The following is a 121,896-nucleotide window of genomic DNA, read 5'->3' on the forward strand; positions in this document are numbered from 1 at the left end:
TTTCTAGATACATAGTCTTTGATATGAATCTAAATATATATTATATCTAGATACATAGTAAAAGTTATGTATTTAAAAAAGTAAAAACGAATGGTAATTTAGAACGGAAGGAGCAGTAGACTTGTAGTTGTAGTTGGGGTGATATGCTCCGGCTTATGCTTCTGCGGTTGAATTTGTCAGTATTCCAACTATTTCGCCATAGAGAACCTTCTATTTAGGAAATTTCGTTTAAAATTATACACCTCGCCGTACTTGCTCATGGAAAGAAGCCAACTGAGGGGGTGTTTGGTACAAATTTAGCCCCTGTCACATTAAATGTTTGGACACTAATTAGAAGTATTAAACATTGGTTAATTACAAAACTAATTGCACAACCCCTAGGCTAAATCGCGAGACGAATCTATTAAGTCTAATTAGTCTATGATTTGACAATGTGGTGCTACAGTAACCATTCGCTAATGATGGATTAATTAGGTTTAATAGATTCGTCTCGCGATTTAGCCTAGGAGTTCTGCTATTAGTTTTGTAATTAGCTCATATTTAGTCGTCCTAATTAGCATCCGAACATCCGATGTGACAGGGCTAAAGTTTAACCCCATCTCCTAAACACCCCATGAGTCTGCTCTACTCTATACTAGGGCACAACCGCACAAGTGCAGTAACGAAAGCATCAAGCAACCGCCCCACTGTTCATGTACGTGCCGTCCTGCCGTGTGACCGCATTTCACCTCAGCGACCCGTGCTTTCCCTTCCAGGGTCCAGCAGAGTCTCACACTTCATCAGCAGTTACCATGATGTCAAGCAAGCCAGGACTCTGCAAACCTGTCTCCTTTGGTAGCACTAATAACACAGGGCATGTTGTTGTTGTAATGCTGAGTGGTCATCTGTTCTTGCTAGACTTTTACTGAATTCACATAGCACTAATATGGCAGCGCCTCCATCCAGTGCTCTCAGCGATCTGTGGTTTGCCATCTGATGGACCAAAACTTGTGGAACCACAACATGCTGAGAGCACTGGTTGGTTCTGCTACCATATTACAGACGGGTGTGTTCTGAAGAATTGCGTCACCGCAGATCTTTTCGTACGGAATACTCAATGTCTCGATTGCCGTCTCAGGCCTTGTTTAGTTTCCAAATTGGTAGTAGCAAAGTTTGCATTTTACCATAAATGCGCAACTGTAGCATTTCGTTTGTATTTGTGAATTATTGTCCAAACATTGACTAATTAGGCTCAAAAGATTCGTCTCGCAAAGTACAACAAAACTGTGCAATTAGTTTTTGATTTCGTCTACATTTAGTACTCCATGCATGTACCGCAAGTTTGATGTGATGAGAAATCTTCTTTTTGCATAGTGCTAAAGTTGGGATTTTGGGAGCTAAACATGCCCTCACTTGCAGGCAAACCCTGCTGGAGAACTGCTGCTGCTGCCTGACACCCAAACAGCAGCTCTGATCACTTGTTCCCTCTTGATGCTGTCATGCTGTATGTAAGCAAACACTCAAACAGAAAATGCAAGTGATCTTACTTCTTTTTATTTTTGCGCTCGTAGGATTGGAATGCTACTTGCTACGAACGTTATTTCAGAAGATGAAGTGCTGATGTTTTTTTTTCCTAACAAAAAGGTCATGAGAGAGTGCCAGAATAATGGCACCTGCCTTGCAAAGATCTGCATGCCTCACCTGCCATCTGATTTCAGAAAGAAAGCAACTGAGCCTCCAGTGCTCCGTGCGTGACAGAATGAGTGCAGCACCCAACCGAGTTCCAGTGCAGTACTGTTTGGAACTGTTCATAGTTCACTGTGCGGCGCTGTTTCGTTACTGTAGTATTTCATCTGGCCCGTTCGCTCTCAGATCGGACGGCCAAAATCACGTGCGATCTCCGTCCAGCACCCACACCGGACCAAAATTCATAGCAACTGCCTCACCGGTCATGTACATGCCGTATGATCTCGCATTTGACTTTCATTGCCTCGTGCCTTCGCTCCAGAGTACTGAGTCTGGCACTTCATCAGCAGCAGCTACGCTGATGTCAAACAAGCCAGGATTTTGCAACTAAACGGCCGGTACTTCAGACGCTATCAGGATGGTTTGTACAAATCTAGGTGCAGAGAAAGTACTCGGCATCATCGTTATACTAGCCACGGCCACTTGCAGTCGAACGAGGGGGAACGGCAGCCGATTCAAACTTCTTCAAATAATCTCGGTTTAAATCCAAAATTAATCCACAAACCTCTCTTCTAGCAATATCAAATACCCTTAGCTATGCAAGAGCTAATGCATCTAGAAATGGTGCTAGGAACCAATTTATGGACTAACGGAAGCAAGAACGAACCTAAGCAAGTGTCGAAAGAAGAGATTCGAAAACCAACACAAAAGTACGAAAACTCCGTAAAAATCTCCGAAAAATCCGCACCTACGGAGTTTTCTGAAAACAGCCTACGTGAAGAAGTTGGAAAAATCCGAAACTCGATCAAACGACCTCCAAAAATCACGAAATTTGTACCGTATGCTCACAGCAACATACCAAGGCTATTTCTAAAAGCTCATTTCAAAAAGCTTAAGAATTGGTCACCAGATTCAAAGGATTTGGAGAGGGGCACAAAGAGCTCAAGAAAACTCCATGAACTCAAACTTGAAATTGAGTCAGACGGGGTTCAAAACGAACGAAACTCCAGTTGTAGCTTCACATGTCCATGGTGAATCTTTGTCCAAAAGATTTATCCAAGAAGATCAAGACTTCACCGTGAATTTCTTATGCTTGGCCAAGAACACAAGAGAAAGAGAGTTTTGGGAAAAACCAAATTGAGCCAAATCCGAGAGGGATTGAGGAGGGAAACACTTCAAAGTTCCTCACAAGGGTCCTAGCAACAAAAGCCACCAACAAATCTCATGGATTTCGCAGTGAAACGTGAAGAACGAAAAATCCCCAAAATACCTCCGAAAATACCGAAAAAGATAAATTTCAGATTCAAAGAGGATGGAACGAGATGGCATGAAATTGATCTTTGGATTACTCCACCATATTCGGTTATAAGCCACTCCTAGCCAAATCAAAGCATTGGATGGCAAAAAAGATCAAATCAAAGATCCCTCATCACTCTCCCTGTCTCTCACCCAAAGGCTCTCACAAACAAAATGAGAAGCTCACCACCAAAGAGACTCTTGAGATGTGTAGCTGCCCCAACAGCCCTCTTCGCATATATATATAGGCATCCGGAAAATGACCATAATAATCTTACATGAAGCATACAACTCAAATACCTCACAGGGGTAAAACCGTGTGTTTATAAAAATACTAGTCAGATTCGACTAGAAAGTCATACTCTAATTGCTACGAGTAGTTTCCTAATCCTCGACTAGTTCTTATCCTCCACGTAGATCACGCCGTCCTGCACCATAGTATCAATGTCTGACACGTCTCGATGTACAGCCTTGTATCTATGACTGTCCAAACCTTCTAGTAGCCTCATAGATGTATGGACAACACCGATGTCAACACATGTCTAGCCTCCGCCAAGCCTTCAACGCCTCCAAGTCTTTCACTCCCGGCTCCTGGACCGCCTACTCGACTCGCCTCCATCCCGCTTGACTCGACCGATGCCGTCTCCATCCCGTCCGTGTACTCTTGCTCCTCCGTGCATCATTGGGATCGCCCATGACTCCGCCCGAACTCCTTGGGTCCCTTGGTCCAAGCCTACTCGTGTCCACCCTTCATAGTCCTAGTACATCGGCATAAACCTTTCGCTTGACCTTCACCTCATACCGTCGGCCGCCATGTCACATCCTACACAAGCCAAGAGACAGAACACACAACATATGGTTTACATAAACAACACAACACAACGCACACAACACAACACATCCAGTTAGCCGTTAGCATAATCATACATATATGAAATATGGACTCAACCAATAAAACCTCAAATCATCTAGTCAATCACTGATCACAAATAGACCAAGGTACCTCTCAACTTGGTACTTATCTCTCACCTATCAGGTACATTTTGGGACACGAACATTTGGTTTGTGTCCGTTAATATTTCAGTTGCATGCTAATCAAGTAGGTCCTAGTATTCATCAGTTAATCACAGCCCAACGATGAACACATCGTTCATTAGGACTTTGGACAATGTTTGTGTACGTGCACTGCTGACCGCATTTGACTTCAACAACAGCTCGTGGCTTCGGTGCAGAGTCCAGTGTCAGGAGTGTCTCGCACTTCATCAGCAGTTACGCTGATGCCAAGCAAGCCAGGACTCTGCAACGTGTCTCTGTTTGGATGTAACAAAACACATCGCACTGGATATGTTCTTTAAGTTACAAAGTTGCAATACTGTGTACACCAAGCAATGTAAGTTGTAACTTAGGACTCGTAATCACACGCATTGGCATATCATGTATTGTAAAACGTACGACATTTTCAGAGATAGCAGAAGGGCAGGAATCCAAGAAGCATGCAGAGTTTATTAGGACTCGCAAACAAACAGTACCTTGGAACGCTATGACGACCAGTTTGTGTACCAATCTAGGTGCAAGGAAAGTACTGATGAGTAACCTTATTGTATTATCGCTGGTTAGGCACGGTCACTTGTCGTATCGAGTACTACATTGGAGCAAGGTCACTTGTAGTGTCAAGTACATTGCTGTCTTAAACAGTTTACCCCAGCTCAGAACACAAGCACAGCTACACTACATGCGTAGCCCAAAAGAGAGAAAAAAGACAGGAAACCCCACAAACCCAACATGTTGCAGGTTAACGTGAGGACAAGGGCTAAAATGCCAAACTTTTCTAAGCCCTTTTGTTCTATCTCTACCACGCATCGATCAACAGTGGCCCATATATATGCATGGGACGTGCTGTTCTCTTCCGCGACGCGTCCCCATCGATGCACCTCCTGACATTTTCCATTGCCGAGCAGCATGCACATCTTCAGATCGGCACAGGATTTGTGATGGGTCCATCGGGGTAAAGCCGTAAAGGGGGCCTTGACAATAAGTAATGACAAGCGGTGAAACTTTGGAGTAAAATGGACGAACGAGCAAGTGACGAAACCTTGGAGAGAAAGGCTACAGTAGCTGCTGAATTCCATGCGGTTACTTTGGTGTGAAGCAGTGTCAGTGTGCACGCGCAAAACGCACGGCAAGATGAACGAGTTCAGAGATCGGGGAGGATAAACCGACCGAGGAGTGCCCAAGAGACAGATCGCAGGAGCACGGCCTACGGATGAGGCGATGGGATTACAGGCACGCGGTTTACGCACACCCTCGAGGAACACGCACTACGGACACGTGCAGCGTATAGAAACTTCTGTGCAGCGGTGTGTCGTCGCGGAGCCCATTACACCGCGCACGTACGCCGGCCGTGCGCCACTGCGCCGTGCAGAGTGAGGCGCGTAGCGTAGGTCGGCTCGCGTCGCGCCGGCGCGGTCGTAGTGGTTGGCGGCGGCCGGCGCTGCGGTACCATCCAACCACGCGCGGCCGGCCGCTGGCAGCTGGCCACCGCGCGCGTACGGACCGCGTGTCGTGGGGCGCCGCCGGGCGCAGGAGCAACAGGGCGTACGCGCGTAACGCGCCTGGCGGCTCGTGAAGCCGTGATGAGGCCGATCAAGAGCATGCGTGGCCCGCGCGCGCCGTCGTGACGACGACAAAGATCTGCGCGTGATTTCAGGTCGTCTCCGTCCCCTTGTCCGGTCCCGTCTCTGATGCAGCCAAACAAACGCTCCGGAGATTTTACTGCCGCAGAGCAGGCAGAATCCACGTACAAAACGACCTTTGTACGTGCCACGACCACGAGGCCACAGCAACGTTGCAGCGTTCGCATGCAGCTGCAACTCCTGCACTAATGACCTGCCTACCTGACGAGTTGCCACTGGATGAAGAGGTCACAGAGTTTGCCGTCCACCTGAACTTCCACAGCTGACCAGACCAGCAGTGCATCTGGACGGCTGGACCATCTGTTTAGCAAACAGCTGGACCGATCTCATGCAGCTCATTCTTATTCACAGTGTGCTCATCGATCCACTGCAGTCATGAGATGAGAGACGGTAGGAACACTTCGTCCCCGTGTCTCAAAAAAAAGAAGAAGATAGCAACACTTTCACGTACTAATAGTGGTGTTACGTGCTAGAACACTAGGGGCATCTTAGTCCAGCCTAACAATCTTTTGACACCGCCGCAAGTGCTGACAAAAACCGGCCGGAACGGGAGGCCGTGACTCCGTGAGTGGTTTGTGTTTGGTTGCCGTTGGGTTCCCAAAGTCCTTGGAAGCTGGTCAACAAAGCCTTTTTCTGCGACGGTGAGTCCACTGGCGTTCGTTCGACTGTGCGTCCGCCTTCGTTTTCCTCTCAGTTCCTCTTCGAAGTCAGAGACGGAAGAGTAAAACCAAGCCTAAAGTTTCGTACTGCTTTTGACGGCACTCGCGCTAGCCATGTAGCGTCGTCATGTAGAGGCTGTAAACAAAGCACGGCTTAGAAGTTGGGCTGTCAAGCTTGCTTTGTTTGTACGCTGTTTTGTTTATTTCATTCAAGATTTCGGCATCCTATGAGGCTATAGACCAGATGTATCACAAGTCGCAGAGATCAAGCAAGATGGAACAAATCTATCATACCAAGATTGGTAAATTGTAGTACGTAGCTACTAGACAGTATTGACATGTCGGACAGTCATGGTGACAAGCTATACAGAAACATGGCAATGTCTCAGCTGAATCTTCGAACAATGAAGATGGTGGTACCATAACTAGCTAGGAGCCTAGGACCATATACGGATTACAATATGTAGGCGTCTCATCAGCTTTTGTGAATTATCAGTGACCACACACTCCATAGTCCATCTACATCATGTCCACTCCAACCCAGTGCCCAGAAAAGCATAGCGTCGACTAGACACAAGCTGCCTTTTGCTTGTAGTATATGTACCCGGCTTTTGGGGCTCAGGACTCATGATGGTGGCATCCTAAGGGGAAGGAGAGTGGTGGATTAAAGAAGATGAGGTTGGAGAAAGCAAAGGTCTCATGCTACCAAGTCATAAAGCATCGTGCAAGGGCCATGCAGGCATGCAAAGGTGGTGGTCACGCCATGGCGTCAAATGCATAGTTTTTGCAGAGATCGAAGTGTGGTTAGCGGTGTCAAGACATTCATATTGACCTCGTCCGGGGGGATTGTGCTTGGCCATATTTGACCGTGTAGTTTACAATCACACATAGCTCAGATCTCTAGAGTATAAACGAAGTATATAAACAAGCAAATGTTTTTTTTTCCTTTTACATTCACTATACTTGCCATAGTGGGGTTCTAGTTTGTCAGTTGTTTTGTATTGTTATTGTGTGTGTGCTCTTAACATGACAAGCCCCACTCATATGGTGCTACATGTATGAAGTCTGGACAAATGGTTTACTTTCACATTGTGGTCCAGAAAAAGGGTAGGGTTTGTAATGCACTAAAAAATGTTTGGTATCCTCATGCTTCATTTGTCGTATATTCTCACGAGTGATTCCTATAAGGAGAGATATAAAAACTGCGATCTAGAGTGGGAATGTGGGATCCTTTTCTTTCCCTATGAATTTTTGCTTGCCCCACTTTTGAAGCCTATGGATTTAGAGTGAATTTCATAGAGCGGCTATGGCTCAAAATTAAGGAAGTTATACTTTTGCTACGATCGGAAATCATTGCACGACAAGGGGGCCAAAAGCAAGGCAGCGTATGCCAATCGCAACGAACTAAAAATCGTGGTCAGCCATGCCGCATATGTTGATATATTAGCGCGCTACGAAGTTCGTGCCATTTTTTTTTCATTTCGTTGTAATATGGATTCTTGCTGCAATGAAGTTTATGTCGCATTATATAGCATTTGCAATAACTAGTACCGTGGCAATATAATTTATTACCACCAAATTTGTTTGAGGAAATAAGTCTCGTTGCAACAAAAAAATGTTTCATGGCAATAAGTATTGTTCTAACAAAAATATGTTTTGTGGCAATTAACTCTATGGCAACCAAATCAAAAAATGTGGGTTATACTGCAAAAAACATTCTCGGTGGCAAGCGATAAGCTATATTACAATGAGACATGTTTAGAACCATTGGATTTACCGTAATGAGTATATTATAACTGGGTGCCAATGTTTTATTCAAGGGTACTGGACATGCCTATAAATCATTGTTGCAACAAAATTGGTATTATACGTTTCGAAACATTTGCCTGATGAACAAGAGCTTCACCGACGCCAATGTCGGCAACTGCCCCGACCGTGCCACAAATCCTAGATGAGACGCTGTATATATGTGTGCGTGCTGGGAACCGACCGACGGACTCAGCGCATTCACGGCTCATGAAACTGCGTGTCGTGTCGATCTCCCTCCGTCGGCCGGAACGCCCGGGCGCAGCGCTCCATACGGCCGATGCAGCCGTGGCCGGCCCGACGGGGTTGGCACCTGGCACGCCAGGCAGGTGGCAGGCACGCCCGAAGCGACCGGACTAGCGCTCGCCGCACGCACACGTACGTGTGCCGCTGCGCGCAGAGGCGAAGGTCAGCGGATCGGGGTGGCAGGTAGGGGCGGATCGAGCGACGGGGACGGGGATGTCTGCCTGCCTCGGCGCCGGCGCCGCTCCGGGTCCGGCGCCGTACGGCGTACGTGGTATTCCGGCCTCCGGCCGTCCTCGGGGAACACCGAACACGCCCTCCAATCGCACGGCAGATCTCGCCCCGTCGCCCGGCCGGCCCGTCGCGCCACATCCATCCGTTCGTCCGTACGCCGGACCGCCGGAAGATGGGCGTCTGATATCCTGATCCGCTTGCGTGGACTCGTGACGCGCACGTACGTACGCGCCTGTATCGGCCGGCATGCCCATGACCACGCACGCACGTACGTGTTGCCAGTAGCCCAGGAGCCCCACGCACGCGCGCACGCCGTCGTGGTCCGTGGACCATGGATCGGATCGGAACAGGGCCTTGTACGTATACGTATTGGCGTATTTGCCTTTGAGCTGACAGCTGAGTACGTGGTACGCTACGTACGAGGTAATTATGACCCTGCCATGGCAGCATGTCGCGGCCGGCCCGGGAGGGGAGGGAATCCCATCAGGAAAGAGGGCACGTTGCGCGCGGCAGCAAGGCAGGGCAAACAGGGCATCCATCTGCCGCTGCTCGGCTCCTGGGACTATCGCTCCTGGCGTCTGGCCGTCTGCCGCGCTACTACTACTGCGGGCCGCGGCCGGCAGCCTTACGCCCGCGCGGGGGCGCGGACGCGCGGTGTGCGGTGGCGATCGGCACATGCGCGAGCCGCTTGCCTCGTCGTCCTCGGTCGCTGCTCGCCTGCTCTCGGCCCGACGCCTCGCCCCGCTGCGCGCGCGCACTGTAGCGGCGTAGGCTGTGCGTGCGCTCTGCCGCGGCCACACGGAATCTAGCGAGCGCGCGTCTGCGCGTGCCATGACATGCCGCCTCGCAGTGCAGGCACATGGCATCGCCCCCAGCTAGTCGATCAGCTATCACGGAAAAGGTCGCCGTCCCTCGGCTTGTTCGATACTCCCCGGTTCTCTTCTGATAGAGTTATTACTAAATCTAAAAAGTTTTCTTTTAATAAGTATTACTTCAATCCAATTATCCATGACGCGCGACCCTTTATTCGTCCACCGGAGATTAGCTATGTGGGTATGAAGAAATATGAGCTTTAATACATTAAATTGCTTGTTTACGAAAAATAATTAATGATCGCTTGTTTACGATAAATAATTAATGATATGGTTAAATGGATGATAAGCAGGATTATCTTTTTTTTGTCATCCTGCCAAGGTGAAATAGTGCTATGAAAAAAAGAACGGAGGGAGTACGAGACGAGAGGCCATCTCCAGTGACGCTCTGCCATGTTGTTGGTCGGGCTTTTGGTTCCACCAATGATCGACGACCGGCCCTCACACGATGAAAACATGGCGACACACTGGGCTGCCGCACATGTGGGCAAGAGCACAGGAGCAGAGATGATTAAGCGCCAATGGGAGGCAGACAAAGGCAAGGTATGCATCTTAGTGCGCAGTTTTATTGCACAGTTTCCTAGTCTAATTAACTGTGTCAGATGAGTGTTATGGGGATGGAACTTCTCTCATGTGATGAAACTCGCTCTATTAATTACCTTGCCAAGTCAGCAATTTTGCTGATGTGGTATTAAATTTAATGTCACGAAACTCACCCCGGTCTAACTAAGATCGCCATTAAATTGATGATTCATGGCGGCATTGATAATCTGTACGTAACGGTGGCTCTAAAGGCTCCGCAGGTCCCTTTTAGGTAAGCCCAGCCTTTTGCCAGGCGATTGATCATCGACCCATCTCCTGGCTCAGACCCTCCGATCCAATCCAGATTCCAGACTGCTCACCATGTCGCCTGCTGGATGCTGCTGTTCAATAGTCAACCCAGGCTCGGGACCAAAACTTTGACGTGAAATAAAAGACTAATGCCTGCCTGCCTAGCTGCCTTGCGGTCGTCACCCCTTGTTTGCCAGCAGCTTGACATTGCAAGAAAAGCCTTTGCTCCTTGCTCGAAACCGAAGAGAACGTACTTGATTGCAACATTCTAGGTCCTATAGCTATGTCCAATGCAATGTTCAGCTAGACACTAATCTCCCTACACGAGTTATGTCACGCTTCGAGCCTTCGACAAATGTTGTCGACCGATCGATTTGTTGCGGCCGGCCACACCGTACCCACACTGCCGCACAGCAGCAGGGGGAGAGCATGAGCAGGCATGCCGGCGGCAAGCGCAATGGATGGCACTCGAGTGACCCTGCCCCCGCGCGTCAACAATGCTACGACATTTCGGGTGGAAAAGGGGGCACGCTAGCCAGAAAGCTACGCGCATATAGCGCCATACTACGCAGCACTGCGTCTTGCACTTATGGTGTCACGCACAAGGGCGTAGTAGTAACGTAGTATGTTCAAGGACCAGTCTCGTCAAAAAGGGGGAAAGCAAGAAGCGTTGAAGGAGGCTTTACGGTTTGTATACAGCAGTACAGTAATACTGACCATCTGGTCTTAGCATTTCGTTTCTCTGCGCGTGGAACAGGGAAACGGTTTGCGCTTCATAGCGCGATTTCTCTATCAATTGAATGCATTTACAACAGTAATTCCTGACGGCATTTATCTAGACTTAAGGGATTCGACATTTAGATTCAGGGAATCTGTTTCCTATGCGCACTTGGCCGCTTGGCCCTCAAATTTCACATGGCACGGCTGTAGTCTTCCGATTATAAACAACAACATGTGTATTTTTAATCATATATATTTTTAGTCGATGTTCGTATCAAAATTTATATTATCAATTAGAGTAGCAGGGTGATCTTAAATTAGACACTTGTTAGTAGAAGATCATAACGCTCTCTTACACTAACCCCGTTCTTCCATCGACCCTGGTGATCTAGTCGTTCTATCTCTTTGTGCACCTATGTCCATATTGTACTCATACAAACCTCATGGTAGCAGAGGACTAGAGGAGTTCGAAAGGACAGAGGAGATCATCCTCCAGTACTCCACCCTTGCGCTTTTCGCGTACGTGAAATCAATTCACCGTGGACCCAAAACCTTCCAAGCAAACCAACAACCAGGGCCCACAAAACAGGCATGTTTTCCACCGCCGCAGTCATGTGGTTCGTTCAGAGTGCATCAGCAACGACAATTAAAAAGCACCAGTACATACGCGTATACGTAGTCGTACGCTGCGCCCAACGTATGGACGTGAGGAGGCGTGTACAGCACCATGCAGGCCGCATGCACGAGGCGGGAGCCACGAGCCCATGAGCCGTGGCCCAGGCCCCCAGGCCGCAGGGGAGGATGCGCTCGAGCGAGGGCAGCGATGCGGCCTCGCGTCCACGTGGCGCGTATCCAGCGGATTGCCAGTGCCAGTCTTATAAGGGAGCAAAGTACAAGGCTGCCCCCTCTGCCCTGACACGTCGCACTCCTGGCACTCGCCGTACCCCCGTTGACCACTGCCCTTTTATGTTTTCCGGCATTTCTTTTCGAAAACATTCAAAACACGTGAAAGGCCCAAACTATATAACAAAGGAGAGAGATGCAAAAGAATAACAAATAACAAGAATGGAATGATAGCAAAGTAGAAAAATCATGACAGGAATTCGACCACATGATGAAAAATCATGGAAAGCACACGGAAAAGGAGATCAAATAGGGGTGACAAGCAACATGCCTTTTTGGTTTTATTTTCTGCCATTTCACATCATTTCGACCCCCCCCCCCCCCTCCTCGCATCCCAATATGTTCATCCACCATCCTCACCTTCTAGAGCACTGCCGCAAAAATTACCATAACTAGGCTCCCCCAAAAAAGAGAGAAACTAGCAAAAGGAGCTACTAAATGACAGACACCACCACCAAATTCTATCCATCCCCACCACTTTACCTCGAGAGGATTAAAGTAGAAGAAAAAGAATTGAAAAGAAAAAGGGTGAAAAAATCGGAAAAGGGGCAGGGCAAGAGTAAATTTCCAACTCTTCCATCCAGCTGTGCCAAGCCACCCGCTTGACTCGGTCAGCCGCCTAACCCCACTGCGATGGTGGGCCCATGCAGCGCTTCTTCGCGTCGCCGCCGTTGGCCGCCGATCCGACGGTCCAGTCGCTCTCGGAGGCGGAGCTGGCGCTGCGGTGGTGACCGAGCACCGTCACCGGCGTGTCCGCGCTCGCCGCCGCCCGCCCCGGCCCGACGCCGCACGCCGCCGCCAGCACCTCACCGCACTCTCGCAGCTTGTCCTGTTCAAGAAAAACGTGACAAGAGTCAGCACCAAAGCCACCTGTTCCTGCAGATCTCGCAATTTTAAGTAACCGTGAGGGGTCCGGCAGTAATTTGTCCAAATTTTGAGATAGTTTACGGTGATCACATTGTTAACTCCACAACTGAGAAAACAACAAGATTTTACTGGACGGTCAATTGCCCCTTTAGGTCCATTCCCCGAGGGAAACAGGTTAAAGAAAGATGAACAGCGGTAAATAACTGGAATGCCAGAAGCCGCCAAATCCCAGAGGATCTGGACTCTGGAGAGCGTTTGACGTGGCAGGGTTAATTACATGGATTAGTAGGGATTAAAAGGGGCTAGAGGAAAAAATAACTGTATGGTTTGCAAAATCGTGCTCACGCTATTTACAAAGGGGCAGGCGGCGACGCCGGCTTGGAACACGGGGAGGTTCGCGGCGGTGACCTCTCCGGCGGCGGCGAGCAGTGCCGCCGCGGCCGCCACGGAGGGCGAGAACTCCGCCATCTTGACCTCTGCGAAGTGCAAAAAGCACAGCAATAAGAGTTCAGTAGAACAGAAGGGGCAATGTTGGGGAGTTTCTCTTGGTCTTCGATGCAATGCCATGGCATTGGCACGCGAGGGCGTGGGCGGCGCACGTACCGGGCTGGGCGCGGAGGAGGATGTCGACGGCGCGCGCCTTGACGGCGGCGACCTGTAGCGGGTGCCGCGGCGGCGGGTAGCAGGCGGAGATGAAGAAGCCGAGGAAGGCGAGCGGCGTGACGGAGCGCGCGCGCCACTCCAGCGCGTCCAGCACCACGCGCTCCATGCGACGGACGGTCACCGCGTCGAACATGAACTCCTCGTCCCTCTGCATCCCGTCGCAGCACAACACCAAAACACCGCAAATCAACTAATCAAGCAATAGTCTCCAGAGCAATCGCTCACCAAATCGCAACCAATAAACAGCAAATCGAGTACCTGGATGTCGGCGATGGAGAAGGCTGCGACGCGCTGCATCTTGGCGGCGAGGGAAAGGCAGCTGATGGCGAGCAGGCGCGGCGCCCACGGCTGCTGCTCGCACTGCATGGATACCAGATCAGACCGAATTCTCGGACAAATCTTAGCAGAAAGGACTAAGGCTCTAGCGAGTTCTTCTTACCGGCAATTGGTTCTTGGAGAGGAAGCGATCCACGTAGTTGAGCGCGAGGTAGGCGACGCGCGGGTTCACGGCGAGCTCCCCGCCGAACCGCACCTGGACCACCGATCGAGACCGATCGGGTCAGGAAACAGCGGAAACTCCAGAGTAGGAATCAGGTAGAGGCAGAGAGTGGCAAGAGCGAATGCGGCGGCGTGCGTGGGGTCCCCGTACCTTAGAGATGAAGCCGGCGGCGTCGCGGCGGGCGGCGGAGGCCGCGGCGGAGACGGAGGGCGCGTGGTGGCCCTCGGCTTCGAGGAGGCTGGCGATCGGCTCGTCGGCGGGGCTGGTGAAGGGGTTCTCGAGGTCGAACTCGTACTCGGAGGCGTCCTCCTCCCGCAGCTCCCAGTCCCCCGTCGCCATGTCCACGGCGGCGCCGCGCCCGCGCGAGGTGAGGGAAGGAAAGGAAGCCCAGCCGCGGCGGAACACGCCAAGGGAGCGCGAGTGGTGGGATTTATGCGGCGGGGGAAGCCACCATTGCTGCGGCGCAGTGCTAGTAGTACTAGCTCTGTCTGGTTGGGGGATGGCCTTTAGTAGCAAGGGGGCCGGGGACAATGGTACCAAAAGGTGGGGATTCGGGGTTCTTTTTGTAAAGATCGGGAGGAGGATAGGCGGAGCCCCGGAGGCCCGGAGATGGATGGAGGCAGGGGGTAGAAGAAAGCCTGTGCTGGGCCCAACCTGTCAGATAGGTCAAATCGGACCTCGCGCAAGCACCTGGTGCCTCCGTGCGCGTCTTCGACAGCTCAGAGATCCAGCACGCAGGAAACCTCATTGTTCTCAAATTACGCTTGATCTGGTTCCTCCGCTTATTCATGCAGAGAAAAGACGAAATGCCTTGCATTGCTTTTGCTGATGTGTTGCGCAGCTTTTTAATTTGAAGGCCCGTGCCCCGTGCCACGGTTGCGTCGTTGTTCAATTGCTGCACACCTCACGTATTTTGTCTTGTTCCAGATGCATCTTGTATTTTGCTGGCGACGGCATTTTGTAGCATTGATCTTCTTTGGGGCGCTGTAGCCCCATCTAATCAATAAGCGTTTTTGAAAATGACAGTGTACAACCACTATGGGTTTCTCTCGTGCCCGTTCACGCCCTACACAACGAAACTACGAAAGCAGCCGTAAGATCACACCTAGTGTCACGTCAAGATGCTTATGCTCTCACACCGGTTGTGTGCGACCATATGCAAACCTTATTTCCAAAAAAAAGAATACTAAGATAAAGCCTCACTCACTGAGTAGATAAGCAACGGCTTTCAAAGTTTATAGTGCAAAATTAACCGAGGTTCCATGTGTCCATTAATAAGATCAACCGGGTTCCCGTGTCCGTTATTTCTCTTCCCTTACAAATAGCTAAAAAGGTAGGATCACACTTACTAACGTCACGCCTAAAGTCTATTCCCTCATGTTGGCCGTATGTAAGTACTCCCTCCGTCCTCTATTAACTGTCGCTCAGGAACCGTGCTTCCCTCACAATCCCAGTTCCCGAGCGACAGTTAAATCAGGATTGAGGGAGTAGGCAAGAACCTTTTTATTTCGATATTGGAGCGAAAACTTTCTTTTGTTAAAATCATACGAGCTTGAGTAACTGGACGTTTAGACACCGGATGCAATTTGTACAGAGTATACGCCAGTAGTTGCCATTGAATTGGTTACGATACCGGTGGCTAACACCACGGATTGTACGACTCGATGGGTCAATGAACGTAGGCAATCGTCATGCAATTCAACTACATATGTTGGCATCTGGTTGCGAGTACACACATTAATACTCGTGTTTCTCCGGAAGGTAGCAAACAGTTTGGCATTTGGTGAACATATAATCTGCCGGGACGCGATGAGGGCGCAACCAGGCGGGCCGGAGGAAAACGGGCGCCGTTGCCCGTGGTGCCCCGTGCCCGTGTCCCGTTTTTGACCTGTGTCCAGAGCGTCCCGTCCCGTCCCCTGTTCATGAGAACAGTGGTCAACACCTTGCCGGTCGCCCTACCCTCTAGACATCCCCAAGGCTACAACACCCCCTCGCGGGTTTTACCAGAACGCCCCCGTCATCACGTCCCGATAGATGCGATACGATCATACGAGTCGCGCCAAACCGAGGCCCTGTGCGGCTGTTCCTCACGCCTGGGAGTCGTTCAGGGTGCTCGTTTCTGTGACGGCGGCGAGCCTGGGACTGGGATGGGACAAGGTCCCGTGCCAAATGACACGCATGCCCCTCACCGCAAGAACGAGCGTAGCTGCGTAGGCTTGTGCTTTTGGGATCGAGCACAAGGGGGCACAGCTGCACAAGGATCGTGGAACACGCCGGTGTCGTGAGCCGAGCGAAATGTGATTCTCATCGGCTGATCAGCTGGATGTGCATTGTGTACGTTTGTGCGCGCGCGCGCGCATACACTGGAAGCCAAGCATTGTGATTTGGTGGCGTACACACTGCACACAGAAATACTCCGGAATTGAATAGTTCGTGAATGCCCACGTGGCAGCGTGGCAGCTAACACAACACCCGGGCCATCGTCTGTCCCATTTCTTCGGGCGACGACCCAAGAAGCTTGACTTGGGGAGCAGCGGATCATGTCAGCAGTCAGCACACCGGCCACCACGTCCCGGGCTTCAGGCTGCAGGTGACATGAAATTGAAAGCACTGGCGTTGAAGGGCTCAAGATCGATGTGACCGCTGATACGACAGCTCAGTCTGCTCCTTCCGTAAAAAAGAGGTGTTTGGTTTCATGAACTAAAATCTCCTGTCCCATCAAATATTCGGATCCTAATCATAAGGATTAAAAATGAGATAACTAATTACATATATGGAGGCTAATTCACGAAACAAATCTATTAAACCTAATTAATTAATCATTAGCAAATAGTTATTGTAGCATCATATTGTCAAATCATGGACTAATTAAGCTTTATAGATTCATCTCTCAGATTAGTCTCCATCTGTGCAATTGATTTTATAATTAGTCTATATTTAATACATCTAATTAGTATCTAAATATTCGATGTGATAGGAATTTTAGGGTCTCCTGAAGAACCAAACACCCCCTTAACTCTCACATCTCAAGGAGTCTAACAGTTTCAAATTTGACTAAATTTATAAAAAAAAATATTAACATTCACCTCTCCAAATCAATTTAGTATAAAAATACATTACATGATTAATCTATTGATACTCCTTCCATTTATTTTTATAAATCGTGATATGACATGGCATGGTCCCCAAATTACACTTTGACTATTAATTTATCTTATAATATATTGATTATGGCTATAAACTTCATTGGAGAGTACATTTGATTGCAGATCCAACCATTTCAACTTTACATCATAAAGATAAAAAATTATTCGTTAAATTATTAGTCAAATATAGCAAAGTTTGAATTTTGATACGTGTGTATACCTTACAAACATAAACGGATGGAGTATTTATTTTGTATCATAAATGTTGCTACTATTTTGTATAAATTTAATCAAATTTAAAATTAATTGACTTCTTAGATAACGGAGAGTTGCATCCTCTTGTGACGGAGGACCAGGGAGTACCAAATAACCCAGCGGGCTATCGGCCACCTCCGACTGGGACAAGGAGAAAAGATATAAGAGCAGACGCGCCGTCGTGGGCGGTGAGCCGATTCTACAGAGGAAGGTCCGTCCAGACGCTCCGGGGAGAAGAGAAGATCTTGCATCGGGCGTAGCAAAGCAACTGGAGTTCTCTACGAGTACGATCGTTCCCCCCGTAGCACAGACAGCTCTCGGTTTCCGGGGGTGGGTGAGCTACGGAGGCAACCGGCGCGGTATGGCACCGCGGCTCGGCCATGCGTGTGTATATCCGTGTTGGCTGGCGCGCGCTCTCGGACCGGCGTGCTCGTCAGTGAGCCTCGCGATCGTTCTACTACGCGTGTGAGGTGAAGGCTCCTACCACCTATTCTTATCGCTTCTCTCGTCTCTTGAGCGCAGGATTGGCAGTGCCAGGAGGCCAGGAGGGTATCCTGCAGTCTGCACTCGATCCATGCGTCATCGACGACCCTCTATGGCTCTACCGATCTTGCAGTTTGCAGTGCAGTGCATCTTTGGGCACTGGAGTATACTAGTATCTAATCTACTGTCTCTGCTGGAAGATCTCGTTCTTTCCTACTCGTGCCTGGCCATCCTCTTTTTAATTTTTTTTTAAAAGAGGGGGCTTAGTATTACGGCAGATGCGCATTAGCCAGCGGAAAACGGGAGTGGAGGATTTTGCCACATGCTTTGTTATTTTCCCTTGTCAGAAATAAAGTAGCCGTGATGTTTTAACGATATCAGAAATGTTCACTACGCACAGGTAAAAAAGAAAAGGGGCGATGTGTATGAGTGCCGCTGATAATGGGCAAGGTCTGGTACGAGAAGGTTACATTACAAGGGTTCAGAGCTGAAACATTGTTTGCGTCCAAGAACTGGTGGACAACAGACAAATCTGCAGCGCGCATTGACCAACCCTTTTCCTCGCTTTGGCAATGCCAACCTCGTGCAAGCGACAGCTACATTCTTATTGGAAGAACATGGGTTCTAATTTGTACCCCAGCCATGGCACGCGATTCTCCTCCTCCAATCAAAGCAGAACAGAAGTTATTCTCCTCCTCCAATCAAAGCAGAACAGAAGGTGCGTTATCAGAACCGTGAGAGAAATCCATGATACAAGTCTCGCTCTGGGATAAGAAGACTTGTGTGGCTGTCGACATCCATTCACTTCACTCCCATGCATGATGCATCTAGGGCGCGGCATGCATTCCATCATGGCATCATGCATAGACCAATGTGGCAAAGAGTGAAGGAGCCCATGTGAAGAGCATAGGCTTGGAAGGAAGCCAAAAGGTTTTGACAGTGCGGTTGCTGAATGGAGTAGTAGTGCCTCAGCGTGAAGCTTTTGTATACCGTGGGTTCCTCGATTGTGTGTTATACTGTTATCCACATGACCTGCGTATCATGAGGCGCGATCTCGCGTGAAACGATGCTTAACTTTAGTTCTGAATGCATTGCTAACGGGCTGGGGATTTCCTGGAACTCTGAAAAACAAAGGTTTCGACACATTGCTCGCATAGAGATCGGAGTGTTGGCAGCACTCACACTCCAATCTTTTCACCGTTTTCTTTGCCAAATGGATCATATCCAGCGTGAACCATATACTATCTGATAACCGAACGCTCCTCCCAGTCCCAGGTCAGATGTGATACGCCACGCACATGGCGTCCATATGGGCGGCACCATGAAAAGGTGCGACCACGCCCGACCCCCCAGCCAGGATCTCGCCGGACCGGCGCGGTGGCTCCAAAGCGCCAGCAGATGAGGCCCGGAGAACATTCCAAGCCGCCTTCCTTTCGTTGCTCCTCCCTCTCTTTTTCACAGCAGCACCGATCGCGGCATTAGAGTACTGCTACTAGATTACCAGAAAAGACCAAAGCTTAGCGATCCTTTTACACGCCATTAAAGAGGACGGTCGTCTCGTCTCGGCTAACTACCAGTGGACATGGCAGGTGCAGGGACAGAAAGGCTGCCTCATCATTCGCACTGTCCTGGCTTGGCTTTGCGTGCTTTTGGCGGCTGATTTGGTGCTAGATGTATCATATATGCGTAGACAGCAGCTAGCAGCAACACTTCAAAAGGACCACTGCCCAACTGATTAGCCACGCATCTGTTTCTTTTTTCCCGTATATGCACGCTAAGGTTCCAATTCCAACTGCAAGACTGCAACCAAACGGTAGATACATTTTTATGTGAATTTTGATAAAGAATCACCTGCAATCACTTCCAGCGCCACAAGAGATCTAAACTAACAGTGGCATCGCATATAGGCATGTAAGACCTTTTCTTCAACCGGATTTTCTTTCTGAACAAAAAAAAGAGAGAGGCATGTACAATGAGAGAACATATCTCGTGGAACTAAAAAGATAAGTAAAAAAAACAGCATGAATTTCGGCTAAGATGAAACGGCGGATCGGAGTTGTACGCAAAAGAAGAAGGTACAAAGTGCTAGTAGCAACCAAGAATGTTGCCTGATTACTACCTTTGCATTCGTTGCCAAACGGATGGCCCGAATGAGTCGACGCAGCAGGCGTCCGTCCATCATCTCTTGTGCTTTGCGCGGGCGGTCAGGGCAGGCCTGCTTCTGCTTTGCCGGATGCTCGCTTCGTCCTCCTGCTCTCGGCAGCAGTCTACGCCCCACTTTGCATAGGTGCAAGAGAAAGAAAGGGGCCTCAGGCCTGGCTGTCCGCCTGTGCGCCCGCGCAAAGCACGGGACGGGAGAAGAGAACACACCCCGAATGCGGCGCGCTAGCTCTCGAGGACAAAACACACAAAAGGGCGCAGATCTCCTCGATCCCCATCGCGCTGGCCACCTTGAAGAACGAAGCTTTTGCTTTTGCATGCCCTGCCTGCCTGCCTGCTAGCTTTTCCAACCGGCCTCCTCCACCACCTCCATGTCCCTATGCTGGTTGCCGATGGGCCGGGCCAGTCTCAGTCAGTCAGTCTCGATCACTGCCGTGTTCAGTACATCGGTCGTGTGTGAGCCCTACGGCATTTAGCAGCAGGTCGGATCGGTGTCGTCAAGTGATCAAGAGGCCTATGGATCGATTAGCCGTGCGTTTACTTGATTGCTGTTGCATGTACGCCGTTGCCCGCACGGATTTGCACTTTGTGTACGTGCCGCTGCTCCGGCAAGTACGCAGTAATAGCAGCTTAACTCCGAACAAATGATCGATCGATCATATATAAGGTCTGAACGTACTGCATAGTGTCGATCTATGCAGTACGAGCTGACCGTCCGAGAGATGAGATGGGATGAGCTGCTGTGCCAGCTGATGCACTGTGCAGCAGCACTATTGACACTTGGGCTCGTACTGCTGAATCTCTGCTCCGAGCTGACCGGATCTGACCACGTGTACTAGATGAGAACTGTAGGAGCCATCAGCAGCGATGAGGTGCGCAACGTGGCCCTGGGTAGCTACTGGCAGCAAGGATTGTTGACGAGTGGACTGGGGACGCGCAGGGTGTGGGGCTGGCTGAAAATCCGCCGAGACGCAGGCAGGCCGCCAGGCATGCGCGGCGCAGGTCAGGAGACGGCGACGATATGATACCACACGAAAGCATGCACGACTATATCTCGTCGCGGCCTGGCGCGCCGGCCGTCGCCTACTCCGTATATTCATTCCCTGTGCACCTTGTGCACGCCGCGAAGGGTCCACAAGACTACTGATCGCTCGACCGGAGCGTGTCCGCCGCGCACTCGACCGGTCACAACTCACAAGATCAGAAGCTGGGGGTGGTATTCCGTTAGCTAGCTCGCTGGTTAGCGCGATCCAAGGGCCGGATGACATGCCATGATGATGCAGAACCTGCAGCGACGGGGGATATGGCAGTTGTACTGTACGTGCATGCATGATGATGCTCGCCCCCGTGCTATGATGCAGCAGCGAGAGGCAGCGAGCGAGCGAGCGATGTGAGCCCCCCGCCTATCCATCAACCAACCGATCGATCGCCGTCCGGGCGCGTGCATTTCTCGGGTGACCTGACCTCCGCGCGCAGTGGTGCGCGCGCGGGTGGTGTGGTGGCCTGGTGGGCGCCGCCGGGCGGGCCCTTTGCGTGCTCCATCTCGGGCGGCAGCGGCATCGCCCTTTTCCCGTCTCCTCTTTTTCTAAGACGTGCCCGTTTTTTATTAAGAAGAAGAGAATTAAGAAGAGCCAACTTCAGGAAAAAGGAGAAACCATGCAGACGGCACAATCATTCGGTGGTGCGGTGCGGGTGCAGGCAAGCCTTTCGCCGGCCGGGGGGCCGAGCCATACAGGTAGGCACGGCGACTCCGCCGTGTCCGCCAGCCGTGGCCCGTGGTGCAGCTCCCATCGTCGGTCGCGTGGAAATGCTTGCTCGAGTACCATGCAGCCCAAGTGAAGATTTCAGCGTGTGGTCGGGTAAAAGCCTACAGGCCCATAAGAGTAAGCCCAACTTCCTTTTGGTTATCGGCGGCGGCGGCGCACAGGCGACCAGCCTGTGCAGTCCGTGTACTAACCTGCGTAGCGTTTCATATGGACCATCATGATATGAGGCCAGACTGATGAGATGGGCTTGTTCTGGGAATTGCAGCAATTGCATAAAATCGCCCAAAATGGACCATCATGATACAAAAAGCTCTCAGGCCTGTCCGGCCGGCCTAGCAGGCCGAACTGATGGTCTCCAGGCCCATAATGGAGGAGGTCCAAAACAAACACCGAACCTCCTTGCTGGCGGCCGTGCTGAACCTAACGCTGAAGACCTGTTCTCGTGCTGTCTTGCGCATCAATCTCTCCGTACCCTTACATACTTGGGGCAAGATGAAGCACGAGAGCAGTAGCATTCGCTTGCTGGAGAGAGAGCAGCGGAGGGACTGAGAACATGGATCGTTGTGAAGCTAGGGTCATTCGGACGTTCGGTTCGGTTCAGGTGTAGTGCCTTTTCAGCAAGCGATCCGACAGCCTCGAAAGCTGCCAAGCGTGACCACCGTAGGCCACGACGAGTGCGGTCTTCTGGACTTGCACGATCTAGAGCCTTTAGTTACTGTGCATGCCTTTTACACACGCAGCGCCAAGGCAAGGCAGCTTTGCACACGTCCGGTCCCGTGCTTCGCTGCCTCGCTGGGCAAGCCCGGGCCTGCGACTGGACCGGAAGCACGACACCCTGCGGACCATCGCATGGCGCCAAACCTCCAGCAGCATCCCTGGCACGCCGACCGCGTCCCGGCCATGAGCAGAGCACCAGCCAATGAACCTCCTCCCCGGCGGCCGGCGCCATCTAGCCATCTAGCACCCCACCGTCGGCAACTCGGCATGGTCATCGATCCCCTACGGCGCCTTCTTCGATCATCCCCGGCGGCCGGCGGGTCAGGGCCGCCACCTACACGGCAAATTTGGCGTAGGGCAGCCGCTGCCAAGCCAAAAGCCCAGTACCTACCATGCATGCTGGTGCGTGCCAGGCTGCGACCGGGCTGACCTTTGTCTTCTTTCCAGAGCTTCAGGGAACGCCCGCAGCGGGACCTACGCTCACGACACCCGTGCCCACGGCCACGACCTCGCGCTAACCCAGGGTCTCAAGGTGCGTGCGCTCACGGCTCATCTGGCGCCTGGCGATCACCTGGCGTCGTTCGTGAACAAGGCGACGCTGATTCATCACTCATCAGTGGAGAGTGGCGGTTCATGCTTCCTAAACACCTGAAACGCTGTCTGCGGGCGCCTCGGCTGCATCGTGCCATGGAACGCCGCCGAGAACAAGTCATCTGTCCCGTTACGAAATGGTATTGATGTCACTTTACTTGTCCGAAATGGGACTTGGCCTATCGTCCAATCAACAACAGAGCACTCTCTGGTTATCTGAATTTTCCTCTGAAGAAAGCTGGATACTTTGCACGCTATTACAAGTTCAGAATCATCAGGAGGAAATGCCACTGGCCAGGTACTAGTAGGATATAGAAGCAGTTCAGGGTTAGATATCAACGCAAAGATGGAAACTCAATGCCACAATGAACAAATGAAGTCATGAAACTACCAATGCAAACGAGACGAATGTGATATCAAAGATCAAATCTTAGAACAAACCCAGTAAAAACTACATGAAACCTAGGAATAGGAAGTACTGGTATTTACAGTCCAGGCACCCAGCACACTTATTTGGAAATTGACCTTCCACAAAACGCGCAAGATACCAAAGAAAACAGGCATTCCCAGCATAGATTGCTTAGAACATTCATTGATTCAGCATCTACTCTATGTAACCAAAAAAAATGCACAAAACTTGTCTTATATCACCAGAAAGAAAGGTACTGGATATTTTACATGCTATTCCAAGTTCAGAATCAGCAGGACTCCACCACAGGCTCACTGAATATCTGCAGCAGAAAATTGGAGAGGAACCACTAGATGTAAACACAATTCCAACGTGAACAGATGAACTCATGAAACTAACAATGCAAACAGGCTAAACATGATCTCCATGATTAAAACAGGCTAAACATGATCTCCATGATCAAAACTAGAGTCAATTCATTGATTCAGCACACCAATAAAAAAAAACTGCTGGGAAGTCCAATGATCTGTAATTCAGCAAACCAACCATCAGAAACCAAGGCTCCACATGTAACATCCGAATGTCATAAGTGAACATTTTACAAGACATTGCTTAGAACATTCACCCAACCTCCTGTTTATATATGATAAAACACCCAAAATTTGTCTTCCATAGCCACCTAGAATATATGAATCCACATTACATTAACTTGGGTACTAATCACACTGAATACTACACTATCATAGTATCATATAACTACATAAGTAATATATTTCCACTCGACGAAAATCGCAATATCCATCCATCATCCACCTCCCTCATCTATACACCAACCAGCAAGAACCAGACGAAAAAAATAAAATTCACCACGCTCGCAGCAATGCAAAAATCCTTAGCTTAAGAAGTCTGCAATGATCAGGATCCAGAAACGAGAAGCGGCTCTCCATTCCAATGACCATGAGCAGCCAAGGCGCCTAAGAAGATTGGGCCCCACCTTCCGGAGGCTGCAACGGCTTCCCCTCCGCCGTGTAAACGACCGCGCGCGGCGGCGCGTACATCATCGGCGGGAACGGCTGCATGTGGTGTGGGACGCCGTAGACGCCGCCGGCCGTGTGGAGATCTCCGCCGGGCACCTCGCTTCCTCCGCCACCGACAATGTGATAGACCGGTCGAGGCATGTAGCCGCCCTGCGCAGACGGGTCGAGGTAGTGGACCGGTGGCGGAACCGGGAAGTAGTACACGGGCTGCGCCATGTACGGCGGCGGCGGGGCTGGCCACGGCGACGCTCCCTCCGCGACGTACGGCGCCTGGCGCGCGGGAGCCAGCGCGTCGTCTTCGTCGCCGTGTTGGCGCGGAGTCTCCGCGGCGTCGGACTTGGTGCGGGAGGCGGCGGGGCCGGGGCTGGGCTCGTCGGACGCGGTGTCGAGGCCGAAGAGGTAGTCGGGGACCTCGGAGATGATCGACGACGCCTCGGATCGGCCGCGCTCGATGGGGTGCGGCGCGGGGGCGTTGAGCGCGTCGACGAACCACTGGTCCGTGGAGGCGGCGTCGCCGGCGGTGCCCGAGAGGACGGAGCCGAAGGCGGCGTCGGGCGCGGGCGCGAAGAGAAAGACGCGGAGGCGGGGCGGCCTGGCGACGGCGGCGGTCTCGTCGTGGAGGCGGTCAAGCTCGTCCATGAGGTGGTCGACGTCGTCGTCGGAGCTGACGGAGATGAGCGAGTCGAGGTCGTCGGGGGGCAGCTGGTACTTGAGGGACGGCCTGGGCACGCCCGGGGCGAAGAGGGCCGGGGCCACCTTGGCAAGCGCGGCGACGAGGGTTGCGAAGGAGGCCGCGGTCCGCGGGAAGGAGACGATGCGGGTCTCCCCGCCGACGTAGCGCAGCTGGCGGTCCCCCGGGCGAGGCAGGATGCGGCCGCCGAAGCTGCACATCAGGCGCACCTGCGGGCCCCAGTGCGCCTGCGCGGCGGGGGTGGGCGCGGGGACCGGCGGGAGGGGCGGCGGATGGAGGTGGTTGTTGCCGCCGTTGCCGGCCCCGGCGCGCGGGGTGGAGGACGCCGAGGACGTGTCCGGGTGGTGCGAGGACGGCGACGTCATGGGCGGCGGCGGCGGGGGCGGTGGGCCCAGCAGAAGGGGGGCGAGGCGAGTGGACGAGGCGGGCGATGGTGGAGGGAGGGGACGCGGACGCGGACGCGGAAGTGCTATTCGCGAGGGCGCATCGGGATTTGGGAATCGCAAGTTGCGAGGAGGCACCAGCTAGGCGGCAGAGGAGGAAGGGGAACGCGGAGAGGGAGGGGGAGACGGCCAGACGGGCTTCTCTATTCGGGCGGTGGTAGCCTAGTGGGGCTAGGCGCCTAGCTGTAGTAGGATCCGATACCGCGGCGATTGATTTGGCAAGTCCATTTCGGCGGTTCGGTTTTCGGATTTTGTAATTTGGAGGTTCGAAATTCGAACATCTTCCAGGATTAGTAGGACGCCAAAATGGATTTCTCTTTTTTTTTTAGAAAAAAAATCCTGGTTCATGGTTAACATCCGGCGCCGTGTCGGTCGGTAGGTTTGGTTTGGAAGATCGAGCCGGGCCGGACCCGGTAAGGTGCGTAATTATTGACCCCTAGAAGGACATTCCATTCTTGGATCTGACAGGTCCCCTCGGTAGGCGGGAGACAACAGGCCTAGCATTTCGCTCAGGCTGACAACGTGGTGGCAGCGCAACGGCGCGTACTACTCCGGTCACAAAAGAGAAATTTGAAATTTTCTTTGCTACAAAAAAAAAAAGATCACATACCATGAAATTTGGAATTTTCTTTGCTATAGGCAGCAAACGGAAATTTGAAACGTACAATGAACAGAAAAAAAACCAGGCTGTTTTTATTTTTTTTAATAACAAGATAATTCAGTCTGCCACTTTTTGTAGTTTTGTTGCTTTTCGGTTTTCGCCAGGCGTGAATGAGCGGTGTTTTTGTGCGATGGATTTGGTGGCGCCAGGCAAGGACAAAAGGCTCTGCTTTGTACCGCAGCTGGCCACCCGTCCCTCCTCTACCGTGCCAGCAAAAGGGAAAACTGTAGCCGCGCTGCACGGGCACGTTTAACAGAACACTCGGTGCAGGTGCACAAGGGCCGCGTTTCTTTTCCGTGCTCGGCTGATCGATGGCTAGGTTAACGTTTGTTTCCTCGCCCTTTTCTTTTGCGCTTTCGGCTTTTCCGGAGAAGTCAGAACGCTAACCGCCAATTGATAGATAATGCACCTAACGCTCCGCTAAAGTTGCTGCCGGTGCACAAGCGTGACAAGCGCGAGGCATCTATCTATGATATCTGCGGCGCAGCGTATGAACGGAGCAACTTTGTCGATGGCTGCTCCATCCACATTTTGGTCAATTTATTTCTGGGAGGGGGACACAAGTTTGAAACTGATCATTTTGGTCAATTTAGATTTTAGAAGGCGATGTAAAGAAAAATGTGGTTGGTCTTTTTTTGGGTAAAAAATATGTAAAATCGCAGCATTTCAAACTTGGCTAGAATATTCTGCATCATAAGAAAGTTAACTTATCAACATCAAATCGCATTCAGCTGCGCGGAAGGTAATATCTCGAAAACAAAAAAAAAAGATGAAAAAATGGCACTGTCATGGACAAGAAGATATCAAAGTGATTCTCACGCGACTTCTTCGTGAAACAAGCATCGCAATCGCTATAAAAAATTAAAAGCAACATCGAATTGGGGTCCAATATGAAGGCAGCCGAGCATAGAGGATGGGTATGTGCATGCTTTGTCTGAACATGGTTCAAAAGCATTTCTTCACCCCCTATATCTTTTCAATATGATGTCATCAAGTTGGTGCTACTTCCTTGCGTCCGTTTCTATATTATCCACGCCAATTTGCTTCAAGTTAGGAAGAGATGCATCCCCCACTAGCTCAAGGTTAGGTGATCGGATAACATTTTCTAAAGACTCCTAGATCATCTCCATTCTCGATGATGACCGCAACAAATGTATCCGTGCGATATCACATAAAATAGGAAATTCATGCCCGCTTAGTGCTTAGACTAGGTCGTCGTTAACTGATGGTAAAACTGCCTATTTTTTCATTTACTTGGCATACATAAAAAATTGTGAAAATATATTCCAGAATTTTATGGAGCCTTATTGAGCAGATGAACGGTTGAGATCAGCACAAAGCCTCGAAGTGCTGAGGAGCTTGGTCGCAATAAACAAAGGCGAAAGAGAACAATCATTCCCTCTGCCGGCATTGGTACGCTCCGGGTGCTCGCAATTATTTGCTGCTGACCTGGACGGAATGTCCCATCCGAGTCGTGGTGGGCCTGGAAAATAAAATATCATCCGTGCTGACTTGGCGCCAGCTGGTTTGCCAGTGCCACTGGCAGCAGGTAGGCCCCACTCTGACCCGTGGTACCGTTCCTGTAAGAATTTTTTTATTTTAATATTTTGCAAAAATATATGTTCTAATAAAAAAATTAAAAAATCTATACATATACGGCACGGCTATAGCGAATTGAAATGGTGGAAGGTGAACTGTAGCAACCTTACTGCCAGTTGAACCGGCGGAATTTACTCTCTCTGAGCAGCACACTTTCAAAAAATCATAACTAATTCATATGAATTCATATGGAGATAAACTTTATATGAAAATTGTAGATCTAAAATTGAAACGGTGGAAGGTGAATTGTAACAACCCCGCCGGTTGGCGGAATTTACCCTCTCCAATAGCACACTTTAAAAAAATTATAACTAATTCACGTGAATTCACAATTTTTTTCATATAGAACCATCTTGGTGCTCAAATCATCAACACAAGTTTCAGATCTAAAGTTCAAATTTTAGATCTAAAACTTGGCGGTCCACATTCAAAAATCATACTAATTTATATGAACTTGTATGGAGATAAATTTTATATGAAAATTGTAGATCTCGACGAGATATATTCAAATTTAGATCCGAAAGTTTTATCGATTATTTGAGTACCAAGATGGCTCCAAATTAAAAACGTTTGAACTAAAAAGTTGTAGATATCATCGATATATACAATTTTCATATAAAGTTTATCTTCATCCAAGTTCATATGAATCAGTTATGATTTTTTAAAAGTGTGCTGCACAGAAAAATTAAATTCCACCGGTTCAACTGGTGGTAAGGTTGTTACAGTGTACCTTCCGCCATTTCATTTGGCTACGGTCATTTCAAACGGCTGTATAGGTATAAATTTGCAATTTTTATTAGGATATATATTTTTGCAAAATACTAAAATAAAAAATAAAAAAAATTCCTTCCTGCAACCACGCACCTACGGGCTGCGGTCCACTCGCCGTCGTTGCTGCGTGCGGCACAGGCTATGGGCCTGATTGAGGAACTGGGAGCCCATTAGCTACGAGAAAAGGGCCTATGTGAAGTTGTGAACAACTTGTATTCGTCCTCTAAGATTTGGATTTTGGAGTCTGCACATCAGTACATTTCTCTGCTTTGTCCTCTAAATGAGTACAATTCGCCTTTTTCATAATTTAAGTTTTCCATAAAAGAATGGAATTTCAATCTTAGTGTAAGCATGTCAGTCACGGATCGTCAAGAAAGAACTATTTGCTACGTCTACGTGACTGAATACAATTCGTTCTGATCTTAGTGTAGCATGAAGTCTCAGATTGTTCTGACCTCGTCGGGATCGTAAAGAAATGACATTGGTTTATGGTCTCAAATTGACTGCTCCAAAACAACTGGGTATTGTTTATTTCTTATTAATGGAGAGTAATCAAGACTAGAGTGAGCACGTATTTTAAAATGGTCTGTTTGTATTGAAAAAATAATAGTACAAGTGATTTGTACACAACAACAATATACGACTACAAGAACAGTGCAGAATCTCCATCTCCATATAGTACAAGCGCTGGACGTGCTTCGACGAGGGCGCCGCCGAGCAGCGTTAGGAGCAGCAGGAGGAGCAGGCAAACCGTGGCGAGGAGCGAGCGCGTAGCCATGCCTGTGCGCCTGGATCGAGCGATGCTCTGCGTTGTTGGAGATCGATCGGAGAAGAAACGCAGGCGCTGCGCTTGGCTGCTGTGGTGGGTTGGTGGCTGGTGCAGCATGTTGCTCCTTGTTTTATACCCGTGGGCGTGCCTTGGTCTCCGACTCGCCGCCATGAATCTCTGTGTCGGAATCCTTGGCTTCTCGGAGTCGGACGGTCGGACTCCACTCCCGCCGGCCGCCGCTAATGTGCGCCGCTCCTATGCGTGCATCGTCTCCGAATCGGATTTTGGTGTAAACATGCCTGTCACCGATCGTAAACGAGAACCTATTTTCCTGAGACAGCTGCGACAGATCTGTTGACAGATACGCAACAACTTGGACTTGCCAAGGCCGAAGGGTGCTCATCAGCTCTAGATATCGTATAGGTTGTTGTAGAATCTTAACAGCATCCCTTTGGCTTTCTCTCCAAGATTGTAGAGGCCACGCACAGGGCAGTTCTGTGTCAATCAACAGATCCAAGCTAGGGAGTCAGTGCTTCCGCTCCTCTGATTTCTCACTAGATCACCAACAAGCACCCTGATATTTCCATTCATGATTCACCAGCGCTTCACCATGAACCACAGCCGGTCGAACCAGCGGGGAGACATGCGACGAGCCGACGAGCACGTTGCCCAGCGCATTCTGCTCCGGACCTTTGTACCCTCTGAGCCCCTCGGTGTGGTACTGGTTGCTCAGGCTCACCACGGACGTAAGCAACTGAGCAAGCAAGATCACGTACGACGTACCCATGCCCGCCGTGCCTGGCGGCGAGGTATAACGTCGTGACGAGCGGGGAGCGCGCGAGCACAGCGGCCGCGGCGCGCCTCCGGGCAGGCACCTCCCGACGAGGTCGCCGGCGTTGTACGTCGCGATAAGAACGAGCGCGTACCGTACCTGCAGTACCAGATGCCGCGCACGAGATGAGAATGCAGTTCAGGGTTGTCGATGTTTCAGGGGAGCCAGATCGTACGCGTATGGAAATTACCATGAACGCCCAAAGCTGCGTAACCCGGTGTCCTCGGACGAGAAGCCGGGGAAGACAGACAGGGTGAGCACGTCGGTCAGGAAATTGTCAGCCGCGTAGTCAAGGTTTTGGAGAAGAAGCTGCCTGGCATCGGCATTGGGAGATTAAGGCCCCGTTTTCTTCCACTGACTTATTTTTAACACCCGTCACATCGAATGTTTAGATACTAATTAGGAGTATTAAATGTAGACTATTTACAAAACCCATTACATAAGACGAATCTAAACGGCAAGACGAATCTATTAAGCCTAATTAGTCCATGATTTGACAATGTGTTGCTACAGTAAATATTTGCTAATGATGGATTAATTAGACTTAATTATGCTTAATAAATTCGTCTCGCCGTTTAGATTCCACTTATGTAATTGGTTTTGTAAATAGTCTACGTTTACTACTCCTAATTAGTATCTAAACATTCGATGTGACACGTGCTAAAAATAAGACACGGGAAGAAAACGCCCCCTAACTGTCAAGGTTCTGGACTTTTTTTTCCCAGCATGAAACTGGAACATGGGCGCATTGGGAGATTAATTTTTTTTAAGACGTGCATATCACGTTTTTCATTAAGAAGAAGAGAGTTTAAATGCAACAATAAAACTTCAGGAGAAATTCCAAAGTGCAGAGTTATAAGAACCATCACCTGCGACCAGGAACGGAACACAACAACAGAAAAAGGAAGCTACAACACCACCGTCGCACTAAACACGACCTAAGACGACCAAAACTTGCAGAAGAAAGGACACCATGAACACACGCACATCACCAATTTCCTAACAACCCGGAATCAGTGGAGGTAGAACGAGAATGTCATGCAAGATGATACCTCCGAGGGGGAAGCGACACTAACGTCGCTATCGTCCGTCTGTCCACGGAGGAGCAGACCAAGTCTTCACCTCGCAAAACCAAATGGATTTGGTGACCGCAACAACGCCCCTAGTAAGGTGAGCTATGTTAAGGAACGTAACCATTGTTGGCACCGGCTAAAGCTGGGCAAAGCTTTTGCTAAGGCTCCCAAAACTAACTCCATGCAGCAGACCGCCAAGGCCTAGATGAGAGCCAAATCCATGAAATGGCATCGAGCAATCCACGTCGACGACGATGGAGAACATTCGCAGGCCAGCGACCGCCATCTTGACGACCCAAAGATGACCAGGGGTGACTGCGACAACCAAAAGACGACCAGGGGGAGGAGTGCAGCCGAAGCCCTCCCTCCTCCTAGCAACACTCGATGACGAGGTGGTGGCCTGAAGCACCATGGGGAAGACGAAGACCCATTTTCCCATCCCTGCCAGCGAAGAAGACGGCTGGAGAAGGCATGGCCCCACGAGTGACAACCATCGACGGAAGAGCGAGCAACCCAAGAGCGAGCGACCTTAGAGCCCTGCCGCCCCGGCTGGAAATCTCCGTAGTCGCCCTCCTACAGGTGACGACAAGGAGGGGGAGAAGGATGGGCGGCGGCGCGAGGGAGCCCCCACGCTGCCCCGGGAGGGTAGACCGCACCGGTGGGAGGCGGATTCGGCGACGCCGGACTCGGCAGCGGCCGCCGCCCAGCGGCATGGGCGAGGCCATGGCGACGCGCGCTAGGCCCTCAGCGTGTGGTCCCATGAGGGAGCGACGGCGCAGGGTCGGCTTCTCGGCGAGCAGCCGCCTGCGGTGGCATGGATCGGGCTGCCCGAAACTGTGGCAGGCTCCCCGATGGACGGACCCCCCACAGGGTGGCGCGATGGGCTCCCACGCAGATCCGGACCAAGGAATGCCGGATCTGGCATCGCCTACGAGGAGGAGGAGGGGGAGCCGAGCCCCGCGGCGACGCCGTCCTGCGCGTCGGCGAGCGGGTCCTAGGCGTTGGAGTACTCCAAGCGCGCCAACGCTGACAACACGCTCTTGCGAACCGACGACGCCTTTGCCACGGCCTCGGTGCCGCTACCGGCCATGGACAGCGAGCCACCCGTGACGACCCTTTGCCCGCACCACCGGCGTCGTGAGAGCGCGAACAGGCCGACCACCACTGCCGCGAGGAGGGCCATGGTGACAAAGACCACGGCCGTGAGCGCCTTGGCTGACGGGCCACGCCGTCGCCGTCCGGCCTGCTGTGCCGGTGACCTCCAGATCTAGGTGAGACTGGCGGCTGGCGCGCAGATCGGGCACGCCACCACTGGATACGTCTACCAGCCATGCTCAGATGTCCCCAGAGCACGCCGGCGAGGAGGGGAGGAGGGAAGGAAGAGAGGGAAGGGGTGGAGAAGAGGAAAGAGGAGGAGGAAGAGGAGGGGTGGGGAACGCGGCGATCTCCGCTTGGGTCGTTGCTGGCCGCTGGCTGCCGGCGCCGTTGCTGGCCGGGATGGCATCGGTGGCCGCACAGGGCTCGGTGGAGGCGGAGTTTGGGCAGCGGCGGTGCAGTGCCCCGAGTCGCCCCCGAGGAGACGGCGCGGGCTCTGTTTCGTTATATTGGGAGATTAATTGTGTGGAATTTCAATTTGTGGCGACAATTCTTTTGTGCGCGACTTCTTTACGGTACACAGCACTAGGCTAGCTATACTAGCGTTTGAAAAGGACTAGTATAAAAATACACGACGGTCAAGATTAATTATATACTACTAAAAGCTTCACCAGTGGTATGGGTAGTATACATAAGTAATATAGGTACATAATAAAATAACACAAATGACATCACTATATTTTTATTTTTAACACTAGCACAAAGTTTAAAACGCCATTCCATTTGAAATATCACTTTTCACAACATGCTGCTCGCTGGTATGCCACGATCCGACTTGTCCAAACCCGACGGCGAAAGGACTTGCACACACAACGGCTGAGGGCGAAGGCGGGCCGCGAGCTCCGCAGGGCACGCACTCCTAATATGCTGGGAACTTCGCCGGCCAAAACTTCCGGGATGCCGATCTGCTCTCCCGGCTCCAGCGACGCCGGCAGCGTGCAGGCCGCGTGTATGGAACGTCACAGCGGGGGCACGTCCAGGACCAGGGGGCAAAGTTAACCGCGGGCCTGCCGCCGTTGCACTTGCACGCGGGCAGCGCCTCCAAAGCGAGAAGAGCAGCATTGAAACTAGTTGAAAGGCTTGCCGTCCGATCAGGTCGTAGATACGGGACCGGCGTCCATCTCTCTCTGCTCACTGCTCCGCCGCGCCCGCAGCCGTAGGTGCTGGTCCTGCACCACTTTCCTGCATACCTGCTGGCTACCTCCTCTGCCATCATGACCAATTTCCGCCTGGTTTAACAGAACAACATTAGGCCTGCTACTGCGGGTGCTTGCTTCAGGGACGAACTGGATATTGATGGTCGATACCGTGGAAGCATCAAGCACGGCACGCTGTCCCATCTCCCAGAACCTGAGGTTGCGTCGGTCTCGTGCTGAAGACATGGAGGAACAGCAGCAGGTGGCAGCCATTCCGATCCACGTCGATCAGCGTAGTTCCTGTTCTTCGGTTCGGGGACAAACACCTCGAGCTCACTTGCCAGCGGCGTTTCACGTGCGCTGAATCGAAGGGATCTGGGCCGTACACACTGAGAGAGTGAAAAATTAATCGCACGATGCGATCTTGAGATACACTCCGCGCTACCGATCCACGTGCGCAGTCTGTGTCTCCATAAACTTCTGACAGATTTGCTCGACTGTCTTTAACCAAGAGTGCATGATCCTGCAGCATCACTGTAAACAAATACTCCTCGCAGTAGGTTAACAGATATCCCATGATCGATCCCATCAGTCGAGACTCGAGAGTCACGGTCACAGTCTACTCTAACCCAACAAGAAGCGGAGGTTGATGGGAAAGGAAAGGAAAAACAGAGAGGAGGGAGGCATCGGGGCATGGAGATCCTCAGATCCAATCTCCAAGACCTCTCGATCTTTTCATGTCCCGTCCTCAATCAACTCTTCAAAGTACGCAAGAAGCTCACGTGGGCCACACGTGTGCCGATGGAGGACATCGGTGGAAAAACGCTATGTTAACACAACGGTATCACACAATGCACGCTTGGTGTTCGGATGTTTAAGCTAAAGTTTTGGACGTGTCACATCGAATCTTCAGAGGCTAATTAGAAGGATTAAATATAAGTTAATTATAAAACTAATTACACAGATGGAGGCTAATTCGCGAGACGAATCTATTAAGCCTAATTAATCCATCATTAGCAAATGGTTACTGTAGCAGCACATTGTCAAATCATGGACTAATTAGGCTTAATAGATTTGTCTCGCGAATTAGCCTCCATCTATGCAATGGGTTTTGTAATTAATCTATATTTAATACTGCTAATTAGTATCTAAACATTCGATGTGACACGAACTAAAAATAAACAAAGGGAACCAAATGGGTCCTTAGCTAAAAGAACTACTAATGCATCGCATCTTCTAGGAGAACCCTTTAACATACCCCAACTTCTCAAAACTCATACCTTTAGAGGTCATGACAACTCCTGGAGCTTGAAAACACCTTGGTTCCTGCATAAGAAACTGGTCAGCTCCCAGGCAGTCCCAGTTGTTAACTATCAAGCCTGACGAAACGGCAAATAATGTTGGGCAACAACTGGGCATCCCCTGCAAGCCAATGCCATCATGACAAAAGAATCTGGTTTCCACATTTTACATTTACAATGTTACGCAATCGCACAAAAATATGGATAGAAAACCAAGTCATTGCGTTCCAATAGAAATCTTCACTGATGTGTGCTGTTTGTGTGCATATACATGCTTCAGTAGCTAAAAACATTTTAGCATGTGATAAGGAACGGAATATGTGAGGGTTTACCACATTTTATATCAAAATGGGTTTACCACATTTACCAGTGGTTAAGGTACAAATTGCTGTATTTGAAATCAATGCATCAGTTCAATTGTCTTTCCAGGTCTGAAATGAAAGGATTACCTTACCAGGCCCTTGAAGATTGCTGCAAAGACCTGGGTCTGAAATAAAAGGATTACCTTTACCAGGCCTTTGCAGATTGCTGCAGAGAAGACCTAGGCTATGGAACAATCCAAATTCCCCATGTCCAGACCCTGAATCTTTGAGTCAGCGCTGCATCACAGCTGTATTAAGCTTTAAGCATCCAGATAGATTAGCTACGAACAGCTTCAGAACCAACCAGACGTCCCAGAGGAAGAACAAGGACTATTCCCCAGTAGAGGATGACTATTGATTGAATGATATGTTCATAGAGTTGAACAACATCGCTTCCATTGAACACCTCCAGGTTTTTATACAATTTATCTGCGGCACATTTACAGCTGCTACTACTAGTAGCAGAGGTGAAGAGGTGAAGTAATAACTTTCTACCAAAAGGGTAGTATATATAGCAATGTTACAGCCAAACTATACAATTGTTTCTCCTATGTTTCCCCACTTTCACCCATCTCCTTATCACTTGAATACTTGATGCCACTGATCCATGCCCCTTTGCTCAGAAACAGCTACATAGCATTGTAGACAAGCCTCCCAACTGCTGCTATTCAAATCCCACAAAAGAAACGTGAGCTGTGTTTACATCTTTTCTATGCTGACTTGCTGAGTAAACTTGCTCTTGACGTCTGCAGGTCTTGTACAGTATACACGGCAGAGTCAGGGGGCTTCAATCAGAGTGCTGCTGATTCTTGCTGGCTGAGCATGTGCAATTCGCGTGGCTCTCCTTTAACACCTTCAATGAATAGATCACAGAAATTAACTCTCGAAAAATTGTTTTTGGAACATGCAGTTCACATAATAAGTCTAAAAAAGGGCACAATTCTCCCTGTCCAGATCAGCTAGACCTTACTGCTACAGGCAGGTTGACGTTCGAACGCGATGGACAAGTGCTCACTTGCAGATGACTTATTGGATTGCTTACCTTAACCTGCTTCTGGAGATCCTTGATGTAGTCGACAGCCAAATCCAGCATGTCAGAAGTGTTGGTTTGCTGCAGGTAATGGAAGTGTAGGTTGCAGACAAGTCAATTATGGAGTGGTCCTAGCACAGAAAATTTGCTAACCGCACAATGTTCTATTGCCAATTGGGGAGAGGAGACTGCAGAATGTCAGGTACCTTGTCCATGTTTGGGACGAGTTCTTGCAACTTTCGGATTCGCTCGCTGATCTTTGTTCTCCTCACCTGGGAGCAAGGATCAGCGCATCAGCCAATTGCTCAACTGCAGGCTCGAAATTGAAGAAATTCTATACAAGAACGGGTGTTCACTAACCCGCTCAGCAATACTGCGTGGGTGTGTGGCACATCCCCGCTTGGCACGGATCTTGCAAGGCACGGCGTCCTGGAACTGGAGGAACTTCTCGATATTTGCCATCTCTGAAGACGTCTTCGGCAGGCTGAACTGGTGCATAAGACCGTTCTGCACCAATGGCATCATGCAAATCCTCGTCAATTCGCCACATAGATAAACTACGAGAAATGGAAGTGCTAATACAGTGACGCACATACTTGTCCAGGCTCTAGTGAATCCCGAGGGCGTTTCATCCCAGATAAGTTCTCCGACATGAGTGACGACGAGTCCTCCCACCCGGAGCCCATCGGGTACCCAGGGATGTACCCCCTGCCACCACCGGCAGCCTCTGGGCTGCTCCCTCCGACCTCCTCGCTATCCATCTCTGAGATCTGTGACATCAACGAGCCCTGCCGTGATGAGAAGCTGAGCTGCCCCTTCAGCCTGCTGCCGCCACCTGCAAGAGAGTCGGCCGTGGCAGCAGCGGCGCTGCTGCCGTCCCTGAAGCCCATGCTCATGCCGGCCCTCAGCATAGCCCCGTACCCTGAGTTGAGCAAACGGCATAGGTGGAGGTGGGACACGCTCAGTTCCAGAAATAGAAATGCTTCCAAGGAGAAAAACTCCCCAAGAACTGCAATAATTGCTGCGCAGGAAGCAAGCAGGGAATGGCAACAACAGTAGTACCAAAAGAAGGCCGAACTAAGGAGGGACCAACCGTTGTCCATGTTCAAATTGTCGAGGAATCCGGCGGGGGAGCTGCTCTGCCGAGCCAGGTTGCTGGCGCCGACGCCGGCGGCGGCAGCGGACGCGGGTTCCATGCCGGAGCTGACGGTGCGGTAGAGCCCGGACTTGGCGTCCACCATCTCCTGCTGCTGCTGGTGCTGGGATTGGAACATCATCTGCTGCTGCTGGGAGGCCATGCCGGCTTCACCCGGGAAGTGGGGTGCAGGCGGCGGCGGCGGCGACGGCTTGTCGTCCCGGATGTGGTGGTCGGCCAGGAACCTGGCGAAGACGTTGTCGGCGCCGGCGTCAGGGCTGGCGGCGCAGGGTCCCGGCGGGAGGAAGTCCTCGCAGAGCTCGCCGAGCACCGTGCTGGGCGCCGATCTGTACCTCAGCAGCCCGGACGAGGCCATCGGCGGCTGCACCGGGAGGTTCAGGTCCTTGGACACCGGCGAGCCGTACATCAGCTCGCCCCCGGGACTGTTCAGATCCTGCACAAGAACAAAAAGGCAATTCTGGCCATCTGTTCAACGAACAAACTTTACGGCAGTGTCTCGAGCAAACAGTACTCCGCCTCCTCCATCTAGAAATCGGACCAAAATCTGTAAAATACAAGGGAAAGCTCTCCAATCATGGAGACGGCACGAGCGCGTACCTAATTTCAGCTCAGATCAGGGAGCTGAGCTAGCAGCTCTTGGGGGTCGGCGGATGGGATGGGATCCACCTGGACCTGGAGGCGGCGGCAGCTGGCGGCGGGGACTCGAGGAGGCCCCTCGTCTCCTCCTCAGCACGAGGCGGAAGCGGAGGGGAGGGGGGTCAGCAGGGAACGGCGGCGTGGGGAGGGGACGACGGCACGGGGAGGAGAGGGGAGAGGAGGGCAGCGTGGTTCCCGTGCCTGGTCGGGCGGTGTGCGGAGAAAGGGGCTGCGGTGATGCTGCTGCGCTCGATAAATAATGCGCCGCCCGCTCGTCAACCGCGGTTGGGAGGGAGGGCGATGCCGATGGCGATGTGGGCGGCCCAGTCGGCCAGACCGCATGTGGTGTGGGCGTGTGGCCACACGCTCGCGGCGTGCGGCTGTTGCCATCGTCGAAACGGCGTTGGTTCCCGTGGGGATCAGGTGACGGCATGGGTGGAAAATCAGGTGGCGGCCGAAAGAGTTCTGTTCCCGTTCCATCATATCCCAAGGGATTCGTAATGTATTTGCTCTTTTGTAAAAAGAAATGCGAGATAAACGATGATAGATTTCGTGGATCTGAGTATGTCTAATTCCTCTCCACAAAAATGGTGAATTCCATACGCTCATTTGCTTAAGAATCAGTGCTTCCCTTCTCTAAGAAGCACTTCATCTTGCGCGATGTTGTGTAACTTAGAGAGAACATGCATGGGTGGATGCCACGATCATAACTAGAGGGTTTTGCCAGCATCACGCATGGCGGATCGGCTTGGCAGCACTAGCATAGAAGAAGAACGGAGGAAGAAGCTAGGGTTTGGGAGATAGTTTCTGATAATTGTTCATTGATTGCCTCCGCATAGGTTCGGTCTTAGCTTACATAGGTGCACACGGCCAACAGGCCAGAACGACGGTACATAAGCTCATCGGCCCAAGACGGCACACAGGTTTCCCTATTACATGATCTTGGGCCCAACATAGGTTGTGACAGCGGAGGCTTCCTCTCCACAAAGAGCTAGCTTTTCTCTATATTTTTTCCCCTTTCTGATTCATATTGTAATAAAAGTTAGATTCACTTGTTGATCGTCTTTGGACAAGCTGTTACCAGTTCTTATTGGAGGTAATAACCACATAATAGATTCGATGCGGTGGAACCAACAACTAAGTGCGCCTATGGACTGCGGAGAAAACTGGCTGAGAATGTTGCTTGCTTGCATGATTGCATCCCTCCTATGTGAGGGGGGGGGGCGGAATGAAGCGCATGGTAGCGAGAGGGATGCCTTTCGTCACGAGAAAACTTGGCCTTTTGGGTGTGTGGACATGTGGCGATAACCCCTTGTGACGGCGTTGTCACAATGTGAAAATTTGGTCTTGCTTGTTCCTTTGTTGGCGATGTTACTGTCATGTTGAAATAGAAGCGTTACTCAACCAATGTTTGGCATATTCTACTTATATACTTTACCGCAATAGTGAAAGGGAGCTGATAGCACTTCATTCACTCTCTTCCATATGTGCTATGATGTGAGCAAGGGCTTGACCCAGATTAAGCCTAAAAAATTTGAAACTAGGATAACCAATAGTTTTTCACAATTTATAACCCTTTTAGCAATTCTTAAGATATGCCTCTTCTCAGTTTTGGATCTAGGCCCGTCTCTTACTAAGTTGCTATGACTATATACAAGTGGGATATCTGTTCACATCCTAAACGAATCAGGAGCAATGCATGCAAAGGCGGATCCAACATGGGGGGGGACGTGGGCTACCCCATGGATTCCATGGAGTCCACCGAAGCCCGCTACAAATTTTAACAGGAGGAAGAAAAGTAGGAAGAAGATGGAAACAGAGAAGGAAGGAAGAAGAAGGGGAAGATAAGCGAAGAAGGGGAAGATAAGCCCCCCTGCTCATTGGAGCTGGATGCTTTTTAATGCATATAGAATACGTACATACAGTATAGTGCCAAGTAGTATTTTGCTCGTTTCATTGTCATGAATGAGCCATCAATAAGTGTTGTTGCTGACTAAAGCACCCAAACCAATCCTTTCGTTTCAACCAGTGCTCGAGAAGTCAAACCCTATCTAAATCAATCAACCCTCTCATTAATTTCATCCAACAACCGAGAAGTCAAATCCTATCTAAACGCTCGATTAAAATATTAAGTCAACCCCATAAATATCGGTCCTGTGGCTCTCACCCGGCAAAGTCAACGCAAGATTGTTGGGACATTCACGAAGTCCTGTCTAGCTCAGCAACGTACGCTACTGGCTGCAGCCTGCAACTATGAAACTGCTAAATGCTAATGTGCAAGGAGAAATATTGTCTGATGAAGCACGAGCTGGTAGCCCGTGCTGATCAGCTTCTTCAATTCTCCCCTGTGTTGACGGCTTGAAGCCTAGACATTGCTTGGCGATCAAACCAGGGAAGCCACGCCACCCTCTTTCTCTGGATCTCTCGTTTGCTGCCCACCCGAAGGGCAAAAGCCCGGGCGAGGATGGTGCGACGGATAACGGACGAGAGGAATGGGGTCCCGGAATGCAGCTTCCACCGTGCAGGGATTCCCGGCGTCCACACCAAGACGGATCCGTTCCCTCGGGTGAAACGGCGAGCCCGCCCGCCCGTACTCGCGTCGCGTGCGTGTCAAGGAAGTGGGAGCGCCCGTATCGATAGATCTCATGCTGATGCTGCACAGATGGTTCTGTACATCTTACAGGTTCGCCTGTGCACGATGCACCATGTATCCTGGAAATCGAACTTTTTTCCAACAGAAAAAAAAATCAGATCTTTTTTTTTAGACAAAAAAACTCACATGATGTTTATAGCAAAAAAAAAAAAGGTTCACGAGAGGCAAAAGTTCCGTTCTCGTGTAAATCACGCACCTTTCATCTTTTCATCAGCAGTAGGGCATCACCTTTTATGCGGCAATCAATTTTTCTACTGCGCACTTATATATCTTTTGCACTGCTTTCGCTATCTCATGAAACAACGATTTTATGCCTCCGTTTCTTTTTGAAGAGTAAAAGCGTATTTGGCATGACTTTGGAGCTGAACTCCAGCAATTGCAGCCAATTTTCCAGCCAAACACCTCAATTCCAAAACTTCATGGAGTTGCTAACTCCATAGAGCTGTATTGCAAATGGGGGTGGAGTTTTGAAGCCCTCTTTTACAGCTCCAAAACCACCCAATATGAACCTCCTCGTGGAGTTGGTGGTAATTACCCACCAATGCCATTGATTATAAAAAACGATTTGCTTCTTTCCTTCCGAGACCCCCCGCGCCGCGACTCCCTCCCGCGCCTGTTCCTCGCCTTGCGCCCGCGCCTGTTTTCCTCGCGCCGACCCCCGCCGCCACCTAGGGTTTGGCCGCCACCACCCTCGTCGCCGGCCGTCGTCGTCCACCCGACCCTCCTGTCAACACACCTTGCCCAACGCCCTCCGCCTTCCACCCACTCAGCGCCCATCTCCCGCCGTCGTCGCCACCGCCAGGGCGGGCACCACTCCAGGAACCGGCGCCATCGGATGCTCCTTCGCCATGCTGCCGCCGTCGCCGCATCAGCTAAGCGCTGCTCCTCTTTGACCCCCGTGTGAGCCCTCCTGCACGAGCGCGCCGCCGGCTGCGGCCACGCCACCGCCTCCTCTCCTCCACGCCGGCGCGGTCACCGCCGCGCTCCGACGGCTGAGTCCGAGCCCCTCACAGCCACGGCATCGCCCCGCCCGTTCCCGGACTACCACCCGCCCCGCCCCGACTCGTCGGAGGATGACTTCCTCACGCGCCGCCTCGCCACCGTGGTGGTCGCCTCGCCTCATCCTGGCATCCTCCCACCGCTCCCATTCCTGCCACTCCTTCGCTCGATCCACCTCCTCCTTGCGCTACAGCCCCTGTGCTAGCTCGACCAGGGCCTAGCGGCTGCGCGAGGAGGTCCTGTCCTGCACGAGCTGCTTGGCTACCTGAGGAAGAAGAAGAGGGGAATAAGAGGATGACAGGTGGGACCATAAGTTGGGGGCAAGAATAACAATTGACCTTCAAACTTCTCTTTTCTGAAGCTGGGCCGTCGGTCTGGCTCCTTCCATGACCCAGGTCACCACTCTGTTTTCCTATCTTCACAGAAAAAAAAATTAAGGAAGAGTATGGTAAAACACAAAAGATCGAGATTAGGTTCAGACAATACCCATGTGTTTTCAGTATGAGCACACACATCATAGCCATTATATTAGACTATTTCTAGTGGGGAGTTTCATGTTTGAGTAGATGAAAGAAATAAGATCTTCAATACAGAGATAAGCTGAACACACCATTTAATTGTGAGGCATATGATTGGACATGATGAGATGAAATGAAACTCTCTAGGCCAATCCGAACCCAAACACTACCATGTAGTTTTCATACTTGCCATGTCACGTATAATCTAGCATAGAAATTATGTCTCCAATGCATGGTTTCTTCAAAATAAATTCCTTCTCCAATCACCTCTTTTCTCTCTCCTTCTCTTCCAATCCCCCTCTTCTTCTTTCTTGATTCTCACGTAGAGCTAGTTTCATGCGTGAGACCTGATTTCCTTCTCTCATCTTTAATTCCACTGCCACATCATCCTTTTGCTTACATGGTATCTTATTTAATGTCATAGAAATCATCCTAATTGGGAATAGCCTAATCCTCAATAGTAGTTCCATCAGGTTTCACAATCATGAAAATTGGTAGGGAGCCTAGCTATTTTCGACGGCAAGCAGAAAAGATGCAGCCCCAGTACGACTTCACAACTACTACTAAAAAAGCGAAAAAACTGTAAAAAACAACTACTGGGGGCATCTTCAAGAACGAGACTACTCGGGAAACAACAAAACAAACTATACTGTAGAAACTTCTGACACTTGAGTCGTTATTGGGAACTGTTGGATGCCTTCTTTTATTAGGTAGGCCACTTCTTCAACTGATTTGGGATGTTTGGTTCCGGGAACTAAAGTGTTGTTGTCACATCGAATATTTAGATGTTAATTAGAAGTATTAAATATAGGTTAATTACAAAATCAATTGCATAAATGAAGGCTAATTCGCGAGACGAATCTATTAAGCCTAATTAGTTCATAATTTGACCACCTGATGCTACAGTAAATATATGCTAATCATGGATTAATTAGGCTTAATAGATTCGTCTTGCGAATTAGCCACGACTTGTGCAATTAGTTTTATAATTAGTTCACGTTTAATCCTTCTAATTGGTATCCAAACATCCGATATGACCCGAACTAAAATTAGTCCATGGATCCAAATACCCGGTTAGATTCTCAATTGAAAACTCTTCTATTCCGCTCCTTTCTGAAAAACTGATGAGAAGTCCATCGAAGGAGTGTCACACCCGATTTAAGGACAAAATCGAGTGCATTAAATACATGTGCGCCAGGATCAAGTTACACACATGTACGACAATAGTGAATAACAAAGACAGTGCTAAATCGAATAAAGAGAGTATTAACCATTATTACATGACCGAAAGTCTCAAATAAACCACAAAGTCTAATTATTACGCAGCGGAACTCCAAAGATGACGTCGACTCCACAGGCAGCTGACTGAAGAAACGTACGCCTAGAACTCCTCGAAGTCGTGTAGATACTCCTCTTCCCAATTAACTTGGTCTGAACAGCGGTTTTGCAAGGGTGAGTACACTTATGGTTGGTACTCAACAAGTCGTGGGAAGTAGTGTAGTGTAAGGCTAATTCAAGGTATGGCTACGGCATTAATAGCATTCGCTTTTAATTAAGTTGGTCAAGTTTTATTAGCAATTAACTAAGTATAAGTTCATACCACCCGAAATTAAACATGATCATAAATAAAGTAAGCAACATATGCATGAAATGATAACAAGTTAAGTCCATCTTCCGATAATATTATCATGTGAGGGTCCAGGCCGCTCTTAACCGTGAGCACGGCTGATCGATCAGTTTAACACTCTGCAGAGGTGGCACATCTTTACCCACAAGTCGCGTAAAAGTTCAAAGAACTTTGGACCCAACCATGCGATGCTAGCCAGGCATCATACCACACTTCCGAGGTGTGATTGCATAGGGACGCTACGAGGCCTTTACAAAGATTCATTAGTCAGTGGTAACCCGCTAAGGTTTCGGTGTCTGGCGTGCACCACCCATCCCAGGTAAAATGCAACGACTCAGTCCCCCCTCTTGCCTCATCACGAGTAAGGTCACCCCAGACTAAGGTTTCTAATTAATCAGCCAAGACCAGAGCCATTTAGTCTTATGGTAGCACTGTTTTCCTGGGTGGTCGCTCCATGTTCCGATTAACAAATAATGATCTTGTCTTAATGGAAGATATAACAGAAGTAAATCAAGATTAAGCATTGTGTGTAGTTAAACCACCATGTACCAAGTAAGCACTAAGCATGAGCTACCCAACATAAAGTAAACCGGTTGGTCAAGGCAAAAGTAATCAATCTAGGCGAACCTTAATTGGGACCCATCAATTTAATCTTAATATGTGCATAGCATAAATGTTGAGTACGAGAAAGTAAAGGTGTATAGGACAAAAAGGTAGTGATCAAGGACACGACTTGCCTTCTTGGCCTTGCTCCTGCTGTTCGTACTCTTCGAAGGCTTGATCTGCAACTCCCTCGAACTGCGGGGCGTCTACACGCGTCACACGAGCACATACAAGCAAACATGGGCAAAAAGTAAGAAAACAGTACACCAAACATAGTTAAACAGAGAAAACAAGCTTAAAAAGATGATCTACGCTTTAAAACGAACACGTGGGTATAAAGAACGCGAAAAACGGAGTTAAGATGCAAAAGATATGATTAAAACAAAATCCAGGGACTTTTCTGTGAGAAAAACAAAACTTTTAGGGCCTATCCGCGAAAACCGAGGGCTTATACGTAATTATGCGTATAAACCGAGGGTCTGACGCGTAAAAACATCAAATCCGGATGGCGGGTTGATTTCTGGAAAGCTCAAGGGTTAAACCGAAAAATGCGAGGGCAGATCTGTGAATACTTCCAACGCGATCTGGACCGCGGGTTGTTTTGCGGAAAAGACAGGGGCTAAAGTGCAAAAGCGGCGCGGTGCGGCAAAGTTGACCGGTACGCGGTCTGATTTGACTGGCCGTGAGCCGTCGGATCTTGATCCGACGGTTGCGGTCGTCGATGACTCGCGGGCGGCGGCGGAAAAAGAAAGGCCGGCGACGGCGAGCGGCAGCGCGCGACGGCGAGCGGCGGCGGGTCGCCGGAGTCGACCGAAACGGCGCTCCGGGGCACCGTTTGACGCGCGGGTTGCACCAGAAGAAAGAGGAGAACACGGCGATCCCGTTTTGGATGTCCTTGACGACGGGGGCTCACCGGAGGCGGCGAACGACGGCGGGGAAGCGACGGCGGCACTAGGAGCTCGGGCGGCTAGGGTTTCGGGTGAGCTGCGGCGCTGGTGTTTGGCGGATGAGACCGGGAGGAGGCGGCGGCTTTTATAGGGGCTTGGAGATAGAGGGCCCGGGGTTTAAACCCCCCCGAAGGATGCGGAGCGGAGGGAGTCCGCGGCGGAGACGGCGCGCGGCGGTTGCGGGAGTTCCGGCCGGATTCGGCCGGAGGAGAGGGATGACGGGTGGGGTCCACCCGTCAGCGGTGCGGGCGGCAGGCAGGCCGGAGCTGCTGTTGGGCCGGCGCACGATGCGCGGGCCGCGCGGAGGAGCGGATGGGTGGAGCGGCCGAGCGGAGCTGGGCCGTTGCGGCGGGGAGCGGGCCGCGGAGGGAAAACGGAGGGGGCGAAGCGGCGGGCCGCGGCAGCAGGAAGCTGGGCCGCGCGGAGGAAAAAGAGAAGGGAGCCGGCGGGCGGTGGAGCAGGTCGGTGGAGAGAGCGAGCTGGGCCGGAGAAGAAAAAGAAAAGGAGGGAGAAGGAACTTTCGGCCCCGGGAAAAGAAGAAGAAAAAGAAAAGGGAGAAGAAAAGGGAAAAGGTTTTGGAATTTGAATTCAAATTTGGAAATTCAAAATTTGAATCAAACTCAAGCAATCAAAATAAATGCACCAGCATGAATGCACAAATAATTCCTATGATGAATTAATTAAATTAAAGAAAATGAATTTAAATGCCTAGAATTTAAATGACACCCTAATTTGAGCAAATTTTAATGAATTTAAATTATTTAAAATTTTGGGTGTTACAAGGAGGGTCTAATCTGCTTGTCCACTTTGGCTCTGCTTTTCTTCCACCATCCAACTATAGAGGCAGGCATGTCACTTTGCGGCAGGCTTTGCAAGCCGAACCAATCTGTGAGCTTCTTCCAAACTTCTTTCGTGTAAGTACAAGCATTCCTTGCATAAGTGTGTTGGGGTCTCCGGTTCTATGTTGCATAATCCGCACAACGGGTTGTTTAGCCATCCTCTTTTTTCTCTTTTAGGTTCTGCTTTGGCTTTCCAAATTGGGCTGTGCTTTGGCTTTCCAAATTGGGCTGATGCTTAATTTTTTTGTCCGGCCTTGGAATCGGATACAGTAAGCACTTTGTGTCGTGTATTCGCCATTAACTGTCCATCTCCATGAGATCTCATCCTCGGCACCCCCACCAATGCTCAGCGCCTTTTTTTCCTGCCTGCCTGACGTCGCGATGGCCCCGCGCGCCTCCGTCCCGTCCGGCCGGCGGCTGTCCTGCCCGCTCTCCAGTCCCGTCCCCATCCCGCCGCGCCCGGGCAGTCCCTGCCAAGGAGAGTCAGAGGAAGGCCTCGGCCGGTTGGTTTCGACGCTTCGCAGGAACGTCGGGCCAAGGCGTGCACCGATCACTGGGTTCGCCTACGCTACGCAGGTCAGGTTTGGTTCAGGGGCGCAGCTGCGTCAAGGCTCAGAGCTCACATGTCGATGCGCATGCACAGATTGCTGATGGCTCGATGGATCCTGGATTAGTTTCAGCCTGAAAATGCCTTTTCATGCATGCATGGTCAGCTTAGCAGAACACTAGCAAGCATTTTGGCCTGAAAAAGGTGAAAACTCATGCACTAGCAGAGCACTAGCTCAAAGGAGCATGAGTGCATGACACTGCAAACAAGCACTGCACCGAAGGGGAGGATAATTTAAATGAACCTGAAATTGTGCTAACTATCAGTGCCATGACGAACGACATACTTGCAACGAAAACCAGCAGATCAGAAGGTTATTTTACTTAGCTAAAAGAAAAGAATGTCATTTCATAACCAATGTACTTAATTCCGTTCTGCTTATTATGTTGTTTGCTCTGCACCGGTACACCAGCAGGAAAAACATAGCAAAGAGTAACACCCTTTCTGAGGACACTTCAGTTTATCGGTTATCACCAACCCTTCCCTATCAACCATAACCAATCGAGCACGACGCCAGAAAACAGTCCTATCAGGAGGAAAACAACGAGAACGTTCCCCAGAGCATTCTGCTCTGGCCCCTGCACAAAATATTGCGAAGAAAAAAAATCAATTTGTCAATCTAAAATTATTAATCATATAATACCTGAAAGCAACTGATAGCACGAGATATATAACAGAGGTAAATTTGCCTTGTATCCCTTGGGTGCCTCTGTAAGGACACAGACGGTTAGATAGCCATTGCTCAACCCCAAGAAGGACGTTAAAACGATCATATACCCCTGATCGCCATACTTTGCAGTGAAATAGAATGCAGGAATGAGGAAAAAGCGTGCGAGGGCTGCTGCCATAATACACTTCCGAGATGTCATCTTAACAATAAAGGGTACGTATCTGCCTATGAGATCCCACACATTGAACATTGCAATCAAAACGAGCGCATACCTGAAATTACACAACAGAGGGGGGAAATTGTCAAGCGGAATATTAGAAGATGACAATTTGCAGAAGTTAGTTACCATGTGTTAGTAAAAGGCGAAAATGAAATAGATCTTACCAAGCCCCCAGACTGTGTGATCCAGTGTCTTCAGATAAAAATCCAGGGAAGATAGATAGAGTCAAGACATATACAAGAAAGATATCGAGAGCATAATCCATGTTTTGCAGCAACAGTTGTTTGGTGCTTAAACGCTCATATCTTTCTGGCTCCTCCTCAACCTGCAGAAATCAGTGTGTTCATATAAGTTATATTTCCATGATGATTGGTAAAGTTAATGAACATCTGTAACTATCAGTGTGAGGCATACTATTTCATCTTGTTCAGTTGGGACTCCTGCAGCAGCTAGGTCACCAGCAACGGTTTTGCTACCTTCAGAAGCTGCCTTTGAGCGATAATATTTGACAATCGGCAGTGTGGGGAAAACAGATGTGTACAGAAGGACACACAAGAGCTCAAAGAAGCACGCTATTGAAAAGAATAACACTGCATGGAGTAATTTAATACATTTAGTCAGAAAAATAAATCAATAGTAAGTGGAGAAGATAAACAAAGCACTGCCATTTGTTTATTTTTCAGGTTGGGTTGTTTTGAGATGGCATGTACATTCTTGTTGCTGTACTAGTTAACAAGATTAATTCCGCAGAACATTGATGGTAGGCCTATATACTAATTAACAAGATAATTCCACAGAATGTTGATAGTAGGCTATATACTATATTGACTTCTGTAAGGACAAAAGGATCAAATTAAGACAATCATTTTTATCCATATGTGCTGAAAAGAATGGGGGCATACTAGCTCCTTTGCGCAAGCCATCTTGTGAGCTCTCAAAAGCTGCTTTTGTAATTAGCCGCAAAGCTGATGTTATTGCTCCTGATGCAGCCAAACCTGCCAAATAGGACTGCAAGCCAAAAAACATATGGGCGATGAACTATAAATGCTAAGGCATTTCCATCAGTCCAAAAAAACATCATAAAACACCAAAAATATTTGGAAATTGTCACCTGAATGAACTCTGGGCACATCAAGGACAGATCACCAACCATTCCACCTTGAACATGGGCATCGCCTATCCCTAATGCTGCACTTATTACACATACACCAACAAACGCTCCAACTCCACCTTGCCCTTTAGTGGCCACATCCAGCTAATGTTGAACATGATACTATCAGGTTGATATCACTAATTCTATAACCATATTATAGCCATACTTATGCAATAGCTTTACTATATATCACTATGGAAACCATACTAAGTCAGCACAATGGATGAATCTGTATTTGCCTCAGAGAAAGGATGGCACTTACTATTATAATTGCAAGATTACTTAAGAAGTAAAGTGTATATCCTGTCAGATTCCGAAGTCTGGTATTGATCTTTGCTTCGTGATACGCTAGAAGAGCTGTTACTCCCAGGGCAAAAGGCTGATATACTAGCGTGAGGACTCTGGTTGGGTGGTTCTTCTGCATTTAGTAAGAAATATCATCCATGAGTCATCACAGATTTGTAATAACAGGATTTTGTGAATGGATTTCTCTACCTTCCTGTACCATTTGGTTCAAACAAATTTAAAGAAATAAAAGCTTTAAACCAGAAACAATAGTGATATGGGTAACAAAACATCATTACTCAAAGAGCACCGGAAAGCCAACAATTTATCTCTCGTAATCTATTCGTTCAGATGCGGATCAGTTGAAGACAAATTTGATTATCTTTTTGATGAAGTTCAGCAGTTAAACCTTAAGCACATGAATGGTTTAAGCATATTTTTAAACCTGCAGACTATGCTACTGACAGTGTACTTTGTAGAAAAGATGCACATACTGGGAAGAGGTAGACATAGTAATCTTCAATGGTAAGCATACTGTTCCACGAGAAGAGGCATCCATTCCCCAATACAAAGCAGACGAGCATACCAAAGTACTTCCCCTGTCAAGTCCAAAACCAACACGGTAAAAGGAAAAGAATTCCTCTTTTTTTTAATATAAAAAACGAGCCAACAGGAGAGATACATTTTTGTATTAAAGCAGGAGAAAAGGACACAAGAATTCATCACAAAACAAAACTACAGAGGTCAATATACTTGAAGAAAAAGAGACCTGAAGTTTAGGTGGTCCTGCACCCTCTGTCTCGCCCATGCTTTGTCAACCTGAAATTTAGTAACAAGAGAAATTGTGAGTAATTGATAGGGGTAATAGTGGTGAGAACGGAAACTAAAAGCTGGGTACGCACACTACTTTGATCCTTGGTGCTACCAGTACTGGTAAAGAACTAAAGATTACTAGAGACCTTTTTCCTGAAGAAAGTGAAGAAGCAAAAGGACAGCATTTCAATTTTTTTTTTAAAAAGGGGCCGATCCTAGTAAAACATGAGGGTTGGACTTGGAATCCGCACGTCCTTTTTCAGGTTTATCGGTGTAGTTTAAGACTTCCTGTGTGGATGGCTGGCTAGTTACAGGCATCATCCCCTGACCTCTGACTTGCTGAAACTCCAAATCCGACGATCCCGGCCCCAACCAGACAATTCTAAGCTAAATCAAACAAGTCAGCTTCTGCGTTTTTGGCCGGGATCGCGGCGACCTGTACACAAACTCACAAAGGGCACAGCTGATGCAGCAACAAGTCAAAAACGGAGAGCGGAATAAGACATCACCGGCACTCCGGCAGAGAGGGCACGGTTGATTGCTGCTGATCGGGTCGGTATCGCCTCCTGTAAATCCTGACGTCGATGCGTAGCCAACTACCAGCGACTTGTGCGGGAGGGTGTCGCGGTCGCAGGTTGTGAGCGAAACCCTGCCGAGCCGCCGCTTCTTCTGTTCTTCCTAAACCAGAGAACGGGGAGTGGCCCAAAACCTGAGAAAATTCCCCGACCGAAGCCTGCGCCCAGGGAGAATGAAATAAAAAGAATAAATAAAAGAACGGGTTGGAGTCTTGGAGATGGAGAGAGATATCGGAGTGTGCGGCGGCCGGAGTGTGAGACCGTGTGTGTGTGAGAGAGAGAGGCGAGGCGACACACCTGGCTGACGACTGGCCGGTGGCAGCGCAGGCAGTGAGCAGAAACCGGCGGCGGCTGCTGCCAAGCCGCGCTGGCAACCGGGGCCGAGCAATAACTACAGGGGCTGCACTGCCGATGAGCCGAGCCTGCCGCCCGCCGTACACGCGTCGTGCCGGAGACGTGGGCGTCAGTGTGGATATCGTTCGAGGCGCCGAGAGCGTGAAATGAGCGGGACGATTTCCCAGCACTCGGCTCGCTTTTGCTGCCGAGGAGCGGAGAACGGGGACGTAAAAGCTGATGCCTTGGCACTGGCCACTTGAGCAGTTGAGCCGCCGAGCCAAGTTCGGCCAGGCAAGCAGTGCCGTCATGCCCTTGGCGACTGCAAAGATGCTGCCACTTTTACGATCGCCCCCGGCTGTCCCGCACCGGCGGCGCACCATCCACAGCCACCACGGTCCACGGTGGGCCTCGGCGCGGCCGTGCGGGGGCGTGCTTTTCGGCTGCGTGACGACGACGCGGCGGCGGGCCTCCCGCACGAGTCGTCCTGGGACCTGGGCCCTCCTGGCTGGATCGTGGGCTGCCCGATGCCGCCGAGCCCTCCTCCCACACCACCACACACGCGCGGGGAAAGGAGCGGCAGCAGAAGCAAAGCAAGCGAATGCGTGGGCCTGGTTCTATGATACTATATGGGCCGAAGCCCACATCTGACTGACTCCCCACCTCTTCTTTCTTCAATCCATGGCGTCCACCGCAAGCTTCCCTCGGTGGAGTCATCAATCCGCGGGACCGCAAGGCATCAGCACTTCAGCAGCATCTATCCATGGCGTCCACCGCTGCTTCTCTCCGCCTCCCCTCCCCTCCCCTCTCCGCCCCCGCGGCCGCGGCCTCCTTCTCCTCCGCCACTACCCTCCGCTTCCCTCTCCGCCGTCGCGGCGCGGCGCGCCCCCTCGCCGTCGCGGCCTTCAAGAAGCTGTCCGAGGCGTCCCCCGTGCCCATCCCGCCGGAGTCCGCCCAGCCCCCGCTCGACGAGGAAGCCCTGCCCCCCAAGCCCGGGGTCTACGGCGTCTACGACGCCGCCGGGGAACTGCAGTTCGTCGGGATTTCGCGCAACGTCAGGGCCAGCGTCGAGGGCCACCGCCGGAAGGTCCCCGCCGACCTCTGCGCCTCTGTCAAGGTACCTGCGAATCATAGCACTACCATGTTCCTATGAGCTATGAAGTATGCAGTATGCTCCCACGATAAGTACATGATTAGAGTTTTCCCCATTTAACCTCACCTTGGAACAGAGAGATCGGTGTGTGAGCTTCTGATAGTGTTAAGTTGGGGCTATGATGGATTGCATATTGATTTGGCTCCACTTCAAAGAGCTGTTTCAATCCCGAGTACTTTGCTTGCCACAAGGAAATGTACATATCTGTTTTCATGCTTTTCATGCTTCATAGTTCGGTAAAATCAGTATGCTTGACTACCTGATTTCTCTCCCAGTCCCTAATAATGGCTGAATGTTGTATCGCCAGCATTGCCATGGCATGATGCATATGTTACTAGATTTAGGACAAAGCATTTTTCATTCGATATCCTTAGCCACTTCATTTCCTCCCGTTCACGACGAGATGGAACCTGATTATATTTTTCAACAGGCATCTGCAACTGCAAGCTCTTAAAAGGGAGACATGGCCTTCGTTGCTATTGATGAACTGCAATACTTGCAGTGTATTTGATATTGTACATCGCTTACATTGCAGTTTGTGTTAGGACAGTGCACGCAATATTTATGTTTTCTGATTACTTCTATATGAATTCAGGTCAAAGGTTTAGCTAGCAGTTGTTCTTATAACAGCACTTCTGAATATTGCCCTGGGTCCTTACAGACTTAAACACACCTGATGCCTTATCCCCTCCTATACTTTGTAGCTTTTGTATTTTCCAGTACGATCAATATTCTGCATATGATAAATCTGTCAAAGAGAACAAAATAATCCCTAATTTTTTGTATATGGTTTTATTCTTGCTAGTACTTGAATATATGATTGCACCATTGTGACTTGTGCAGGTTTCAGTAGCAGATGAGGAGACACCAGATCGAGCGGTCCTTACTAATGCCTGGAAATCATGGATGGAAGAACATATAGAATCCACAGGCAAGGCACCACCAGGGAATGTTGCTGGAAACAACACCTGGGTTGGTGCTCCGCAGAGGCCTCCAGACTTGCGATTGACACCTGGTCGCCATGTTCAGCTGACTGTCCCACTAGAACAGCTGATAGATCGTCTGGTGAAGGAGAACAAAGTGGTAGCCTTCATCAAAGGATCAAGGAGTGCTCCCCAGTGTGGATTCTCACAAAGGGTGGTGGGTATCCTGGAAGCACATGGAGTGGATTTTGTAACTGTTGATGTGCTTGATGAGGAACACAACCATGGGCTAAGAGAAACCCTGAAGACATACAGCAACTGGCCGACATTTCCTCAGCTTTTTGTTGGAGGGGAGCTTGTGGGAGGCTGTGACATTATTTCATCCATGGCTGAAAAAGGGGAGCTTTCTGCCCTGTTTCAGAAATAGGGCTCACGTGTTAAGTTCAAACTTCAAAGTATGCTCTTTGGCCATTTTTACTGTTGTACCTGAGAAATTTAAGCCTCTCCCTTTCCACATTGCTGTAAGTCTTAGGTCGATGTAGTGCAAAATTACTTGGCCTAAGAAAATGTTCATTTGGATTTTCATGAGGCTGTCCTGCTGATGTGCTTATACCAGGATATTTCCGTGAGGAGGCTTAGAATTTGAGATTATCTGTATATTTTTTATTGCTTCAGATCCTGTACGACATGAACAATTTGGAGCTTCATGTTAAAGAATATGTTGCAAACATCGATGACAGTTTAATGGAAAACTGGTTTTGGTACAATGATATTTTTTAGTAGAGGAACTGGATTGATGAAACTTGGAAAGGTGAAGGTTTTTCAAATGACTGAAATTATTTGTTGTCTCATGAAGTTTTCTATTAATATTATTTCGAGTGTGTCATTTTTCTTTCAATATGTGAACAAAAAAAAAACAGTTCAATGTCTATGCTACTTTCATATTGTACTCACATATTTTTGGCAAGGTGACCAAAGCGCTTGAAGTGGTTGCTATGGATTTTATGACCATTCGGTTTTCTGATTTTAAACATCTATTGTTTGGCTGGTAAATGGAAGGAAAGGAAGATGGAGTGTCATATTATATTTTGTAGGTTGCATGGGTTTATGACTCGAGCAGAAAATTTTAGTAGTTGAAAATATTAGTTTGTATATTGTCAAACTATCACTCTTCGTTTTTTTTGGATCGGATGATTCTGGGCCATCTGATGATGCGAACCAGACGCGCTGTTGTTCAGTTCTTAACTAGCTCCAATCATATTTCACTTCAAATAGGAGTATACATTTCAAAGGTTGGTAAAGAAAATGAGTGATTGCATTTGAAAGAGAATTTCAAATGGAGCCAAATTACAGCATCCATGTTCTTGCCTAGCTACCTAAAGAGAGTTCTTTCTTTTTAACCTCGAGGAAAAGAAGTGCAGGTTGTAGAGCGAGACAGAGCAGGGAGGAACAGAGATCTAACAAAATCTAATTGACCCACGCGCAGGAGACGGAATCACCAGCCCTTGCCGATGAGCCACAGCCAGTCTAGCACGACGCCGGAGAAGATGCCGCCGAGGAGGCAGACGACGAGCGCGTTCCCGAGCGCGTTCTGCTCGGGAGCCTTGTACCCCTTGGGCGCCTCCATGAGCACGCACACGGTGAGGTACCCGTTGGTTAGCCCCAGGAAGGAGGTCAGGAAGATCATGTAGCCCTGGTCGCCGTACTTGGCCGTGAAGTAGAAAGCCGGGATGAACAGGAACCGTGCCAGGATCGCCGCCATCGTGCCCTTCCGGGAGGTCAGCTTGAGGCACGGGATCAGCGGCACGTACCTCCCGATAAGGTCCCACACATTGTACATGGCGATCAGCACGAGCGCGTACCTGCACCGATTTTCGTCAGAAATGGCGGCACTTCAGAGTTCAGACACCATCCAATGTTTACCCAAGAGTTGGGCGTTTGATGCAAGCGATTTGTGGAATCTAGAATACAAGAAAGCAAGAAATTTCACCAGGATCCCAGGCTGTGTGCTCCGGTGTCTTCGGACAAAAATCCCGGGAAGATCGACAGCGTCAGGACGTATATCAGGTAGATATCGAACATATAGTCAATGTTCTCCATCACTAGCTCTTTTGTGGTCAGGCGCTTGTATTTCTGTGGATCCTCCTCGACCTGCTTGATTCACGCACTGTACCATAAGCATTCGATCTCGAATGGAAAATCTGCAGGGAAACGCATAACCATTTGGTATCTGTCAGAGGGGCATGCATACTTGTGCCTGTTGTTCAGCGACGATCCCTGCAGCGGCCAGGTCGCTGGCAACAGTCTTGCTGCCTTCGGCTGCAGCCTTCGAGCGGTAGTACTTCACGATGGGTAGTTTGCCGAAGACGAACGTGTATAAGAGGAGGCACACAAGCTCGAACAGGCAAGTGATTGAAAAGAACAGTACTGCACCAAGAAATGAAAGACGGATTATTTGACAAATAAAAATCATGATCTATTGTTAAATTTGTAGACAAGATTGGGACAGGGCCCAACATCAAAGGAAAGAAGAGAGTGGTGAATGCAAATAGCCAAATCCTATTTTGTAAGATAATCCAGCACATAAAAGTAAATAAGGCGTGCCTCTTGGTCAAAACAGATGCAAATCCATAGTTCTAACTGTCACAGCAATTATATTCTAGTGAAACTTCACCTAAAACGCACAGATATAAACCACTTAGTATAACCTCATGCAGTTGATCATCCCTTTCAACTCCCCACATTTGCTTTAGAATTCAAATAATTTTATTTCAGAAATGTCAGTATTTTTTTATTTAAAAAATGAATTAACCAAAGTCTGCAAATGTCTCAAAAAAAAAAATTGGACTTACTAGCACCAATGCGAAGACCATCTTTTGAGCTCTCAAAAGCTGCTTTGGTAACTAATCTCAAGGCTGATGTTAGAACCCCTGATGCAGCCAAGCCCGCCATGAAGGACTGAAAACTCAAAGCACAGTACAAATAACTAAATATGGCCTCTAAAACCTAGATAAAAACCATGAAGCACGGCAAAAAGACTGAAAAGAGACAATGTGAGATGTTACCTGAACGAACTCTGGGCACATTAATGAAAGGTCACCAACCAATGCGCCTTGACAATTCGCATCAGCAGTCCCAAATATGGCGCTGATTATGCACACACCAACGAACACTCCAAGCCCACCCCGTCCTTTAGTAGCAACATCCAGCTAGAACAACACACGTGGTTACATGAGCTCATATGCTCGAACACTAATGTACTCTGCTTTTTACAATTTTTTTGGTAGGCAGCGCACTTACAATTATCAATGCAAAAGAACCGAGGAAGAAAAGGGAAAATCCTGCGAGATTTCTCCGTCTTGTGTTCATCTTCGCTTCATAGTATGTCATGATGAGGGTTATTCCAAAGGCAAAAGGCTGGTAAGCTAGTGTAAGGACTCTTGTTGGGTGGTAATCCTGCAACCATTACATATTTGTTACAAATTTGAATGTATGAATACAATAAGTACTGCAACGAATAAGGGACTAATTTTATCTTCTAATTAACCATTAATCAATGGACTGCACTGAGAACAAAGCGATAAACCATATCAACGACAACATCAACATCAAAACCTTTCAGTCCCAAGCTAGTTGGGGTAGGCTAAAAGGAAACAGATGAAATTAACTGAACCAATAAGCAAAATGCTGGTTGCATTCAGTTTACCCCAAGAACCAAGATAAATCAGGGATGCCACCCCTCATGTTTCTCAAATGCATATTTGGGCTACTATGCTATGCCAAATACTGAACCTGTTCAAACCATCAACTGAGTTCCGCAAAAATGTACCGGGAAGAGATGGACATAGTAATCTTCGATGGTGAGCATACTGTTCCACGCAAAAAGGCTTCCATTCCCCAAAAGCCAGCAGATAAGTATGCCAAGGAACTTCCCCTGCCAATTTCAGAACCAAACACAGAACCTCATCAGCATAAATTGATCATTCAGTTGGCAACACTAAACTACTGTATCTGCTGTTGCAGAACAGAAGAGGTACCTTGACTTGAGGTGCCTCTGCACCTGCTGCTACGTCCATGCTCATGATAACTATATATGTTCACCTGCGCCTATAAAAGAAAAGATTCAGACAGGTAATTTGGATTTTGGACTAGAACATCAAGGATGGAAAGCACTCAAACAAATGCACTTCAAGATTCTGTCTGACAGCTAACGAAGCACAAGTCTGAGAAAGAAAGTTTCCCAATTATTGGCATGTTCGGCTGGACTTATAAGCCGGCTGAAAAGCTGAAACGGCTGATTTGTTGTAAGAGAAAAACACTGTTCGGTGGCTGATAAGCTGAAGCTAAGATCATTATTAGCGCAAGGTGGTCGTCTAGAGACGCGGGTTCCAGAAGTAAGATTCCCAATTATTATCGTGCCCAATGGAGAAAAAACAGAATCGATGCCAATCCCGCCATATCCAGATATCAATGGCACCACGAAAAGGGCGCGTCCCCGAGAAGGGGAGGTAAACTAGGCACTTGCGTCTGGCGTTGGAAGTTTCAGGCGTGCAAGCCACCCGCCGCTACTCACTGATGCTACCTACCAGGCTACCACCGAACCGAAGCACAAAGAAAAGGGCCAATTCACGTCACCAAATCAGTCAGAATTGGTCTTTCAAAAAAAAAATCAGTCAGCATAAGCGCATCATCAAACTGCAAGGATGCTACCGAAGTACTGCTACTTAGCAGGGGAGCAGAGCAGATCGATCTCTCGAGGCGCGCGCATGGCGCACGAGACCCAACTGGAAATCGTCGGAGCACCCAAACAGGCGCGCGCCGCCCAGGAACCGGTCGTGGCGCGCGCGGCCAAAAACGCCGCATGATGCTACAGTAATAACACAACACCGGAGGAGGAGGGAGAGCTGGAGCAGGGAGACGGCGGGACGCCTGGACGGGAGGAGGAGGAACTAGGAACTCACCGGCCGGCGCAGCAGCCAAACCGCAGCCCGCCCTACGGCGGCGGCGGTGGCGGCCGGGAAGTGAGGAAGAGCGGCGGCCGGGGGGGCGATGTGGGCAGGGCAACGGCCAACGACCGGGACGGGCGAGCAGGAACCGGGCGGTTAGAGCTGGGCGCGCGGTATCTGACCACTGACGGTGCGCGCGCGCGCCTGTGTATATATATAGCAGTTGAGATTTACGCGCTGGAATCTCCAAACCCTCTCTACCCTTTGACCCCTCCTCCCCTCCTCGCTCGCCTCGGCAGAATCTCTGGGAGCCCGTCGCGCCGTCGTGTTCGGCTCGGCTCAGCTCAGCTCAGCTCGGTCCCTGTGCTGAGCAGCTGGCAGCTGGGCCTGCGCCTTCGCGCGTGGGAACGGAGGCGCGGCACGGCAAACTGATTGATGGTGGGTGGGATTGGACGAAATCGGACGGCGTTCACACCGTCCCCACGCGCGGCGTCAAGGCTCACGTGGCGAAAAGAAAATCTCGAGGCCGCCTTGGCGTTTGCCTGACCGTGACATGGTTCCCTGTCAGCTCGTAGATGTATATATTTTTTTAAGAGAGAGAGAGAGAGAGAGTATCGCCGTGCTAAACATGGAGCCAAATCCAACCGAATTTTTTAAAAACCGGAGGATGGGCAGAGACCAGGAGCTAGAAGATCCATCTCGGTGGCTAAACAGTTCAAGGGACACGACGGTGGATCTTTTAATCTTATCTGCTAGCCGTATCATCTTTGGGCCTGTTCGCTTCAGCTTATAAGCTGGCTGAAAAGCTGAAACGGCTGATTTGTTATGAGAGGAAAACACTGTTTGGTGGCTGATAAGCCGGCTGAATAAGCTGAAGCGAACAGGTCCTTTTATTCCTTCGCCAAGGGATGTCGATGGCATGCATCTATAGTGTCCAGCTAAAAAAAAGCTCCTTGTTTCCTCCAAGGAAAGCTATCCATTTTTTGATTTAAAAAAAAGCTCCCCATTTTTTGAAATGAAGTGTGGAAAATGTTCATGGCAATCGGCATCGCTGCACAGGGAGAATCGGGAAAAAAAGGGACGAGGGCCCCGCTCGATTTGACCTAAAAACTTGTAGGGAACGGTGACGCCGGCCGTGCTGGGACCGGAATCCTCTAACCTCATCCTCAGCCACACGCAGTCGCGCTCATCATTGGAAAAACTGGGATCCACTGATCCACTCCCTCAACTTGACGGCCTTTTGATTTCTTTTCTAGAAAAAGATTAGCAGTTTGGAGTACTTGATAGTAATAGCTTAGTTATCGTGTTCTTGCTTGACTAGGTTTCCCATCTTGTCCTTTCTTCCCCTTGCCGGCCACTTTGGACTAAATTTTGCTTATGTCACCCGTTGCTTCCAAGTCGCAGCTTTTCCTGCACGCGCCTTTTCGCAGTCAAACGCTCTGAGCTTGTGAATGTGGTGTTCCGTTTGGTTACCTTTTACTTATTTTTAGCACGTGTCACATCAAATATTTAGATACTAATTAGGAGTATTAAATGTAGATTATTTACAAAACTCATTACATAAGTGGAGGCTAAACGGCGAGATAAATCTATTAAGCCTAATTAATCCATCATTAGCTAATGTTTACTGTAGTAACACCTTGTCAAATCATGGACTAATTAGGTTTAATAGATTTGTCTCGCCGTTTAGCCTCCATTTATGTAATGAGTTTTGTAAATAATCTACGTTTAATACTCCTAATGAGTATCTAAATATAATGTGACGGATGCTAAAAATAAGCAAGAGTACCCAAACCAGACAAAAAAGATCTTAAATTTATTTTTTGCGTTAGGCATCTGGTCCCTGTCCACCAAAGGATTTGGTATTTTGCACGCACCAGCAGCTAATCCAGGAGGCATGGCATGCCATGAGAGAGAGAGAGAGATGCTGACAACCTGTCGTCGTCTGCATGACTGTATCAGATACCTTCAGGGGCAGCTAGCGTAGCTCATTACTTTTTTTTTCCTCCATATATAAGCTGAGCTGAACCGCTCTTTAATTAGCATCAAGCTTTCTCATCAAAAGGTGCATTTGTTCTGTTCAGTTTCAAGCCTTTCTTTTCATCTGATGAAACGTGTTTGCTCAACGGAACCGGGAAAAGGATGTACAAATTGATGCACAAAAAAAGGACATAAGTGATATCACACCACGACAGTATAGTTCATGAAGCTTTACACTTCAGCTTGTCTTTCCATTACTTCTTCCCTTCCCCCTTTTTGTGCAGATCTGAACTCGTGAGAAATGTGCGCGATATGAAGTGAAATCGTTGGCAGAAGATGATCCAAATGCTGCTTGGCTGTTGATTGAAACCACACACCGGAGGGCACCGACAGGAAGAACTCGCTACATGATCTGATCACCACCCTTTGCCTATGAGCCACACCCAATCGAGGACGGCCCCACAGAAGATGCCTCCCAAGAGGCACAGCACAAGCAAGTTGCCCAAAGCGTTTTGTTCTGGTCCCTGCATCCACAATCATGTACAGTACAAACTTGCGTCAGATGTAATTTTAAAGACAGAAAGTCATTCTCCCATGGTGAGCTCACAGCATTTATGCACTAACCTTGTACCCTTTGGGTGCCTCAGTGAGGATGCACACGGTGAGATACCCGTTGCTCAAACCCAGAAGTGACGTTAGCATGATCATCCAGCCCTGATCGCCATACTTTGCGGTGTAGTAGAATGCAGGGATGAGCAATAACCGTGAAACCACAGCGACTAGAAGCCCCTTCCGAGATCTCAGCTTGATCTGTTCAATCAGAGGTACATATCTTCCGATCAGATCCCACACGTTGTAGCTCGCAATCAAGACAAGTGCATACCTGCATAATGATGTGACATAGTACGAGTGAAATGTTTCATCCTTTGATAACAACATAAACTTTGAGATCCTCTCAATAGATAGTCAAACAACATAAACTTTGAGATCCTCTCAATAGATAGTCAACTACAGAAATTCAGATTGCAAAGTACCAAGAGCCCAAGCTGTGTGAACCAGTATCTTCGGCTAAAAACCCCGGGAAGATGGACAAAGTCAATATATAGATCAAGAACATGCCCAATGCATAGTCTATGTTCTGCAGTAGCAGCTGCTTGGTGCTCAATCGCTCAACACATGCAGGGTCCTCTTCAGACTGCAAATGCTTATAAATTTAGTTTCAACATATTAGGTAAAAACCATACAAATCTTGCTGCCAATTAAAAATTAAAATAGTACCTTTGGATTTGGGCGATTTTGGATTCCACCAGCAGCAAGATCAGCAGAGACTGTTAGAGATCCCTCTGAAGCTGCTTTTGAACGATAGTACTTAACAATTGGCAACTTAGGGAAGATAAAAGCATATAGCAGAACACACAGCAGCTCAAAGAAGCATGATATTGAGGAGAAGAGCACTGCACAAATTGTCAAGCAAGTAATATATCAGATACAGGTCAACAGGTGCAAGTGTATATTTATACATAGTTGTCTAACATACTAACTCCTCTGCGAAGTCCATCTCGGGAATTCTCGAAAGCTGCTTTTGTTACAAACCTCAATGCAGAGGTTATCGCTCCTGATGCAGCTAGTCCAGCAAAGAAGGACTGAAAATAATAAAACAAATAAACCAATAAGCTACACTGGAAGTCAAGAGTCAAAATATGTTTCTTGAATCTTTCCAAGAAAAAAAGATTCTTCTGAAGTGGTACCTGGATAAACTCTGGGCACATCAGAGAGAGATCACCTGTCATCCCACCTTGAACATGACCATCAGCGATCCCAAAAACAGCAGCAATGATACATATGCCAAGAAAAGGTGCAATTCCACCTCTTCCTGAAGTTGCAACATCCATCTGAAATGTACGAGAAAACATTAGAAAATGTCAGATATGGTACTACGGACTAGCTATTCAAATAAGAACATGTGAAAGCAATCAGTTATGCTTACAATGATTGCTGCAAATGAGCTCAAGAAGAACAGAGTGTACCCCGCCAAATTGCGCAACCTAGTGTTGACCTTTGCCTCATGATATGTGAATATGGCAGTTGTGGCAAGGACGAATGGTTGATATGTCAGTGTAATAACTCTAGTGGGGTGGTACTTCTGCATTCAGAAAGCATAAAATCTGTTAAATAGAACATCCTTTTATCTCTTTAATTTCGACGTAGTTGGAGAACTAAGACAAGACAACAATAATACTGCATGCAGTTCATACCGGGAAAAGGTACATGTAGTAATCTTCAATAGTAAGCATGCTGTTGAACCCAAAGAGGCATCCATTTCCCAGAAGCCAGCATATGAAAATCCCCCAATATTTTCCCTATGACCAGTATACCATTGTTGCAGAAACCAACTTGTTATAAGTTAAGAGATTGCAACAACCATTTCACTGAGCAGAGCTAATACAAACCTGATTTGCAGCAAGCGCAGGGTCTTCTTTCTCGTATGCCATATCTGTAGTCACCTTGATGGCCCTACGATTAAAAAACAAGCATCAAGTGAAAAGGATCTCGCAAATACATGCACAGACAACTGAACACTTGGAACACAAAGCATACTTACGGGTATGGCACTGTAAGATGAGGATCTGTGTATCAAACACAGAAAAGCTAGGGAAGCATATATATAGGCAGAAGGCCAGGAAGTTTGAACCAACAGAAGGAGCAAAGAGCAGACTAGGAAAGGAAATAACAAGGAAGAAGAGGCTGCACTCAGGAGAGGAGTAGAGGACTGATTCGAGGCTAGATGAACCAACAGAAAATACTCTGTCGATTGTCGAATCTAGGCCATCACATGAAAGTATTATACAGACGCTTGCTTCATTTGTTGACTCCAGCAGATGGGATCCAATCACATCCACATGACGCTGAGCAAGAAAAATTGGTGATAACAAAGACGCGCAACCTATGGCAAGTGGAAGTATTTTAACCTTACGAGTCTCGGGCCTGGGGATAAAAGAAATACAGTTCGTTGAATCATTGCAATATTTTTTTGAAGGATCATTGAATCAATGCAGGGCAAGTCCGGCATTCACACTGGGCCATAATGACCCATGCCCAATGGGGGGCATCGCATACTGCCACATGCCTCACCAATTGTTGCATAATTGTGTTGCGCATAATCTGCACAAGTAAGAACTGAGTAAGCTGACGCATTGCTTGGAGCCCATGTCAACATGACTTTTTTGAGTTCAATCAGCACTAGGGACAAGGCTGTGATCCTGTGATACCTTATCTAGCTTCTGGCTTTAAATGATTTGGTTGCAAAAGCGACGGGTCGCGTTTCAATTCAGGAACCCTGCCTGCACCGTAGGCCGTTCATCAAGAAATTGAACTCCTGAAGTTCTGACGTTGGAGCAGTGAGCCTAGTACGGTGAGTGCGACGGAGTGGAATCGCGGCTGCTATACCATGGTGCCTAGACACAAGCGAATACAGTATGCGGAGCGAATTCTTGAGCTAAAAAATGACTAATGAAGCGACCACGAGCCACATACCTCGTTCGGGTGCATATGCGCGGCGAGAAGAGGAACCATTCCTATCGCCTTGGGCCCTTGGCCTGAGAACCTCGGCTTGAAGCAGCCCCAATTCGAGCCATTCCCGCGACGAGGCGTGGCCGGGCAGGCGGGCAACAGGGGGGGTGATCAAGAGAGTGGAGGGAGGCGGAGGTACCACTGGAAGGAAGCATCAGTAGATCTATGCCCCCCGTGGCGCGAAGAGGGACGGCCGCAGTTGGACGCCGCCGCCGCCGGAGGAGACGAGCATGGCAATGGTTGTGGTAACAGTACCGGCCCAAAAGCTGGAGAAAATGGAGGAAACGATAACCTCGGGCGCATGTCTTCTTGGGCCACGGCCCGGTACTTGTTCAAACCAGGCACATGCGGCCCAAGCCAAGTTCCGTTCCCACCTTCAAACATTGGAGCCTCTGTTTCCTTCCGGCCCGCGCCGGTGTGGGGAGTTGTCCTGAACCTGATGCGCCTACTGCCCAAGTCATCTATATATTACACTACACTTGGAAGATAATTAGTGAATCTTGGAGCACCGCATGTAATTTGAAAAGTGCTCAATTGTTTAAATATAAATTTTTCAGTGATTAAGGAAAATGTACCTACCAACATATACTACTGCTAAACAAAAGGACGAAATAGCAAACCAGTTATGATTGGGCCAACAGGCTTTCTAAGACATAGAAGAAACAGAAAACACACATAATCCTGAGCTTAAACATACATGTTACTGATGGAGTTCATACGCTGATCCGAATTGGTATGAGCCGCTTTTCATGTAGAATGGGCATTCAACGTGACATGTACCCCTTTGATCTAAGAGTAATGCGTGGGCTGCCTAGCATCAGTACTACTTAATTGTCAGAGAGAACTGAGCCTGTCAAGTTTAATTTGTATCAAAGGTGCCAAGTTTTATGGGTTTGAACTTTTCAAGATATGTTGCGGCCTGCACCAGGTGTCAAAAGGTCAGGTGTTGTAGTCTATCCTTGCCACATGAGAACGTCTTCCTCGTCCCCCCAGCGTCATTTTTCCTGCTGCTGCTCTCTCATGTCTCTCTCACTCGATTCATCCGAGCAGTTAGCTACCAGTGGAGCGCCGGGAACAATGACAGCCTTGCCGCGTCCAGGTGACCTCCACGAACCATGCTCTCCTTCCAGCCTCGCAGGGGCGAAGCCAGGATTGAACGTAGGTGGGGATCAAGATAGCCGTGAACATTCTCTTTGTGTCGGTGGTGTACTTTTCTTAAGAGGTTATTTGAAATGGCTACTGGAGAATATGTGGAATTTTTTCAAACTTTCTTGTTTATATCTTTTGAATTTCTGATGAGCTACTGAGAATGTAAACATTAAACTTACGAATGCATCTAACTCACTCTCAAAATACGCATATAATGACGATTGTGCTCAAGCTATATCGAAAGCGATTATCAGTGTTTGGCACACCGGTTCACCAAGACGCTTGAGAGTGTGATATGTTAAAGTTTAAGACTAGATACATGGAATAAAATTGTTGAAGAAGCACTAAATATATAAAAAAAGGGACAAATTTTATGTATTTATGTTGTCCAAGTACTAGTTTGAGGTATTGGATAAAACTAAATCAATACATGGATGCACTTGAGAGCTTATTAGCTTGGTCCAAACAACTAATTTAGTTTTGAAATTAAGTACTACTTCATCTCAACACTTAATTACTAAAGGCTTATCTAACTTAACTTCTATTTTTAAGAAATTATAGCATCCTAACTAAGACTTAACAGAAATCATAGGGGGGCCATGGCCCCTGCCAGTCCCCCTATGGTTTCGTCCCTGCAGCCTCGTCCTCCCGGAGCACACCATAGACACGCCGCGCCTCCTGCTCTTCTACCTCACCGCGACCCTATCCCTCAGTTGGAGCGTCGGCGCCGCCAGGGACCCCCTTGTGAGGATTTGCGGGAGAACTAGGTATTACACCTCCCAATAGCTCGTATCAGCACATGCTCCTACGTCTTGCAAGTGATCTTCCAAAGAGCACCGCGTCATCCTCAAATCTCTTCAGGACGGCGACGGTCGGAGCAGTCCCCAACGCTGCCATTGTTGTCACTCTCTGTCATCGCGATGCCGACACCTCGGCGTGCTAGGAGTGTGTCGTGACAGTGTTCCAAGATGCGATGCAAGTATGCCTTTATGATAAAGGTGCAATGATCTTCCATGACCTCTGTGTCTTGAGGTACTCCGACAAGAACATCGTTGACTCTGCCGATGGCTTTGGCGACTTCAACGCCTACACAAGCAACGACACCGTACCGACGCCCTCAGTGGAGTTCGACGTCAGCATTCAAATCCTTCTCAAAGCTGTGATGAATTATGTAGCGACGTCATCATCCAGATATGGCACCGGCGTTTAGTGGTTGAGCTAGAGACTCAAATTTTACCTTATTTATGAGGACCAATAGTATTAAAAAATTAAAATTTAATTTAATTTGAGTTTTAAATTTTTTTTTCCTTAGGGGGCCTCGCCCCCCTCCACCCGCGCGATGCCACTACCGGCATTCAAGTTATACTTGTGTTGGAGGATGCTGATCTCCTTCAAGGGAAAGCGAGACAGGAGGATGCGCCAGTGGCACTGCTTCCTTGATTTTAATTTAATTATTACTAGTTCTTTACGGGTGACCCATCATAGGCTCAGTTTGTTATATAAAATCTACAAGAATTTATGTGGTTCAGCTTGTTTGGAGGTCAATCCATTCCATGATCTTCAGGCAGGATGATCTTGTTTTGCTGCCACACACAACTCTTAATTGTCGAAAATTTAGCCTAGCTTGTTTCTTCTCTCTTTTTTTGGCTTGTTTTTCTTTTTTTCCTTTTTTTAGAAATACATCCAAAAGAGTACCTTATATCTAAAATTTATTAAGAAAACAATAGTCGGCAAAAGGGACAACTTGACATAAAACGGCCTTTACACCGAAAACTTTTTTATTATCTTCTTCCTTCGATTGTTTGCAGCCTACCGGAGGTTGAAAAATGTACTGAAAAAGCAATAACGAAAAGGAACAGCAGCAAATGCTCTCTTCTGACAAGACTTTGAAGACCACAATTACCACTCGTTGCTAGCAACGAGATCTTGTTTTCACTGAAACAGCATCAGCTGAGGGATCACCAAGCAATGCATGATTGCAATCTTTCATCACCAGAACAGAGGGTTGGAGAAACCGAATCTTATCAGAGAACAAATAAAAGAAGAGCTCGAAGTCGCCGCATCAAGAGATAACCATCTTGACACATCAAGTACCAAGATTTGAAGTAAACCTACGCAGAACAACCCTCACTAGCCCTGGTGCCGGATCGGACGTCGTCAAGAAAAATCTGGAAAGACCTTATTGCAATATGCCATCATCACCGTAACATTGCCAATGCCACTAGAAAATTACCAAATTCTAGAAGAAACTAGGTATACTAAAAACTAGGTTTATGAAGAGGATAGGTCCCTACTACTTTGGCTGTCGGTGAATCCGTCGGAAAAGAGAGGAGGTTATCGAGACGGCAGCAGCGTGGAGGGGACACGGCGGCAGCAACTCTATTTTTGGGGGTTTTGTGTAGCTTGTTTGTTTTTCTTTTTTCACCAGGCTAACACCCCTCCCCCCCTCGTGACGTGTTTTATGTATTTGATGAGCTCATATAAATTCCTTTCCATTTAACACGTAATTCCCGTTGTACCTAAAAAGGAAATAAATGTGTCTCCACCACGGAAATTCGTACCATCAGTTGGGTTTGTGTGATGGTGGAAATGATAAATTTACCGGCAGTTCCATAGTAACAAAGGTATTGTATACCATGTGAAATGAGATCATTCATATTGATTTGCCATGAGAAAATACACTTAATTTTCTGCAAACTACTAAAGCGAGATATCAGTTGCATGATCTGCTGGTTTGCATGGATACAGCTGGGTTAAAAAAAGTTTGCCTTCACCACCCTTTGCCTATGAGCCACAACCAATCAGAAACAGCGCCAACAAATATACCTGCCAAGAGGAAAAGCACCAGCAGGTTCCCTAAAGCATTTTGCTCTGGCCCCTGCAAAGCAAAAGCATGTACATACCTTCAGCAACATGCAGTTGAAAACATCCAAGGTGGCTCAAAATGTTCACACACCAACCTTGTAGCCTTTGGGAGCCTCAGTGAGGACGCAAACAGTGAGATGTCCATTGCTCAATCCAAGAAGCGACGTTAACATGATCATCCAGCCCTGATTACCGTACTTCGCAGTGAAGTAGAACGCGGGGATGAGCAGGAACCTTGAGATGACTGCGATCAGTAGCCCCTTCCTGGATGTCAGCTTGATTGGCTCAAGCAGAGGCAGGTATCTTCCGATTAGGTCGGACACATTAAAGCTTGCGATCAAGACAAGCACGTACCTGAATTTTGAATGAAAGTAATGATCGATTACCACTATCATATACATGATTTTGCAATGACTAAGGAGGTGAACATAGTCAACTGAATAAATAAATTAAAGTAGGTTAATACCAAGAACCCAAGCTATGTGACCCAGTGTCTTCGGCCAAAAACCCTGGAAAAATCGACAGTGTCAGGATATAGATCAGGAAGATGTCCAGAGCATAGTCCATATTCTGGTGCAGCAACTGCTTGTTGCTTAATCGCTCAGCGTGAGCAGGAGCTTCTTCAGCCTGATCAATCCATAAAACAAGCAGCATTTTGAGATTTCTTTTTTCAACGGAAACAAGAGTTTCTGTCACTCAGGTGTATACCAGTGAATTTGGTTGACTTTTGATGCCTCCAGCAGCTAGGTCAGCAGTGACCGTCAGGGACCCCTCAGAGGCCGCTCTTGAACGGTAGAATTTCACAATTGGCAACTTTGGGAATACGAAAGCATAAAGTAGAACGCATAGCAGCTCAAAGAAGCATGAGATTGAGGAGAACAACACTGCCATCAAATATGAAGTTTACGCAGATGTATCAGTAGTTGTGGCTTTCATAAAACAGTAAATGCAACTCTAGTTGTTACAACATACTAGCTCCTTTGCGAAGACCATCTCTGGAATTCTCAAAAACTGCCTTTGTGAAGAACCTCAGTGCCGAGGTTATTGCACCTGATGCAGCTATGCCAGCAAAGAAGGACTGAAGATTGGATTCCAAATACCAAACAGTGCAGTAAGTTCATATTAAGCAAATTCCAACCAAATGATTATAGTGTTGGATGATTATATACAATGGTACCTGGACAAATTCTGGGCACATTAGGGAAAGATCACCAGTCATCCCACCTTGAACATGACCGTCTGCTACTCCCAAAGCAGCGGCAATAATGCATACACCAATGAATGGGGCAATTCCACCGCCTCCTGAAGATAAGACATCCAGCTACCGCAGACAAGAACAAGTGAAAGATTGGTATAAGGCGTCTGCAGTTCAGAACATGTATGTTCCAGTACGCAGTAATCATCATGACTTACAATAATCACTCCAAATGAACTCAAGAAGAATAGCACGTATCCTGCCAAGTTGCGCACCCTAGTGTTGACCTTTGCCTCATGATACGTGAATATGGCGGTTGTGGCGAGAACAAAGGGCTGATAGGTGAGAGTTATAATTCTTGTTGGATGGTACTTCTGCATTCAGAAGGCATAATTTGTTAAGGTACCTATTTTTGAACCAGTAAAAATTCATGTACATTTAGAAAAATCATGTACTAGGAAAACCTGATGGAAGTGACAGTCATGCAGATATTCATACCGGGAAGAGGTACGTATAGTAATCTTCAATTGTAAGCATCCCATTGAACCCAAATAAACATCCGTTTCCAAGAAGCCAACAGAAAAAAATGCCCCAAGACTTTCCCTGTTACCAACTTTCCAGTGATCCAGACACCAATATTCAGCATGTGAAAAATTACTTAAAACATCTCTTTAGCAAGAACAACTAGCACAAACCTGATTTTTAGCAGCTTCAGTGTCTTCGTCATCATACTCCATGCCTAATTCACTCTGATGGCCCTAGAGACCAATAAAACAAGCAGCAGGAAGAAAGGCAAGAGTCAAACTGGTAGTATAGAGCCGCATATGGAAATCCATTTCTATTAATTTACAGATTGAACCATATACTTTGGAAAAGTGAGGGCACTCACAGGGACTAGGCTGTAAGACGAAGAGCCGGCCATTGAGCACAAGGGGGAAGAAACGTCTATCGAAAAATGCCGAAAGGAAGCACCAATAGAACAAACGAAGGAGAGAGCAAAACTAGGAGGGGGAACAAAATTAAAGAAACAAAAGGTCACTCTCTCTGTGGAAGGTTAGGTGATCTTAGAAGTCGCTTACACGCCTAAGAGCACATGGAAATATTATATGTGTCCTGGGCTCACAGTCACATGAGCTAAGTCAGGAAAAGAAAATATCTTCCTCAACGAAAGCGAGTCCTTAGACTTCAGGGCCAAGAAAATTGGTTATAGACTGAGGAAATGGGAATAATCATGAAATGCACAATCAGTTGGGCCATCAAGTTGCCAATTCGGAAGCGTGCAAACGGTGTACCTGGCCTGTTGAACAAGAAGAGGTGCAAAACTGCATTTCTATCTGTTGTGGCTGCTCATCTCTGAACCCATTCTCATGCTTCCTAGTTGTAATGGTGCATTCCAATTGAGGAGCTTCCATGTGCATCCGTAATTAACATGTAACCGTGGCGTGATGAAAGCTCAATCTGGAACTGAAACCATAAGCGATTGAGCTTGTACTGTCAAGCATCGGACATGAGGCAAAACTTCATAGAGGGCGAGGGGAAAAGGAGAGTGGATTCTACCGGAACCAAGACCTGGAACTGGAAGGAAGCCCGGATCCGGAGACCCTGCAACTTCAGCCGCGCCGGCGGACCGGAGGGACCTGGGGACAGGGAAGGGAGAGAGAGGAGACCCCCATCGGTAGCATCCAGAAGGCGGTCCGTCCCCCCGGCCGGTGGCCGCACGGCTGGGTTGGGATGGGAGGCGAGCGGGAATGCGGGATGAGGGGGTCTGGTAATGGCGCTCCGGCAGGCCCTGCAGATGCTGCCATGGGAAGCTCTTTGCCCGCGCTGCAGCCTGCCGGTTAATCGCCGAGAGCACGGGAGAACGGGCTGCCCATCTGGAGGTGGAGGCTTATTTGCTAAAATTTCCAGGAATCCAGGGGTGTTCTCGAAAAATATTGGATCGCGATTATTAATCGCGATCCAAATTAGGGGGATTTATGTAAAAAATGGATCGCGATTCATGTAGTCGCGATCCGAATTAGCGGGGTCTCTGTAAAATGTCCAGGCCGGCGACTTGGATGCCGGCGGCCACCGCCGTTCCCAAATCCCAACCATCCAGCTGCGGCGCGAAGCCATCAATGTCGACCCCGCGAGAGCTGCTTCCTGCCGCAGCGTCCGTCTGGTTTGACCCACTGGATTTCAACTTGGGGCATTCTCGCATCGAAGTGCGCCGCCGCCGTCCGGACTGGGCCAAGGAGCCGCGCTCTCCGCGGTACGGGGCCGGACACGGGAAGAGGATGAAGACGTCCAGCAGGGCGCCGCCGGGCTTGGGGAAGATGGCGGACACCCACAAGGCCGACCATGGAGGCCGCGATGGCCGGTCGACAGCGTCGACGAGGTGATATCCGTCGATCTCCAACGGCGTCGAGGGCCCCAGCGTCACGGCGTCCACAGCAATGAACTTCACATACATACATCGACGGCGGATATCTGTGCACGCCGTTTTTCAGCGTCCATGGTTGACCACTTGACCGAGCACTTCATCCAGGAGCCCGACTCCGAGAAGCTGGGGATTCCGATACGGAGTAAGGAGATTCATGGCGGCGAGTCGGAGACCAAGGCATGCCCACGGGGTATAAAACAAGGAGTAACAGGCCGCACCAACCCACCACAGCAGCCAAGCGCAGCGCCTGCGCTTCTTCTCCGATCGATCTCCAACAACGCAGAGGCGCAGACCATCGCTCGATTCAGGCATAGGCATGGCTTCGCGGCGCTCGCTCCTCGCCACGGTTTGCCTGCTCCTCCTGCTGCTCCTAACGCTGCTTGGAGGCGCCCTCGTCGAAGCGCGTCCAGCGCCACGGTCGCCGCACCGGAACACACCAAGACGTCACCTCTGGACGACGGACGCGCCGGAGGGCAGTGCTGATGGCTACCCGAACACATGGTACGCGCACCGCAAACTCGGCTAGAAGAGCAAGCCCCCGAAGAACGCGACGGCAAAGGGCGTCCAGTTCGACGTCGGCAGCTTCGGAGCAGCCGGCGACGGGCAGACTGACGACACCGGCGCGTTCCAGAACGCAAGGTCCCAGGCCTGCTCCTCAGCACAACCCGCCGTCCTGCTCGTCCCCGCCGGAAAGAGCTACTTCGTCAAGGAGACCAGCCTGTCGGGGCCGTGCAAGTCCAAGGTCACGTTCAAGCTCGAGGGAACCCTGGTGGCTCCGGAGGACTAGTCGGGCTGGAGCAAGCAAGGCCACCCGCACAGGGTAAGCTTCAGCAACGTCGACAGCCTCACGGTGACCGGCAAGGGCAAGACGTCGTGGAAGAACTCGTGCCGCCGAAACCACAAGATGCCGTGCACCTTCGCGCCGGCGGCGCTCACCTTCTCATCGTGCAACCACCTCAAGGTGGAAAACATCAAGCTGCTCAACGCCCCGCAGATCCACCTCTGGGTGGAGTCCTGTAGCGACGTGATGCTGTCCCGCCTGACCATCGCGTCGCCCGGGAACAGCCCCGAGAACGACGGCATCCACGTGGCGCACAGCGACGGCGTCCGCATCCTGGGTGCCAAGATCAAGGCCGGCGACGACTGCATCTCGATCGCCATGGGCACGACGAACCTGTACGCTACCAAGATCGAGTGCGGGCCGGGGCACGGGATCAGCGTCGGGAGCCTCGGCAAAGGGAGCACCAGGGCCGAGGTGTCCAACGTCACCATCGACGGCGCGCAAGTGTCGGGCACGCTGTTCGGGGCCAGGATCAAGACGTGGCAGGGGGGCACGGGTACGCCAGGAACATCAAGTTCCTCAACATGGTGATGAACAAGGTGAAGAACCCCATCGTCATCGACCAGGACTACTGCACGACGTCGGACCCGTCCAAGCCCAAGGCGTGCAGCCAGAAGGATTCCGCGGCGGTGGAGATCAGCAATGTGGAGTTCAGCAACATCAGGGGCACCAGCGTCGCCAGGGACGCCAGCAGGCTGCACTGCAGCGAGGCCTTCCCGTGCCGCGGCGTCGTGCTGCGTGACATCGACCTCAAGACGAGGAGAGGGGGCGAGAAAAACGCCACCACGAGCACCTGCGAGAACGCCGTGCTGGGCGAGACGAGCAACGTTTCGCCGGCGCCGTGCTCGTCCGCTGCGACCAAAGACGATTTGGTCCCGCTAGGATCTGAAGATGTCTGAAACTGAACAGACGAGATTTTGTACTGTTCTTCCTATTGTTGTTGTTATGTACAAATCACATGTACTATTTTTGTAACAGACCATTATAAAATACATACTCACTCTAGTCTTGATTACTCTCCAGTAATAAGAAATAAACAATACCTAGTTGTTTGGGAGCAGTCAATTTGAGACCATAAACCAATGTCATTTCTATACGATCCCGACGAGGTCACAACGATCTGAAACTGACATGCTTACACTAAGATCAGAACGAATCGTACTCAGTCACAGATTACACATAACAGCTCCAGGTCAAGCAGATATATATATCTTTCAGGCCTTTCCGACGACATTTGTCAATTTTCAAAATGTTTGCTAATGCTTCAATTTTCAAAAAGTCCAGGCGCCCGTGATTGAACAAGTACAGTACTGGGGGAATCTGAAAACATTACAGGAGGGAATCTGAAAACATTACAGGAGACATATAAGACAATGCAATGAAGATAACAGTTGATCAATAACTGCCTGAAAAATGTTCAGTTGCTGTGGTACCCAGCCAGTTCCAACTTCCAAGGCTTCGAACGGATGAGCAAATAAAATGGCAATTCTAATCGACCATTAGCATTACAACATTATCTGCTGATTTTGCGACGTCACACTATACTTAATCTATGTATGCACATAATTTTGAAAAGTAGATTTGGTGGCGATACACAGAAACGTCGATAAATGGTCGCCAGGGATGTCACCACCCTTTGCCAATGAGCCAGAGCCAATAAAGAACATCTCCAAATGTTAAGCCCACCAAGAGGGATAGCACGAGCAAGTTCCCCCCAAAGCATTCTGCTCGGCTACCTAACCATCACTCTAATTGAGATATGTGTCGGGTGCGCAGAATCTTGTATTACCAAGAACCCAAGTTGTGTGATCCAGTGTCTTCGCTAGAAACCCTGGGAAAATTGAGAGTGACAGGGTGTAGATCAGGAACATGTCCATTGAGTAGTCCAGGTTTTGCAGTAAGAACTGCTTGCTGCTTAAACATTCAGGAAAAGAAGGGCCTTCTTCATCCTGAAACATCCATGTAAATGTTACAATAGCAGATATTTTTACAGATACATTAATAAAGTAACCTCTTCAGATAAGTAGATACCAATGGATTTGAACTTCCCTCGATGCCACCAGCAGCAAGGTCTGCATTGACCATCATAGACCCCTCAGAAGCAGTTTTGTAATGGTAGAACTTCACAATTGGTAACTTAGGGAAGACAAAGTGTATATCACAATGCCTAGGAGCTCAAAGAAACACGATATTGAAGCAAGCAGCACTACACAAATTAGATAGGCATAGTGCTTCATGATGAGAAACAATCTTGTAATTGTTGGCAAAAAGATGGAACCTGAATGAACTCCGGACACATCAAGGACAGATCCCTGGCCATTGCCCCTTCAGCATGACCTTCTGCGATGCAAAATACTGCAGCAACGGTACACACACCAGCAAAGGTTGCAGCACCACCTCTTCCTGAAGTTGAGTTACATAACAAGCAGGAGATATATGTACATCAGTGCTCTCGGATTATTGATCCACGGCCATAAGTAAAGAATCACAGAAAACAACCAAGAAACATGTCATGCTTACTGTTATCAGTCCAAGCGAGCGCAACAAGAACAGTGAGTACCCCACTAAGGTGCGAGCCCTGGTGTTTATCTTTGCATCGTGGTATGTGAATACCACAGTTGTGCATAGGACAAATGGTAGATAAGCAAGAGTTAGAACTCTCGTTGGATGGTAATCCTGCACTTGGACAGCACCAAAGTAGAAGACATACAGCATTTCTCTATCTTCAGCACTCCTTTTTAAAACTTTTAATGAATGTAGTTTTCAGAGTGCACGAATCAATAGAGGAGAACTGCATACTTACAAGGAAGATGTAAACAAAGTAATCGTCCATAGTGTGTTGAATCCAAAGAGGCACCCATTTCCAAGAAGGCAGCAGATAAATATTGCCCAGATGCTTGCCCTGTAATTTCATGTTTGCGGAACTGATGCTTAGCAAGAGTCGTTCAAAAACAGTTTAGTGACTGAACAAACTATCCGTTTTCAGATTCAGAGTGGAAACCACAAACCTTAGTTGAACCCGGGATTTTCTTTCTTGTAAGGCATGCTCGGTTCAACTTGATGGCCCTATGGATCAAGCAACAAGTACTACCGTACCAGTCTCATGGCAAGAGGAATGAGAAATGAAGGTGACATAGAACTGAGTTCTCTAGGAAAACAAGGGATCACTTACCTTGAGTAACATGTAAGATGACGAAGAATCCATTGGGCATATAAAAAGGAGTAGAAACGAGCACTGACAAAACAGAAAGCCAATGAGGAAAGAACAGCAAAAAGAATAAAAAACATACAGAAAGGATGGGGGAAGAGAGCAAAGGAAGAGACATCTAGAAGGAACAGAGCAAAAAAAGGGTGGGAATGAATAGAAAATAATGGGGAAATTTTCCTTGGGACTCCTATTAGTTCTGTAACTTTAGAAGCCTAGTGTATGCATTATTAAAAGCTTGTTTTTTTAGGTAGTTGTATATTTATGGCAAAATTTGTAATGGTTGCAAACATAGAAGAAATGGTCCTTGTACTAGTCTCATTAGTTGAAAGGAACAGGCACAAGCCCTGTCCCAATCCAAGAGCATAATCCCAATATCTGTAAGGTAAAAACTTCCAGACTCCAGATCCCACCCAGAAAGAGGAACTCGGAACAAAAGGCCCAAACCAAAACCCCAAAAGAAACATATTAACCACCGTATAAGTTGATGGGCCCATTAGAAGTTTGGAACAAGTAACGAAAGTCAAGAGAAGTGTCTTCCTTCCACATTCATAGCATTAAATTAGCAAAAAAAAAATAGCAATGGAATAGCACTAAGGGTTTCACTTAACCTGGATTAAGGGCAATTGACAATATATCTGAGCATCTACTTACAAAACCATTGTCATACAGAGGGACGGCTAGAAGTAATGTCTCAGTTTGGTATACGCTACGGGAAAAAAAACATGCATTCGAGATAGTAAGCTTATGAAATTTGGTGAGCAAGATCAAAATTACACTGGCAAGGAGATTTCGTTTAGATTAAGACTCTAAAACAATCTATGAATCACAATCGAACATATGAATAATGCAGTCACGAAAGCAATGGTACCTATGACGTCTGTAAGAGCAACGTGCCATTCCAGATGACGACAATGCCATAGTCCCATATACAGGAGCAAATCTGTAAGAGCAATGCGTTGTGGTTATCATTCCTGGGTGATGGCAACTGAACTACTAAATTCCTCACACCACACTCACGCTACATGGCAACCTGGAGGAGCTACTAAATTACTTACAACATACCTAGCAACTCGCCTCGCCCAGCCGTGCCTCCAAGAATGAAACACTGAAAATTGAGAGAGACTCTGGTCAAATTTTGGGCATTGAGCCTTGCAAATACAAATGCTAGTCCAGAGAAACCTGCACCATTGCCGCCCGTCGCCGCCGGCACGGAGCAACCGGAGGCCCCATTCATCCCGCCTCGGATGACCTCATTGACCACATGAGGGCGGCGGATCGGATCCGCGACGCCGCGCGCATCGAAGCCGGCAAATCGCGCGCTCCTGATTCTTTCTTTGAGCAGTAGCCGGAGGATCTCCTTCGGGCCAGAAGGGGAGGAAGTGGGGATGGGTCAGGCCTTGCGCTATCACTGGAGGGAAGGTGTGGCAGCCGTCGGCGCCGGTTAATCGCCGAGAGCACGGGAGAATGAGCAGCCCATCTGAAGGTGGAGGGCTTACTTGTTAAAATTTCCAGGAACCCAAGGGTGTTTTAGAAAATATTGGATCGCGACTAAAAACTGCGATCCAAATTAGTAGGGCTGGATATTTTTTTCCCGAAAACTGATCACCGAACCGAACCGAATCCAAATGTCAGTTTTTCTATTTTTCGGTTCGGTATCGATTTTGATTTTTTGTCAGATCGGTGCTCGGCGTCGGCTTCGGTTTCAGCTCCCCGCGGAACCGAAGCATCGAACGTAGCAGCTTCCCGATCCAACAAATTCTCCTTCTTTGGCAGCCAATAGGGACTTCGGCCCATCTCCAACCAAGCCCAAGGCTACACCACCCCCGTCGAGTGCTACTGACCCACCATCGATCCTTTCCCCATCCCTCCGTCTCTCCTTTCCCACCCTGCTCCTGCATCAACGTTGCCCCATCCACTTTCCTGTGAAATTTGATCCCGTCCTTGAGGTGCGCAAGGCACTGGCAGTAGCGTGGCACACAGCAACGGCGAGGCGCATGGCTGTTGCGGCGAAGGCGAGCGGTTATCGGCCAAGTGCGTGGCGGTGTTAGCACGGATGAGCGCCCGCTGGGGCGTCGGGCACGCATAGAGCAACGGCGGTGGAGGCAAGTAGCTACTGGCCAGGGTGCACGCCCGTGACAGCGAGAGCGAGGCCCTCGGCCAGTCACGGGTAACGATGGCATGACGCAGTTCCGGGCAGGCACTTGCAGCGGTGGCATGGGGCAGTTTTGGATAGGCGTGGACAACAATGTCTGACGAGGTAGGGACTTCGGTTTGAGTTCGATGAAAACCAACGTAGCATCGAAAATACGAACACTGAATTCGTCGGTTTTTCGTTTTAATTTGCACCGATCGATTTCTATTTCTTACCAACCGAATTTTACTAGCACCTAATAAAACCGAACTGAATTATCAGTTTAAACCGAATGCCCACCTGGAAGTTTTATGTAAAATTGATCGCGATTAATAGTCACGATCCAAAGTAGGGGGATTTTTGTAAAATATCGTATCGCGATCCAAACGAGGGTGTTTTCTGTAAAATTTCCAGGCCGGCGACTTGGATGCCGGCCGCCGCCCGCCGCCGTTCCCAAATCCCAACCGTCCAGCTGCAGAGCGGAGCATCAATGTCGATCCCACGCGTGGTAACCTGCCGCAACGGCCGTCCGACCCACTGGATTTCAACCTGGGGCATTATCGCCTCGAATTGCGCCGCCGCCGTTCCGGACTGGAGCAAGGAGCCGCGCTCTCCGCGCGACGGGGCCTGACACGGGAAGAGGATGGAGACGTCCTGCAGGGCGCCGCCGGGCTGGGAGAGGATGGCGGGCATCCACAAGACCGGCCATGGTGCTGGCCGGTCCACGGCGTCGACGAGGCGATCTCCGCCGTAGAGGGTCCCAATCCCAGCGCCATGGCGCCCACAGCAATGAACTTCCGCGTCCATGGTTGATTGAAAATTTCATCCAGGAAAAAGCAGTGCATGAGGCTAGACTGATGCAACCTTCATCTGACCCCTGTGATAGTCTTGCTGGGAGTCAATCGAATAGAGGGTGAAATCGTCATGCCAGCCACAGATTGGAGAACAAAATTGCATTCCTAGAGATGAACACATTTATAGTCAAGCGACGATGAAAGATCTAAACACGGCTGCCATTTGCCATTCGCACTGAGCCACTGAAATTACCGGTAGGCCGGTCTGCCGGCAAGAAGCAGCATCACATGCCGAATATGTGCTGGCGCAACCCAGGAGCCGCATGGATCGCCGAGGCTCGTCAAGCAGAGCCGGAACACGGGAACATGCGTGGCCTGCGCGATCCGCCGGCCACGGCCGATCACCATCCTCTGCCGACGAGCCAGAGCCAGTCAAGAACAGCCCCGGCAAAGATGCCCGCCAAGAGGCAGAACACGAGCAAGTTGCACAGCGTTCTGCTCCGGCCCCTGCACAGCCACGCGGGCACGCATCAGAATTCAATGCCAGCGTCCGACAGGACATGCGATGTGCACCGGAAGTCTCTGCTCTGCCAATCACGACACTAACCTTGTACCCTCTGGGAGCTTCCGTGAGGACGCAGAGGGTAAGGTACCCGTTGCTCAGCCCAAGCGCCGACGCCAGCGCGACCATCCAGCCCTCTCCACCGCGCTTGCCGGCGTAGTAGAACGCGGGGCCAGCGAACCGGGCGAGGACCGCGACCCAGATGCCCTTCCGAGACGTCAGTTTGATGCGTCCGACCAGCGGCAGGCACTGCCCGATCAGGTCCTAGGCATTATAGCTCGCGATGAGGACGAGCGAGTACCTGCATCATTTTGGTCTCAGGAATCAGGATGTTTGAGCAGACCTACCGAGAAGCGATGTGCCGGTGCGGCGGTGCCCGGCTGGAATCAGGTGGAGATCGATTGAGAGGTTGAGATGGTCAGTAACCTACAGGAACCCAAGCTGTGCGATCCGACATCTTCAGCGAGGAACCCGGGAAGATCGACAGCGTCAGCAAGTAGATCAGGAACACGTGCAGTGCGTAGTCCACGTTTTGCGCCAGGAGCTGCTTGTTGCTCAGGCGTTCAGGGGGAGCAGGGCCTTCTTCAACCTGGGGGCATCGGTCCATTCGAAATGAATTGCCGTAAGGCAAATGTTTTCAGTCACTGAAGACAACACTGCCAGTCAAGTGGATATGGTACCAATGGCGATGAATTTGGGTGCCTTCCAATGCCACTGGCGGCAAGGTCTGCCATGACGGTCAGTGATCCCTCTGAAGCGGCTTTCGAGCGGTAGAACTTCACTATCGGTAGCTATGGGAAGGCGTAGGCGTACAGGAGGAAGCATAGCAGCGCAAAGAAGCATGAAATCGAGACGAAGAGAACTGCAAAGGTGAGTAGATAAGTGCATACATCACGCTCAAAACTGTTTTTTATTTTTTTGGTGCATAAGTTCAGAGCTGAAGGTTTTGCAAATGGTAAAGGGTAGTACATGCTAGCTCCTTTGCGAAGGCCGTCTCTTGAGTTCTCAACTTTTGTGACGAGCCTCAGTGCAGACGTTATCGCACCTGATGCAGCCATGCCGGCAGAAAAAGACTAGATGCGAAGAATTCAGATAGTTTAGTCCATTGTCTCAGAGAAAAGGGAAATCCTTTAAGATTATGGGCAGAATAAAAAGACACCTGGATGAACTCCGGGCACATCGAGGATAGGTCTCCTATCATTGCGCCTTCCACATGCCCTTCAGCGATGCCAAACACCGCTAAAATTGCGCACACACCGATGAAGGCTGCAATTCCACCTCTTCCTGAAGCTGCAAGATCAAGCTACTACATAGAGGACTGGTAAAAGTTTGGATGGGATTTGTGATCCTCAACAATGAGCGTATAACTGAATTTTATCTTACAATGACCAGCGCAAAGGGAGCTCAAGAAGAACATCGTGTACCCAACCAAGTTGCGCAGCCTAGTGTTAACTTTTGCCTCATGGTACGTGAAAACCGCAGCAGATATGGTGAGGACAAACGGCTGATAGGTGAGAGTAAGAACCCTTGTTGGATGATATTTCTGAATTTACAAGGAGTCAGGATCAATCAAAGAAAATCCGTTTTCTATCAGAAAAAAAGGAGAACAAATAGTAGTAAAGCTTGTATACAGGGAACAGGTAAATGAAGTAATCTTCGATTTGTGAGGATGCTGTTGAACCCGAAGAGGCTTCCGTTTCCTAGAAGCCAGCAGATGAAAATGCCCAAATATTTTCCCTGGCCGGTAACATGGTTGGAGAAACAGATGTTCTGTGATTGATGGTTAAACGATTAAGTAGCTTCCGAGAGGAGTTTTGAGGAGAGAGGAACCGATGTAAACCTGAACTGCCGGCACGTAGTGATCCTCTTCACCATTTGCCATGCTTAGTTCACCTTTGTTGCCCTATAGAACAAGAAACAAGTTCTAATCAGAGGGCCAAAAAGCAGAGGCGGTAATAAGGACATCGGAAGTGGCAGAAATGAGCAGTGACGTAAAAAAATGCATAAAGAAAGCTTAACAACAGAGTTTGTTAGAAAAGAACAATTAAAAAGAAAGTGCAACGACCAGCAGCAGATCATCAACCAAAAAAATTACTAGAATATTCACTTAGGATAATCAGAACTCACAAGGAGCAACAGGAAGAAAAAAAAAGCTGAAATCCGAATACGCTGAATCGCCAAGCTGGGACAACGCCGGGGCATGCACTTTGCACTCCAGTCACTTCCCAAGGAACAGAAACATTTCCCATCTGTCAAGTTATAGAATTCTGCTCCGCGTTGTAGAATGCATCGACATCGCCAAATCGAAGTACAAGAATTCTGCTGCTGCTCGTACTTTTCACTCTTTTCAGTCTCAGCGTGGGCTCTGCTCGTTCTCAGCCTTTGGTTTTCCAGCGAATTGTAACGTAGCGCGTTGTTGCTTGCTGTTGCTGGAATGATCTCTGTCCTCCTCCGCGGCTGCAGCTTCTGTGACCGTGTCGCGCTGCGTCCAACCTCCATCCAGTTTCCCGTACTCATCCTGTTACCATTACCACCGCGTGGCGCGTGCGGTGAGCATTATTCACCAGGCGCCACCACCCACCAGCGGCCGGGCGTCCGCGCCCACTCCCCTGCGGTGGTGCAAGGTGATGCCTCGCGTCGTGTGTGTGCAGCAGCACGGCATGCAACAGCGGCCGTCCGGTGCGCGGGTGCATCACGCCTCACCGTGAGGCCCTCACGCCGCCGGCCGCCCAGGACGCAACGGGCGCCCGCTGTCCGGCACCGCTTGGCTCGCGAGCAGAGTCCGACGCAGTTGTAGTGGTCGTTAAGTGGAAGTTCGGAGACTTTTTCGTTTCAGCTTATTCAACCAGCTTATCAGCCACCAAACAATATTTTTTTCTCAAAACAAATCAGTCATTTTAAACTTTTCAACCGGTTTAGAAGCTGTAGCGAACAGGTCTGAAACAACGGCCACCCCATCCCCATCCGCGAGCGCGCGTGGATGGAGAGGAAACGAGAGCATGATGACGGATGGTCTGGGGCTTTGGGTTTTCTGCAAGGCCTCAATTCAGTGGGCTCTTCCGTTTTGAATGGTATGGGCTTTCCATCCCTCCCTCCCTCTAAATGATGACGATGGATGATGGTCGGGTGCCACAAAATCACGGCCCATACAGGAAGACAAGGTGGATTCGAATCAGGAAACTGTTTACTCTCCGTACCACCGTTTGATCCAGCTTTAACACGGTCCAGATCACGCCTGGCTCGCCCATAAATGAATTCCTCAAACAAGAAAAAGAAATTCACCGTCCCATAAATGATTCCTCAACGAAAAACAAAAAGATCTCCCATCAATGCACATCGTACAATCTCAGCCACCCGATCTCAAATCCACGGGCCGAGCCGCTCCCCCGCGCAGCCCACCACGGCCTTGAATAACTTCCTCCTCCTTTCGAATCGGCCAGTCCGTTAAAGCTTTCGCATCCGACGATATCCCTCTGACGCTGTCAGGGAGCGGGACCCACCTCCCCGCACACCCTCTTAACCCCACCCGCACCCCGCGCCTCTGTCCCTCTCCCCGAGCCAGCCAGCCAGTACACGCGCACCACTCCCCCCCACTCCGATCTGCAATCCCGACCCCGCCGACTCGCCGGAACCCTAGCCCGCCGCCGCCGCCGCCGCAGCTGCCATGCCGCCGCGCCGCGGTAGGGGGAAGGGGAAGGGGAGGGGCATGCCGAGGGCGAAGGCCGCCGAGCCCGAGCCGGAGCCCGTAGAGGAAGCCGTCGAGTCCGAGGTCGAGGCGGGGGACGCGAAGATGGAGGAGGAGGGGGCCGACGCCGAGAGCGAGGACTCCAAGGAGGAAGAGTCTGGGAGCGACGCGGAGTCCATGGATGCGGAGGGCAAGGAGGAAGCCGGGGAGAACGGAGCGAAGGGGATGGACACCGAACCGGAAGCGAAAGCCGGCGAGGCCAAGGCTGAAGCGCCAGCCGCCGAGGCGGAGGTGAAAGCTGACGCCTCGGATGCCTCGGATGACGAAGGCGACGAGACTGGCTCCGAGCGCGAAGCAGATGCCAAGGTTCCTGATCCGAAGGCGAAAGCGGAGGAGTCTGACGGCGGGGATGAAGCGGAAGCCGCCGAGACCGACGGCGAGAGTGAAGAGGAAGCCGCTGAGGCCGGCGTCGAGAATGAAGACGCGGCGGAGGACTCCGACACCGAAGGTGATGCTGCGGAGGAGTCCCCTCCTCCATCCCCTCCGTCACGCGGTCGCCGCCGTAAGCGAGCGGCCACTCCGGACCCGACTCCGGAGGATGATGAAGCGGAGGAGGAGACCCCCACGCCTTCGCGCCGCCGACGTCGGCGGAAGTCGGGGGAGCGTGGCGACTCTCCACCGCCTCCACCAGACCACCTCCGGTGCCGCCGGAGCGATGGGAAGAAGTGGCGCTGCTCAGGCCGAGCTCTGCCAACTGTCAGCTTCTGTGAGTACCACTACGCGAAGGCCAACAAGAGCAAGAAGCTGCCAGCGGATGGGGAGGTCCTTGCTGTTGCTCTCCAGAGGCAGAAGAACAAGAGGAAGGGCAGGAAGAGCATTAATACACCGGCGTCGCCTCAGGCAACTACAAGTGACCGTCAGACCAGGGATCTCCCAAATGGATTGATGACGATCTCTCCAGGTAGCAGTGGACCTGCAGCACTATCGTCGCCTGTGACAACGAAGGTTGGTGTAGAAATTCCTGCACCGATTCGCCGGTGCTATCGTTCCAAGAATGCTGAGCCATTGCCTGTTGGTCCTGTGAAGGTCAATGAGCTAATCTTTGATTGTTCACAGTTGGTAGTTTGATATGTGTTGTTTAGTTCTGTGTTGAGCCTTTGCTTATTACTGACGATTGTGTGGCATTAGGTTGTTCCTCGTGCGATGAGTATGACAAAGCCAATACCAAGAACATGTCACCGCTGCGGGTTGACGAAGGCAGCACGCGTTGCCAACTGCAAGAATTGCGAGAAGAACTTCTGCAACAGCTGCATTAATAAATGGTTAGTCGTTGACTCGTTGCTGCTGCGTTATTAGCATGCATACTCTTCTTGCATATTGCTGCATCAGTGATTCAGGAAGTTACGATTAAGTTATGCTTAGCAACTTTTCAACTATCAGGCGATGAGAACTTGGTTGATTGCAATTTAATAAATAGGAGATTGTTTTTAGTTTCACGTTCCATGCTATTTAGCTTGTAGTGATTGAAGAGGTGTACCTGAATGAGGGATAGGCATTTCATTGACATGTGGATCATTGGTTTTAGGTCTGTGTGCTTTTACATCTTGTTAGTGATTACAGAGGAGGAAGTGGATACTGGAGATAAATAGTTGCTTAGTCATGAGCTGTGCCCTGTGCTCATTTCTCTCTAGGTATTCATGCTATTCCGTGCTTTATTTTGCATATAATTGGGAATTGTGATAACCTGAACTAGACTGCCAGCACTATATGATATTGTTCTTTGTTTAGTCTGGATTTAGTGATTATGATCTTAGCTTAAGATAGGGAATAATCATATTTCATTTTGCTCTGAGATTGTTTCAAACAGTGACATTGTTTGTGTGCAGTTGATTAATTTGTATATTGGCTAATCAGTATCTGATTTAAGGACCCTCACTGTGCCTCATTTTCCCCCAATTACTTTGGAGGTTTTTTATGCTTAAATATCTCTTTCATATTTGGGGATACAACCTGTGATATTTAACTTAGATTTATCCTTGAAAACTTAAGTGAAATCATTTCCTTGTATTATTGTGAATGAGGCAAAGATGTTGCCATGTGAACATAGAGGTAATGTTCCAGTGGTTCTTTCGCTGTTCTATAATATATAATAACCGTTGTTTGATAGATAATCAGAGATAGGAAAAGGGTAGGATTATATAAATTTTAGATGTACTCAATTTGATTCCCCTAACCAATTGCCAACAATTCAACTTCCTTAAAAAAATGAACCTGAGTTCTGCAGGCCACTGAAGTGGCAAATGTGCCTATACTAAAGCAGTATGGTCTCTGTGCATATTAATGTTTCGACCTACTTATTTACCTTCTGTTATAGCTACTCATCTGTATAAACATTGAGTGGGCCATGGGTGTTGTCCTCTTACTTATCACTAAGCACCTTTTTTGTGATATCACTTTGTTTTCTTGCTTGTTTGCATTTTTATATTCAGAAATTTAGACCTATGGGTTCTGACCTTTCTATGCTTACTTTCCCCTCAAGTGGTGTCTTATGTTAAGTACATTGAGGAATGGTATATTTCATGGGGATTTAAGCTTTCCTATGAACATCCATAACTTAAGGGTTAACCTACTTGGTCTTCTTTAGGCTACAAATGGCTGTTTGATCATTAGAGTGCTAGTTTCTAACACTAACTTCACAATATTTTGTATTGCTTAAGCTCTGGATTTGAAGTACTCCTAAGTGTATTTAATGATCCCCACTGCCTCGGGAATGTTAAAATTAACTGGTGAACATCTTATTGTGACTTACCATACTCAGCACATGTTTGGAGGGAGAACTGCTCTTGGAACTTTGTAGGAATTGTTTCGAAGTCAAACTAAATCACTAAATCATACAGATTAGAATCATAATCTCTCCTCTCCCCATAGAGAGCTCAGTGTTAGAAAATATTAGTAAAATTATTGAAATGTCAACTTCATCTTTTTTTTGAGACCAGGCTCGACCCCATTTCTATTCATCTTCTTTACGTCAACATTTGTATCAAGAGATTTATCATCTTTGATTTTGACTCTTCGTACATGAATGCATTTGTACCATTTTATGTATTTGTTCTGTAATGCCTACAATTACTTACCTGCAGTAACTTAGTTAATGGTGGTGCATGCTTGGGAGTTAAAAGTGTACAGTAAAGATAGTTCCTCTAATACAAGGATATAGAATTAATCACTCTCAATAAAGTTACTTGATTGCTGAAGGTTATTGGTGGAGAATTGCAAGCTGATAAATAATTGCTCAACTTAGATTTGAGATAACTTGTGGAAATTACTTCTTCAGTAGGTCATGTTGAGTTTGCATGCATCATCGGATTTCATATCAAGTGATGGTTAATTAGATCTCAGATCCTTGATACACCCATTTTTTGTAGTTGTAAATTCTGGTCTAATAAATTTTGGCCCTTACTGTTTGTACACTATAGGTATTCTGGGATCACTAGGAAGGATATAAAGACCCGCTGTCCAGTTTGCCGTGGTCTCTGCGACTGTAAAAAATGTGCCCTTGGTCAAACCAAGGGTGCTATGCGTAAGGTGGTCTTTCTTTTCAATTTCACCATAGTGTGAGCAATTTGACAATGCCATTTTCTTGTTTTATATTTATTTTTTGGTGTTTATATCTTGGATCTCCAGGAATCACCAAGTGGTGAGGGGAAGATACTCAGCATAAAAATTTCCAACCATCAATTTTACAAGCTTTTACCTGTAAAACTTGACCAGGAACAGCTTGATGAATTGGAATTAGAAGCTAAAATACAAGGTTTGTTTGTGCTATTCTTTTTTTTCAAACCAGACCTCTGTGGTTCTATTATGACCTAATTGTCTGCTCTTATTTAGGAACAAAGATATCTGATGTTCGAGTCCAGGTTGCTGAAAATGGCCAGAGCGAGTCACTGTACTGGTAAGCTCTAATCTCTTATGTTGCTATCAGTTACATGCAAGCTAGTAACATGTATCTCAATTTAATCAGTTTTCTCCCTTCACTTTGTGTTATGTTGAGGATGACACGTATCAATCTTGCATATTATATGAATGGTTAAATATTTCTTTGGTCATGCAAATGTTAATCTGCGTGCGGTTATCACTAGCTAAGTACCATTACTGTTCTAGTTGTGTCAGTTCTGTTTCACCTGTTCATGTCGTAAAACAAGGCAACTCTATTACCTTCGCCTGTTAATCTAACATTAGATGTGCTGAAAGAGTTATTGTACCCTCATGGTGCTTTTGCATTGAAGCATCTATATTGAGTCATCCTAGGGAGAGCTCAGTTTTTTTTTTAAAAAAAAGTTTACATCATGGTTTACGCATTTCTTTTGTTTATATATGCCTCTTGTTGTGTTTATGCTGCCTTTTCGTGTATTTGTTTATTGCAGCTGCCATCTTGTTTCAATTTCAAATTTATTAACCAGAGATCTTATTGAATGTTTATTTTGAAAGCAGCAATAACTGTAAGCTCTCAGCGAGCCAGTTCCTGAGATGCTGCCCGGCATGCCCATTTAAGCTGTGCCTAAGTTGCTGTCACAAGATACGTGAAGGAAACATGTCAGACAGCACCCCTGAAGATAAATTCAAGAACAGGTTGCTTCAGCAAGAGTCTGTCCATGAGGATGGCAGCATTACTTGCCCTTCAATTGAGCTTGGTGGCTGCGGTGATGCGCCGCTGAACTTGATATACGCATCCCCTTCTGGACAGTCTGAAGAGCTCAGTTCAGATGATGAACTACATGCTCCAGGCAATCATTCTGGAGTGAAGGATGCTCAGGTTCATAGCTCACCTGCACCAGAGAGTAATGGAAGATTATCTGCTGCCCAGACGGAAACCGTCTCCACATAATCACCTAAGATGTAGCTCCAGTTGCAGGTATGCATTCATCTTTCAGGTTGGAGCTCAAGTTGACATTCATTCTGTAGCCTGAAGAGGTGTATGATATGGTCAGAATTTGGTAGAGGGTAGGTTGCCTGATTTAGCGAGATTATCGGCCTGTAAGGCCATTGATTTTAGCTCTGTGACATGGGGATTCTTATTTCATGTGTTGTTCATGTTCATCTTTGATCCGGAAGTCATTATGTTAAACATCGTTGTACATATGGTTATGACTTTATTGTCATTGCCGAGAGATGATGGAAATCATGGAATGGTTGTACTGCCGTTAATTAAGGGGAGATTACTTTTTGCTGGCTATTTTTAGATGTGGTTTCAGTGTTCACTCTTCAGTTGAGCTTGAATGTTACTGTTGACATGTGAGGGTGGTTTCATGTTTGTTCTGTCATGCGACTCGAGCGAGTTGGGGCGGCGGCGATGCTACTGGTCATGGGTGGCAAGAGTTGGGGCGGGGTGATGGCAACATGGTTACATCATACATGGAGGACACCGCTGTTGATGGAGGTGGTCAGGCGACACTGGGAAGCGGGGACAGGCGTGTGGCACTGAGAAGAATCGCTGAAAGAACGCACAGACAGCGGTGTGCTGATTTGGTAGAGGAGGAAGATGATGTGTAGACTGTTGGATCATCTTCATCCAACGAGACACCATTGTTGACTCAGGCGACTGGCTGTTATTATCATTCACAGTTTTAACATGCAATACTGCATTCAGTTACATTTTAAAAAAATCATTAACATTCCATACATTTCAAAAATAAAAAATTCGGTAATATTCCGTAGATGCTAACAAGGTACCACAGAGTTCTTTTTATTAAAAAAAAAGGTTACCACAGCATAAAATAAAAGCAGTTTCCCATTGCGGTCATTAACATTGCAATACTGCATTCAGTAATATTCTCAGTTTCCCATTGCGGTCATTACCGACCTTATTCACGTCTCACGTGTCACGTCCAAGGTTGTTCACGACCGACAAGAACTGGGCGAACGCCGCACGCGATGATCCGCCATCCTTCCAGGCCATTGCCGCGGCATCCTTGAGCGCCGCCACTCGCGATCTGAGCCGCTCCCCTTCCTCGGACTCCATCACCAGCCTAACCTTGGCCTCCACCTCCCCGGCCTCGACCAGCCCCTGTTGGCACCAAACAACTTCCAAGCCGATCCCTGCTTCCTCCACCATGAACACCTTGTTCATCTTCTGCTCGGAGTACAACGGCCAGCAAAGCATCGGCACGCCCGCCTTGACCCCCTCGAGCACCGAGTTCCATCCGCAGTGCGTCACGAAGGCGCCCGTGGCGTTGTGGTGGAGCACCTCCACCTGCGGCGCCCAGTGCTTGACGACGAGCCCACGACCTTTGGTCCTCTCCAAGAACCCGTCCGGCAGAAGCGCGTCGACGTCCGGCTCGGACGGCCTCCCCGGACCGGCGCGGAGAGGGGCTCGCACCACCCACAGGAACCGGTGGCCGGATCTCTCCAGGCCGGCGGCGATCTCCCTGAGCTGCTCCTCCGAGTGGGTGGCAGCGCCTATGCTCCCAAAGCAGAGGAACACGACGCTGCGCTCTGGCTGCGTGTCCAGCCACGCGAGGCACTCGTGCTTGCCTTCTGCCTCGGCGCCGGCACCCGAGGCGACCAATGGCCCGACGCAGTACACCGGGGGCATCCTGCGCTCGCTGCCGCCGGGAAGAAGAATCTGCAGATCCCTGAGAGCTCCCACCGCCCGTTCCTCCAGCGAAGCGAACGTGTTCACCAAGATGCCGTCGGCCTCCGTGTTCCTGCACATGAAGTTCATCATCACCTTGTAGATCTCACTCTCCGGGTCCTCGAGCAGTTCAGCGCAGAGGTGGGAAGCCGGTAAGGGCACCACGCCGTGGATGTCGAGAGGGGTGTCTCCTAGCTCCCTGAAGCTTGGCTGGCCTTCCTCGCGCATGGACGGAAGCTGGACGAACACCGCGAGCGCGGAGGCGTTCATGGCGTAGAAGGTGTAGCCCGGGACCCCGAGCTCCTTCGTGACGTCTAACGCTTCCATGGACACCGCGTCCACAATCACCGCGCGGACGCTCCGGGGAGGCATGGATGAGAGGAACTCACGGAGGTGCTCGTTGTAGCGCCTGACCATCTCCAAGTACCCGAGGAGAAACTCCACGCCCCTCTTGAGGGTGGGAGGGTTTTTGATCCGAGGGAGCGTGTGGAAGGTGACCGACGGCTTGGCGGAGGCGACGCCGCGGACGGTGGCGGCGAGGGCGACATCTTGGTCGAGGGTGAGGTCGATTAGCGCGACGGCGACGGCGTAGCCGTCCGCCAGGAGGACGTCGGCGAGCTGCATCATGGGGACGAAGTGGCTGACGGCGAGGCCGGGGTACAGGACGATGGTCTTCTCCATGGCCTGTTTTACTTTCTGGGCGTGGCTCTCGGTGCCGGCAGTCGGCACTAGGTTTCGCCTTCCCGTCTTCCCGGGGAAGGAGATGCTGTGGACTGTTAGACAAGAAAAGGCAAAAATCTATATGATTGAGGATAGGACGAGCCGCGACAGGTCCGCGCGACCCCCTTTTGTCCTGCCATCGTGCTGGAGTGTTGGGCCTTGTTTAGTTGGTTAAATTGGGAGGTGTCAAATTACTGTACTGTCACTGTAGCACACTGTAGCGTTTCGTTTGTATTTGTGAATTATTGTCCAAACATTGACTAATTAGGCTCAAAAGATTCGTCTCGCAAAGTACAACAAAACTGTGCAATTAGTTTTTAATTTCATCTACATTTACTACTCTATGCATGTACCGCAAGTTTGATGTGATGGGAATCTTCTTTTTGCATAGTGCCAAAGTTGGGAGTTAGGGATGAAGTAAACAAGGGCTTGGTTTGGTTTAATGTCCCTGTTTCACGTGATATCAATAATGACATCAACTAGATGAAATCGTTGTATTTTCTTTAAACGAGCATAAGCACGCGACCCCCTTTTGTCCTGCCATCGTGCTGGAGTCTTGGTTTGGTTTAATGTCCCTGTTTCACGTGACATCATCGATGGTTTGGTTTAATGTCCCTGTACATATGAATTATTCCTACGTTTGTCCATGTATCCGAGTCCTTGATCTATGGTTCTCTTGGTCGAGGGTTGTGCCTTGCAAGGTCAAGTCATAATTGGGACGACGGCAATGTCCATGGCGCACGCTTTGCCGCTTGAATTAACTCTTTCTTGTTAGGCACGTATGTAATACTGATGGTCTGATGCCACATCAGACTATAGCTCACTAATTAACCATCTGCTGTAAAACTATCCTGAACACTAGCCTCTCGGTAAATAAACACAATTCTATGCATTATTTATTTTATACTAATAAATTCTAGGACTGTTGATCCCTACATGTAGACAATATGCTCGAAATACATATAAAATAACAATTAACAGAGTATATGTCAGGACCCCAGGTATGAAATACTCAAGTTCCTGTTGTGCTTACTGTACTTGTCCCATGATCAGTTCACAAGTACGCACAATAGCACTGGTATCACAATTGCACACAAAAATTTGTTAGTAAAATTAAAATTTAATCAGAGCTAAAATATAATCTACAACCAAAGTAAATAGAAATACAGGACTTCCATCCTACAGTAGTGTGCCTCACCATCCCACAACTGACTGGGAGTTAGTCCTAGAAAGAACCAACGTTGCAAAACCCACATCCTTCGGCACGGAACTGAACAGAGACGATTCTCCTTCAAACTCTGGATTTTTAATTTAAGCAATAAGGGTGAGTTCAATTTTGTACTCACAAGACTTAGAGTGTATAGAAAAATCCTATCATAAGGTAAACAAGGAAGGCTGACAGGTTCATGCTGTATTTTATTTAAATTCATCATTTTACGTATATTTAATAAATTAGTTTAGTATATTTAAAATAGAATGGCATTACCAATCATGACTCACCATTTCCCATACCGCATTAGGTCCTCTGACCAGCTATATCGGTCTGAAACATTTGAATCGGTGCATGTGATATCATATAACCCTTATCCAGGTTTTCAAAACCAAAACTCTATAACCGGCGGCTAGTCCAAGTTGCTCATGACTGTGAGCACGGCTATTCGAATAGTCTTTAACGCTCTGCAGAGTTTGTACACTTTACCCACACGACATGCTCCACTTTGATGCCATCGCAAATTGACACATTTCCGAGATGTGCCGGCAAGTGAGCATGACAGAGTTGTTACATCAGTCGGACCCGTCATAATGCTACACAACAGACTATAGAAGCACCTCCATACATTTGCCCGGGTTAGCTACCCCGACACCGTCGAGCATCTCGTGCACTCGGGCGGTAACATCACCTCGGAGCCAACTGACTTAGTAAGCTAAGGCCGTACCCATTAAGCACATGTGGTTGTACTATAACACTTCGACTAGAAGATGCCAATTTCCGATCCTTAATTTGACACGGGTGAGAATCCCTAAAATGCGCCGAAAACGCATATAGGACCAAGTCATATCCACCATTCATTTTATCATCCATCTTTCTTTATCCTCGTATCATCATGACCTCTAGACCATATTATCACCCGCATCTACCATAGAGTTTTTATTTTTTTCAAATATAAACCATATTTATCTTTCAAATCATCCCTCCCAAGTGATGCTATTTAAGTGACCGCGTATTAGCTCTAAGCAAACTAAGCATATGACACCGAACTGAACGAATAACCCATAGCCTTACGGCGACAAGGTATAAAAGGTTTAAAATAACAAGGCAGGTATATGTATTAAAGTAGCGTGTCTACCCGATACAAAATGACATTTGGACTCATAAAATCATCGTCGCATGCATGTAAATCACAGGTTTAGGCATTTAAATAGGAGCAAAGATGATCAAGGGGGTGCTTGCCTTGTTGCTGATCATTCATGTTCTCGAGTATCAGGTCAGAGCCTCGCTAGGCATCCGGCACAGCTATGAACGTCTCGTCGTCTGCTCGAATCGGACGAATGCAAGGTACATGCAAAACAACCAAATAAACAGCAATGAAGAACCGAATAAACACCATCAGATGATAGAGCATGATTTTAGAACATCTTAGCAGAAAGAATCGAGTTATTTGGAGTTCATATGAGTGAGATATACAAGTTTGAAGTTTCGATATGAGATTAAAAAAACAGAACTGTTCGGATTAACTTCGATTTTTCCATCATTTTCGTCATTTATTTTTGCACCGTAAACTCACATGAATAGGTTCTATTTCATTGGCATGACATGCATTCTTCATGTATTTCTCTTTTTATTTTCCAACAGGAAAATGGGTCAGGTGACGTCATGCTTAAGTCAGCATGATGTCACTGCCCTTTTAAACTGAGCAGAGCACCGCGAGTGCGCGGGGCAGCTTGGGCTGGCGGTGCCACGCGGGCTGAGCACGGGACGGCCAGCGATGCAAGGCTGCGTGGTGGAGCGGGCGGGCACTGCGCGAGGCAGAGCGTACTACGCACGCGGCTGGGCGCTCGCGGCGGGAGACGGCTGTGGTGGCGTAGTGCGGCGGCTGGGAGCCCGGCCGGTCGAGCAAGCTCGTGGCCAGCCCGTTGCCGTGTCACGCGTTCGAACGCGTGCCTGAGTGCGAGTACCGTGTGCGTGCCGGCTTGGCCGTGCCATGGAAACGGCCGGCGGTTCGGTACTCTCGCATCAAGGCCATGACGGGGCCAGGATCGCCGCAGCATGCGGCCGGGCGTGCAGCGGCCAAGCTACGTGCTTGTGCCGTCGGTGCTCGCTAGCGTGATGGTGACGTGGTGTCCCACGGCCGCGACACGGCTTGCTGCTCCAATTTGCTTGCCGAAGGAGATTAAGAGGAGAGAGACAGGGACGTGCTTGGATTTGGAGGAGTAGTGGGCAAGTGAGTGGATAGCTGCTGACATGCATCTCGCGTGGGAGAAAAGAGCAGAGGGAGAGATCGAGTGAAGGGTTGGTACTTGGTAGCAGGCAAGGAGGAGCTGGTGGTGCTCTCGTGCTACTGCTGCTGATTATTTACTTGCCGACAGAGAGAGAAGGGATAGGGGAGACAGAGGTGGGGTGGACAGGATGAATATAAGCACGAGCCACGACTTTTAGCTCGGTCAGATGCCTCGAGTTTGGTGAGAATGCATCATCATCCATCCATGACAGCGGCGCAGCAACGGTGTCCTTCGCGCGGGCGGCGTGGTCAGGTGGCTTGGATGGCAGCGGCGCTCGGCACTTCGTCTTCCGTGACGTGCGCACGATTCCTGCGCAAGGCAGTAAAGGAGGAAGAAAGGGAAGAGAAGGGTCCGGCTCACTTGCGGGCTGAGCGTGGTAAGAGGATGACGAGCGGAACCGCGAGACCCACATTCAGATTATGGTGAGGACAAAGTTGGGCCTGAATGAAAAAGATGGGCCGCAGCAGGTATTGTCCAGAATGAGATTTAGTTTAGAAAAAGATTTCGTATTTGATTTGGATTTCAGAAGTTCAAACGTAATTCTATTTATTTAAACCTTCTCCAAAAATTCCAAGAAATTCACCAAAAATTACTTTGATGACTTAGAACTTTTGTAGCAAAGTTTGAAGATTTATTGTATTACTTATTTTTTAACAACATTTTAAACATGCTCAAAGAGGGTTGTTAATGCATAAAACATGAGAAGAACAAATAAAAGCCAAAGAAAATTTTATTTATTTATTTATCTTAATTTCATTTCTGTTTGAATTTTGGGCTGTTACAGTATATGCAGTTAGTGCAAATTGACACAAAGTTAGATCTAAAAGAGAATCAATATAAACGACTCTAAACTCCAAATTAGATTGCATAATGAATATCTCGTCAAAACCACTGAATTGAACATATCACATGCCAATTTTGCAGATAGGATGGGAGAGACACGTCACACGCAAAATGCAAATGAGACTATGAGAGAAAATGTCAGCTCGTAGGATTGCAGTCCACAGCAGCTTGGGTGGCCCACAGTTGTTGTTGCTTTGTTGCACCCACCGGCCAGGGCAAGGCCGGCGTTGCTTTGCCGCCTGGCGCGCGCTCGTCCGACTGCAGGCGTGGGCTGACCGAGCGGGCCCAATTCCATATCGATGCAGGCGTGGGCTGCAGTGTGCTCGAAGGGCCGAAATTTCAGCTCGCGGGCCGACGGTCCCGCCCAGCCGCTCTGATCTGTCGATTGGCATGGGATTAATTCCTATCGAAGAATTACTGTATAGCTAGCCCGTCTTAGTAGGTGAGTTCAGAAGATGGGCCCATAAGTCAGTGGCGCAAGGTCACTACTGCAAAGAAGACTCGCCTAAGCGTTCTGGAGTGAAGATTGCTCGGATTCATCGCTCACCTATACCAGACAGCAAAGCAAGATTATGTGCAGCAGAGACGGAATTCCTGTTCTGTGGGGAGTACCATAGAATATTTTGTTGGAGTTGTTCCAAATTCACTCCAGGATATAGGCCGGGCTTCTGACGGAGCGGAGGCCCATCGCCGGAGACTCCATAGAATGTTTTGTACGGTACAGCATATACACCCTTGCTAGGGTTTCGTGGAGACTTGATTCTCTTGTAAGCCGCCATAGGCGTGTAACCCAAAACTCCTGAGACAGTGAGATTGTTGCTGGCTGGTACCCGTGGTTTTTCCCTTCACATTGAAGGGGTTTTCCACGTTAAATCGTGTGTCTCCTCTGTGGCTTGATTCTTTACTTCATATTTCCATACGTCGTTCATAACATGTTTGTATCGCAATGTTCATTCAATAACAATCTATAATAAGCTACCACAGCGTACAGGCAAAAGCGTTTCAATTTCATCTCAATTATGCATCACAATGGAGTCAGCGATGCGTGAAGCACGTCTTCTCCCGTCCGACAAGAACTGGCCAAACGCCGCGCGCGACGAGCCGCCGGCCTTGCAGGCGACGGCCGCGGCATCCCTGTGCGCCGCCACTCGCGCCCTGAGCCGCTCCCCTTCCTCGGACTCCATCACCAGCCTGACCTTGGCCTCCACCTCCCCAGCCGTGACCATTCCCTGCTCCCACCCAGCCATCTCCACGCCGACCCTGCCCTCCTCCACCATGAACACCTTGTTCATCCTCTGCTCCGCGTACATCGGCCAGCAGAGCATCGGCACGCCGGCGGTGATCCCCTCCAGCACCGAGTTCCACCCGCAGTGCGTCAAGAACGCGCCCGTCGCCCGGTGGCGGAGCACCTCCACCTGCGGCGCCCAGTGCTTGACGACGAGGCCCCGGCCCTTGGTGCTCTCCAGGAACCCGTCGGGAAGGAGGGCCTCGAGGTCCGCGTCGGCGCCGGACTCGAACAGCCTCGGCGTGTCGCCGCTCACAGGGGCGCGCACCACCCAGAGGAAACGGTGGCCGGAGTTCCGCAGGCCGGCGGCGATCTCCCTGAGCTGCTCCTCCGAGTGGGTGGCGGCGCCGGTGCTCCCGAAACAGAGGAACACGACGCTGCGCTCTGGCTGCGCGTCGAGCCACGCGAGGCACTCGTGCTTGTCTTCTGCCTCGGCGCCGGCGGCGCCAGAGGCGACCAGTGGCCCGACGCAGTACACCGGAGGCACCCTGCACTCTCCGCCGGGAAGAAGAATCCGCGGGTCCCGGAGAGCCCCCGTAGCCCGAGGTTCCAGCGACGCGAACGTGTTCACCAGGATGCCATCGGGCTCCGTGTTCCGGCGCATCAAGTTCATCATCTGCTTGTATATCTCGGTCTCCGGGTCCAGGAGCGTTTCGCGCAATAGGTACGACGCCGGCATGGGAGGGACGCCGTGGAACTCGAGAGGGGCGTCTCCGAGCTCCTTGAAGCTGGGCTGGCCTTCCGCGCGGAACCAGGGGAGCTGGAGGAACACGGCGACCGTGGATGCGTTGACGCCGTAGAAGGTGTAGGCCGGGACCCCGAGCTCCCTGGCGACGTCGAGCGCATCGGCAGAAGGCGAGTCGATGACCACGGCATGGACGCTCCGAGGAGGCAGGGAGGAGATGAACTCGCGGAGGCGTTCGTTGTAGCGCCTGATGATGTCGAAGTACCAGAGGAGCGGTTCGCCGTAGTCTGCGACGGCGGGAGGGTTCTGGATGCGGGGGAGCCTGTGGATGGCCAACGACGGCTTGGCGGCGGCGACGCGGTCGACGGCGGCTGCCAGGGCGTCGTCGTGGTCCAGGGTGAGGTCGATGAGCGCCGCCGTGACGGCGTAGCCCTCCTCGAGGAGGACGTCGGCGAGCTGCATCATGGGGACGAAGTGGCTGACGAAGACGCCGGGGTACAGGACGATTGTCTTCTTCATGTTCGTGGCTTTGATTCTCTGCCTGCTTCGTGGTGCTGGATGCTAATCGGCTCTATCTTTGCAGTAGAACTCGTGGCCAGCCCGAGCTCTTGCTTTCGGGGAGAAGGGTGTTGATTTCGCGTCGACATTGGAGTGAAGATATATATGGAGAGAGAGCCGATGGAATGCTAAGTGTGGATAGCTAATTAAAGCCAATTAAAAAGTTGAAACGGCTGATTTATTGTGAGAGAAAAATATTGTTCGGTGGCTGATAAGCCGACTGATAAGCTAAAGTGAACATCGAAAAAAATGCCGGGTATACATCAAAGTTCAGATTTGAAGAGGCGTTGAACATGTTTCACAAGGGAGTATCTGTACCAACCAGTACTCAAATAGATTCAAGTCCAACGAATCTGTATTAATTGAGGAAGCAAAGCATCGGTCATTACTAAATTTTTCTAATAAATCAAGCCCCATTTCCTTTGTCACCGGAAACCAGGTACGGTATCAAGTTACTCGTTGAGTGACTGGAACGGAGATAATCTCATTCTCGAGTATCTTAAGCTCAATAATTTTTTTTTCTAATAACTACTTAATGAGCATGTTCCAATATCTTTTTCCAATATCCTGAAAACCAGATTTGCTGACATGGAGAATTTTCTGTTTGGTTTTGCTGACTAGGAACGACCCGTCAGCAGCCCCCTCCCCTGCTAATCCAACTTCTCGCATGTGCCCTCCCGTGATTCTTTGGTTTCGCCGGCACCCAGCTCCGCCTCCCCTCCACGCCGCAAGCAGCCCTCGACCATGTAGCCACCTAGCCTTGCTAAGCCTGCCGGGTGCCGGCGCAGTGCCCATACTCCCAGTAGCACGTACCCCCACGTGGAACTAGACCCTGCGTCGCTGTCGATTACCACGAGTCAAATGGATTCTATTGGTAATGAAGAATATGCCAGAGGAAGGAATCGATGAGAGACTCGCTATGGATGTCGAATTTGACCGGCAAACGCAGACTCTGCCAGCGCGTTCTCTCCGTCCGCTCTCGAGCGCCGCAGTTCTTTCCGTTCCCGAGAACCGGCAACCAGCCCCACGTGCCGCCTTGCAGTGCCCGTGCCGTCGGCGGCTCGCCCCGCTCTTCAATTCCTATGTCTGCTCCTCCTCATGCTCCGGACCATGCTCCACCTGCTACGGTGGCCGCCGGCGGGGTTCGAGGAGCTCGTCAGGGAGCACTTCTGCCGCCGCGGCAGGTTCATGCTCTGGTCGTGCGAGGCGTTACCTGCAGGAGCGCTGCGACGTCGGGACGCTCGACGACGACGCGCGCGCCACGGTTGAGGAGAGCAGGGAGCGGCTGCTCCTGTTCAGGCTCGCCCTCAGCAGCGTCGGACTGTAGCTCGCCCATCGCTAGCCTGACGTCCACTCGGCCGAGCGAAGGGGATGACTTGTCAAGCTGATGTGTCAATCCTAGTAAACTGATTTGTCCTGCTAGTGATTATATACGCAGCCTGGAACCTCCGGAAGGAGAGATGCATGAGAGTCTATCAAAATAAGGCCATGACTATGGATCAACTAACCGGTACCATCAAGCAGAACGTAATGGCGTACAGGGAGGCTACTAATGTAGTTCAATAAACCATGTACGGTACCCTGGGTACGGAATACCCGAGCCATTCCCGCGAGCCGCGCGCGAGCGCTCCCTCGCAGGCTCGCACCGCCCCCTTTTGCAGAATCCGCTTCCAGGTAAGCGAATCTTTGAAGAGATCCTTCCACTGTCTTTACTATCATATCCTCTCCTCCTACCCTTGGACTTTTTTCATTTCTTTAATTTTTACACACCGCATACAGCAACAGCTCACCTACGACAGCCAGCCAAGAACGGTTGTATTGTATAGTACTTTGCCGATAAGATACGCACAAGCACGAACAGGAATAACAGTCTCTTTCCAAATTTGATTTCCCCCACAGCTAGCGCAAGGAGATCGTGCTAATGGATGCAATAATACTGGCGCATGGCATGCGTGCAAATCATGGCAGGGCCCAGTTGATTAGGAAACAACCAATCATTTCTTGGGGGTATCAATCATGGACAGATCGTGGATGAACCGTGATCGCCATGTGAATTAACAAATGGGATGTGAACAGAATTAGTAACTGCTAATCCTGGAAGTGGTCTGTCAAAAGCTCTCTGATCTTGGAAAGGTTAACAGGTTTGCCCTGATGCCAAAAAAAAATTTCAACAGGTTGGTCTCTGAACAACATATTCAGAAGAACTCTGTTCCATTTTTGCTTGGCATCTTTTGCAGCAGCGAGCGGATCACACGAGGGAGCAAGCAAGCATATGCTCTGCTCGCTCCCCCATTCCTAACCTAGCTAATCTTCCTTGCCCCCAAATGTTAGCTTCTTGTTTGAGGCAGCGGCGGCGGCGGATCTATGTCCAAAAAATGGGGAAAAGAAAAACAAAAAATGGTTTTTTTCCCTAAGAGTAATCAGTCCCTGCAGATGCCGGGCGATTATCTGATCCGGCTGCAGAGCCGGGACACGTCGGAGGGGCGGACGGGCTTGAGGAGGAAGTCCTCGGCGCCCTCCTCCAGGCACCGGGTGATCCGGTTGGGCACGTTCTCCGACGACATGATCACCACCGGGATCTCCTTGAGCTTGGACGACTCCTTGACGTGCTTGAGGAGCTCGTACCCGGTCATCCCGGGCATCCAGTAGTCCGTGATGATCATGTTCACGTCGGGCAGCAGCCAGCAGGCCGAGCGCGAGCAGCTCCAGCGCCCTCGTCGCCGATTCAACAGTGGGCACTGCAAAGATTCGAGAACACACAATTTAGCCTCCCAATTCGTAACTGCTGAGTCGATCACTCGTCGATCAAGAAGGAACAGCACACTTTGTTCGCACATCCATCGAAATTTACCTCTGTATTCGTAACTGCGGAGGATCGAATGCTCGTCCTGTCGTAACAGCCTGAAAGCTTCCTCTGTTCCTTGCATTCTTACTGTGTTCTATTCCTGACCCTGTTCTTCGTTCACCTCGTCTACTTCTGCTTCATCTTCATCCTGTGCGCAGGTGAATATACAGATAGAAATCCATTTCACATGAGTGTATATATATATATAGGGAGAGTATATATATACATGAGTGTGTGTGTGTATATATATAGACACACACAGTTATAAAACCACCGAGTAGAAGCCTCTGACACTTGCATGCACCTGGTTATAGAAGAACTGTAGATGAGGGTTTGCTCCATAAAAACCTGATAGCCAAAACTACTGTACAGTCATGCTCCTTGCACAAAACTAATTAAATACATGAACATACTGACAGATAGATATGAATGAAAAAGATGCTCCATATAATGTAGATCCTGTAAGGAATCTGATATGCACAAAACCGGGAATACATAGAAACACTAAATAACTTGCAAATTAATTGAGTGCAGTTCTTCTGCAAATGCAGTAGACAATATATGTATACAAGTTGTAGCTCCAGCCTCACTACTAAAGGGATTAATTTAACATGCAGCACATGATTTAGAACAGTTTTTTTGAAAAGGATAAACTACCAACAAAAACTGAGGAGATTTGGAATGGCAGATGCATGCCTTAAATGCTGGGGTTCAGATAAAGATAAGACGGCAGGTCAGACAATAGTGTGGAGTCCAAATGGCAGAGGGGTGCAGTTCTTCAACGATGGGAAAGTCGCTGACCAACGATGTAGGAGCTTGTTATGAGGACATCCAGCATTGACCTACACCACGATCACTTCTCATGATTCAGTTCTGAAATTTAAAGATGCATACAAAGATGGAATATCCAAGCCTGAAATTCCAAAATACCCTTATTAGAGCATGCCATCCATTTATTGACCATTATTAATGGGGTCATGAGGATGGGTTAGAAACAAGTATTAAGAAATGGAACAAAGAAATTTTGAAATTCACAAACTTTTGTCGGTATGCATCTGCTTATTGCATCAGTGAAACAATAGTAGAATATGGCAGAGCAGGTTTGCCCTGTTCTCAATATAATCCTTACGTTCATTCCACTGTTATAGGTCTATTTAATTAGAGGTTGTACTCACAAACAGAAGCTATAAAATAATATGGTAGAGAAGTTGGAATGGGCAAAGAGTAACAAAAATATAAGAAGCTATAAAACAATATGGTAGAGAAGTTGGAATGGGCAAAGAGTAACAAAAATATAAGAACCATTTTTTTCCTATACTACGAAGATCTGACCTCAATATTTGGATGGCATGCTTGATCTCTTATTGTAAACTGTCAAATTAAAATGATATGACCAGTACAAACTACATGAGCATAAGAAAAGCATGCAGAAGGCTCTGCGTACATCAATCTCACAATTCCATGCTTGCAGTTGCCATCGCTGGACATGAGTACAATCCACCACAGCTTGCTTAGCCTACGATAGAACTCTATGTCCCTAGTCCAGCATCGAAGTAATTCTAGAGATAAATAAAATGTCACATTGAGCTGACCAAATATACTAGAAAAAGTAATTTCTAGAGATAAATAAAATGTACAAAATGATTACATGCAAACCACATGTCCTAGCAGCAGATGTAGACTAATTGTAATGAATCATAGTTCCAAATGTTCTTCATTGTGCCTAATTTAATTACATTCACGAGGATGGAAGTACCCCAGTAGTGAAAGACAATGTCCAACGTGAGCTGAGATCAATGGCGTACCGGCCGGTGATACATCTGAATGCCCTTGACCTGAAACGAAAATGCCAATACTACCATCAAAGATAGCACAATGATTCTAAGACTGAAAATGCAACGATAGCTACTTCAACCAGAAATTCTAAGAGTTTTTCAGGTGGTAAATAATACTCGATCCACTCATAAACACCATAAATTCACAACATTATGCTATGATACCCGCAGCCAACGTATCCTGTATACAGTTAGCTATTTAATAACTATTGATCATTTTCACCATGGTGGCTCGGCTAGTTTTGAGATAGTCCAGCACACGCTAAACCCACGCACGCCATCCTACATCGCCACCCCGATTCACTAGCGGCGCTGGAGCCATCTGAAGGCCACTGCCGCTTCACCATCTTCGTCCCCGGACAGATGAGGTGGAGACCCGAAGGTCAACGGGACCTCCTACGCATTACCCCAACACCGGCGTCCCCTTCACCGGCCACTGCACCAAATGAGATGGTCGGGTCGTCGCACAACGTTGCCACCGGTTGATTACTCAACTTATTTACTAAGATACGTTTATGTTCTAAATGTTAAGATCCTAGTTTTAGTTAATCTAAGCAACGTAGATTTCTTAAAAAAACACAGAGACACAAGTCCTGATTTGGGATACTCATCACCAGTTTTACCCCCCAAGCAAACGGTGCTGGATAATTGATCCAATGTTGAACATGAAACTCATCTCCATCGGTGAAGGCAATAAACTCAGGGACAGATTCAAGGCCCACTACTCGAGCTTTGACAATTAAACGAGGCCGATGAGCAGCCGAGCAGGTCACGTTCCCAAGAATTTAGGCGTGCAAAGTAGCTAATGGCCTGCTCAATGTCTTCCTGATTCCAATTATCAAGAGGGAAACCTAAACCTCTCGGTTCAAATCAACAGCTTTCCAACTACCCCATTTAATCCATCATGCTTTTCCACAAAGATATATAGACCCACCCCTAAAATGACAGTGACAGGAAATCCACCTCGTGCTCCAGCAATGGGTCATTCGTGACGATGGCAGTGTCCTCGTGTCCCTGCTCAATATCTTCCTGATTCCAATTATCAAGAGGGAAACCTAAACCTCTCGGTTCAAATCAGCAGCTTTCCAACTACCCCATTAAGTGGGTGTTTGGAAGAGGGGTGCTAAACTTTAGCACCCCCACTTTAGTCTATTTTAGTCACTTGTGCTCCCAAACAGGTGAGCTAAAACTAGTGGACTAAATTTTAACCCTCCACTAATCCTTTAGTCACTTGGGGTAGCTAAAATGAACTAAATAGACTAAAAAGTGGCCCCCCGGACCACTTTCCCCCCCTACCCCCTCCCCTCTCTCTCCTCCCCTCAGTCTCTCTCTCTCCCCCCGTCGCTAGCCTCCCCGTCGCAGCCGCCGGCGCGGGTCATGACAGCCGGATGCGAGGATAGTGCCGCCGAGGAGCATCCGTCGCGGATCCAGGTGGGGTCGCAGCAGTGGCCCACAGCACCTGGCACGGCGCGAGGCCGATGCCACGGCCGCCGGAGCCTGGGCGTGGTAGGGCAGCGCGCAGACCCTGGATTCCGCACGGCGTCGGGCTAGGGTAGGTGCAGGTCGCGGCGGTGAAGCCGGGTGGCCTCCGCCGAGGGGGCCTAAGCCACGCCGGGGTGCCGCTGCCGGCCGCGACGCGGGGGGTCTCGCTCGCCTTGCCGCCGCTGCTGCCGCCTCCGACCGGCGAAGGGGGTGGCTGCGGGGGAGGCAACGGCGGTGCTGATGGTGGTTGGGGAGGATGAGGCGATGAAGGTGTGGAGGAAGAGGAGGGGCTTGGGGTTTGAGATCGGGGTGGTGCTCCTGCGTATGAGAGGGTTCAGGATCTTGAGGAAGGCCATGGAGGGGCAGCTATGCAGGGGTAAAAAGGGTCATTTGGTATAGCAGGTGCTAAACTTTAGCACCCCTCCCAAACACCTCCAAAGGCTAAAGTTCAGGATTAAATTTTACCATCCTCCTCCCAAACAAGGCCTAATCCATTATGCTTTTCCACAAAGGTATATAAACCGACCCCTAAAATGACAGCGACAGGAAATCTACCTCGTGCTCTAGCAATGGGTCATTCGTGACGATGGCAGTGTCCTCATGTCCCGGGTGCTAAGAGTTTTTTGGATCATGACTAATTTTTAGTTCGGGTCACATCGAATTTTAGATATCAATTAGAAGGACTAAACGTGAACTAATTATAAAACTAATTGCATAAGCCGTGGCTAATTTACGAGATGAATCTATTAAGCCTAATTAATTCATGATTAGAACATATTTACTGTAGCATCACATGATCAAATCATGGTTAAATTCGTTCCGCGAATTAGCCTTCATTTATGCAATTGGTTTTATAATTAACCTATATTTAATACTCCTGATTAGTATCTAAACTTTAGTCTCTATCTTCAAACGGAGCCTAATTTTGAAGAGTTTGTGGTTGATTGGGTAATTCATCTTAGCTTAGAAAATGGGAACACTTCAGCCCCCTTTGATAGGGCTACAGCTCCTCCTAAAATGGGGAGGAGCTGGAGGAGCTACTTTTTTTAGCTTCGGTTTCTCCATGTAAAACGGTTCCGGCCCCTCTCCAAGGGCGGAGCCGTTTTTTACCAAACTGTTTAGTAGGGCTTTACTTGGAGCCGCAGGAGAAACTAAAGCTGGAGCCCTGTAGCCACCTTGGCTCCACTTGCTCAAAGACATTCTGGTATGAAAACGAGGCACTGCTACATAAAAAAGTAACTGGAAATTCTTGAAAGCGAGTTTGGAAAACCTTCAGCAGTAGCGTACATATCCTATTCGATATCTTAAGGCCAATCTTAGTGGAAGTTTCATAAGTAGTTTCATGAACATTAAAATTCATACCACATCAGCAATTTTGCTAAGTTGGCAAGGTCTTTATGACGAGAGAGGAAGGGGAGTTTCATCATATGTGAGAAGAGTTTCATCCCCATGAAACTTAATCGGCACAGTTACTAGTTCCTAATCTTGGTAATGGTACAATGAAATTGTGCACTAAGACTAGCCTAAGACAACCATGTGTTGAAGATCATCGAATATGCACAAATAATAAGAATATGAGCACGAGGGATCCTACATTACTCGATGCATAGTCACGTCATACACGTCGTATCGACTAATGGAGACATATACCGGTAGCTAATATTAGGCCAGTCTCAATGGTAGTGTCATGAGGTTTCATGATCATTAAATCTCATGCCACATCATCAAAATTGCTGATTTGACAAGCTCATTATGAGGAGAGAGGAGAAGAGAGAAACCCACTTCATGAAGCATAATAAAACTTGCACTAAGCATGTTATGGTTTTATGTCACGACACATTTAATCGTAATACAATGTAAGAATTAAATGATACAACATATTTATGAAACTGTGCAATAAAACTATATGCACTGAGAGTGACTGTTCGTTTTATTGAAAAGCTAACATGACACTCTTTGTACAGTGGCCTAAAGATTAAATGGAAAACACAATTGGAGTCGTGCATGGAGAAAACAAATAAACACGATACATATGACAATCACAGCAGATGGACGGCACATGAACAAATAGACATGCAGTCGGCGGGTGCAGGGGGGCTTACCGCTTACGCCCCACTACCTCCACACAAACACCACAAAAATGCCAGACGGCCGGAGCAAAGTGTCTGCCCTGACGATGTGCCGTCTGCATTGTGCGTGCAGTCGTTGTGCCGAGCTATTCATTCGTACGGGGATTAGATGGGATCATTTTCGTGCGTGTGTAAATACACTCATCCGGTGATCATGAAGATGGTTAGCTGTTCAAACTCTGCATAGAATAGCGTCGCATTTCTAAATCTGGATGTCTTGGCCCTCGGGGAAATGTCAAGCTGATCGGTTTATGAATAATGTAGTAGTGATATTACAGCTTGGAATCAGAAGGGATCCTTATTCTCAGTAGAAGAAATCAGCGGGGAACCGACCAGCCTTCAGGCTTGAAGTTTATAACCGCCGGCTCCAGCTGGATAGAAGCATCTCCATCAGTTTTCAATAAATATTTCTCAATAACTAGTTAATAGCGATATCCCAATATCACTTTCATTATTATTGGAGGAGTTGCTTTTGTAGTCTCCCAATAATCTCATCCCAATCCAACTACCGTATTGGGAGAGTCACAACTCCTTTATTTAAGAAGATTTGGGGTGAATTATTGGGTTATTCCAATAATTATTGGGAAACAGAAAAGGTAAAGGGAGACTGCTGGAGTGTTATTTTCTTATGGAAAAGTCTATTTTACTCTCCTTACCTATTTACTTTGTCCACTTAACCCCCTAAGCAAAATTTAGGCTCACTTTACTCCCCCAAACTATTTCATTTGGTCCAATCTACCCCTAATTAGATTTCTCTCTTTTATTTCTTTGCGTACAAATTGAATTCAATTTCAGATTTTATCTGTTGACTTATAACATGATGCTCCATGTTAAAAAAATATATTAGAATTTTTCATAATTACTTTTCGTACAATTTTGTATATCTAAGATCAATTTCGTATTAATTATTCCTAACCTATGAAAATAACCATGAAAATTTCTTAGTATAATTTTCTAACATAAGGCATCATGTTTTGTACATGGTCACAAAATTTAAACTCAAAATTCAACTCATACACGAAGAAACGAAAAAGAGAAATCTAATTAAGGGGTAGATTGGACCAAATGAAATAATTTAGGGGAGTAAAGTGAGCCAAAACTTTGTTCGGGGTGTTAAGCGGACAAAGTGGATAGATGAGGGGAGTAAACTAAATTTTTCCCTTTCCTTATCAACTCTTCCAACTCTTCCCAATATGATAGCTGCTGGAGATTCTTTTAAAGACTACTCCACTTCAGTTTGCAGAAAAAAATGCGCGCAACGCAGGCGAGTTGTTCTATCCTACTACCTCCCATTTCTAATGTTAGTAGGGTAGAAGAAGTCGCCAAGATATCCTATACACACCCGATCGAACATGATTGGGGTGATTGGATCAGGCAAGCAGCGAGGCGATAGGAGCAGCAGGCCGTGCCTTCCTGCTCACGCTGCGTCGTGGGCTTGTGGCTGCTGACGTGCCCTGCCGCTCGGTGGCCCAGAGGTAACGTGGGCTCGCATTCACATACACGGGCTTCTATGGGCCCTAAAAGGTTAAGGCTCCTTCCTTCTTGCTTGCTTGTTGTTGTTTTCGGGAGAAGTTGTGTTGCCCGCGGGCTGTTTGCTGTTGGCACGAACGACACGCGAAAACAGGGCCTCGACGCTGTAGCCTGTCCCACTGCTGCAGCCTTTTGTCACTGACTGACTGGTGCGGGAAGTTGGGAAAACGAAGCGGGCAACAGGACGCGCGTAGGAATCTATGGCCCGGAGAGAAGAAATCGGGAGACCGAGCGGGGAGCGTCGAGCCAGACGACGCACAGACCCTGACGCCCGCCGCGCCACACGTAAACCTACCACGTGAACTGTTGCCCCAGAAGAACCAGAAAAGCTCATGCTCATCGTTCCGTCCCCCCACAAACTGTTCCTCAAGTTCATCAAAAGGCAGTTCACTTCATTCACAAAACGAAGAAACAAGTGATTAACCCCAGGGTTAAAAGGCACCGAGATTACAGATGTTCATAGTACTCGATCATTCCCGCCAACCTCCACTATGCAAAACAAGTTACTACTCCGCCGTAACTAACAACTCCTACAGAATACCGTGTATCAACAGAGTGGCATTGCCTTTCTGAATTTACAAGAACGCAGCATCCCTGCTGCTGCTGATCATCATCAGGCAGAGCAGGAGGCCAAGAAGGACGTGGAGGATCCGCGGCGTCGAGGCGGCAACCGCCGAGCTCGTGCTCCCGGTGTGCTCGAACTGCAGCGAGTCCACGGCCAGCGGCATGTTCTCCTGGTCCGGGCTGCACCGCGGCGCCGCGCCGCCGCTGCCGGACTCCGTCGGGTGCGCCGTGTAGAGCATGGCGCGGAGCACGGCGGAGACGGTGGGGATGTAGGCCGTCTTGTTCTTGGCCAGCAGCCACGTCAGGCCCATCAGCTGGCAGTCCCGCCCCAGCATCCGCCGCGCGCGGTCGCCGCCGGTGACCTCGCGGCTCACGTTCCCCTTCAGCTGCATTATCCAGCAATGAAGGAAGCACACAAGCCAGAGACTGCAAGTTAGAACCTTCTATTCGAATTCGAACAAGACCCTGAAGAAACGCAGATGCAGTAAATGTGGTTCATGCAGGGGACGTTCTCGCAATGCAGGTTTTGTTGCCAAGTAGGTGGGTTCTGTTCCAGACTCCCAGCACACAACGTTGGATTTGGCTTGCACAGACTCCCTCAGTAAATGCTACCCATGCATAACAACCTGTTCACGCCGATGCACATGCACATTATGCACACTTAATTTCAGCAGACGTGTTACGGCAAAGCAAAAGCTTTCGCCGTCCTTTGGAAGAAAAAAAAAACAGCAGACTTCAGCAATGCACGCAACAGAACATCGTCAAAAAGTTTTTTTAGTCTCCTTAATGCAGCATGGTTGTTAGTTGTTACAGATACAGCACGCATGACTGTTCGTCAAGATTCAGATGCCAATCTGGATGCAGGACAGGCAGGTGGAGGACAAGCTCGGCTCAATTATCCACAAACGCCGCCAGCGGTGGTTAGCCGACTAAACATTCATAATTGGAAAAGGCTTCGGACAATGTGGCTCATGCCATGCTGTCTGTCGTCTGATCTCCCCGCAACACTACTGTACTAAGCCATGGTCCTGCAATTAGCTGGCAGGGTAAATGGTAGATTGCCCTTTGCCACGGTGCTTTCAGAAAGAAAGGGCAATTGAGTACTAGTTTCAAGTACCAAATGATTAGTGGTGATCAGTTCAAGAACAAGCGGCTGGTCCATTTAGGCATTCGAAAGTTTAGACAATGATGTGTTCAGAAAGGAGCTGCTGCTTTGTGGGAAAGCCCGAAAGGGGATCTCCTCCCATGGATGCTATAAAGTTGGTGTTCTTGCAAGAACGAAGCAATTGGAAAAAAACGTTAAGAGATTTTCCTATAACAAAGTAGAAATTAGCCAATGGGTTTATGGAAGCGTCACAATTTAGCAAATAAACATTTTTTTTATAACCAGAAATTAACAGCACTTGAAATGTAACAAGTTGAATCCCAGAAAGTAAGATACAGCAATCAAGGATTCGTGGGAAATGAAAAGAGAAGGGACAAGAACAGAAAAGGTAAACCAAGGCAAAGGCAATGGCATTACCTTTTGCAGAGCTAGCAAGAAAGGATTTGTGGGAGGAAAAGCTAGCAAAGCAAGAAAGGAGCTCACCTTTTGTAGGGACTGGACGCAGCGGGAGCAGCCGGAGTAGGAGGCGTTGCGGCAGCTCTTCTCCAGGTCCTTGACGGCAGCGGTGGGCGTCGCGTTCTTGGCCGCCGCGCCGACGGCGAACGCGGCGGGGCAGCGGAGCGAGCCGATCTGGTGGAGCCGGATGCCGCAGAAGCAGAGCACGGTGTCGCACGTCCTGTTGGGCGACGGCAGCGCCACCCCGCGCTTCTCCAGCGCGGCGCCCAGCGCGTCGACGCACCGCTGGTTGTCGTAGGGCACCATGGGCCCGTCGTCGCCGGGCCCGAGCCCCTCCTCGCCGGAGAGCGCCGAGGGCGCGGGCGCCGGGGGCACGGACAGCGCGGTGCGCGCGTGCGCGGCGAAGAGCCAGGCCGCGAGCACGGGGCAGCAACGCCCCCGGTCGAGCGAGCCTGGCCCGCCCCCCGCGCCGCACGCCGCGGCCACGCCGCCGAAGAGCTCGGCCGAGAGGTCCAGGTGGCAGGGCGGCGAGGAGGCGTTGGACGGGGACGAGGAGTTGGACGGGGACTGCGCCTGCGAGAGCGGGAACGACGGCACGTCGGAGGCGCAGGCCGACCCGGCGAGGAGGGCGAGGAGCAGCGCGACGGCGAGGTGCGAGTGCGCCGACATTGCCGCCGGCGAGGTGGAGTGGACCAGGTGGCGGCGGCGGTTGTGGGCGAGAGCCAAGAAGTGAAGTGTGTGGGAGCGTGGGCTCTGGGGACCGGGTCTTGTATAAAAGAGCCGGACCGGACCCCGGGGTCCGTGATCGGGAGGGGATGTCTGTTGGAGCTCTTGGTTCAGGGGTTTACGGGGTTGGAGAGGGCGAAGTTTATAGTATGCAACAGTAACATTAGAAATTACATTACATGCACAATGGTTTCACCCTTTGGTAGTTCGTCGTACCTGTAATAGTGTAACCTAAGAGCCAATTTCCGTGTCGAGTTCTTGGCATCAAACCTTTCAAAAAGTGTCTCAGTTTGTACCCTATGTAAACACTTGGTTCATCTATACTTTTAAGTCTACTTAAGTGTTCTGTAAAAAATATAAAGAGAGAGAGGCGAAGGTGTCCATCTTATAACAGCTAAAGAAGAATAAAATGAACACATTACACATCAGTGGATGTTTTGCTTGTACGGGAAGGAATATTTTTTTCGAATTTGGAGAAGTGGTTTTGGCTTGGAGTTTGTTCTTCCAAGCTTGCCTAGCAGTCGTCAGTCGTCACTAGCGGTGAGTGCCATAGCCGGTGTGTCTACAAAGCCCTAATTAGACGTGGAGGACTAGTGACATAGTATCGGTTTGATGATTCGGTGGTAACTCATCGGAGACTTGCTAAGAAAGGTGAATGCTGAGTGGAAAAAGAAATTTAAGCGTAGAAGGCAGTGCGAGAAGTTGCTCGGGAACGACTAGCCATCAGATTTGGTCCGTGCGGCGAGCGGTGATTTTTGGGCGGAGACACCGATTGGCCGCTGTGTGGTGGTACTAGCATCACTGTTGGAGCCATTCTTTTTCGCGTCATGATGATCCGATGCTGCAAACAGTTGGGTCAAATCAAGATCGAAAAGCAGGAGGACTAGCAGAGGAGTGGTACGCTAAAAATACAGGGTGGGGGAGCAGCGATCAGGTTGTTAGACAGCCCAGGTACAATCATTTCTATCCTCGGCTAAACAATTGCGAAATGGGCTCACACTCTGTCGGCTGGAGACAAAAATGTTTAGCACGGGCATCGATACCCAATCGAACTGTGGATGTCAGGCACGAACCGAATTTTTAAGATTCTGCTCGTGAAATTTGTGCAGGGAAGCAGCATTTTGTTTTGGAATTGAAGGACATCATAAGCCGGGAATCATGGGGTCAAGTCAAACGCTGAAACGCGCATGCTTGCTGGGGTTTAACTCGGTAATGTTAATGTGACTGCACGGCCTGACCGTAGGGAGGAAGGACAAGCACGGTGGCTCTGCAGGTAGAGTGCTCAGCGCCTGGGGCGAGTAGGTTTTGATTCCGTCCCTGTTCCAGCTGCTACTGCAACGGCCCACACTCAACCAGTGAGGGAGGAACCTTGATCGCAGAAAGGACACCTTCCTTTTCACCAAATACTGCCAACCTGATCTAGATGAACTTAATCAAACCACCTCAGTCTGTCTCCCTGCATTTGCTTTACGGCAATGGCAGTTTAATATGGGATGTCTCAGAGGAACAGGATTCAAAGAGGAGAAAAAGATACGCAGCCCGGGCAGCCGGGCCGCCGAGCCAGAGCCGGTAGGTCACAGGTCCACAGTTCAGACGGACTGGGAAAGGGGTTGTCCCTTTTCCGGCTGGGTCCCCCGGCCGTCGCCCTTACCAACCCCTTCACGTGAACGGATGGATGTCATTGCCAGCAGAAGCGGGGCGTTGGGCTCCGCGGCGCCGGCTCCCTGCTGGAGCGAGAGGACAAGCGGCCTCTCCTTGTCCTGCGGTCCTGCCCTGCCGAGTCCCGTCGCACAAACCGGCGGATCACGGGGCTCACCTCTGCTCCCGAGCCCAGCCCGGGAGTTCCATTGGCCGTTGCTTGCTCCGTTGCTCGCGAACCCAGTGCCGTTCTTCTCTTCAGGATTCAGTCTCAGCCATGGACCCATGGTAGCTAGTAGCCTTGGAGGAACGGAACTGATCGAGAGGCGAGCAATGGGGCTTTCTTTACATCTTTGTCAGCATGCCTGCCACTGCCATGCTCAGTTGTTCTGACGACAGAAGCTGCCCACTTGTGTGTGCTTGCTTGCTCTTGCGCATGCATGAGAGAGAAGATGGGAGAGAGTAGAGAGAATGAGAGATTGGCTTTTTTGCACAAAGAAAGATCAAACACCATCCTGCACGAAGACTCGAGGATTTTGCCCTTTCGCTCCTTGTTCTCACCCGTGTGGTTTTACCTGCATCAGCAACGCCAAGGACCACGTACACCCACTCCAGTACTCCACTCAGTATCAGGCACTCACACAGGCCAAAATCCCAGGCAGCTTTCTCATCTTTTCTCGGAAACAAGAAAAGCCATTTGGACCGGGGACATTTGAATACATCCATCCGGCTCCGGGCTCCAGCCAGAGCAGCCAGGTCGTTTGCTTGGACTTCTACGACGATACCAACAGCAGCAACATGATGAGCAGCACGAATCCTTGTGGGGATTTCCCTTTTTTGAGACTTGAGCTGGCCCTTTCTGCTTTGCAGCTTCTCTCCCAGACCCTTTTGCTGAGTACCCTAGCGTCGAGCAACTGTCAAGGACCATATCTCTCGTTGATCGCCGTGCAAAAATGGCCTTTAGGTGCAAAGCCCTACATAGAAAAGGGATTACCATCAGGAGGTCAGGCTGCAGCTGCAATCCAGGGAAGGGAGGGGCACGGGCATGTGTGTGTGTTTGTCAGGTACCTGTGGTCTCCTCTGTTTAGTCCTTGCCGAGGGGCTGCAAACACTTGTCTCTAGCGCCATGGGAATAATAAGCAATGTCCTGATCAAGGCCAAGGGGGGTGCTTGTTTATTTTTGCTTAGGTGTGTGTGGGGTGGGGACGAATGCTGAGGATGGTGACAAGAATGACGCCCGAGATGCCCGGGCTCCTAGAAATTTGACGACGAGGTAGGCATCTGTTTTCAGCTCAAAGTGTGGCACAACCATCCGGGCCCAAGGGGATGTCATGTGTGTGTGGCCACCGCAACGGGTGTTGGATACGCGTGCTTACTGCACGGAATACCGTAGTCACGGCACCTGTATGCCTATGCCTGATTGCCTGAATCGTCAGGGCTCTGTTTCGTTGCTTGAGACTCGTGAGCAACAGGGCAACCGACCACTCCAGCTTGATTGAACGCCGAGGAACCCAAGAGGGGACAGCATGACAAAATTTAACGGTGCGTACTCAAAAGTGTAAAATCTGCAACTAAATTCCTCGGTGAAATCATTCCTGATTCTGAAACTGGTACGGTGCACCTGAAATTCGGCCAGCGAAGATGAACGCTGCGCGGACAGCAATGGCCGCCGGCCCGCCGCCCCGTCAAGCATTGCTTGATGCCAGGGTCGACCGAGCTGGTTGAGGCCGGCCCACATGGCCTGATGGACGACGGATTGTCTGTTGCCTGTTGGCAGGTCCAGGCTACCATTCCTGGCCGACCGCGAGTCCAAGAGGGCAAGATTTGTGCCGGCCGCTGCTCTGCGGCTGCGATAGCGTAAGCTGATACCAAAACATACTCCACTGCGATAAAACTGCGATAAAAAAAGAAGCAGCCGTCGGTGTTTTAGACCGGCAACCCGCCTAAGGGTACCCTAGGTGGTCTTTTGTACGGTAAGGGTCGTCGAGAATCAAGGAATCAATGGTGACACAAGGAACACGATTTAGACAGGTTCGGCCTGCTAGATCGCGTAATACCCTACGTCCTGTGTGTTGGTTTGTATTTGATGAACCGGAGTTGTTCTCGTGTGTCGAGGTGTTGAGGTGTTGAGGTGTTGAGGTGTTGGTTCTTAAGGGGGGATCCCTGCCCGCCCTTATATACACGGAAGGGCAGGTCTACAAGTCTGAGTCCTAGTCAGATACTATTACAGAGTTCTACTCGGTAATGGCCCGAGTAGTTTTCCATAAACATACTTGACTAGTCCGAGCAGGATACGCCCATCCTTGTTCTGATCTTGTCCGAGTACGTCCCTTGGTGGGCCGTCCAAGGCCTACTCGTGGACCTGGGGTGTATGCCCGACATACTCCAATGTGCTAGACCGTGGATCCTACATGCATATCCCCCAAGGTCTCTAGCGGTTTAGCATCGCGGCGATCGACAAAACCACGGCCAGAGTTTGATTTCTCTTCTCTCATTCTCAACTAAACGACGTGAAACCTAAAGGAAAAGTCTAAGCGACGATAGGTCGCGACCTGACGCGAGCGCGCGACTCCCACGACACGGTCCAAACCTACTGTAAAAAATTAGGATGCGCCTCCCGGTAGCTCGTATACGTATTTAGTTTCACTTCTTACAGCCTGTTCGCTTCGGCTTATCAGCCACCGAACAGTGTTTTTCTCTCACAACAAATCAGCCGTTTCAGCTTTTCAGCCGGCTTATAAGTCCAGCCGAACAGGTCCTTGAAATGTAATAACTTTCTTGATGATGTAATAACTTTCTTGTAAAATGTCTGATTTTAATTCTGTTCGCGCTAATGTGTTCCTTGCTATAAGATCAACAAAACAAATTCATGAAACATATGTTTTGGAGTGGTGTTTTTAAAGTAGCAATTTATATTGTATGTGTAGTAGCTACCTATGTATAAATCTGTATCAACTTATGTGTAAAGCTTCCAACATAAATTGTTAGAATTTCTTTGCATAATGTTGTTACCTATCTAAAGTGTGTATCTAAGTTGTATACAATTTATTCCTAGACATTTACTCTACATAAGTTGTTACAATATCCCTATGAAGTTTGTAACAACACGGAGATAGTCACGCATTCTCTACATAAACTGATACTAATTAATAGTTGATACAAAGTCACTACGTATAAGTTAAAGGTGCTAGTAGACATAGAAGGTACTATACTGAACAGCATAAGTTGGTACACGTCCATTGACAAAATCATACTACACATAATAGAAAAGTTTCTATTTCCAAAATACACATAAGTTGTATACTTTATATATAAGTTATTACTAGACTGATATAAGTTGACGGAAGTACAAAATCGCTTCAAAACATATCAAATATGGATCTTGTTTTGTAGATCTTGTTGTAAAAAATCTAATAGTGGAAACAGACGTGAAAACGGAAATTTGACGAGAGAGTAATGATCACTTAAAAAATATGTGCGTTTTTTTGTTGATAATATCATCACTGAAAGCGACGTCCCATGATTATGGGAGCAGTTGCCCCGGCTATCTCCTGACACTTCCTGGGACACATGGCAGCATAATACGTGTTAGCACAACAGGTCGCGCGTTAACCTCGTCAAAACAAAGTGTCGGCTACTCGGCTTTGCAAATTCCCGATCCAGACCATGGATCATGGCAAAGATGCCTAGGCCAGGGCACCTAAGCAAAAGCATATAGTTATGTTTGATCCAAGTGTTAATAGACGAAAGTGTTATGCATTAGCCTATTCAAACAGGAGAGCTAAATTTTAACCCACCCTAAAAAGGTGAAAAAAAACATTAGCCGGTGAGGAGAAGCTAATAGATACTGATGGATTGTGAAAAGACCAAAAGGGGAGAAAGAAACGGATTAGGTAAGAAGATAAGGAACAAAAGTGATATTTCATGAAATCCATTAGCCATGTCTCCAAGCAGAAGTGCTAATGGACGAAAGTGCTAAACTTTAAATGAGCTGAACTTTAACATTTATTAAAATAACTTTACCGATAGCACATCCAACCAACCCTGTACCACGGTCCTCCTCCGATCCAATCATATCAAGACGTGGACACGAGAGCTCAGACAGCTACAAAAGCAACAGCGGCTCATACCGCCACTCGTGCCAATCAATTCCGACCACAGTAACAGAAAACAGTTCAACCGTGCATTTCTTCATTTGCATTCAACACCGAGGGAGCATCACGCTTACCGCCAGCAGCTCTCAAAGTACAACCAAAACCTTAGCTTAGCCATTTTCTTGTTAATCCAAAATTTACATTAGATGGCATGGTTGCCAGTACGAAGGAAGCAAAAATCTGGAACCAAACTTCCATGTGCTTTGCAAATTGCAATGTAGTTTAGCTCGGCCTCAATGAGAAAATGAATATTTTGTTCTAAGTGTTTGTTCCTCCATAGAGTTTGTGGACAGGAGCTTTCCATGAATTTTAAAGAACCCCATGGCTGACTCCACCAAGGCGGTGGGCAAAATTTTCACTGTGAAGGTTTTCAAACAAGAAACCCCGCGCAGAGAGTTGCTGCTAGTGCTACTTTCAAAAAGACGCACAGAACATAGTGCATAATACTATTAGCTTAATATTGCCATTGGCAGGTTGCTTCCAGTTAGATGTTTTGGCTTCTATTCCACCCATCATCTTCAGCTGCTGCTATACATAAAGAGCGGTCTGTTGAAGAGAGAAGCAGCATGGATCAGAATTTTTAGGTTTGCTGAATTTCAATGAACCAAATTTCAAACTTATCATAGCCATAATAACAAAGAACAGAAGAAAGGAACTACTGGTTGGGTTATCTAAATACGGTCCACACAGCATATGACACAGGCTGATGGACTGTAACAAATCTCAGAAGTAGCCCATAAAGTATCCCAGGCTTCTTGTTATGTTGCACCACAGCCAAAATATGGTGATGAGGCAGATGGTTTTCTTCGCCAGCTTCTGGCAACCAACCTTGACAAAGAACATAAGCTAACAGAGATGGCATTCTCAGACTCGAATCATTCCTCATCTCTCTCAATCAGAATGAATTAAGCTTTTGATTTTTTTTAACTAAATAATGAAGAACCATGTGAACAAAAGTTTAATGCACTGCGATCATAGCTCTAACGAACTTGGGTAATCAGCTGTGGTGCCATTCCATATAGCAGTTGATATTTCTAGGAGAGAGTACAAGACACTATTTTCATGATGGTGCAAGAGGAGGTTGCTACAAATCTGTTCCTTGGTTGCAATAATTTCTCTACATTTCTTACACAAAAAATTCGAACAGAAAGAAAGGACTCAATTACAAGAATCAAGATTACCTGATACTGTTTGTTTACGAGAAAAAATCAACTGGTTGCTTGACATCCTTCTCTAGTAGTAAAGTCTTCAATGTGTGCATGATATCAAAGCCTGGGTCCAGCTTGCGTTGCCACCCCTACAGAAACATTATCATGTAAGCATATTGTGTATCTATCTATAAGAAAATTGGGGTAAAGTTAACATGGGTATCTATAAGAAAATTGGGGTAAAGTTAACATGGGCAAGGGCTATTAAATTAGTATGTAGCGTAGAAAACAAAGGTATAGGTAGCTGAAACTATAAACTCTGGACAAGTCTACATTCAAACAGTAATGCACACCAAAAATATCTAGGAAACATGCTGCCTTATGCAGTCTCATATGAAGTTTGGTCAAATGAAGTTAATATCCACAGTAGGGGTTTCCCTTTCCACCTATTTGATTCCTTTTAACAAAATGAAGTCCAATATAAAAAAAAAAAGTCCATGCTATCTAGAAAATTAATGTCTTCTGATACAGTTAATAATCTGTTCAGTTTGTACATTATCATTAAACCTTTCTTCGCAAACAGGAACCTGATTCTGCATATCATACAAGTCAATAGCCTTTTTTCAGTACATTCGAATCCCTTCTGCGTATACTGTCACACATAATAGCTAAGATTCAATATTTAATATATCAATTTTTTTAACAAAGAGGTTTACCTCGAGGACCAAAATGGTAACCATTACAGTACAGATGTTGCCATCAATGTTGACTTTGTGGCGGCGAACTGTATCAAGCAATTGATGCATGCATTCAACAGGATGGAAAACGTCCCCTTCAGGTGTACCCCAGAATGTAAACGTCTTGTCCAGTTCCTATAAAAAACGAAAAATATTTTATTATTCATGCAAAAACATTTGCACAACAATTAGTACTGCAAATCAGTGGTAACAGCAGAAACAGTCAGCAAATCAAGATGCATTCATCAAAGGCTGGGCTGAAATAAACAACCAACAAACAAGCAGAGCATTAAGAGGAACAAATATGCACCATACAAAGCCAGAGCCAGCGTATTCAAGAAATGCTGGTGATCAGTCAAATTTTGTGTCACCAAAGCCACATATCCGACTTCTAGAAACCGTCCCTATTGTCTACTATCATCATGTAGTTAAAAATCATCATGAACTGTGCTGGGTTTAACAAAATAGTATCTGCATATGCCATTGCCAGATCAATCAAGAGTGCCACCACCTTTCAAGATAGCCACAAGTCAAAAAGGCTCAACAATAAGGTACACGTAGAGCATTCAGACATCACATAAGTAAAAATATCAGATATAAATAAGTTCTAAATGTTTACTGCTCTTTTCCTGAAGCATAGGTTTACATTTTACCTCAGTGAAGGCCACTGGATTTGGACAGCTCTGATTCTTTGACAACTGAAGGGTACACTTAGCAGCAGTAAGACCATCTCTAGTAGCCACCGCCTTGAAGAACTGCTGTAAGTTATCCCGGTCAGCTCGTGTGAGCTCCGCAGTCATGCCCACGTCAAGAAACACAATATGGGGCTTGGCTCTGAAAAATCTTCTTCTTGAAAGCTTGCTCTCATTTAAACGGACAAGAATGTTCCCAGGGTGCATATCCGCATGAATAAAATTATCCTCCTACAGAATCAGGGGAAACACCTTATGAACAAAAAAAATTGCACAATACATAGCATACATGACTGGACAAAAACACTACCACTAAGTGAAAAGAGAAGGAATCACATAATTAAAAAAAAATGCACACATACCAGAAGCATCTTTAGGAAAGCATATGTCCCAATGTGTGCAAGGTCTTTCTTCATCCGAGCATTCCCTTCGATTTCATCCATAAAACGAGAAACACTTTCTCCATTCTCAAAAGTCTCAACTAGGACAGATGGATGCACAAGTGGATACAAGGGTTTTGGGAAAGAAACATGTCTCCATCTGCGGAAGTTGTATATAAAACGACTCAAATGAGCAGCTTCCCTAGAAAGATCAACTTGAGACATCATGAATACTGCAAACTGGCGAACACTCTCATCCAGCCTCAGCCAGCTCAATCCAGGGACGATATTAGAAGCCTTAGCCAGAAGATTGATGAGTAGAAAGTCTCTCTTGATTGATTCTCCAACACCAGGATGCCTCACCTTAACTGCAACATGCTTTCCAGGATGTTGATGTTTTAGTGTAGCCCGATGTATTTGTGCAATGCTTCCAGAAGCTACAGGGTTCTCATCAAAGGACTCGAATATTTCAGAAAGCTCACGACCGAATGCCTTCTCAATGGCAGCCTTGCTGTAAGCAAAGCCATGCGCTGGAGCTGCACTGTGAAGCTTCGCCAGCTCAACACAGAGATCGCTTGGAAAAAGATCAGGGCGTGTTGCAGCCCACTGGCCCCACTTGATGAATGCTGGCCCAGCCTTTTCGAGGGTCCGGCGCACAAGGCTAAGCCACCTTCTTCTGAATGCAACACTGAACTTGTCAGCAAATGGAGCTAATGCAGTTGCAGGGAAGAATAGGAATGTCAAATGCACTGCTCTAATAAGCAAAGTCATGCCCTCCCAGATTGACCAAACAAGAGAAGACAGAAACTGGCGAGTGTCTTGTGCCTTTGTGATGATTCCATCCATTCTCGGCATGAAGGATCGTGAGTCTGCCAGGACAGGTGGTGCAAGTGCCATCTTGCCAAAAGCTAGAGCCATAACCCCAGGGATGATATGGAACCTCGTAAAGGATAGGCTAACAGCGCAGGCTGCTCGGCTCATCAGCGGGAACCGGGGACCACGATACGAGTACATATGACTGAGCCGCTTCCATGCCAATTGCGCTTGCTGGGTTGCTGATGAATTGGCCACTGCCACAGAGAGTGTGCGGTAGCCTCTGGACATCCTGGTTCTGCACTTGTGATCCTCACCTCTGTTCTTTCTAATAATGACCTTGTAATGTGAGAACATTCTTGAGAAGACAGCTGGAATCTTTCGCCTCGTTGACAAGCCATTGTCCCTCACAGCTGTATAATACCCACTCCTGTTGCTCGGATGGGAATAACTGGCCGCCCGTCTATTTGTTCCGATCGCCAATAGCCTGCTCAACAATGTGAACAGAAAATGTCAAGGAACTTGCAAGTTTTCAGGCTTAAATACCGCTTGGCAGAAAGCTAATTTTACAAGGTGAAAATTAAGAACTGAATATGTGCACAAAAAGGAAAGAGGCTCGAGAATGTTTGCTGTTGGCCTGATCATACTACTACTATGCCCAAAATACAGTACTGAGCTCAGAATACAGTGTACGTGGTTTTTTGTTTCCCAAATGCCAGCAATGTACTCATCAAATCCCACATTGATTCTCCTGAACAAGAGCAATCTCTAACTTCATACATAAGCTACATCGTATGGATAGATAATCACAACAATTCCAAAAGCTCCAAGTTCCATGGCTTCACAAGTAAAGGTGGACAGGACAACCAGTAAATCCAAGCCTACTAGTATGCACACATAAAACTTGTCGTGCCTAACTGAAATTTCCACCTTCAAACATTACTACCTTCGTGAATTTGCCAATTTAAGCTAAATCAGAAGGCCAATTGATCACAACAGTTAGTAAGATTCAGGGCGCCAGAGCACTGCTACGAATCAAACAAGCCGCACGCGAACCCTGGGCTACCTTATACTCAAAATTAAGCCAGAACGCAGCCGTTTGTAACAAAATCCGGAACCCCTGGCTATCCACCTTTAACCCCCCCCCCCCCCCCCCCCCCCCCCCCCCAACACACACACACCAACTGAAACAGGAGAAACAGGGCACGAACGGAGGAACGAGGAGAAATCGAGCCGCACCTCTCGCCGACCCCCACCAGCCGTTGCATCGGGGACGCCTGCTTCTTCTGCCTTCACAGGATCAAGCCCCCGCAGCCCGCAGAGCAATACCACCCCTCCCCTCCCCTCCCCTGTCCCCCACCAAAACCCCAGCACGGTCCGGCCCCCGCGCCGCGATGCAGCACCAGCGCACGGGGACGCAGCCGAACCGTACCGAACCTGCTCGGGTGGGGACGACAAGTGGAGGCGGCGCGCGCCGCCGGCGAGATACGAGATGCGCCCGTGTCGCGTCGCGTCCCGCTCCTTCTCCCCCGGGTCGGTGGGCGAGAGGCGTAGACGGAGAGTCCTGTTTCCCCTTTTGCGGAATCGCCTGTGTTTTTTTCTTGTTTAAGGGAGTTTTCTTTTCCGTGCTTTTCTTTTCGGTTTCTTTCTTGGAGAGGAGGGCATCCACGAGGGTTTATTCCCCGATTGCCCGGAAGGCCGGAACCGGAACCATGTCGGCCACGCGCGGGTCGCGGCTCAGGGGTTGGTGCTTTGGTCTCGGCACGCCGACTTGCTGGTGCAAGGTCAGCCGTGTCGTATGCATGCACAGTCGTGTGCCAGCAAAGTTGGAATTGCCATCTCGTCTTGTCTCGTAGTGTTAAGCTATGCGCCCTTCATTTCATTCGGAGAACAACGTGTTCGGATATGTGAAGTTGTAGCCGCAAAGCAGCGAACTTAACGTGTGCCAAAACTTGAACAGGGAGGGAGAGGTAAAACACAACGATTGGGATGTACACAAAGTAAATGTTCGACGAACTGGAAGAACCTGTGAGTTGTTAGAACTTTCAGCTTGTGCGAGACGACACTTCGTGTCAGGTCGTGTTAATTTGAGTCTTGGGGCATAAGTTGATTTTTCTTCTTCTCTTGTCTCTCCTTTCTCAGAGCTCAAGTTAGTATGTGTCGGTGTGGGCTGCTTTTTTTTTTATAAAGTGGTGTGGGCTGCTTGGTAGCGCGGAGGAAAAAAGAGAGAGAAGGAAGGAGCAAACAGATCCAGCCCAACCTAGGCCTTAATTTGGAGAACAAGTAGCCCACGGCTCTTCAAGTAAGAGCAACTCCAACAGAGTTGCTATCTGACTCTCTAAGTTAAAATTTGGTAGTCAATAAGAAAGTCGTGGTCCAGCAGAGTTACTATCTGACTCTCCATTCTATCCAACTTGCCAAACTCTCCCTCACATTTGCCAAAGTATGGGTCCCACGCGCAGTAATTGCCAGAATGGAGAGTGCAAAATGGAGAGACTGTTGTAGTGCGAAATGGAGAGACTATTGGAGTGGATGGAGAGTATATATTTTTAGAGAGGAAACTAGATGTTGGAATTTGGAGAGGGGGAAATGAATAATCTGTTGGAAGGAGCAACTCAATATAGAGAGGAATCTTTTTACCAACTTGGACAGAGAGTTAAGTGGAGAGTTAAAAATGGATTGTCGGGTAGAGATGCTCTAACGCATGGGCTATAACAGTTGGCCTAGCCCATAATAAGTCCACCAAGTCTCAAATGTCGTATGGCACCCGGTAGGACTAGCAGAGACGGTATCATGATAAATACCCTGACTGTGATGAGATGAAAAGTTTCGTAGCTCCATGTTGAAAATTGTAAATTTGAGCAGAAGTTGAAAATGACATGCAAAAGTGTGAAAACTTTTGCGTTGGAAGTCTGAATTATACTCTTGCGCTGTAAGTGTGAAATTCCCGAGTGCAAACTTCTGAACTTTTGGCAAAAAGGTTGACTTTTGTTTTGGCTGAAAAATTTAGTGCCTACCCGACTCCTTACAGCCACGAAACTGT

At 48.7% G+C, this 121,896-nt stretch overlaps 14 protein-coding genes and 3 pseudogenes across 24 annotated transcripts; 3 read left to right on the forward strand and 14 right to left on the reverse strand.

Moving 5' to 3' along the window:
- Positions 1 to 12,136: 12,136 nt before the first annotated feature.
- Positions 12,137 to 14,438, reverse strand: LOC117842604 (cyclin-D6-1). Its single transcript, XM_034723086.2, has 6 exons — positions 14,102 to 14,438; positions 13,892 to 13,984; positions 13,711 to 13,812; positions 13,393 to 13,600; positions 13,135 to 13,265; positions 12,137 to 12,751 (listed from the first exon to the last, which is right to left on the reverse strand). The coding sequence occupies exons 1-6, from the start codon at positions 14,288 to 14,290 to the stop codon at positions 12,542 to 12,544; spliced, it is 933 nt and encodes a 310-aa protein (XP_034578977.1). The 5' UTR covers positions 14,291 to 14,438; the 3' UTR covers positions 12,137 to 12,541.
- A 9,648-nt stretch (positions 14,439 to 24,086) lies between these two features.
- Positions 24,087 to 25,814, reverse strand: LOC117842192 (uncharacterized). Its single transcript, XM_034722561.2, has one exon. It carries the CDS (start codon positions 25,569 to 25,571, stop codon positions 24,453 to 24,455), a length of 1,119 nt encoding a protein of 372 aa, XP_034578452.1. The 5' UTR covers positions 25,572 to 25,814; the 3' UTR covers positions 24,087 to 24,452.
- A 9,848-nt stretch (positions 25,815 to 35,662) lies between these two features.
- Positions 35,663 to 38,397, reverse strand: LOC117846147 (transcription factor bHLH130). Of its 2 annotated transcripts, XM_034727265.2 has the most exons (7): positions 38,092 to 38,397; positions 37,432 to 37,927; positions 36,935 to 37,260; positions 36,699 to 36,845; positions 36,545 to 36,610; positions 36,351 to 36,419; positions 35,663 to 36,161 (listed from the first exon to the last, which is right to left on the reverse strand). In XM_034727265.2, the coding sequence occupies exons 2-7, from the start codon at positions 37,898 to 37,900 to the stop codon at positions 36,096 to 36,098; spliced, it is 1,143 nt and encodes a 380-aa protein (XP_034583156.1). In that variant the 5' UTR covers positions 37,901 to 37,927; positions 38,092 to 38,397; the 3' UTR covers positions 35,663 to 36,095. The 2 variants fall into 2 exon arrangements, with proteins under 2 accessions (XP_034583156.1, XP_034583157.1); XM_034727266.2 differs by lacking the exon at positions 38,092 to 38,397 and having other exon boundaries at positions 37,432 to 37,951.
- Positions 38,398 to 44,632: 6,235 nt separating this feature from the next.
- LOC117842615 (equilibrative nucleotide transporter 3) lies at positions 44,633 to 51,225 on the reverse strand. 2 transcript variants are annotated; one of them, XM_072291579.1, is made up of 11 exons: positions 50,937 to 51,225; positions 50,574 to 50,797; positions 50,021 to 50,070; positions 49,746 to 49,850; positions 49,229 to 49,384; positions 48,925 to 49,068; positions 48,716 to 48,821; positions 48,228 to 48,403; positions 47,978 to 48,138; positions 47,567 to 47,865; positions 44,633 to 44,736 (listed from the first exon to the last, which is right to left on the reverse strand). In XM_072291579.1, the coding sequence occupies exons 3-11, from the start codon at positions 50,057 to 50,059 to the stop codon at positions 44,648 to 44,650; spliced, it is 1,275 nt and encodes a 424-aa protein (XP_072147680.1). In that variant the 5' UTR covers positions 50,060 to 50,070; positions 50,574 to 50,797; positions 50,937 to 51,225; the 3' UTR covers positions 44,633 to 44,647. The 2 variants fall into 2 exon arrangements, with proteins under 2 accessions (XP_072147680.1, XP_034578991.1); XM_034723100.2 differs by lacking the exon at positions 44,633 to 44,736 and adding an exon at positions 47,228 to 47,501 and having other exon boundaries at positions 47,613 to 47,865; positions 50,937 to 51,212.
- A 447-nt stretch (positions 51,226 to 51,672) lies between these two features.
- Positions 51,673 to 53,815, forward strand: LOC117844432 (monothiol glutaredoxin-S12, chloroplastic). The gene is made up of 2 exons (XM_034725139.2): positions 51,673 to 52,089; positions 52,969 to 53,815. Exons 1-2 carry the CDS (start codon positions 51,736 to 51,738, stop codon positions 53,473 to 53,475), a joined length of 861 nt encoding a protein of 286 aa, XP_034581030.2. The 5' UTR covers positions 51,673 to 51,735; the 3' UTR covers positions 53,476 to 53,815.
- Positions 53,816 to 54,341: 526 nt separating this feature from the next.
- On the reverse strand, positions 54,342 to 58,187 carry LOC117844104 (equilibrative nucleotide transporter 3). 2 transcript variants are annotated; one of them, XM_034724877.2, is made up of 9 exons: positions 58,010 to 58,187; positions 57,086 to 57,155; positions 56,878 to 56,982; positions 56,349 to 56,504; positions 56,114 to 56,257; positions 55,901 to 56,006; positions 55,300 to 55,475; positions 55,039 to 55,202; positions 54,342 to 54,910 (listed from the first exon to the last, which is right to left on the reverse strand). In XM_034724877.2, the coding sequence occupies exons 2-9, from the start codon at positions 57,128 to 57,130 to the stop codon at positions 54,544 to 54,546; spliced, it is 1,263 nt and encodes a 420-aa protein (XP_034580768.1). In that variant the 5' UTR covers positions 57,131 to 57,155; positions 58,010 to 58,187; the 3' UTR covers positions 54,342 to 54,543. The 2 variants fall into 2 exon arrangements, with proteins under 2 accessions (XP_034580768.1, XP_034580769.1); XM_034724878.2 differs by having other exon boundaries at positions 55,039 to 55,199; positions 58,010 to 58,185.
- A 1,817-nt stretch (positions 58,188 to 60,004) lies between these two features.
- LOC117846497 (equilibrative nucleotide transporter 3) lies at positions 60,005 to 63,800 on the reverse strand. Of its 2 annotated transcripts, XM_034727693.2 has the most exons (12): positions 63,509 to 63,800; positions 63,244 to 63,429; positions 62,577 to 63,136; positions 62,425 to 62,488; positions 62,230 to 62,334; positions 61,962 to 62,117; positions 61,723 to 61,866; positions 61,512 to 61,617; positions 61,253 to 61,428; positions 61,009 to 61,169; positions 60,599 to 60,857; positions 60,005 to 60,498 (listed from the first exon to the last, which is right to left on the reverse strand). In XM_034727693.2, the coding sequence occupies exons 4-12, from the start codon at positions 62,464 to 62,466 to the stop codon at positions 60,391 to 60,393; spliced, it is 1,257 nt and encodes a 418-aa protein (XP_034583584.1). In that variant the 5' UTR covers positions 62,467 to 62,488; positions 62,577 to 63,136; positions 63,244 to 63,429; positions 63,509 to 63,800; the 3' UTR covers positions 60,005 to 60,390. The 2 variants fall into 2 exon arrangements, with proteins under 2 accessions (XP_034583584.1, XP_072147681.1); XM_072291580.1 differs by having other exon boundaries at positions 62,425 to 63,136.
- Positions 63,801 to 67,306: 3,506 nt separating this feature from the next.
- LOC117845201 (equilibrative nucleotide transporter 3) lies at positions 67,307 to 70,620 on the reverse strand. 2 transcript variants are annotated; one of them, XM_034726155.2, is made up of 11 exons: positions 70,311 to 70,620; positions 69,643 to 70,217; positions 69,449 to 69,511; positions 69,252 to 69,356; positions 68,972 to 69,127; positions 68,736 to 68,879; positions 68,531 to 68,636; positions 68,267 to 68,442; positions 68,025 to 68,185; positions 67,654 to 67,912; positions 67,307 to 67,571 (listed from the first exon to the last, which is right to left on the reverse strand). In XM_034726155.2, exons 2-11 carry the CDS (start codon positions 69,673 to 69,675, stop codon positions 67,464 to 67,466), a joined length of 1,311 nt encoding a protein of 436 aa, XP_034582046.1. In that variant the 5' UTR covers positions 69,676 to 70,217; positions 70,311 to 70,620; the 3' UTR covers positions 67,307 to 67,463. The 2 variants fall into 2 exon arrangements, with proteins under 2 accessions (XP_034582046.1, XP_034582049.1); XM_034726158.2 differs by having other exon boundaries at positions 69,252 to 69,366.
- A 24-nt stretch (positions 70,621 to 70,644) lies between these two features.
- Positions 70,645 to 73,010, forward strand: LOC117844433 (polygalacturonase-like; annotated as a pseudogene).
- Positions 73,011 to 73,395: 385 nt separating this feature from the next.
- On the reverse strand, positions 73,396 to 76,746 carry LOC117845202 (uncharacterized). 5 transcript variants are annotated; one of them, XM_034726164.2, is made up of 10 exons: positions 76,404 to 76,746; positions 76,287 to 76,329; positions 76,093 to 76,164; positions 75,189 to 75,251; positions 75,025 to 75,103; positions 74,820 to 74,918; positions 74,537 to 74,605; positions 74,295 to 74,419; positions 74,048 to 74,088; positions 73,396 to 73,965 (listed from the first exon to the last, which is right to left on the reverse strand). In XM_034726164.2, the coding sequence occupies exons 1-8, from the start codon at positions 76,456 to 76,458 to the stop codon at positions 74,315 to 74,317; spliced, it is 585 nt and encodes a 194-aa protein (XP_034582055.1). In that variant the 5' UTR covers positions 76,459 to 76,746; the 3' UTR covers positions 73,396 to 73,965; positions 74,048 to 74,088; positions 74,295 to 74,314. The 5 variants fall into 5 exon arrangements, with proteins under 5 accessions (XP_034582055.1, XP_034582052.1, XP_034582054.1 ...); XM_034726161.2 differs by having other exon boundaries at positions 74,048 to 74,183; positions 74,537 to 74,692; positions 76,404 to 76,745; XM_034726163.2 differs by having other exon boundaries at positions 74,537 to 74,692; positions 75,025 to 75,082; positions 76,404 to 76,743.
- Positions 76,747 to 78,119: 1,373 nt separating this feature from the next.
- LOC117844435 (equilibrative nucleotide transporter 3-like) lies at positions 78,120 to 81,404 on the reverse strand (annotated as a pseudogene).
- An 855-nt stretch (positions 81,405 to 82,259) lies between these two features.
- On the forward strand, positions 82,260 to 87,629 carry LOC117844606 (E3 ubiquitin-protein ligase JMJ24). Of its 2 annotated transcripts, none has more exons than XM_034725330.2 (6): positions 82,260 to 83,482; positions 83,585 to 83,718; positions 85,873 to 85,981; positions 86,081 to 86,207; positions 86,285 to 86,348; positions 86,888 to 87,629. In XM_034725330.2, the coding sequence occupies exons 1-6, from the start codon at positions 82,376 to 82,378 to the stop codon at positions 87,279 to 87,281; spliced, it is 1,935 nt and encodes a 644-aa protein (XP_034581221.1). In that variant the 5' UTR covers positions 82,260 to 82,375; the 3' UTR covers positions 87,282 to 87,629. The 2 variants fall into 2 exon arrangements, with proteins under 2 accessions (XP_034581221.1, XP_034581222.1); XM_034725331.2 differs by having other exon boundaries at positions 82,260 to 83,401.
- Positions 87,630 to 88,112: 483 nt separating this feature from the next.
- On the reverse strand, positions 88,113 to 89,880 carry LOC117844607 (UDP-glycosyltransferase 88B1). Its single transcript, XM_034725332.2, has one exon. The coding sequence runs from the start codon at positions 89,706 to 89,708 to the stop codon at positions 88,269 to 88,271; it is 1,440 nt and encodes a 479-aa protein (XP_034581223.1). The 5' UTR covers positions 89,709 to 89,880; the 3' UTR covers positions 88,113 to 88,268.
- Positions 89,881 to 94,980: 5,100 nt separating this feature from the next.
- Positions 94,981 to 96,724, reverse strand: LOC117843282 (anthocyanidin 5,3-O-glucosyltransferase). The gene has a single exon (XM_034723849.1). The coding sequence runs from the start codon at positions 96,578 to 96,580 to the stop codon at positions 95,105 to 95,107; it is 1,476 nt and encodes a 491-aa protein (XP_034579740.1). The 5' UTR covers positions 96,581 to 96,724; the 3' UTR covers positions 94,981 to 95,104.
- A 2,024-nt stretch (positions 96,725 to 98,748) lies between these two features.
- LOC117845448 (two-component response regulator ORR6-like) lies at positions 98,749 to 99,561 on the reverse strand (annotated as a pseudogene).
- A 7,250-nt stretch (positions 99,562 to 106,811) lies between these two features.
- LOC117842268 (uncharacterized GPI-anchored protein At4g28100) lies at positions 106,812 to 109,387 on the reverse strand. The gene is made up of 2 exons (XM_034722657.2): positions 108,593 to 109,387; positions 106,812 to 107,390 (listed from the first exon to the last, which is right to left on the reverse strand). Exons 1-2 carry the CDS (start codon positions 109,232 to 109,234, stop codon positions 107,016 to 107,018), a joined length of 1,017 nt encoding a protein of 338 aa, XP_034578548.1. The 5' UTR covers positions 109,235 to 109,387; the 3' UTR covers positions 106,812 to 107,015.
- A 5,788-nt stretch (positions 109,388 to 115,175) lies between these two features.
- On the reverse strand, positions 115,176 to 120,482 carry LOC117844929 (uncharacterized). Its single transcript, XM_034725779.2, has 6 exons — positions 120,093 to 120,482; positions 118,023 to 119,340; positions 117,622 to 117,891; positions 116,948 to 117,103; positions 116,265 to 116,380; positions 115,176 to 115,629 (listed from the first exon to the last, which is right to left on the reverse strand). The coding sequence occupies exons 1-5, from the start codon at positions 120,119 to 120,121 to the stop codon at positions 116,279 to 116,281; spliced, it is 1,875 nt and encodes a 624-aa protein (XP_034581670.1). The 5' UTR covers positions 120,122 to 120,482; the 3' UTR covers positions 115,176 to 115,629; positions 116,265 to 116,278.
- Positions 120,483 to 121,896: the final 1,414 nt, after the last annotated feature.

The sequence above is a fragment of the Setaria viridis genome, chromosome 2 (genome assembly GCF_005286985.2).
Source record: "Setaria viridis chromosome 2, Setaria_viridis_v4.0, whole genome shotgun sequence".
In the NCBI taxonomy this organism is placed as follows: domain Eukaryota; kingdom Viridiplantae; phylum Streptophyta; class Magnoliopsida; order Poales; family Poaceae; genus Setaria; species Setaria viridis.

Excerpts from the sequence above, each read along its gene's own strand:
- LOC117842604 (XM_034723086.2), bottom strand. The coding sequence starts at position 14,290 with ATGGCGACGGGGGACTGGGAGCTGCGGGAGGAGGACGCCTCCGAGTAC. Across the intron at positions 13,813-13,891 it reads TCTCCAAGAACCAATTGCCG|TGCGAGCAGCAGCCGTGGGC; the intron begins GTAAGAAGAACT and ends GTATCCATGCAG. Across the intron at positions 13,266-13,392 it reads CCTCCTCCGCGCCCAGCCCG|AGGTCAAGATGGCGGAGTTC; the intron begins GTACGTGCGCCG and ends TGCACTTCGCAG.
- LOC117842192 (XM_034722561.2), bottom strand. The coding sequence starts at position 25,571 with ATGACGTCGCCGTCCTCGCACCACCCGGACACGTCCTCGGCGTCCTCC.
- LOC117846147 (XM_034727265.2), bottom strand. The coding sequence starts at position 37,900 with ATGTACGGCTCGCCGGTGTCCAAGGACCTGAACCTCCCGGTGCAGCCG. Across the intron at positions 36,846-36,934 it reads ATTCACTAGAGCCTGGACAA|AACGGTCTTATGCACCAGTT; the intron begins GTATGTGCGTCA and ends CCATTGGTGCAG. Across the intron at positions 36,420-36,544 it reads TCGTCCCAAACATGGACAAG|CAAACCAACACTTCTGACAT; the intron begins GTACCTGACATT and ends CATTACCTGCAG.
- LOC117842615 (XM_072291579.1), bottom strand. The coding sequence starts at position 50,059 with ATGGGCGAGACAGAGGGTGCAGGACCACCTAAACTTCAG. Across the intron at positions 49,069-49,228 it reads GTAATCTTGCAATTATAATA|CTGGATGTGGCCACTAAAGG; the intron begins GTAAGTGCCATC and ends GTTCAACATTAG. Across the intron at positions 48,404-48,715 it reads TGGCTTGCGCAAAGGAGCTA|TGTTATTCTTTTCAATAGCG; the intron begins GTATGCCCCCAT and ends TACTCCATGCAG.
- LOC117844432 (XM_034725139.2), top strand. The coding sequence starts at position 51,736 with ATGGCGTCCACCGCTGCTTCTCTCCGCCTCCCCTCCCCTCCCCTCTCC. Across the intron at positions 52,090-52,968 it reads ACCTCTGCGCCTCTGTCAAG|GTTTCAGTAGCAGATGAGGA; the intron begins GTACCTGCGAAT and ends TGACTTGTGCAG.
- LOC117844104 (XM_034724877.2), bottom strand. The coding sequence starts at position 57,130 with ATGAGCATGGACGTAGCAGCAGGTGCAGAGGCACCTCAAGTCAAG. Across the intron at positions 56,505-56,877 it reads ACTATGTCCATCTCTTCCCG|GATTACCACCCAACAAGAGT; the intron begins GTACATTTTTGC and ends TAATGGTTGCAG. Across the intron at positions 55,203-55,299 it reads TCGCTGAACAACAGGCACAA|CAGGTCGAGGAGGATCCACA; the intron begins GTATGCATGCCC and ends GCGTGAATCAAG.
- LOC117846497 (XM_034727693.2), bottom strand. The coding sequence starts at position 62,466 with ATGGCATACGAGAAAGAAGACCCTGCGCTTGCTGCAAATCAG. Across the intron at positions 61,618-61,722 it reads TGTGCCCAGAGTTTATCCAG|TCCTTCTTTGCTGGACTAGC; the intron begins GTACCACTTCAG and ends TATTATTTTCAG. Across the intron at positions 60,499-60,598 it reads AGGCACCCAAAGGGTACAAG|GGACCAGAACAAAACGCTTT; the intron begins GTTAGTGCATAA and ends TTGTGGATGCAG.
- LOC117845201 (XM_034726155.2), bottom strand. The coding sequence starts at position 69,675 with ATGGCCGGCTCTTCGTCTTACAGCCTAGTCCCT. Across the intron at positions 69,512-69,642 it reads CGTCTTACAGCCTAGTCCCT|GGCCATCAGAGTGAATTAGG; the intron begins GTGAGTGCCCTC and ends ATTGGTCTCTAG. Across the intron at positions 69,357-69,448 it reads CTGAAGCTGCTAAAAATCAG|GGAAAGTCTTGGGGCATTTT; the intron begins GTTTGTGCTAGT and ends AGTTGGTAACAG.
- LOC117845202 (XM_034726161.2), bottom strand. The coding sequence starts at position 76,458 with ATGAATGGGGCCTCCGGTTGCTCCGTGCCGGCGGCGACGGGCGGCAAT. Across the intron at positions 75,104-75,188 it reads CATCTTACATGTTACTCAAG|TACTTGTTGCTTGATCCATA; the intron begins GTAAGTGATCCC and ends CTGGTACGGTAG. Across the intron at positions 74,693-74,819 it reads ACTTTGTTTACATCTTCCTT|GATTACCATCCAACGAGAGT; the intron begins GTAAGTATGCAG and ends GTCCAAGTGCAG.
- LOC117844606 (XM_034725330.2), top strand. The coding sequence starts at position 82,376 with ATGCCGCCGCGCCGCGGTAGGGGGAAGGGGAAGGGGAGGGGCATGCCG. Across the intron at positions 85,982-86,080 it reads CCAAGGGTGCTATGCGTAAG|GAATCACCAAGTGGTGAGGG; the intron begins GTGGTCTTTCTT and ends TTGGATCTCCAG. Across the intron at positions 86,349-86,887 it reads CAGAGCGAGTCACTGTACTG|CAATAACTGTAAGCTCTCAG; the intron begins GTAAGCTCTAAT and ends TTTTGAAAGCAG.
- LOC117844607 (XM_034725332.2), bottom strand. The coding sequence starts at position 89,708 with ATGGAGAAGACCATCGTCCTGTACCCCGGCCTCGCCGTCAGCCACTTC.
- LOC117843282 (XM_034723849.1), bottom strand. The coding sequence starts at position 96,580 with ATGAAGAAGACAATCGTCCTGTACCCCGGCGTCTTCGTCAGCCACTTC.
- LOC117842268 (XM_034722657.2), bottom strand. The coding sequence starts at position 109,234 with ATGTCGGCGCACTCGCACCTCGCCGTCGCGCTGCTCCTCGCCCTCCTC. Across the intron at positions 107,391-108,592 it reads GCGTCCAGTCCCTACAAAAG|CTGAAGGGGAACGTGAGCCG; the intron begins GTGAGCTCCTTT and ends TGGATAATGCAG.
- LOC117844929 (XM_034725779.2), bottom strand. The coding sequence starts at position 120,121 with ATGCAACGGCTGGTGGGGGTCGGCGAGAG. Across the intron at positions 117,892-118,022 it reads CTTTCCTAAAGATGCTTCTG|GAGGATAATTTTATTCATGC; the intron begins GTATGTGTGCAT and ends CTGATTCTGTAG. Across the intron at positions 116,381-116,947 it reads TTACCATTTTGGTCCTCGAG|GGGTGGCAACGCAAGCTGGA; the intron begins GTAAACCTCTTT and ends ATGTTTCTGTAG.